The sequence below is a fragment of the Boleophthalmus pectinirostris genome, unplaced genomic scaffold, assembly GCF_026225935.1.
Source record: "Boleophthalmus pectinirostris isolate CB_2022bp ecotype Guang Dong unplaced genomic scaffold, ASM2622593v1 HiC_scaffold_2, whole genome shotgun sequence".
NCBI lineage: Eukaryota > Metazoa > Chordata > Actinopteri > Gobiiformes > Gobiidae > Boleophthalmus > Boleophthalmus pectinirostris.
Genome location: NW_026571152.1, coordinates 28,738,410 through 28,882,588, shown reverse-complemented (window position 1 = coordinate 28,882,588; position 144,179 = coordinate 28,738,410). Strand labels below are relative to the sequence as shown.

Genomic DNA, 144,179 nt, shown 5'->3' with positions numbered 1-144,179 from the left:
TGTGGTTAACCGTACGGTCAAGTAGAAATGCTAATGACATGCTAACAGGGCGTAATATATACAGAGAGGCCAGTGCGGAGCAGGGAGGGGGCGGAATCAGAACAGATGTGGATGGAAATAAAAGATTCAATGCTGCTGCCCTCTGAACCCGAAGATAACAGGTCAAAGGTCAAGCCAATGGACTCCAGCATAGATACCAGAGGAAATATGCAGGACTGGTGGTGCTTATTGGACCTATAGGGCATTTGGTTTCTGCAGTTGTGTGAAAAGTGGGAGCAAGTGTAACTCTAAACCTGAATTATTCTGTTTACCTGGAGAAAGTTGTACTGTACATTGGACATCATCTCTGTAATTAACTGTAACTTTCACAAAGCAGGACAAGATTAAAGGTACTGTAAAATTAAATATGCATTGTGCAACTTTTCTGGTGGAGGGTCCCTCAAATGCTTTTCTCTGTAGAGATGTTATAGGCGAGTTTCATTGTTGAAAAAAGTGCACATTGCATGCTGGAAATTATTTTGGTCAGCGGCAAGAAAACACTAACATGACGGACGGAGCGAGAAAGCACATAAAAGGGTATTGATCCCAGTTATTTATCCACTCTAACGGTAGAGGACCGAAGACGATTTGACCAGAAATTGGTCATAAGCATCGATGGACGCCAAATCACCCTTTTCAACCCCTACAAAAGGTGGACCAAACCAAATTTCTGGTCAGAATCGCCAACTACCTGGACAAATATTCACTTCGGCGATATCCACAATTACTTAGTGGAAACTCCTGGGCCATTTACAGCAGAAAAGATGAAAGCCTCCAAGAGCCTCGATGCGTTGTTGAACTTGTTGGAGTCCACGGTTTGCTAGGATCTTCTGCATTTGTGAATGTTTGAAGCCCATTTAATTCACCTTTAGCGGTTCTTTTCACTCAGAATACGAAAAAGACATTTTCCTTCTTCCGTGCTTCTATTTGTGCATCCGATAATGCAGCAGGAATTTACCATTATCTGGGATAAATACGCGAGGTTACGCACTGTGTTTGACCGCTATCGTGTTGCTTGCCTCCGACCAAAATATTTCCCCGCATGCAACGCGGGCTTTTAATAACAGTGACGTCAGCTGAAACTCGCCTATTGCTTTGTCTGGTTACAGGTCGGGTCTGTGCAAAGGCAAACCCGTACAAAGTCAAAATGCCTGTTATTTTTAAAGTATTTTTGAGCTATTTACAGTTATAGTTACACAATGGACCTTTAGGAAAATATCAGTTAATACCCTTATAGAAATTATTCCTATTTCAGCCTCTTAACACAGCTGTTTTTGTTGTTTATCCTGTTTGATATTATAATGTACCTCTGCGCATCTCCACTAACATAAGTTTATATATATATATTTTTTTACATATCAACCACCTGCTATTATTATCCACTAAATGAAAAGTGGAGCTGACAAGTAAAGTTATCTGCCAATGGAACAAGTCTTTGAAATAGCTGAAATCTTAAAACACACCTAGTTACACTGAAGATGAGAAAAAAACAACTCTTTGCGCTTAAAGGGACAGTTCGGAATTTTGGACATAGGGCCTCATTTCCTAGTGAGCCAGAGTGTTGGAGACGTGTGGAGACACTTTTTAAAATATCCCATCCAGTCCATGTATTTACAGAGGTCGCTGGTGCTAGGCTAGTGCATGTCAATGGCCATAGTTATCCTGCCACTAATAACAGTCTTACCCACTCCACAAAACACCCTAAGCAAATCTATTAATTCACCAGACTGTCGATGTAAATGTCTGTGTTGATAGAATAATTTTAGAAGTAAAAACCAACCTTGCATTTGAAGGATTTACATCTGAGCAGCAGCAGTGAGTTGTACTTCCTGATAGAAAGCTTGGCAGCAGCGGAGTGATATATGAGAAACTAGTCCCTCAACATGCAACAATTCATGCGATGCAAGGTTAGTTTTATTTCAAATGCCCACGGTCACCCGATGGTCTACGCAGGCGCACCTCCATGCCCATCCCGACACTCAGTCCTGGTTCAGTTCTGGTTTAGTCCTGTTTTAATCCTAGTTCAGTCCTGGTTTAGTCCTTAGCTGTTACAACGTTTGATAATGGTAAACATTTGCCTAAGTGACGTTACTGGACATTGTGTTAGTAAGAGACTATGAGGTTTGCTAATACATAATAATAATAATCATTTAGTAACAACACTGATCATAATTAATAATCAATAAGTAACTGGGCTTGTAGACAATTCATTAATGTTACAGACCATCCCACAGACGCTTCCATTTCGGCAGACGCATCCATTTCAGCGACGTCAAATGTTTCGTGTGCCAACTGCTGCCACCTGCTGGTCAAGTAAGTGTCTGAGTTTGTGGATCTTTCTGAGTTTGTGGATTTCTCAAAAGTGTCTCAAAATTACGTCATACCAGAAATTGGTGAATTCGTGTAACTGGTGATCCACAAATGCAAATCACATTTTACAAACAGAATTTTCAGTTTTACAAATGAAATTATTTTTTGCTAATGCAAAAAAATATACATCTATTTGTAAAATACCAAAATACAAGTTTAAAATATTAAATTTGCATTTGTGGATATCAAAACACATGTATAAAGCAATGACTATTTGCATGTGCATTTGTGAATATTAATGACACAAAGTAACCCCATAGGCAAAGGGTTTAGATTATCATGAGGTGCTGGTACATGATGCAGCGTGTGACGCTTGAATTTGAAGAAATTGATCTTGGAATGTCCTTGAATTTAATGTTATCCAAGGTGTTGGAACCTTGGACACCCAGTGTGTCTGTGTGCTACAAATGGAACTAATCACTTTTTTTTTTGTTTTTGTTAATAAAGGTGTTTCTTCAACATCAACCCTGAGAGGGGCACAAAAGTGGAAACAAAGAAAAACAAGAAGCATCTGACTGTAAACCCAATGATCCTTACCCTCATCGCTGATCTAGCAGATCATGAATGGAGAGAGATTAATTAACATTTTGGGTCAAGCTCACACACAACGTTTAAGTTCCTCTGCCATTTCTTGTTTTGTTCTTTATTACAGTGCTGAAAAAAAAAATGGCAATTTACTTTTGTTTTCTGATAGTTGACCTGTCAGAAATTAAAAATGGAAGTGCCAAGAGTAAACGGTCACAGTGTGCAAACTTTCATCACTTCTGATGCGCTTTTGGAAATCGTAAGGAGCCACTTCAAAATGATCGGACCCGACGGCTGGGAGATGTTGTCCAGGGGTTCATGGGATATGCAGACCAAGCAGATTATCCTTTCCATGTTTGTCCAGATGGTACAAAATATCTCCACAAACGTTTTGCAGGTAGTCATCCCCCTCAGTGAGGTCAGTGTATGTACAAATGTAACGGAGTCGATGCGCGTGTTAAAGACCATTACAGCGGTGCTCCAGGAGTCCATTGGTCTGATATTCGCTCATGCTCTAAACATGAGTGCAGTACCTTCAGAGGTAGACATAAGCATTGAGTCTCAAGATCTCACTGCTATGATTGAGAATGAAGTTACTCACAAAGTCAACAGTGCCCTGTAGAAGCTTNGCTATCGTGTTGCTTGCCTCCGACCAAAATATTTCCCCGCATGCAACGCGGGGTTTTAATAACAGTGACGTCAGCTGAAACTCGCCTATTGCTTTGTCTGGTTACAGATCGGGTCTGTGCAAAGGCAAACCCGTACAAAGTCAAAATGCCTGTTATTTTTAAAGTATTTTTTGAGCTATTTACAGTTATAGTTACACAATGGACCTTTAGGAAAATATCAGTTAATACCCTTATAGAAATTATTCCTATTTCAGCCTCTTAACACAGCTGTTTTTGTTGTTTATCCTGTTTGATATTATAATGTACCTCTGCGCATCTCCACTAACATAAGTTTATATATATATATTTTTTTACATATCAAACCACCTGCTATTATTATCCACTAAATGAAAAGTGGAGCTGACAAGTAAAGTTATCTGCCAATGGAACAAGTCTTTGAAATAGCTGAAATCTTAAAACACACCTAGTTACACTGAAGATGAGAAAAAAACAACTCTTTGCGCTTAAAGGGACAGTTCGGAATTTTGGACATAGGGCCTCATTTCCTAGTGAGCCAGAGTGTTGGAGACGTGTGGAGACACTTTTTAAAATATCCCATCCAGTCCATGTATTTGCAGAGGTCGCTGGTGCTAGGCTAGTGCATGTCAATGGCCATAGTTATCCTGCCACTAATAACAGTCTTACCCACTCCACAAAACACCCTAAGCAAATCTATTAATTCACCAGACTGTCGATGTAAATGTCTGTGTTGATAGAATAATTTTAGAAGTAAAACCAACCTTGCATTTGAAGGATTTACATCTGAGCAGCAGCAGTGAGTTGTACTTCCTGATAGAAAGCTTGGCAGCGGCGGAGTGATATATATGAGAAACTAGTCCCTCAACATGCAACAATTCATGCGATGCAAGGTTAGTTTTATTTCAAATGCCCACGGTCACCGATGGTCTACGCAGGCGCACCTCCATGCCCATTCCCGACACTCAGTCCTGGTTCAGTTCTGGTTTAGTCCTGTTTTAATCCTAGTTCAGTCCTGGTTTAGTCCTTAGCTGTTACAGCGTTTGATAATGGTAAACATTTGCCTAAGTGACGTTACTGGACATTGTGTTAGTAAGAGACTATGAGGTTTGCTAATACATAATAATAATAATCATTTAGTAACAACACTGATCATAATTAATAATCAATAAGTAACTGGGCTTGTAGACAATTCATTAATGTTACAGACCATCCCACAGACGCTTCCATTTCGGCAGACGCATCCATTTCAGCGACGTCAAATGTTTCGTGTGCCAACTGCTGCCACCTGCTGGTCAAGTAAGTGTCTGAGTTTGTGGATCTTTCTGAGTTTGTGGATTTCTCAAAAAGTGTCTCAAAATTACGTCATACCAGAAATTGGTGAATTCGTGTAACTGGTGATCCACAAATGCAAATCACATTTTACAAACAGAATTTTCAGTTTTACAAATGAAATTATTTTTTGCTAATGCAAAAAAATATACATCTATTTGTAAAATACCAAAATACAAGTTTAAAATATTAAATTTGCATTTGTGGATATCAAAACACATGTATAAAGCAATGACTATTTGCATGTGCATTTGTGAATATTAATGACACAAAGTAACCCCATAGGCAAAGGGTTTAGATTGTCATGAGGTGCTGGTACATGATGCAGCGTGTGACGCTTGAATTTGAAGAAATTGATCTTGGAATGTCCTTGAATTTAATGTTATCCAAGGTGTTGGAACCTTGGACACCCAGTGTGTCTGTGTGCTACAAATGGAACTAATCACTTTTTTTTTTGTTTTTTGTTAATAAAGGTGTTTTCTTCAACATCAACCCTGAGAGGGGCACAAAAGTGGAAACAAAGAAAAACAAGAAGCATCTGACTGTAAACCCAATGATCCTTACCCTCATCGCTGATCTAGCAGATCATGAATGGAGAGAGATTAATTAACATTTTGGGTCAAGCTCACACACAACGTTTAAGTTCCTCTGCCATTTCTTGTTTTGTTCTTTATTACAGTGCTGAAAAAAAATGGCAATTTACTTTTGTTTTCTGATAGTTGACCTGTCAGAAATTAAAAATGGAAGTGCCAAGAGTAAACGGTCACAGTGTGCAAACTTTCATCACTTCTGATGCGCTTTTGGAAATCGTAAGGAGCCACTTCAAAATGATCGGACCCGACGGCTGGGAGATGTTGTCCAGGGGTTCATGGGATATGCAGACCAAGCAGATTATCCTTTCCATGTTTGTCCAGATGGTACAAAATATCTCCACAAACGTTTTGCAGGTAGTCATCCCCCTCAGTGAGGTCAGTGTATGTACAAATGTAACGGAGTCGATGCACGTGTTAAAGACCATTACAGCGGTGCTCCAGGAGTCCATTGGTCTGATATTCGCTCATGCTCTAAACATGAGTGCAGTACCTTCAGAGGTAGACATAAGCATTGAGTCTCAAGATCTCACTGCTATGATTGAGAATGAAGTTACTCACAAAGTCAACAGTGCCCTGTAGAAGCTTGTAGAATTGCTTCACTTTTACCTCCAGGTCCACAACAAGAAAAAGCCATCGCTGCTATCTCGCACTTTTAGAGCCATCTCCAGATTCTTCTGCAGCTGCTGCTGCTCCAGTTGGGAAGAGTAGACCCAGCCCACTCCCGCTTATTAGTCCGAAGGGTGTGGAGAGGGAGGAACCCCTCTTTCCCTACACCCTTTGTACTAAATAGATACATTTCAGAGTTGGATCCCTCGCGTTCAGATCTAAAATCTGGATGAGGGGGTGGAAACTCTAACTAGAACCAAAAATAAAATAAAATAAAATAAATTAATAAAATAAAAAAAAAAAGAAGATAAATGAAAATAAAGATGTTGCTTCTGCTTTGTACAAGGACTTGTGCAAAGGTAAAAAGAAGATCCACGTGCAGCACGCAACTCTGGCCCAGAGAGACTTCGGCTCCACAGTTCTGGAGGCCATCTACTGTAACCTGGTAGTGCCCCATAAGAAGAAACGCACGCTGAGCACTTTCCTGTGTTCGGGGTAGTGTCTTCTGCAGGGACTAAACCAGGCAGGTCCCTTTATATAGGCCCAATAGGCCCAAAGGGTCTATCTGATGATGGACAGAGAGGAGCTCCCCAGCACTGAGTCGCACAAAGACTCGATGAGGAGGAGCAGACTGGAGCAGGAGTTTGGGCCAAACACCTGACAACCCCACCAACCCACACAAATACCTACAAACAAAAAACTAAAAAACTAAAATTAAATAAAGAAAAAAGAAAAAACTTTGAAAAATATGTCTTGTCTCATTCTTGTAGATCCAGTCTTGTGTGGAAATTCTATCAAGTCCCAAGATTTAGAAATACGGATTATTCTGACTAGATTAACGATATATATGTGCAGCTCTAGATTAAAGTGAGTTGTAGTAGAAGTGACATTCTTTAGGAACACATGAATTGCTTATTTTTACTCTTTTCTTGTTTTTATTATTATAAAACAAACAGAACTTATGAACCCAGTACCTTAAACACAAGAGCTGTGCCTAACAGGGAGTTTTATATGTAGAAAAGTAACAAGACAGCTCCCTCTTCTGGTCACATTGGAGTAGTGTAGTAGTGTAGTAATAAGATATAGACACAGTAACACAAGTACAGTCAGGTAAAGAGTTTTGCTTATTGGAATAAGCAAAACCCTTTACCTGACTGTACTTGTGTCTAAATCTAAATAAAGATCTGTTCATATATTCATAGTCCTAAATGTATATGATGATGATATAAAAAGACATAAAGTCACTTCATTTGTGTAAAATGTTCAGTTTTCATGTGATCAACAAACACTGCGCCAATTCTCTGAAGGACTTTAAAACACCTCTTTAGTCCTTATTTGTTGTCAGGATCGATACAAAATAATACAACTGGAATGATAATGGCAGTGCCCACAGCAGCTTCCCGAATAAGGTGGATAAACACGAGTGAAAAGATACACTGGCCTTGTCATTGTCATGTTGTTTTGTGAAAAGGTTACTGTGACTTACTACTGCACTACTACAATGTGACCAGAAGAGGGAGCTGTCCTTCTCTTTTCCACATGAGTTCTCGTTGTTGGATTTTTGTCAATAATTAAACTCCATCACATATAATAGAACAAAATGTCAGGATAAGATTCAAAGTAAATAAATAAAAGAAAGTAAAAATAATGAATTCACTTTTTTGCTGCTACTGCTGCAGTTTCTATTTAGCTACTATAACTCATTTGAAACTAAGGCCCAATCTGCATAAATGGGAAAAATATGGAATGCCTATTAGGCTTTATATGTACAGACATGAACAGCAGCTTCTTTTATTCTCTTATTTTTGACCTGTCAGTGCAGTGATAATGCTGGTCGGGGTGGTAATAATAACAATAACAGTTATTGCTGTTGTGGTTAGTATTGTCATCCTTTTTTTCTAACTACATTGTAAAAAATGTCTGTGAAAATTACAGAGAATAACTGTGAAATGGCAACAGTAATAAACCATAAAATGTAAAATAGTTTATTACTGTAATTTAAACATTAAATTACCTTAAATCAAGAAACTGCCAAAAACTTTATTTTTTAACTGTTTTAACATGTGAAATATTGGGTGAAAAACTGTGAAATTGCAACAGTATCAGACTGTAAAATTAAAAATAGTATATTACTGTATTATACACAGTATATGCATTAAATTACCTTAAAACAAAAAATGGACCAAAACTTTATTTTTTACATTTGTAACATGTGGAAATTGTGGTGGAAAACTGTGAAATGCCAACAGTAATAGACTGATAAAAGGCAAAATAGTATATTACTGTTGAATAAACATTAAATTACCTTAAATCAAGAAACTACCTACAGCTTTTTTTTTTTTTTTTTTTTTACTGTTGTAAAATGTGGAATTTGTGGTAGATAATTGTGAGAAATTGCCATAGTAATAGCCTTTGACCCTCTGTGCTAACTCATATTAATTCATGAAATGAACTAGAAACTTACTTTTTACCATTATATAACATCAGTGCATCACAAAATGACCATTAAATAACCATAAAGGCTTCCACAGACAGTGTATGGCGCAAAACAGACCATAGGCCACTGTGGTTCATCATCATCAAGGAGACATATTAAACAAGACAATCGTTTGGAAGAATTTCGACCAAGGATGTTCTATTTCGACTTGGAAAAGGAAAAGATAGAATCAATGTGGTGAACAGGAACATGCTTTGAGAGATGATCTCAAAGACACTCGCACTTCGAATATATAAAGAGAACAGACAACTCTTTGTTTGGAAGGTAACACCTGATTGCATTTTATCAGTATATATAGTATTCCTCTTCACTATTCCTTTATCTGTTGTTTCAATTTTTCCAGGTTAATATTAGGCTGCTTATCGTGTGGAATTATATTAGACACAAGAAAGCCCCACCTGTCCACCGTGACTCTTATTCTAGTTAAAAATGCATTTATTTTTATTATTTCCTGGTTGTATTTTAGGTTTCATTATAATTTATATGTGAATTTTATAATAAATCAGCAGACCGTTGGAGACGGCAGAGGGTGAGTTCTGTCTGGGTTGAAAATAATATATTTCACAAAAACAACGTACTTTTAGCATAAATACAAAAGCACATGTTGATAACACAGCGTTTTCACATGCAGTGGATGTATTGTGGTGTGCTAATTTTGAGATTTGTACATTTTATTTGTATTGTAAAATTTTCAAGTTAGCTTAAAACATTGTACTGAATGCCGCCAAAATGAGCAGCTATCTCACGGTGCGGTTCTCACGGTGCGGTTCTCACGGTGCGGTTCTCACGGTGCGGTTCTCACGGTGCGGTTCTCACGGTGCGGTTCTCACGGTGCGGTTCTCACGGTGCGGTTTTGTTACAAGAAGCCAGTGCCTGATATGTGTGAAGACATATTAATAGTATTTATTTACTCTATTTTATTTCTGTAAAAGTTGTAAAATGTGCATTTGTCTCTCCAAATAATTACTCCACTGCAATCAATGTAAATTTTAAATTGTTTTATTGTTCATGCATGATTTATATAAGTGAGTCACATGAGTTGTAACCCCTGTGTAATATGGTAATAATATTGCCAGTATGTGATTTTTTTACTTTCAGTTTTAAAGCATGCTTATGTGTTTTTGTAATGTGTTGCTCCCAGGTGGGCCATGAAGATGAAGGGAGACCTCTGTGGTATTTCAGAAATGAACTGTCTCTCCCATCAGACGAAGGACTGTCCCTTCCCTTCTTTTTCCATGCAGGAGAAACGAGTATGTCTTTGTTTTGTTTATGTTGTAGAAGTTGTTGTTATGTGTGTTATGTGATGTTATTGTTTGACTGTGTTGTGGGAATTAATTTCTGTATTTTTAGTTTTTCATTCATGTTAATTCACCATGCAATGTGGAAGGGGTTTAATGTTCTTGTACATGTGTCATAAAGAGAAGTCAGTGTCTGAAGCTGACAATTTGGTGACCCGCGACGTGATTGCGATGAAGACTTCTGGAGGAGGCAGGTCCAAGACGTCACTCCGCAAGAATCCCAAAAAAAGACATTGCAAAAGAGCGCGCTACAAAAAAAAAGGTCGAAAAATGTGATGTACTTATTTTACTGGGACTCTTGCGATATCTAATTGAGTGGTAATTTTAAAGGAACTATAAATAAATTAGCAATTGATAAATAATTAAGAATTGTGTTAGACTTCACGTCAAGAAAGTCAAAATAAGTGGCTTTAATGGCCGGAATCGTGTTATAACTTCACGGAAAAAAAAAGTTGGTGAATCAAAAAAAAATAATAGTATTTTTTTAGGCTTTAAGTAAGATAAAGCGTAATTGACAAAGTTAGTAATTAGAAAAGTGCCGTGTTAGGCTTTGCACGAGAGAAAAGGAAAAGCTTTTATAAGAAAATATATGTCTGTGGTTAAACTTTTACGCAGAAAAAAAAAACAAAGCTTTTAATGAAGTTTATATAAAAAAGAATAAAAAACTTAAGTTGCGCACAAAAAAGTAGAACATGGAGAAAGGAGTCAAATTTGGTATAGAAACAAAAGAGTAGAACCGATTAAAAACAGTGGCCTATTGTAAAAATAAAATCTAAATTGAGAAGCAGAAAAAAGTATTAGTGTTTTTTTATTTACACTGTGAGCTCAAAAAGAAACAAGCCTGTTCAATGAAGTTATATTCAAACGAACACGAAATTATTATAAAAGACCGAAGGTCAAAAGGAAGCGAGCCTGTTCAAGTGAACATGACATTATATGAATTGACCGAAGGTCAATAGAACAAGTAGAAACCCTGCGGAGCAGAGAGTGTCAAACTGTAACAGTTTTAACTTTACAATTTGTAACAACAAATGCTAAGTTTGCAAGTAACAAGTCAAACAAGTTTAGTGACAAATTAACAAATGCTATTAGTGGATCTGATATAAACATGAAATAGTGAAAGAAATAACCAGTTTTGGGGAGTAATGGATTACAAGTACCAGCATTATGTAATCAGAGTATAAATTATGAGTAACTGTGCTTAGTTAAAGTCACCGTTTCAATGAGTGGTAACTGGATTATAGTTACTTTGTTAAAATAAATGACTTACATGGCAGTATTTTACCGTTTTTACATTATGGACTGAACTGAGTCTAGGGTCAGGACTGAACCAGGTCTAAACGAGATAAGACCTAAATCGTAAAGTAAACATATTTTAAAGCGGCAGTGAACTCATATAGGAAGCATTTCTCTATTAATAATAATTTTAATAGGCTTAAGGAAAAACTGGGGTTTTAATTGCCTTTAAGTAGACAAAACATCCCATCCCACAAGAATTTGCAGGATGTGTTTGCTTCGTTCATGTAGTTTAAAAAGCATGACAGTATCAAGTAATTCAAAGTATTCAGATTACGTTACTCACTTTAAAGTAATTTAATGTACTGTATTGCGTTACAAACTACATTTTGAGGCATTTAATCTGTAATCTGTAGGGGAAAACATAATTACATACATTTTAAGAGTAACCCTCCCAATACTAGAAATAACTGAGAACCTGTGACCATCTAAACTCATCTAATGTCGCTAAAGTATTAAAGGATCTAAGAATATGGCATGTTAAAAAACTATTTTGAAGAGAAGTTTTGGCTATGCTTTATGTAACGTTAAATTTTGAGGCTAAGCGACAGGATGTTTAATAGGACAAGAAGAGCAGTGATTAAAGGAGCACAGGGTAGGAATGACAACCAGTAGTCAAAAATGTTGATAATTATAACTGTATTCAAAGTAAAATGAAAGGCAAAGATAAATTATGAGCAAATAAAGCACAAAAAATAAAGTCGCCAAAATAAAAGTCTGCTAAACTAAAAGTGTATTCGATACAGGTTACATCTAATCGCCTTTGTTTCTGTCCCTTCTGATCTAGGTAGGATAACTAATTATTGCTTAACTATTAAAGGCACCGTATTTAATATTTTGATGGCATTTTTGTTTTTGGGGTGCACGCTAGTTGTCCGTTGGTTGGCATAGTTGTAAATGGCAAATTTATTGTTTGTTTGTTGTGCTGTTGTTGAAGGGATATTCTGTAAATCAAGAACTTGAACGTGAATTTGTTCAAATTATGTGTAATGAACGACGTACGTCACTGTTGGGGTTCAGTTAAATGTCGGAATTTGACGAGTGACGATCTGCTCGCACTTCACCTCGCGAAACCACAGCCGCGTGTCAACGTGAAGGCGACTCCACCGGCAGCTTTAGCGGAACGTACGGGCTCTTGTGTCTCTCAATGGGAAAGTCAATCAAACTTGACTGGGCGCGTTTAGCTGCTTGTATTTACCTTCTGTACAGGCTGACCACGGCAAACGCAAGGATTTCAAAAGTTAATTTCAAAGCACTAATTAACAGTCTATGTGGATCTGGGCTCTTTCACATGATACACAACTGCCCTGGGAGCACAATGTGCTGATGGTAAATGCACAAATACAACAATAGATACATGCTCTCTGTGTATTTTGACGGGGATACGCGCCTACGCTCGTGTAGAGCGTCAAAAAATAGGATGGATCCTATTTTCTGAAATCTACACGCACAGGACGTGCTGCTCCGCGCGCGTATTATTTTTCTTGGTACATATGTCAGTAACGCGCGTCACAATGCTTTTTTAACCTGGATTGAAATGGTGTTTTTTTCGTTTTTCTTCATACAAATTTGCTAAGTGATCCTGAGCGAAAGGACCGACGCAGAAGTCCGCGCTCCACCGAGCTAAACGCAGCTGACGCCCGATCGCACTCGGGGTTCTCTCAGGGGCGGTCCTAGATTCCAAGTTCTAGTCCAGGATTAGTCCTGGTTTGGTCCTGGTTTAGTCCTGGTTTAGTCCTGGTTTAGTCCTGGTTCAGTTCTGGTTTAGACCTGGTTTAGTCCTGGTTCAGTTCTGGTTTAGTCCTGGTTCAGTCCTGGTTTAGACCTGGTTTAGTCTTGGTTTATTCCTGGTTTAGACCTGGTTTAGTCCTGGTTCAGTTCTGGTTTAGACCTGGTTCAGTCCTGGTTCAGTCCTGGTTTAGACCTGGTTCAATTCTGGTTCAGTCCTGGTTTAGTCTTGGTTTAGACCTGGTTCAATTTTGGTTCAGTCCTGGTTTAGTCTTGGTTTATTCCTGGTTTAGACCTGGTTCAGTCCTGGTTCAGTTCTTTTTTAGTCCTGGTTCAGTTCTGGTTTAGACCTGGTTCAGTCCTGATGTAGACCTGGTTTAGTCTAAAATAAATGCAGCCTTTCATTTACAGATCTCACCTAAATATAAAATTAACTGAACTTTGAACTAGTTCAAAATTTAAATTATGAACTATGAACGTGAACTATTCATTTTGAACAAGTGTGAACTGAACTTTGAACTAGTTCATGAAAAGTGTGAACTTGCACAACACTGTTGACATCCAAGTGTTGAAAATTTGAAGACAGTTTGGATAGATATATTTCCACAAACTTGCCTCTCCTGTAAAGTAAGTGAGCTGTATGTTTTCTTCCCCAGGTGTTAAAGCTGGTAGATGATTTAAGAAACCACCCCGGGGCAGTCCTGATGGCAGAGGGCCACCCTTTGGTCATCAGCTCTGATGATCCGGCCATGTTCGGTGCCTCGGGTTTATCCTATGACTTTTATGAAGCTTTTGTTGGATTTGGGGGCTTAAGGTCCAACTTAGGCACCCTCAAAGCACTGGCTATGAACTCCATAAAGTAAGACTGAGTTTATAGGGTGTTTTTCAATGAGCTAATGTGAATATCTTAATTACTGTCATAATGCCTGTGTTATCTTCCAGGTACAGTTCATTACCCGCCCAGCAACGAGATAAAGCTTTGGCTATGTGGCAGAAAAGATGGGACAAGTTTATATCTGAAAATACTTTAATATCAGGGTTCTATCCAAAGTTCATATTTTAAACAGGAAAAAAATACAGGCTGTATTTACATAACAAGACAAGACATTTTGTGATTTGCTTATTGTAATCATTTAAATAGTGATTTGTAGCAGTGTTGGAGACACATAATTTAAATTCAGCCTTTAAAACTGTGACAAGAAATTATCGTTTTACAATTGCACTTTAGACTTTTATGTTTTTTTTTTAAGAGTATGAACACTGGATTTTTAATGTGATGAGTGCTTTCAAATCTTTGGAGACAATTTTTAAAACATATTTTTTCAGGTGAAATGAATGGAGCTCAACAGTGACAGCTCGCTCCGGTCCCGGAAGTAAAATTTTCATTCATTTTTCCAATAGATATTAAAGACATTGTGGAGACTAAACACCTATCTGCTAACTAATATTCAGAAAGCACATTTAAAACACAAGATTATGCAAAATGCTTTAATAACTGAGTGGTTTCAGAAACAGATTTTAAATAAAATGATAGGTCTGGGTAGGGGTGTCAAATTATCGCGTTAATTGCGATTAATTAATTACAGTCATATTTAGCGCGTTATGTTTTTTAATCGCGTTAATCTCATTTTTAATCTCTAACTTTAGTGTTTCTGTATGTGAGTTTATTTATTATAAAACCTGTTTTTATTGTGTTGTTGGACAACAACACACACACACAAAACACATTTATAAATTTTTTATTTCGGTAATTCCACTCATTGTCGGAAACCCACACAAAACGCGCGCGCAGTAAGAGCGATGTAAACGTCATGTTAACGCTGGCGGCGTCAGTCGCACAATGGACGAGGTCGTAGAGCCAGTAGAACAGAGGCAGCAGTGCACAGGTAAAAACACATTTGTGTCTTGGAAATTATTCTCCCGACGTGAAATATAAAAGAAAATAACAAATATAATATCGCCTGAAAACAACCTGCATAGGCTCATGATGTCTGCACTACTGTCCTATAGTGACCTGCCACATGAGGGGACACGCACACAAACACACACAAACAAACACACACCTTCATCATCGTCATTAACCTGAGAACGCGCGGACCACGTTTCCTTCCGTAGACACTGCGCGGACACCGACGTGCTCCCGTGAGCCGCGTGTGGATCGTGTTTTCTCGCGTACGCGGCGTAAACTGCGCTTCCTCCTGTGCGCCTCTAAACCAGAACTAACACCAAGACTAAAACCGGGACTAAACCAGGTCTAACCCAAAACTAAAACCAGAACTAAAACCAGGTCTAAACCAGGTCTAAACCAGGACTAAACCAGAACTAAAACCAGAACTAAAACCAGGTCTAAACCAGGACTAAACCAGGACTAAACCAGGTCTAAACCAGGTCTAAACCAGGTCTAAACCAGGACTAAACCAGGACTAACACCAGGACTAAACACAGGACTAAACCAGGACTAAACCAGGTCTAAACCAGGACTAAACCAGAACTAACACCAGGACTAAAACCAGGATTAACCCATTCCAGGACTAAACTAGGACTAAAGTAGGTCTAAACCAGGTCTAAACCAGGACTAAAACCAGTGATCTCATATATATTTCTCTATCAATAATATTTTTAATATGGTTAAGGAAAGACTGGACTTTTTATTGTCTTTAAGTAGACAAAAGTTATTATGTTCAGATTTCCTCGTCTTTGCTACTTTACAGCAAACAGTTTATTATTCATGGAGACTTGGGCTCAACAGCCAAATTGAAGAGATTTGTTAAACAATAAATGACTTTATCAAGTCACTTTTTTAAATCTATATTAGTCTTTTGATCTGCCACAATAATGTAATAATGAATTTAAATGAAAATACCTCAAATTGAAGGCTTTTCTCAGCAATTTTTAGGTGAGATTAAAATGAGATTAATTAGATTAATTAATTACAGATCATAATTAATTAATCTCTCAATTTTTTTAATCACATGACAGCACTAGGTCTGGGACTTGGGCAGTCACTGTTGAGATCCACTGTGTGAATGAATTTTATACTTACCGTTATTATCTGCCTTTAAAGCTGCCCAAACAACTCCGTTCAATGACAAATGAAAGTTGATTGCTTATCATGATTTATTATGTGTTTTGTTGTTATTTTATAGCTTATTTAATTGCAGTCCAATACGACTTTCATCATCGACTGCAAGTGTTGAACTGGGTGAAGAAACTCTCAGTGACAGCGCCCTTTGAAATCGCCGGTTTTCTTTAAAGGCAAAAAACAAATAGAACATATTGTTAAAAAGTGCATGCATGTTTTGTTGAATACTTTATTTTGTTGAATACTTTGTTGCTATTTACATTTGTTTCCTGGTCTCTGCTAACATGTGGTTGGTGCTGTCCAGGTGTTTCCTCATTTGTTTGTTGAGTTTTGCCTGTTGTCTCTCAATGAGTGTGGCCGTCCGAGCTGAATCAATGCGGATGCTGTCATAGTAACGCTGCTCATTTTCCTCACTCAGTTTTTGTCTCTGCAAATACGCACACAGCAGTAGCTTAAATGTGTATTGTGTAACTTTTCTGAATGGAGGGTCTGTCATGTGCTTTTTTTTTTTTTTTAACCTTTTTTTCTTCCATTTGTTGTTGCTGAAATTCTTTAAGCTTTAAGATCTCTTTCCTCTCTTTTTCCACTATGCTTTGGGGGGGAGTCTGCATTGATCTCTCCATCCATGAAATCCCAAACTCCGGTGTCCTTATCCTTAGATTGCTGACGCCTTTTTTCTTCTGACTGGCATGGAAAAACAGTGGTAGTTATTTACACATCTTATTTTTTATCTAACACAACCACTAACCCATTCCACCGGCATAAATAAAAGCTCTTCGAGAAGACAAACTGAGTTTTTGTGTGTGTGCATTTTCCATTTTCATGCTTCCAAATTGATTGATTGAATTGAATCAGAACAAGAAACATTAGTCTTATATAGTGCTTTTCCCAGACGCTCAAAGGCACTTTACAATTTTGGACATTATTCATTCACTTCATTACTCCTGGTGGTAAAATACTGCCCCCACTGTCTCCCAACCAAGTACCAGGCCTGGCTTTGCTTAGCTTCAGAGACCTGACAGGATCAAGCTTTGACAGACTTGTCCAGAACTGTGACTGTTTACATGTCTGGGTCACACCATCTCATATTTGCAGATCTTATCGGGAGCAAGTGGTTCATTTCAGAGTGTGCTTAGTTACTCACATTTTGGTATATGGCAAATTGTTAGAAAGTTGACTTACCATTGCAAGATTGAAATCTTTAGTTGCCATGACTTCGGCTTTTCGGTTCTCCATCTCAAGGTTTTGCAGCTCTAGAGCCATATTGTTGACCTCCACCATGAACTGGTCATAGTTCTTATCTGAAAACAGAAATCTACAGCATCTAACCAGTTCACAAGCTCTATAGTTTTATAACAAAGACATTAAAGGTCCTATAATACACAACATGGATTTCTTGTGCACTTTCATAGATATAGAACATTCTATATCTATAGGGCGCTTTAAGCAATGTTATAATGTTATCACGTCATCCAAAACATACCCTGAGTTGTGTGTTGTTTTATTCACACGTGTTTGAGTCTACATCTCCAAAGCTCAAAATGCAAAAAAGTGGTAGTTTTCAAGTTAACAGCTCCTTTTACCTTTTGTTGAGAGATCAGCCATTCTGAAATGATCCAAATGACTCTAGTGAAAGTGAATGGAGTTTGAAAACACAGTGGAGCACTTCCTGTATTACCACATGACATCACAAGCTGGATTGCTTTTAATTTGAGAGAGGAATTCAGCCAAAATGTGCAAGATTTGTGTGAATGAAACAAAACACAACTCCAAGTGTGTTTTTGATGAGTATACAACAACAGCAGATCAGAAAATAGCTTAATGAGCCCTGTAATTATTTTTATGAATTGTAATTCATAAAATAGCACCCATGCCCTTTAATAGTGTTACACCAGATCCTTATTTGATATTTGACTCTTTGATAAAAAACAACACCTACCTTCCATCTCCTGTTTGTGTCTTAGTCCTTGGCGTTCTGCCTGCTGTTGTATGAGCCAGTGGCTGAGCTGCTCCCTTTGTCTCTGCTGGCGGTCTTTACAGTTGGGGTCTTCACCGGGCAGCCCGGGGATCATCATCATCTGTGCCTCCTCAGGACTCATGTTTTTGAGCAAGTCTGGGTCATTCAGGTCAAACTCCCTCCGACTGGACGGCTGCTGGTACGTCTGCCTGAAGATCACCATGTCCTTGGCTATTTGCTGTTGTTGCTTTTGTTGACGATGGGTCAGAATGCTGGCTACCTTTTGGTAATGGAGCATCTCTGCATCTGTGGGGAAAAATGTCTTATGATGTATGTTATGATGTTGTTTCCTCATCAAAAAACATACCTGGAGTTATGTTTTATTTCATTCACACATGTTTGAGTAATCCTTAGTTAATAATTTGACTACATCTCCAAAGCTCAAAATATTCTGTTCCACTTTGTGATGTTATGTGTTACTTTAAATTAACAGCTACCTTTTACATTTAGTTAAACAATGATGGGCAATTCCAGGGCTGAAATAATCCAAATGATTGTAATGTATGGTATGGTTATTCCTGTTTTACCACATGACATCACAAGGTGGAAGAGAGTGTTTTCTGCTTGAGAAAATAACTGTGTTAAACATGTGTGAATGAAACCAAACACAACTCTTGCATGTTTTTGATGAGGAAAAAACATCATAATTAAAATAGTGTAACATTGGGCCCTTGTGAACTTTGTTCAATCTTGGTCTTAATTAAACGAGTAGACAATAAATGATCCATTATTTACTTTGGCAAAGTGCTGTGGTTATGGTCCTCTGAGCCAGCTATTTTTTCATACTAAAAACTTAAAATTTACTTTGACTTTACATGACACGTGTTTGTTTATTGAGGCTATTTGTCGATTTGAGGACAGTTACCGTAGTTGCACTTCTAAGTTATACCACATAATGACCATAGTGATGGGACATAACAAAGCAGCCTCACCGCTGGCCTTTTGCTTCTCCTTTTCCATTGCATATTTTAGTTTCTTTTCCTTCAGCTGCATGTCCAACGTTTCCTTGTCAACCTGTGTGCACAGTCAGAAATAAGAGTCATTTATTGTCAATTATAACTCTCTCCCAGGCACATATTCCCACTGTGCCGTCTGATAAACAGGCCACGCTCACCCCTATGGTCCGCTCTTTGTAGTTAAAAATTCTTTCTCGCCTTTCAGCTTCTTTGGTTCGGCGATTTTGCAGTTTAGCCGCAGACACGCGATCCAGCAGCAGTTCTCCAAACATTTTTTTTTTTTACTTTATAAGTCCTTGTTGTTTTGTAAGTGTTGCTGTACTTACTGTTACGCAGAGTGCAACCTACTCTGTGAAATCTACTCTGTAAAGTCTCCTCTGTGAAGTCTACTGTTTGAAATCTTTGTACGATTTGCTCTGTGTCAAGCTCAGCTAAATGTGCCTTTTCCGTTAAGCGATATGTGATTTTCGATTTGTGATTTTCGATTTGCCTACTCTTATAATCTCCCCGAGGCCAAACAAAGCTTTGAGTTAAAGCCCACAAAGCTTTGAAGTTTAGCTTTGAGTTCCGGACTTGCCATGGTAACAAGGCTTTATGGAACTTTACATGTATGATGTCATCGGCGCCGTGAACCTGATGGAACTGGGAGGTTTTCAGGTTCTAAAATGTGATGATGTCATACTCCCAGACGGGGCAAGAGCCACGTTTCCCTGTTGACTGAGGCCGAGTGTTGTTAAGAAGTCACTGATATGAGACAAACCTCGATACAGTGCGCTTTCGATTCGATACGGTTCAGTAAAAAATAAAGGCTAAATCATGGAAAATCTTTGTTAAACCACTTCTTGTGCAAAGTTCATATGAAACACAAACATTTTAATCCTCAAAACAGCGAAAATGTCAAACGAGTTTCCTTCCACTAAACAAACAACGAAACTGTAGCTGTAACAAAATCATTTAGTAAAATAAACCAAAAATACTCTTGGTGATATATCGATAGAGCAGCCCACAATATCGATACTGTATCATCACATTAAACGATACGATATATCGATATTTCAATATTTTTGCACACCCCTCTACTCTTTATCACACTGTACTTTGCCACGAAATATCCAAAAGGTAATGCACAAATGTTAAACCTGGTATTGAAATGATTAAAAAACTCACTGTTAGAACACAATGGCCACGTTCACATGATGTTTTTTAATTGTTCTGTTTTTGCGGCGCGTTTTCGGCGTCAGCGCGGCGCGAATCTGGCGTCGACGCGGCGCGTCTTGAGCGTTTTGGCGTCAGCGGTCTAGACGCGCGTCCAAGGCGTCAGCGTCAAGAAGTTGACCGAGACTAGACCGAGACTAAACAAGGACTAGACCCTGAATAGACCGAGATTAAACCACGACTAGACCGTGACTAGACCGTGATTAGACCGGTATTAGACCAGGACTAGACCGGGACTGATTCAGTGTCATTAGCGGAGTATAAATATATATACGCCCCGGTCGTCGACCCGATCTCCTCCGCTGATGTTTTATGTCATAAAAACACTCTCTCAGTCTGGTCTGACATTGTTTCTGGAAAAGACCGGGACCTGGCCACATAGACTTTACATAGAAAGTGGACGCTTTGACGCTTTGGTCTGAACGGCCGTTCACACCAAGGCGTCAAAGCGTCCAGTTTCAATGTAAAGTCTATGTGGACGCGCGCGACTAGAGCGTCCTGCGTTTTTGCGGCGCGTTTTCGGCGTCAGCGCGGCGCGAATCTGGCGTCGACGCGGCGCGTCTTGAGCGTTTTGGCGTCAGCGGTCTAGACGCGCGTCCAAGGCGTCAGTGTCAAGAAGTTGAAAATGCTGAACTTTTCGCGTCAGACGCGCCGCGTCAACCAATCAGGGACGAGTATCCAATGACGCAGCGACGTTATTATCAGGAAGCAAGACACGAGAAGCAGAACGAGAATCACGAACATGAGCGGAGATTAAATATATATGCCACAATCACCGAGCCGATCGCGAGGACTACACCAGGACCGGACCAGGACTAAACAAGGACTAGACCGGGAGTAGACCGAGACTAGACCGGGACCAAACCAGGACTAGACCGGGACTAAACAAGGACTGAGAACACCTCAGGGTCCCCCAAGAGGAGCTGGAGGACGTGTCTGAGGTGAAGGAAGTCTGGGAGTCCCTGCTTAGACTGCTGCCCCCACGACCCGGTCCCGGATAAGCGAAAGAAAATGGATGGATGGGTTAAAGACAGTTGTAATGTGTCGGATTAAAGACAGTTGTAGTGTTTTTGTGATGGAGCCTCATAGAGAAATGTGTGATGAAGCTGTTGAAGTGTGCAGCAGTGGTCGGCTCCTCACAGGATTAGACTGTTCTTCAGCCGGAATTGAGCCTCGTGCTGTTACTGCACTGAACTTCACTCCCACACATTTGTAGGGGTCAGTTTTTAATAAATGTGATTCTGTGAAATGTACTTTTTAAGTGCAGCGCTGGCTTGTGTTATGTGTGAAATGTTGGTGTGAAGGTTTTGTAAAGATTCCCATATTTAAAAGGCTCATATCACACTATTTTCTCTAATCATGTTTCATCAAAAAAAACATACCTGGAGCTGTGTTTTGATTCACACAAACACATGAATCCTGCATATTTATGCTGTGCTTTTCTCTCAAACATAAAAACACTCTGCTCCACCTTATGATGTCATGTGCTAATACAGGGAGTGCTCCACTGTGTTTGTAAACTCCATACACTTTCACCAGAATCATTTGGAAGATTTCAGCTCTGGAATTGCCAATCTCTACTGAACAAAAGATAAAAGCTAGAAACCTAGAAACTAGAAAAGATCCCTACATGACATCACAAGGTGGACCAGAGCATTTTGAGTTTTGGAGATGATTACGCAAATATGTGTGAATGAAACAAAAGACCCGTTATGTTTTGGAGGAGGTAACAGGCATTATAACATGACTTAAAGCTCACAAGAGTCAACGTTGTGTTATTTATTTATTAGTTTGTTTTTGTTTTTGTATTTCATTCATAAAGTATAAAAAGACATTAACAGTCTCACAACATCAAACATACAAGAAATGAATGAAAAGAAGCAGAAAGAAGAGTGTTATTATGTTATGTTATGTTATGCTTTTCCAGACAATACAGTCACAATTATTAATCAATTGCAAACAGAAATCTTCACTTTTATGCTCAACATCTTAGTTTCCTTTTTCATACATACACATTGCACTGTGCTTTTTAAATGCCATAACTGATTCTTTTCTATCTTTGTCAAGACTTTTCCATAAATTAACTCCTTTCACAGTAATGCTTTGCCAAGGGTGTAGGTTTAGTCTCAGCTTTGGTGGGGACATTATCAGCCTGAATGGTCACTTAATTAACAGATTAATTATATCATATTGTTTACTTTTCGTATGATGCACACTGCAAAAACCAAACAGCACATCTTTATAAGAAAGGGTAAAATGGGATAAGAAGTTGCATATTTGTTTTATTAATTATTTCCAAAAACACACAGAGTCTGGGCAGGTCTAAAATAAGTGAGAGGTTTTTTCATTTTTTCAGTTTGCAAAATGTACAGTTTGGGTCCATTGTCCTTCTAACATGAATCTTTAGGGGATAACATCAATGTAGAAGTTTGTAGATTTCCCTTTTGCTTGTCGGTGATGAGATATTTGTGAGGTTATGTCCATACATTTTTCCATGGAATATTGTCAGTAGAGTCTGGCTGCTCATAACGCACGAGTAGGGCTCTGTTTGGTCGGTGCACTTGTGGAGATAGTTGCTCTTTTTCCACGGCGACTCATTATAAGTCAAGTTTAATTGAAGATGAAGCCAAGTAAGTTCCTTTGGAAAAGTTTTTCAAAGTCTTCACTTACGCTGCTCAAGCTGCCTTCAGGTCCTGGCCCTGTCCTGCTGCCTCCCCAGTTTAGGTTAGGTTGCTTTATTCGTACCCGTAGGTAAATTTGCTTTGCAGATTTGAGAGACAGGTTCCACATTTCACATTTCATTCATCCACAAAAACACACATAAAATCACAATTACAAAATAAAATGTTACAGTGCTCCAGTGCAGAATGGTTTGTTCCATAAACAACCAATTAAAATCATCCATCACGCTTGGCTAAAATCACAATAAATATTAAATATGTTAAAAACACACAATCTTAGATAAACAGATTACAATTTATTCATAAGTACGATAGCAGCTGAACGAAGCTCCTTTTAAAACGATTTGTTCTAGATTTTGGGAATAAAAGCCTCTGACCAGAGGGAAGCAGCTGAAACTCTGAGTTTAGTGGATGTTGCACATCTCTTAAAATACTCTGGGACATTCTCTGTAACTGTCTCGAGTACAGAGAGTCCAGGCGGCTCTGAGGATGGACAATCTCCTCACTCGCCCATTTAACCGATTGATCCAAGGAGTTCTTGTTTTTTGCAGAAATGCTCCCAAACCACGAGACCAATGAAAATGTTAAAACTGATTCCATAAATGTTTTATAAAATAGTGTCATCATGGTTCTGTCTACACGGTAAAAGGACAACTTTCTCAGACAGTGAAGGCGCTGGGGGCCTCTTTTACACACAACAGAACAATTATCGTCAAAACTCAATTTTGAATCAATGAGTGTTCCAAGATACTTATATGAGTCCACACACTCAACTGACTGCCCCTTTATCTCTGTCACATCATACTGAGGTTTAGGCTCCTGGCACCACTGATGACATCACTCTGTTACAGCCGATGAAATGGCGGCAGGAGTAACTCTGTCGTCATATCACTGAATACATCTCAGCACGTCTAATAAACAAAATGTGAACTAAAAAGTGTTAAATTAATACCAGTGAGTTTTGAAAAATATCTGAGCAAATTTATATTTATGCTTATTAAAATAAAATGGCAATTATTGGTAGGGATTGTTTTGTCTTCCTTAAATATTGGTTGTGACATGTCCCCACCGTCCCTATGCAAACCTATGCTCTTGTACTTTGCTCCATAACCTTGGTTCTGAATCTGTGTTTTTTAAACATGTTGGTTCCTTTTAAATTGTAGTGACTTGTTCTTGTCTCAAACAGTCTTTGAATATTTACCAACACACAGGTAATCCATTGCACTTTGCTTTATATATCACTTTGAGGATACTTAATTCAACAACATCATGCACTTTTAACACTTTACGTTGAACAAAATAATGGACTGGATGGCTCTCTCTAATGATTATATAGGACTTTTAATCATTGATCCTGTTGGGGAAAAAATATAGACTGGGGTGGACGCTAACTGGAAAATGAAAGGAAAAGTGGAAAGAGAAAAAAATGTGTGGTTAACCGTACGGTCAAGTAGAAATGCTAATGACATGCTAACAGGGCGTAATATATACAGAGAGGCCAGTGCGGAGCAGGGAGGGGGCGGAATCAGAACAGATGTGGATGGAAATAAAAGATTCAATGCTGCTGCCCTCTGAACCCGAAGATAACAGGTCAAAGGTCAAGCCAATGGACTCCAGCATAGATACCAGAGGAAATATGCAGGACTGGTGGTGCTTATTGGACCTATAGGGCATTTGGTTTCTGCAGTTGTGTGAAAAGTGGGAGCAAGTGTAACTCTAAACCTGAATTATTCTGTTTACCTGGAGAAAGTTGTACTGTACATTGGACATCATCTCTGTAATTAACTGTAACTTTCACAAAGCAGGACAAGATTAAAGGTACTGTAAAATTAAATATGCATTGTGCAACTTTTCTGGTGGAGGGTCCCTCAAATGCTTTTCTCTGTAGAGATGTTATAGGCGAGTTTCATTGTTGAAAAAAGTGCACATTGCATGCTGGAAATTATTTTGGTCAGCGGCAAGAAACACTAACATGACGGACGGAGCGAGAAAGCACATAAAAGGGTATTGATCCCAGTTATTTATCCACTCTAACGGTAGAGGACCGAAGACGATTTGACCAGAAATTGGTCATAAGCATCGATGGACGCCAAATCACCCTTTTCAACCCCTACAAAAGGTGGACCAAACCAAATTTCTGGTCAGAATCGCCAACTACCTGGACAAAATATTCACTTCGGCGATATCCACAATTACTTAGTGGAAACTCCTGGGCCATTTACAGCAGAAAAGATGAAAGCCTCCAAGAGCCTCGATGCGTTGTTGAACTTGTTGGAGTCCACGGTTTGCTAGGATCTTCTGCATTTGCTCTGTGAATGTTTGAAGCCCATTTAATTCACCTTTAGCGGTTCTTTTCACTCAGAATACGAAAAAGACATTTTCCTTCTTCCGTGCTTCTATTTGTGCATCCGATAATGCAGCAGGAATTTACCATTATCTGGGATAAATACGCGAGGTTACGCACTGTGTTTGACCGCTATCGTGTTGCTTGCCTCCGACCAAAATATTTCCCCGCATGCAACGCGGGGTTTTAATAACAGTGACGTCAGCTGAAACTCGCCTATTGCTTTGTCTGGTTACAGGTCGGGTCTGTGCAAAGGCAAACCCGTACAAAGTCAAAATGCCTGTTATTTTTAAAGTATTTTTGAGCTATTTACAGTTATAGTTACACAATGGACCTTTAGGAAAATATCAGTTAATACCCTTATAGAAATTATTCCTATTTCAGCCTCTTAACACAGCTGTTTTTGTTGTTTATCCTGTTTGATATTATAATGTACCTCTGCGCATCTCCACTAACATAAGTTTATATATATATATTTTTTTTACATATCAACCACCTGCTATTATTATCCACTAAATGAAAAGTGGAGCTGACAAGTAAAGTTATCTGCCAATGGAACAAGTCTTTGAAATAGCTGAAATCTTAAAACACACCTAGTTACACTGAAGATGAGAAAAAAACAACTCTTTGCGCTTAAAGGGACAGTTCGGAATTTTGGACATAGGGCCTCATTTCCTAGTGAGCCAGAGTGTTGGAGACGTGTGGAGACACTTTTTAAAATATCCCATCCAGTCCATGTATTTACAGAGGTCGCTGGTGCTAGGCTAGTGCATGTCAATGGCCATAGTTATCCTGCCACTAATAACAGTCTTACCCACTCCACAAAACACCCTAAGCAAATCTATTAATTCACCAGACTGTCGATGTAAATGTCTGTGTTGATAGAATAATTTTAGAAGTAAAACCAACCTTGCATTTGAAGGATTTACATCTGAGCAGCAGCAGTGAGTTGTACTTCCTGATAGAAAGCTTGGCAGCGGCGGAGTGATATATGAGAAACTAGTCCCTCAACATGCAACAATTCATGCGATGCAAGGTTAGTTTTATTTCAAATGCCCACGGTCACCCGATGGTCTACGCAGGCGCACCTCCATGCCCATCCCGACACTCAGTCCTGGTTCAGTTCTGGTTTAGTCCTGTTTTAATCCTAGTTCAGTCCTGGTTTAGTCCTTAGCTGTTACAGCGTTTGATAATGGTAAACATTTGCCTAAGTGACGTTACTGGACATTGTGTTAGTAAGAGACTATGAGGTTTGCTAATACATAATAATAATAATCATTTAGTAACAACACTGATCATAATTAATAATCAATAAGTAACTGGGCTTGTAGACAATTCATTAATGTTACAGACCATCCCACAGACGCTTCCATTTCGGCAGACGCATCCATTTCAGCGACGTCAAATGTTTCGTGTGCCAACTGCTGCCACCTGCTGGTCAAGTAAGTGTCTGAGTTTGTGGATCTTTCTGAGTTTGTGGATTTCTCAAAAGTGTCTCAAAATTACGTCATACCAGAAATTGGTGAATTCGTGTAACTGGTGATCCACAAATGCAAATCACATTTTACAAACAGAATTTTCAGTTTTACAAATGAAATTATTTTTTGCTAATGCAAAAAAATATACATCTATTTGTAAAATACCAAAATACAAGTTTAAAATATTAAATTTGCATTTGTGGATATCAAAACACATGTATAAAGCAATGACTATTTGCATGTGCATTTGTGAATATTAATGACACAAAGTAACCCCATAGGCAAAGGGTTTAGATTATCATGAGGTGCTGGTACATGATGCAGCGTGTGACGCTTGAATTTGAAGAAATTGATCTTGGAATGTCCTTGAATTTAATGTTATCCAAGGTGTTGGAACCTTGGACACCCAGTGTGTCTGTGTGCTACAAATGGAACTAATCACTTTTTTTTTGTTTTTGTTAATAAAGGTGTTTCTTCAACATCAACCCTGAGAGGGGCACAAAAGTGGAAACAAAGAAAAACAAGAAGCATCTGACTGTAAACCCAATGATCCTTACCCTCATCGCTGATCTAGCAGATCATGAATGGAGAGAGATTAATTAACATTTTGGGTCAAGCTCACACACAACGTTTAAGTTCCTCTGCCATTTCTTGTTTTGTTCTTTATTACAGTGCTGAAAAAAAAAATGGCAATTTACTTTTGTTTTCTGATAGTTGACCTGTCAGAAATTAAAAATGGAAGTGCCAAGAGTAAACGGTCACAGTGTGCAAACTTTCATCACTTCTGATGCTCTTTTGGAAATCGTAAGGAGCCACTTCAAAATGATCGGACCCGACGGCTGGGAGATGTTGTCCAGGGGTTCATGGGATATGCAGACCAAGCAGATTATCCTTTCCATGTTTGTCCAGATGGTACAAAATATCTCCACAAACGTTTTGCAGGTAGTCATCCCCCTCAGTGAGGTCAGTGTATGTACAAATGTAACGGAGTCGATGCACGCGTGTTAAAGACCATTACAGCGGTGCTCCAGGAGTCCATTGGTCTGATATTCGCTCATGCTCTAAACATGAGTGCAGTACCTTCAGAGGTAGACATAAGCATTGAGTCTCAAGATCTCACTGCTATGATTGAGAATGAAGTTACTCACAAAGTCAACAGTGCCCTGTAGAAGCTTGTAGAATTGCTTCACTTTTACCTCCAGGTCCACAACAAGAAAAAGCCATCGCTGCTATCTCGCACTTTTAGAGCCATCTCCAGATTCTTCTGCAGCCGCTGCTGCTCCAGTTGGGAAGAGTAGACCCAGCCCACTCCCGCTTATTAGTCCGAAGGGTGTGGAGAGGGAGGAACCCCTCTTTCCCTACACCCTTTGTACTAAATAGATACATTTCAGAGTTGGATCCCTCGCGTTCAGATCTAAAATCTGGATGAGGGGGTGGAAACTCTAACTAGAACCAAAAATAAAATAAAATAAATAAATTAATAAAAAAAAAAAAAAAAAAAGAAGATAAATGAAAATAAAGATGTTGCTTCTGCTTTGTACAAGGACTTGTGCAAAGGTAAAAAGAAGATCCACGTGCAGCACGCAACTCTGGCCCAGAGAGACTTCGGCTCCACAGTTCTGGAGGCCATCTACTGTAACCTGGTAGTGCCCCATAAGAAGAAACGCACGCTGAGCACTTTCCTGTGTTCGGGGTAGTGTCTTCTGCAGGGACTAAACCAGGCAGGTCCCTTTATATAGGCCCAATAGGCCCAAAGGGTCTATCTGATGATGGACAGAGAGGAGCTCCCCAGCACTGAGTCGCACAAAGACTCGATGAGGAGGAGCAGACTGGAGCAGGAGTTTGGGCCAAACACCTGACAACCCCACCAACCCACACAAATACCTACAAACAAAAAACTAAAAAAACTAAAATTAAATAAAGAAAAAAAGAAAAAACTTTGAAAAATATGTCTTGTCTCATTCTTGTAGATCCAGTCTTGTGTGGAAATTCTATCAAGTCCCAAGATTTAGAAATACGGATTATTCTGACTAGATTAACGATATATATGTGCAGCTCTAGATTAAAGTGAGTTGTAGTAGAAGTGACATTCTTTAGGAACACATGAATTGCTTATTTTTACTCTTTCTTGTTTTTATTATTATAAAACAAACAGAACTTATGAACCCAGTACCTTAAACACAAGAGCTGTGCCTAACAGGGAGTTTTATATGTAGAAAAGTAACAAGACAGCTCCCTCTTCTGGTCACATTGGAGTAGTGTAGTAGTGTAGTAATAAGATATAGACACAGTAACACAAGTACAGTCAGGTAAAGAGTTTTGCTTATTGGAATAAGCAAAACCCTTTACCTGACTGTACTTGTGTCTAAATCTAAATAAAGATCTGTTCATATATTCATAGTCCTAAATGTATATGATGATGATATAAAAAGACATAAAGTCACTTCATTTGTGTAAAATGTTCAGTTTTCATGTGATCAACAAACACTGCGCCAATTCTCTGAAGGACTTTAAAACACCTCTTTAGTCCTTATTTGTTGTCAGGATCGATACAAAATAATACAACTGGAATGATAATGGCAGTGCCCACAGCAACTTCCCGAATAAGGTGGATAAACACGAGAGTGAAAAGATACACTGGCCTTGTCATTGTCATGTTGTTTTGTGAAAAGGTTACTGTGACTTACTACTGCACTACTACAATGTGACCAGAAGAGGGAGCTGTCCTTCTCTTTTCCACATGAGTTCTCGTTGTTGGATTTTTGTCAATAATTAAACTCCATCACATATAATAGAGAACAAAATGTCAGGATAAGATTCAAAGTAAATAAATAAAAGAAAGTAAAAATAATGAATTCACTTTTTTGCTGCTACTGCTGCAGTTTCTATTTAGCTACTATAACTCATTTGAAACTAAGGCCCAATCTGCATAAATGGGAAAAATATGGAATGCCTATTAGGCTTTATATGTACAGACATGAAACAGCAGCTTCTTTTATTCTCTTATTTTTGACCTGTCAGTGCAGTGATAATGCTGGTCGGGGTGGTAATAATAACAATAACAGTTATTGCTGTTGTGGTTAGTATTGTCATCCTTTTTTTTCTAACTACATTGTAAAAAATGTCTGTGAAAATTACAGAGAATAACTGTGAAATGGCAACAGTAATAACCATAAAATGTAAAATAGTTTATTACTGTAATTTAAACATTAAATTACCTTAAATCAAGAAACTGCCAAAAACTTTATTTTTTTAACTGTTTTAACATGTGAAATATTGGGTGAAAAACTGTGAAATTGCAACAGTATCAGACTGTAAAATTAAAAATAGTATATTACTGTATTATACACAGTATATGCATTAAATTACCTTAAAACAAAAAATGGACCAAAACTTTATTTTTTACATTTGTAACATGTGGAAATTGTGGTGGAAAACTGTGAAATGCCAACAGTAATAGACTGATAAAAGGCAAAATAGTATATTACTGTTGAATAAACATTAAATTACCTTAAATCAAGAAACTACCTACAGCTTTTTTTTTTTTTTTTTTTTACTGTTGTAAAATGTGGAATTTGTGGTAGATAATTGTGAGAAATTGCCATAGTAATAGCCTTTGACCCTCTGTGCTAACTCATATTAATTCATGAAATGAACTAGAAACTTACTTTTTACCATTATATAACATCAGTGCATCACAAAATGACCATTAAATAACCATAAAGGCTTCCACAGACAGTGTAATGGCGCAAAACAGACCATAGGCCACTGTGGTTCATCATCATCAAGGAGACATATTAAACAAGACAATCGTTTGGAAGAATTTCGACCAAAAGGATGTTCTATTTNAAAAGAAGATAGAATCAATGTGGTGAACAGGAACATGCTTTGAGAGATGATCTCAAAGACACTCGCACTTCGAATATATAAAGAGAACAGACAACTCTTTGTTTGGAAGGTAACACCTGATTGCATTTTATCAGTATATATAGTATTCCTCTTCACTATTCCTTTATCTGTTGTTTCAATTTTTCCAGGTTAATATTAGGCTGCTTATCGTGTGGAATTATATTAGACACAAGAAAGCCCCACCTGTCCACCGTGACTCTTATTCTAGTTAAAAATGCATTTATTTTTATTATTTCCTGGTTGTATTTTAGGTTTCATTATAATTTATATGTGAATTTTATAATAAATCAGCAGACCGTTGGAGACGGCAGAGGGTGAGTTCTGTCTGGGTTGAAAATAATATATTTCACAAAAACAACGTACTTTTAGCATAAATACAAAAGCACATGTTGATAACACAGCGTTTTCACATGCAGTGGATGTATTGTGGTGTGCTAATTTTGAGATTTGTACATTTTATTTGTATTGTAAAATTTTCAAGTTAGCTTAAAACATTGTACTGAATGCCGCCAAAATGAGCAGCTATCTCACGGTGCGGTTCTCACGGTGCGGTTCTCACGGTGCGGTTCTCACGGTGCGGTTCTCACGGTGCGGTTCTCACGGTGCGGTTCTCACGGTGCGGTTCTCACGGTGCGGTTTCACGGTGCGGTTTTGTTACAAGAAGCCAGTGCCTGATATGTGTGAAGACATATTAATAGTATTTATTTACTCTATTTTATTTCTGTAAAAGTTGTAAAATGTGCATTTGTCTCTCCAAATAATTACTCCACTGCAATCAATGTAAATTTTAAATTGTTTTATTGTTCATGCATGATTTATATAAGTGAGTCACATGAGTTGTAACCCCTGTGTAATATGGTAATAATATTGCCAGTATGTGATTTTTTTACTTTCAGTTTTAAAGCATGCTTATGTGTTTTTGTAATGTGTTGCTCCCAGGTGGGCCATGAAGATGAAGGGAGACCTCTGTGGTATTTCAGAAATGAACTGTCTCTCCCATCAGACGAAGGACTGTCCCTTCCCTTCTTTTTCCATGCAGGAGAAACGAGTATGTCTTTGTTTTGTTTATGTTGTAGAAGTTGTTGTTATGTGTGTTATGTGATGTTATTGTTTGACTGTGTTGTGGGAATTAATTTCTGTATTTTTAGTTTTTCATTCATGTTAATTCACCATGCAATGTGGAAGGGGTTTAATGTTCTTGTACATGTGTCATAAAGAGAAGTCAGTGTCTGAAGCTGACAATTTGGTGACCCGCGACGTGATTGCGATGAAGACTTCTGGAGGAGGCAGGTCCAAGACGTCACTTTGCAAGAATCCCAAAAAAGACATTGCAAAAGAGCGCGCTGAAAAAAAAAGGTCGAAAAATGTGACTATACTTATTTTACTGGGACTCTTGCGATATCTAATTGAGTGGTAATTTTAAAGGAACTATAAATAAATTAGCAATTTGATAAATAATTAAGAATTGTGTTAGACTTCACGTCAAGAAAGTCAAAATAAGTGGCTTTAATGGCCGGAATCGTGTTATAAACTTCACGGAAAAAAAAAGTTGGTGAATCAAAAAAAAATAGATAATAGGCTTTAAGTAAGATAAAGCGTAATTGACAAAGTTAAGTAATTAGTGCCGTGTTAGGCTTTGCACGAGAGAAAGAGAAAAGCTTTTATAAGAAAATATATGCTGTGGTTAAACTTTTACGCAGAAAAAAAACAAAGCTTTTAATGAAGTTTATATAAAAAACTTAAGTTGCGCACAAAACAGAAAGGAAGCAATTTGGAACAAAAGAGTAGTAGATTTGGATTGGCTCTGAAATGAGAACCAGAAAAACTTGCTGGACGCTCTGTTGTTTTAACACGTCCGCAATTGAGAACATGCTTTTGCTTACTGCTGACGTCAAACCCTGTGAAGCCAAGGAAGCTCATCCAAGGAAACGAGGAAGTAGCATGTAGGAAATTTGCCCCATCTCCAACCAGTGTTAATGTAACATGTAAAATCTATGAGTGGAATGCAGTTCAAAAATGTAATTAGTGAAAAAAACAACAACAAAAATGCAAACTTTTGAGTAGGAGCTGTTGCAGCCTATAAAGGCCATATTCGAACTATGGTTGAAATTTAAAAGAGTACATTGATTTGGTTAAGAGTTTTTCAACCAGCAATTTAGTGAGTGAATAAATGACTATTAGTGTAGCACTTTGAGAGGTTTGATGAAAAAGTAAAAGCTGTAAAGCTTGTTTTGTTTGTTGTTGTTTTTTAAAGAAAGTCTGTCATGAAAAGACTTCACTGTTAGATCAGGTTAATATAACGAGTTGAAAAGAAATTCTATTGTTTTTTTCAAGTGAACTTTACTGTGAAGGGATATTCTGTAAATCAAGAACTTGAACGTGAATTTGTTCAAATTATGTGTAATGAACGACGTACGTCACTGTTGGGGTTCAGTTAAATGTCGGAATTTGACGAGTGACGATCTGCTCGCACTTCACCTCGCGAAACCACAGCCGCGTGTCAACGTGAAGGCGACTCCACCGGCAGCTTTAGCGGAACGTACGGGCTCTTGTGTCTCTCAATGGGAAAGTCAATCAAACTTGACTGGGCGCGCGTTTAGCTGCTTGTATTTACCTTCTGTACAGGCTGACCACGGCAAACGCAAGGATTTCAAAAGTTAATTTCAAAGCACTAATTAACAGTCTATGTGGATCTGGGCTCTTTCACATGATACACAACTGCCCTGGGAGCACAATGTGCTGATGGTAAATGCACAAATACAACAATAGATACATGCTCTCTGTGTATTTTGACGGGGATACGCGCCTACGCTCGTGTAGAGCGTCAAAAAATAGGATGGATCCTATTTTCTGAAATCTACACGCACAGGACGTGCTGCTCCGCGCGCGTATTATTTTTCTTGGTACATATGTCAGTAACGCGCGTCACAATGCTTTTTTAACCTGGATTGAAATGGTGTTTTTTTTCGTTTTTCTTCATACAAATTTGCTAAGTGATCCTGAGCGAAAGGACCGACGCAGAAGTCCGCGCTCCACCGAGCTAAACGCAGCTGACGCCCGATCGCACTCGGGGTTCTCTCAGGGGCGGTCCTAGATTCCAAGTTCTAGTCCAGGATTAGTCCTGGTTTGGTCCTGGTTTAGTCCTGGTTTAGTCCTGGTTTAGTCCTGGTTCAGTTCTGGTTTAGACCTGGTTTAGTCCTGGTTCAGTTCTGGTTTAGTCCTGGTTCAGTCCTGGTTTAGACCTGGTTTAGTCTTGGTTTATTCCTGGTTTAGACCTGGTTTAGTCCTGGTTCAGTTCTGGTTTAGACCTGGTTCAGTCCTGGTTCAGTCCTGGTTTAGACCTGGTTCAATTCTGGTTCAGTCCTGGTTTAGTCTTGGTTTAGACCTGGTTCAATTTTGGTTCAGTCCTGGTTTAGTCTTGGTTTATTCCTGGTTTAGACCTGGTTCAGTCCTGGTTCAGTTCTTTTTTAGTCCTGGTTCAGTTCTGGTTTAGACCTGGTTCAGTCCTGATGTAGACCTGGTTTAGTCTAAAATAAATGCAGCCTTTCATTTACAGATCTCACCTAAATATAAAATTAACTGAACTTTGAACTAGTTCAAAATTTAAATTATGAACTATGAACGTGAACTATTCATTTTGAACAAGTGTGAACTGAACTTTGAACTAGTTCATGAAAAGTGTGAACTTGCACAACACTGTTGACATCCAAGTGTTGAAAATTTGAAGACAGTTTGGATAGATATATTTCCACAAACTTGCCTCTCCTGTAAAGTAAGTGAGCTGTATGTTTTCTTCCCCAGGTGTTAAAGCTGGTAGATGATTTAAGAAACCACCCCGGGGCAGTCCTGATGGCAGAGGGCCACCCTTTGGTCATCAGCTCTGATGATCCGGCCATGTTCGGTGCCTCGGGTTTATCCTATGACTTTTATGAAGCTTTTGTTGGATTTGGGGGCTTAAGGTCCAACTTAGGCACCCTCAAAGCACTGGCTATGAACTCCATAAAGTAAGACTGAGTTTATAGGGTGTTTTTCAATGAGCTAATGTGAATATCTTAATTACTGTCATAATGCCTGTGTTATCTTCCAGGTACAGTTCATTACCCGCCCAGCAACGAGATAAAGCTTTGGCTATGTGGCAGAAAAGATGGGACAAGTTTATATCTGAAAATACTTTAATATCAGGGTTCTATCCAAAGTTCATATTTTTAACAGGAAAAAAAATACAGGCTGTATTTACATAACAAGACAAGACATTTTGTGATTTGCTTATTGTAATCATTTAAATAGTGATTTGTAGCAGTGTTGGAGACACATAATTTAAATTCAGCCTTTAAAACTGTGACAAGAAATTATCGTTTTACAATTGCACTTTAGACTTTTATGTTTTTTTAAGAGTATGAACACTGGATTTTTAATGTGATGAGTGCTTTCAAATCTTTGGAGACAATTTTTAAAACATATTTTTTCAGGTGAAATGAATGGAGCTCAACAGTGACAGCTCGCTCCGGTCCCGGAAGTAAAATTTTCATTCATTTTTCCAATAGATATTAAAGACATTGTGGAGACTAAACACCTATCTGCTAACTAATATTCAGAAAGCACATTTAAAACACAAGATTATGCAAAATGCTTTAATAACTGAGTGGTTTCAGAAACAGATTTTAAATAAAATGATAGGTCTGGGTAGGGGTGTCAAATTATCGCGTTAATTGCGATTAATTAATTACAGTCATATTTAGCGCGTTATGTTTTTTAATCGCGTTAATCTCATTTTTAATCTCTAACTTTAGTGTTTCTGTATGTGAGTTTATTTATTATAAAACCTGTTTTTATGTGTTGTTGGGACAACAACACACACACACACACAAAACACATTTATAAATTTTTTATTTCGGTAATTCCACTCATTGTCGGAAACCCACACAAAACGCGCGCAGTAAGAGCGATGTAAACGTCATGTTAACGCTGGCGGCGTCAGTCGCACAATGGACGAGGTCGTAGAGCCAGTAGAACAGAGGCAGCAGTGCACAGGTAAAAACACATTTGTGTCTTGGAAATTATTCTCCCGACGTGAAATATAAAAGAAAATAACAAATATAATATCGCCTGAAAACAACCTGCATAGGCTCATGATGTCTGCACTACTGTCCTATAGTGACCTGCCACATGAGGGGACACGCACACAAACACACACAAACAAACACACACCTTCATCATCGTCATTAACCTGAGAACGCGCGGACCACGTTTCCTTCCGTAGACACTGCGCGGACACCGACGTGCTCCCGTGAGCCGCGTGTGGATCGTGTTTTCTCGCGTACGCGGCGTAAACTGCGCTTCCTCCTGTGCGCCTCTAAACCAGAACTAACACCAAGACTAAAACCGGGACTAAACCAGGTCTAACCCAAAACTAAAACCAGAACTAAAACCAGGTCTAAAACCAGGTCTAAACCAGGACTAAACCAGAACTAAAAACCAGAACTAAAACCAGGTCTAAACCAGGACTAAACCAGGACTAAACCAGGACTAAACAAGGTCTAAACCAGGTCTAAACCAGGTCTAAACCAGGACTAAACCAGGACTAACACCAGGACTAACACCAGGACTAAACCAGGACTAAACCAGGTCTAAACCAGGACTAAACCAGAACTAACACCAGGACTAAAACCAGGATTAACCCATTCCAGGACTAAACTAGGACTAAAGTAGGTCTAAACCAGGTCTAAACCAGGACTAAAACCAGTGATCTCATATATATTTCTCTATCAATAATATTTTTAATATGGTTAAGGAAAGACTGGACTTTTTATTGTCTTTAAGTAGACAAAAGTTATTATGTTCAGATTTCCTCGTCTTTGCTACTTTACAGCAAACAGTTTATTATTCATGGAGACTTGGGCTCAACAGCCAAATTGAAGAGATTTGTTAAACAATAAATGACTTTATCAAGTCACTTTTTTAAATCTATATTAGTCTTTTGATCTGCCACAATAATGTAATAATGAATTTAAATGAAAATACCTCAAATTGAAGGCTTTTCTCAGCAATTTTTAGGTGAGATTAAAATGAGATTAATTAGATTAATTAATTACAGATCATAATTAATTAATCTCTCAATTTTTTTAATCACATGACAGCACTAGGTCTGGGACTTGGGCAGTCACTGTTGAGATCCACTGTGTGAATGAATTTTATACTTACCGTTATTATCTGCCTTTAAAGCTGCCCAAACAACTCCGTTCAATGACAAATGAATGTTGATTGCTTATCATGATTTATTATGTGTTTTGTTGTTATTTTTTGCATAGCTTATTTAATTGCAGTCCAATACGACTTTCATCATCGACTGCAAGTGTTGAACTGGGTGAAGAAACTCTCAGTGACAGCGCCCTTTGAAATCGCCGGTTTTCTTTAAAGGCAAAAAACAAATAGAACATATTGTTAAAAAGTGCATGCATGTTTTGTTGAATACTTTATTTTGTTGAATACTTTGTTGCTATTTACATTTGTTTCCTGGTCTCTGCTAACATGTGGTTGGTGCTGTCCAGGTGTTTCCTCATTTGTTTGTTGAGTTTTGCCTGTTGTCTCTCAATGAGTGTGGCCGTCCGAGCTGAATCAATGCGGATGCTGTCATAGTAACGCTGCTCATTTTCCTCACTCAGTTTTTGTCTCTGCAAATACGCACACAGCAGTAGCTTAAATGTGTATTGTGTAACTTTTCTGGTGGAGGGTCTGTCATGTGCTTTTTTTCTTCCATTTGTTGTTGCTGAAATTCTTTAAGCTTTAAGATCTCTTTCCTCTCTTTTTCCACTATGCTTTGGGGGGAGTCTGCATTGATCTCTCCATCCATGAAATCCCAAACTCCGGTGTCCTTATCCTTAGATTGCTGACGCCTTTTTTCTTCTGACTGGCATGGAAAAACAGTGGTAGTTATTTACACATCTTATTTTTTATCTAACACAACCACTAACCCATTCCACCGGCATAAATAAAAGCTCTTCTCGAAGACAAACTGAGTTTTTGTGTGTGCATTTTCCATTTTCATGCTTCCAAATTGATTGAATTGAATCAGAACAAGAAACATTAGTCTTATATAGTGCTTTTCCAGACGCACAAAGGCACTTTACAATTTTGGACATTATTCATTCACTTCATTACTCCTGGTGGTAAAATACTGCCCCCACTGTCTCCCAACCAAGTACCAGGCCTGGCTTTGCTTAGCTTCAGAGACCTGACAGGATCAAGCTTTGACAGACTTGTCCAGAACTGTGACTGTTTACATGTCTGGGTCACACCATCTCATATTTGCAGATCTTATCGGGAGAAGTGGTTCATTTCAGAGTGTGCTTAGTTACTCACATTTTGGTATATGGCAAATTGTTAGAAAGTTGACTTACCATTGCAAGATTGAAATCTTTAGTTGCCATGACTTCGGCTTTTCGGTTCTCCATCTCAAGGTTTTGCAGCTCTAGAGCCATATTGTTGACCTCCACCATGAACTGGTCATAGTTCTTATCTGAAAACAGAAATCTACAGCATCTAACCAGTTCACAAGCTCTATAGTTTTATAACAAAGACATTAAAGGTCCTATAATACACAACATGGATTTCTTGTGCACTTTCATAGATATAGAACATTATAGGGCGCTTTAAGCAATGTTATAATGTTATCACGTCATCCAAAACATACCCTGAGTTGTGTGTTTGTTTTATTCACACGTGTTTGAGTCTACATCTCCAAAGCTCAAAATGCAAAAAAAGTGGTAGTTTTCAAGTTAACAGCTCCTTTTACCGTTTGTTGAGAGATCAGCCATTCTGAAATGATCCAAATGACTCTAGTGAAAGTGAATGGAGTTTGAAAACACAGTGGAGCACTTCCTGTATTACCACATGACATCACAAGCTGGATTGCTTTTAATTTGAGAGAGGAATTCAGCCAAAATGTGCAAGATTTGTGTGAATGAAACAAAACACAACTCCAAGTGTGTTTTTGATGAGTATACAACAACAGCAGATCAGAAAATAGCTTAATGAGCCCTGTAATTATTTTTATGAATTGTAATTCATAAAATAGCACCCATGCCCTTTAATAGTGTTACACCAGATCCTTATTTGATATTTGACTCTTTGATAAAAAAACAACACCTACCTTCCATCTCCTGTTTGTGTCTTAGTCCTTGGCGTTCTGCCTGCTGTTGTATGAGCCAGTGGCTGAGCTGCTCCCTTTGTCTCTGCTGGCGGTCTTTACAGTTGGGGTCTTCACCGGGCAGCCCGGGGATCATCATCTGTGCCTCCTCAGGACTCATGTTTTTGAGCAAGTCTGGGTCATTCAGGTCAAACTCCCTCCGACTGGACGGCTGCTGGTACGTCTGCCTGAAGATCACCATGTCCTTGGCTATTTGCTGTTGTTGCTTTTGTTGACGATGGGTCAGAATGCTGGCTACCTTTTGGTAATGGAGCATCTCTGCATCTGTGGGGAAAAATGTCTTATGATGTATGTTATGATGTTGTTTCCTCATCAAAAAACATACCTGGAGTTATGTTTTATTTCATTCACACATGTTTGAGTAATCCTTAGTTAATAATTTGACTACATCTCCAAAGCTCAAAATATTCTGTTCCACTTTGTGATGTTATGTGTTACTTTAAATTAACAGCTACCTTTTACATTTAGTTAAACAATGATGGGCAATTCCAGGGCTGAAATAATCCAAATGATTGTAATGTATGGTATGGTTATTCCTGTTTTACCACATGACATCACAAGGTGGAAGAGAGAGTGTTTTCTGCTTGAGAAAATAACTGTGTTAAACATGTGTGAATGAAACCAAACACAACTCTTGCATGTTTTTGATGAGGAAAAAACATCATAATTAAAATAGTGTAACATTGGGCCCTTGTGAACTTTGTTCAATCTTGGTCTTAATTAAACGAGTAGACAATAAATGATCCATTATTTACTTTGGCAAAGTGCTGTGGTTATGGTCCTCTGAGCCAGCTATTTTTTCATACTAAAAACTTAAAATTTACTTTGACTTTACATGACACGTGTTTGTTTATTGAGGCTATTTGTCGATTTGAGGACAGTTACCGTAGTTGCACTTCTAAGTTATACCACATAATGACCATAGTGATGGGACATAACAAAGCAGCCTCACCGCTGGCCTTTTGCTTCTCCTTTTCCATTGCATATTTTAGTTTCTTTTCCTTCAGCTGCATGTCCAACGTTTCCTTGTCAACCTGTGTGCACAGTCAGAAATAAGAGTCATTTATTGTCAATTATAACTCTCTCCCAGGCACATATTCCCACTGTGCTGTCTGATAAACAGGCCACGCTCACCCGTATGGTCCGCTCTTTGTAGTTAAAAATTCTTTCTCGCCTTTCAGCTTCTTTGGTTCTGCGATTTTGCAGTTTAGCCGCAGACGCGCGATCCAGCAGCAGTTCTCCAAACATTTTTTTTTTTTTTACTTTATAAGTTCCTGAATAAAAGCTTAAAGGGCTACTGTCTCTCTCTCTCTCGGGAGGGCGGCTGTGAGAGAGAAGACGAGACGACAGTTCAAACATACTGGTTGCCATGGTGACGGATGATTTACGGACATTACGGACGGATGGATTTTGTATTATTCTGTATTGTAGCAACCTGCAATGATGAAAATGTTAAAACCTTTTTACCTCTTTATAACTGCTATAAACGCATTGTTATTTTATGTTTTATGTTACGGTCATGACCCTACGTGACTGGATAAAAGTTGGGAGAGGAGGGTACAGTACAGGACTGTGTTAAATAATAAACGGGATTGTTCTTGTATTGTGTTTATGGTCGGCAGTAACCTTCAGTTCTCACAATAAAGCGGCATGTTGTGAACTACTCTCGTCCATTCATTACCAACACAAAGACTACAGTATTATAGCCTACTGCAGGATAGGCCTTCATAAATAATTCGCTCACTTTTTATTTGTTCCCTTTTGCTCAGCTGTCTTGCATCATTGAACGTGAGCAAATCTGAACATAGTCCAATTTGAACAATTGTCTCCAACTTCCTTATTACAAGTTCCCGTTTAAATAGGCCCAAACCTACTCCTACTAGGGCCCCAAAATCAGACATAGGTTACATATATGTAATCTGCTGTTGGACATGGCTACTATCTTTTTAATGTAATCACGGTTATGACGATGGCGCACCACCCCTAAACTTGCAGTGCTGCAGCTTTCCAGTAGGTGGCATAAAGGGCCTGCAGGTTGGCTACTGAACCTGGTATAGTCATGGGAGCAGAGTTGGCAGCTTCTTTAGCACTTGTGTGTGTTTTTAGTCATGCAAGTATGAGAGCCATTGTGTTAGTCAAACCGAGCTTTTAGTCTAAAGGTCAGTGATATTGATATACATGTCGTCATTAATTTTACCCAGTTGTAATTTAAAAAGAAGCCTATTTTTTTGTAGGCTACAGGCTTACTGAATACCTTGTAGCCTGTAGGATGCAAGCATGTAGAAATATTTTTTCACAAAACATACCAGCACCCTGAAAGCACAAAGCCTTAAAGCAGAAGCCTTATAACTGTTGTTTCTTTTAATGGTCATACAGATTTATATTGTGTATTTCTTATCTATGGACCATATGTGCTTTCTCTGTCCTTAAAATGTGATCATATTCTTAATCTTTATTAAGAGAAAACTAAAGCCCATTGACATATCAATGCATGTGACTTTATAGTACCAGTGTGCATAAATAATACGCCCAACTTTATGTAAACAAAAAAGTCCTTTGTTGAACATAGTTTTTTTTTATACAATCACTTTACACTTTATACTTTCACTTTTCACTCACCAAGCACAGCACAGCTGTTTTGTGAAACAGGTTAAATTAATACCTTTAAAAATGCCACAAATAGATATAAAAATTTGTCCTTCCATTTCAAGACAATCACGGCAGTGGGTAAAAAGTCACTGTAGGTATCTTTCAATAAAGTGTGTAAAATCCCTCAGCTGTCCAGGTAGAATCCAATGGGACAAAAATTTATTGACTTCAGCTGAAAAATGTAATTTCTCCTTTGCCATTTCTCAATAAACTATGCTCTTTTAGTCACAGTTAAACTTATCAGATTGGTCTGAAATGTATAGATTGAGCAAAATCTATGTTTCTTTTGGATAAGATTACTGAAAGAAAAATAATGAAACAAAATGCACTTGATACCTTATGAAAAATGCATTCAAAATAACTTTCTTTTGTTACATTTTCAACAAAACATACACGTTGTTCAAAAGTCTTTTATGATATTCTGCACCTCCCACCTTTGGCCAGTGCATTCCTGTATTACAAGTTTAGAATTGTGAATTTCTAGGCATCTTTTTGTTTCTCTATTCTTCAGTTCTTTACCCTGAGAAAAATTAACAAAAACAACAAAAATTTTAATAAAATATAATACAAATAAATCAGATTTAATTCAGGATTTTTGCCCATACCTGTGAAAAATCCCAGTAAATGCTCATTTTCTTTTGCAGAGCCTCCCTACAGTTGAAGAGACCTGGCTCAGTCTCCTTGTTGCCCTGGTCGGTTAAGCAGCGATTGTCATTGTACTTATGAGACTTGATGCCGCCAATGTAGAACTCACCATTTGTACGGTAAAATACATGCTTGAAGAGGATAAAATATACAGTGAACTAGAATTCCTTTATAATAAAATCAAGCACACACATCTCTGTAAATTACCTGGGGTCCATAGTAGTAGCAAGCAAAAGCAATGGGCGTGTGACCGGGTACAGGGCCTTGGTCTATGCACATGTTAGCATCGAGATTCTTCATCTGAAATACAGAATTTATATTTTATAGCTAAATCTAATATAGCTTTTATTATCCTTGTTGTCTCCATGAAGATACTATTACTTTGCTTGGAACGTTCCACTATATGATATTAAACCTACAGTATTTATCTCCATCGAGACAAGCAATGAGATAAATTCTAACTTGATATTCCAACCAAAGCAATAACATCTCCAAGGTGGCAAACAGATGCCAAACTCTGCACGAGAAAAGTTACATGATGCATCTTTAAAGAGGCCCATATTGTACTGTTTTCTTGTTTGTTTTAATATTGTTTCCTCAGCTTGTCTTCTCTCAAACAGAAAACACGCTGTTGCACGTTGTAATGTCATGTGGTAATACAGGGACTCCATTGTTTTCAAATTCCATACAGTTTCACTTTGGTTCATTGGGATTGTTTCAGCACTGGAATCTCTACTGAACGAAAAGTAAAATGTAGTTGCTAATTTAAAAACTATCACTATATGACATTGCAAGTTGGAACACAGCATTTTGAGCTTTGGAGACATATACAGACTTATAATAATTACCAAAACACAATGAGGTAACAATATTCTAACATTTAAACTCACACGAGTCAATTTTGTTTAATAAAGATGGTGATGGAAAAGTCTACTTACTCCTCCATATGCCACCAGGTTCTCCCAGGGGTCCAATTTAGGATACACATTTTCCAGATACCACTTGAAGGGTTTGCACTTCAGCTTCTCCCTCAGCTTTTTACGTTCACTGACGTCACCGATGTCTATCCCGTGATTCTGCCGAGACAATATCATGCAGACATAGTATTATCTTTTGCAGAGTCTGGTATTATGATGTCTGTTCAAATAAGAATTTCCAAGTCAAATATTTTAGGCATGATAACTCTGTTTACATCGCAAACAGCATCTCTAGTGGAATGTTTTTCAAAGCACTGGACTGTACAATGACTAAAGAAAGGTGCAACTACAGATATACTGGTCACAATAATTACTGTATTGATTTATTGTTCAATATATGAAAGCTAGAACTATTTATTTTGAGACTCAGTATTTATCACGTGTACTTTTTCTTTCCGATAGTGGAGAGATATTTGCCATTTTTATCTAATAATGTAAGATCTGAGCTGTAGCGAGTAGAATAAATAACTACTATCAGTTATTTCTGCCACTTATTTGTTGCAGCTCAGGCTTTTTAATGATACTGTCTATTTAATTGATTGGGACTATCCTGCTTTGTGACAGTGGCATAAAGTAGTTTCAATATTGTCGTTTATCGCAATATTTCTCTGTAGCAAAATCTCACACTGCAGAATTTGTTATTGTGACAGGCCTAACTACAGATATTAAAGGTGCATTGTGCAACGTTTGCAATGTTTCAAAGTATGGCATTAAACCTTTCTATTAAAAATCCCTGTTTTTATGATCTTAACATCTCTGTACATTGTCCCTTTAAATGAAGACTAAACTGTCTTCATGGAGACCAAAGCAGACCAAGTTACAGGTCAGATCTGTGGAGAGGCAATCCTGCTCACAGTCAGAATGAATGTTTTTTTTTTCTAGGTATTTCTTAGCTATAAAACCACCTGTAATTGAATAAATGTAAAGTAGAGCTGTTTAATGTCATACTGTGTCATATTCTGCAGATCCATAGAAACAAGAGGGTGACAGACCCCCACCAAAAAGTTACACAATGCACCTTCAATGTAACAACATAATCCGAGCCCTTATAACCTGCATAAGAGTTATGGACAGTTCTGAGAACAGTATTTGGACTTACCTCAAATGGCAAGTTCCATACAAGGTTAACATTGTGCTTGTATTCATCCATCCAAACTTCAGCCACTCTCAGAGCATTCCTCTTCATGGCCATGGAGAGATCTGGCATGTAGGGCTTGTGATTCCTCTCAATGTGGGCAATCTTCGAACATGGGACAACTTCAATACTTCCACCGCATGTCCATACCTGGGAAAAAAATCTGATTTTGACTTCATATTCTGTATATAATCCAGTGGCAATATATCTAACTACTCATTTTGTACTCAACACTGAAAAGAAAGAAAAGAAAGAAAGTTAGAAAGATAGATTTTCCATTTAATGACAGAGGTTTCATCAGGCCTAAGGAGCTAAATAATGATCTTGTGGCCAGACTTATCATTTTATTTGACATATTTTGATTCTATAGGACAAATTAATATCTTTTCTATAGCATTTTATTGTACAGTCTAAGACAAAATGTATGGGAAATGTACTTATCTAACCACAAACAGCTATAGAGACACACATAGGAAGAGGGAAGTCCACTACTATTGCCCAGTGACAGTGGGCAGTATTATATACAAAATTTGTAGCAGGAATTAAAAGTTCATGGATATTTTATATATTATGTTACTTACACGTATCCCAAGCTCAACGTTTTCTCCACCATAAACCTTCATGCCTTCATCAAGAACTCCAATTTCCCCAAGAAATTTTCGTTCTGCAACTAGGATTCCCATGACAGAGGGACTCCTGAAAAATAACAAACCATACATGTATGTTTTAAGACAAAACTTTTACTCAATTTTGACAGTTTTGAAATGTCTGATCTTACTTTCCGGGCAATGAGCTGTCTTTTTGTTCATAATATTCAGGTGTGAAGCTCTCATACATACACCACAGGGCCCAGTCAAATGCATGGGAGGCTGGCAAATACTGGATCACTTGAAGGTCATCAAAATTCACCCGATCAAATACAGGGGATGTTATGACAGTACGGTCCTTCTTGATCTGAGTTAACAAAGGTTCAGCCCTGTGTGTAAAAGAGGTGAGGCTTATAGTCATTTCTAAAGCAATAGTAAATAAAGCATCTGCTGACTGCCAGCTGCTTCTACACGGCTGATTGATGGTTATTGGTCACAGATGGAAGACGGTGCTTTCTGAAAAGTGTCCTGTTTCCTTAACTGAGCAAACAGTAACTGATAATAACGGATATTTGAATAAGCAAACTAAAATCATCCTTATGAGCAACTCAACACACCACTGGAGTTTAACATTTCTTACTAGGATGCAATTTTGTAATTATTAATGAAATAATGTTGATTTTAAAAAAGTACACTATGCAACTTTTTGGATATGTCAATGTTCTGCCTAGAATGTTCCACAGTATAGCATTAAACAGCTATTTTATTTTTTTTTAATACCTAGAAAAGCAGATGTTCTGACTGTGAGTGGGGTTGCCGCACCACAGATCTGGCCTGAAGTTTGGTCTGGTTTGGTTACCATGAGGATAAAAAGTTTTAATACCATGCTGTGAGACATTCCAGACAAAGATGGCCCCTCCTCCAGAAAAGTTACACAATGCACCTTTAAAGGGCCCATATTAAGCTATTTTTTGATATGATATAATATTGGTGCCTCATCACAAACATACCTGGCATTGAGTTTTGTTTCATTCACACATGTATCACACTCAAACCCTGAGAGTTCTTCTTGCAAACAGAGAACACCCTGTTCCACCTTGTAAAGTGATGTGCTAATACAGGAAGTAGTTTTAAACTACATACACCTTGACTCATTTGAATAATTTCAGCTCTGAAATAGCCCGTCTCTACTGAACTAAATGTAAAAGGAGTAAAAGGAAAATGTAATGACATCACAAGGTGGAACAGCTTTGGCGATGTGGAAGAATAAAAATAAAGGATAATGAAAAAATGTATGAATGAAACAAAACACAACTTCGGGTATGTTTTTGAGGCAGTAACATTTTAAAATGGCTAAAAGCTCACAGGAGTTTTGTGCAATATAAGACTTTTACTAATATAATAATACTTTGTGAATCTGTACTTGTAGAAAAAGCATAAAGCACACAAACTTGTCCTACCACAGCTCATGAACTTCTATGTGTGCATCCAAAATTGCCACCACGTCAGCAGTAGCAGCCCTCCAGCCGGATGCCCTGGCAAAGGCAAGGCCACGCTGTTCAGTGTGCCGGACTCTTATAAATCGAAGAGAGGGGTTTTCTTCTTCGATGCTTTTTATATAAGCGTCAAGTGGCTCCTTTAAGTTTTCTGAAAGAATGAGGCATGACAAAAAAAAAAAATCAAAAAAATGTGGCAATGCGATTTAGAGAACATTGGCACAATGAACTGGTTTTTCAAGTTGTTGGAAAAATACTGTAAAAAGGTGTATGAGGTTACACTATACATTAGATTTTATTTATTTCAGTTATTTCTGATTGGACACAAGTGGCAGATATGACATACATAAAGGTAAATCCCTACCTACCTAGGTAAATATGGGCCAAAAGATAAGATAAAGTTATGGTTAGCCTGATAAATGTTAGCTGTTAGCACCCTTATTTTTGTTAAATTAACCTCCTAGTGTTTAAACTGCTGATGTTGATAATATTCATAGTAGGGATTTAACAATAACCAAAACACTGTGCTACCGTATCGTCAAAGTTCTCAGAATAATATCGTGGACCATCACAGTATATAGAATTACAAGTCTCTTTGCTTTAATTAAGAGTTATGGTGAAGCAATAGCTAAAAAAGACAGAGAGAACTACAAAGACCATGATCCTTTGCTCCGTTTCAGTGTAGTCTACATGAAGAAAAAACAGTTCTAAACACGTTTAAGTCTTAGTTCTTAGGAAAAAGTTGCATATTAACATATTTTAGGTATTTTATTATTGTTTATTGTAGGCTACTTTTGTACTTTTCTTCTCAACTTTCTTTCCTCAAACTGTTTTTAATTCATGTAAAAAAAAAAAGAAAAGAAAATTTTTTACAAGTCATAGGCATTTAAATGTGTTTTGTAATGAACCCACCATTGGAGCTGTTGTCATCCACCATAATAATCTCCTTTAGAAGATGCTTTGGTGTTCGGTTCACAATACTGCGGATGGCCCTCTTAAGGACAGACAGAGCTTCGTTCAGGTAAATCAGAACCACGCCAATACTCGGCAGATCTTTAGGGTATGTCTTTGTCAAACACCTACAAAATGTGATTTAATTAGCCTATATAGCCATCACAACACACTCAAACACAATAGAGAATATAACTGAACACAACCAAATGCTCAATCAAATACAAAAGGGAAGGCGTGTCTACCTGGCACAATGGAAACAGGTGGGGTTATATTTTGATAACATTTCCGTTACTGTTTAATGTTGAAAATCAAGTTGGACCACACTGTCACACAAAGTGGAAATGTTGGACAAAATTTAGATCTCCATTATAATATTCAAAAACACACCTTCACACCCTGCTTATTTGCATACTGATAGTTCTTCTCACACTCTGTTCCACCTTCTGGTATTATACTGCATTAGAGGATGTGCTTTACTGTAATTTCAGATCTGAGATTGCCAGTCTGTATTGAGCTAGGTAAAAGGTAGCTGTTAACTTGAAATCTACCGCTTCATTACATCACAAGGTGGAACACAGCATTTTAAGCTTTGGAGATTAGAGAAATAATGTAGGATTACTCAAACATTTGTGAATGATACATAACACAACTCAGGTATTGTTTGATGAGGTAACAACGTTCTAACATGGCTTAAAGCCCACAAGAGTCAATTTTGCATAATATAGGAACTTTAAGACTTGACAAATGAGACTTTACCCTTTTTCTCTTGTGTCTGGAAGAACTCGATCCAGAGGAAGCCGGTCACTGAGGAACACATTATATCCATAGAGTTCAAATAAGGCCTGAGCTTCTTTCTGCTCATCTTCTGACAGATTAGCGCCCCACTCCTTAAACAGAGGCGAGTTGGGGAACAGTTTTGATTTCTTCCCCTCTGGCTTATTTTCCTCTTCTACCTTGGCCTGTTCCAATTCCTTCTTTTCTGGGGGTGGCTGATTCTGTGCCATGTTTTTATGCACAGCTCTGTCTTCTTCCAGTAATTTGTGCATGTCATCCTGCTTTTTCCCAAATGACTGAATGGCACTGTCTGCACAAAAAGAAGAAGAAATTGAAGATGGAATTTCACTTGTTATAATATAATGTAATATATAGTTGTTCAGTCTTGTGTTGAGAGAACATCAAAAGTTTTTCTATCAAAAAGGCTTTCCAGACTTATATATATATATATATATTAAAATTTTCCAAAAAGGATATGAATGTGTGCCATTATAAAAAGGGAAAGTTATAGCTACAGCTGGGGCATTTTTTTCTTAACTAGGTTGTAAAATGTAATTCCAGATTTTGCCTGAGCAAAATCTGGTTGTAGCATAATACAATGTTTCACCACTAAGTGAGAGCAGAACTGGTTGTCACACTTTTATACACTGGACTTTCTCAAAAATATTGCCTTTCAAATTTTCCATTTTGCTGCAAGTAAAAAGCACGAAGTCTAAAAATAATCACTTTACTTCTGTGTATCTTATTCTTCAAAAGTTACTGATCACTAAATACATATTTATATTTCATAAATGTGAAACAAAACTTAACGAATGAATTTTTCTTTCCCTTAGAAGTGAAAAATGTAGGCTAATGAGCAATAATTTTTTTTTAACAGAATAAGATATAGAACAACACATGGATTATTTTGTTATCCGTGACTTTAACTTGTTTATTAGATACCAAGCCTGTCTCCCGGGTAATGTCTCCCGGGTAATGTCTCCCGGGTATAACCTACTATCAGCCTTCTGTTAGTACAGTCTATACAAGTAAACAAATACATACTGATAAATAAAAGAATACTAATAAATATACAATAAATGCATAGACTTACTCAGATTATTGATGCTTACTTCCAGGTCAGAAAAACTTTTTAAAAGTCGAGGTGCGTCCAGATTCTGGACACTGTCACTCTCTGACCTCGAGCTCAGCTGCACGCCAATGTATAAAAAAATCACTATTCCTCCCAAGAGCAGGGAGATCTTCTTGACCCACGCGGCTCTCATGTTCAGCGCAAGGTGCCCATCAGCAAGTGGTTCACCGGACGAGACCGTGATCAGAAATGCGCTGCCACTGCAACTCGTCAAACAAGTTTGCCAGCGCCTCACATGATGCAAATCAGAACACCTGTGGGTGGCAGACGAGGATTGATCTGCAGAGTAGGCTACGTTTAAACCTAAAACTATTTTCAACTTTGACTTTTAGCCCTTTTTGCACCCTGGAAACCGCCCTTCATTATTTCACTTCTTCGAAAAAGCAGACGAGACGGACAACTTGGCTTTGTTCGGACCGGAGCGCTGCTCAGGATACTCCCGGCTTCGTCCTTACTCGGTTTACACAGCCTCTTTTCATCTTAAGTCCGCAACATTGCAAATAATAAGTCCACAATAGCCTGCGTTGAAACAAGAGCAGTTCACTCCAGATGAACATTTCTAGCTACTTAAACCAGCACCTTACCTTTTCATGACCCACATGTTGCTTTAGGCGAACCTAAGATAGTCTGGAACATGGACTGAAAATATAAAGATCATCATGCTGCATCTGGGTCAGAAAGACGCAGAAGGTCCAATGACAATTTGGCGACACCTCTGAACTTGAGTAGCTGAATAAATGTAAGACAGATCAGGTTTAATGCTACACTGGGGACAATTTCAAATAGGTTTAAAGCAAGCAATAACATCTGGACGGAAGCCAGAAAAATGACGGTCCCCCACCAGAAAAATCACAGTGCTCCTTTAAGTAGGCTCTTTTATAAAAAAAAAATAAATAATAATAATAATAATAATGATAAAATAAAATAAATGGTTGGGACTGTCACATGCTTTTTTCAATGGATATGTCACTGTTCTACCTGTAATGTTCCATAGTGTGACAATAAACAGCTCTACCAGGCATTTATTTAATTACAAGTGTTTTTACTGTTCAGTAATAATATGAAGAAAAGCATTTAATGCACACTCCACTAGAAAAGTTACACAATGCACCTTTAAGACTTGTTTTCTTAAGCAAACTAACCCATAAGTGAGTTGAGAATGCACATTATGAGAATGTAACACACACTTTTCACAATTTTATTTATAGCAACCATCTCAAACCGGGTGTGTCCAGGCTTGAGTCGCCCAACACTAAAACCACAGCTATGATTGTGTATCACAAATGCTGTGTTAGTGAATGCTGATAAACTAGTCTGATCAGATGATAAACAATAGGCCATCATCACAACTTATTTTTTCAAACAGGTGTGGCTTTGTGAGTCTATAGATGTTAGATGACATGTTCAAAACTCCAGCTCTGCCCACTACAATGCTGAAGGATAAGCTGATAGAAGAGAGTCCGCCCCCGAGCTATTTCCAGACATCTTTTTGTGCTTCTGTTTTTTATCACTCCACCCTGAAAGACAAAGAAATGTTGTTATTGTTAAAATTAAGTATTGGAATGTCATCTTTATTAATAGCCAAGTGAAGGTGAAGGAAATTATGGCTCAGTTACAGGTCTAACAACTAACAACTAATACTTCCCCATGTTACAAAGTCTATTTCCTTGTGTTTGTTGTCGTTTACTGCTTGTTTGGATTCCAATCATTATGAAACGCATACCTAATACACAAAGTTGACTCTTGTGATTTTCCATCCATGTTAGAAAGTTGTTACCTGCTCAAAAATAGGAACTGTGTTTTGTTTCATTCACACGTTTGAGTAACCCTATACCCTTGCTGTCTACCCCTAAACTCAAAATGTTCTGTTCCACCTTGTAATGTCATGAAGTGGTAGTTGTGAACTTACCACTTACCTTTTATTGTTTGTTTAGTAAAGATTGGCAGTTCCAGGGCTGAAATGACTGAAATTATTCTAGTGAAAGTGTATGAAACTTAAAAACAAGTGGAGCACTTCCTATTTTACCACATGACATCACAAGGTGGAGTGTTCTCTGTTTGAGAGAAGAATTTGCAGGACTTGTGCGTGCATGAAATAAAACACAACTCTGTGTATGTTTTATATGTTTTGTATGTTGTGTATAAGAAGGGCATGAGTAGATTCTACTTCTTGGTAAAGCTCAGGCTTTTCAACGTGTACAGCAAGTTACTGGAGATCTTCTACCAGTCTGTAGTGGCCAGCGCCCTGTACTTCGCTGGGATCTGCTGGGAGGGGGCAGCACCAGTTAAAGGGACATTGTGCAGATTGAGAAACTGATCTGTAAAGCTGGTCATCGGCAGATGATTGGCAGTGAGCTGGAGACATTTGTCACACTCAGGGACAGGAGGGCACTGGGCAAACTGCTCTAAAGCATAGACACTCCTGCTCACCCACTGCACCAGACCATAGAGGTACAGAGGAGCTCATTCTCCAACAGGCTCCTACAGCTTTGCTCAAACAATGAGAGATACAGGACTACATTCATACCATAATCCATACAGATGTATAACAACTCACCTTTATGTAATACATAACACTATGTCCTGTCAGTCATCATATCATCCTTCCAGTGTTTCTCCTTAAGACCTCTTGTATATAGCTGAGATATATTTTTATTACTATATTATATTAAATTTTATATTTGACTGTTTATATTTTCTTTATGACATAATATATTTCTATATTTTATTTTTACTTGTACACATACATTTATATAATTATGTCTTATTTGACACCAGTCTCTTGCTATTTTTCCTACTTGTTTTGTATTTATCATTACTATTTATGTTTTTGCTCATAGTTATTATAATGTGTGATGTGTGAGCTACTGTGTCCAAATAATTTCCCTTGTGGATCAAAAATGTGTGTCTAAGTCTAGGACTAAGTCTTTACCTGTGGTTTTGAAACATTTATCTACCGGTATCATACAATAGCCCCGTTTACTTCCTGTAAGAGTCTGAGTTTAATTTGCATCCATTAGAACCCAACCTGATAAAAGTTTTTTTTTAAACTAATGTGGCTGGACACACTAGTCTGTTCACCTAGCTGTGCATATGACTGAAATTTTTAGATTCTGCACTATTCTCTCTTCTCTTTAATGTTAATTTTATGATAATTCTTTATATTTTGATTTGTTTGTATTGTGATTTTAATGTCTTTCTTATTCTGTAAAGCACTTTGAACATCAAGCTACCTTTTTAGTCGCCTATAACAAATATAATAGACATGAGGGACAATGCATAGAGGTTCTTACTTGTTTAAAATCCCAGAGCATGTGCAGGTTTTGGGACCTTGCTAGTTTGCAGTCTTGCAGTAATGGTGTGCTGCTACTTCCTGGATCGACCAGACACCAATTGTTGTTGTAAGTGTGTGATCTAATTCCTCCAATGATAATTTGTCCCTCAGTGTTATAATAGCAATGCTAAAACAAAACAAACGGGCTGTTAAACTGTTATGTTAAGCAAAAATTGAAATGTTGCTTGTCAAACCTGTGGCTGTTGATAGTTGCATTCATACAACACAGGAATGGTTCCTGGAACAGGTCCTTGATCCAGACAGAACTTCACAGAAAGACTGTTTTTGAGCTGTGGAATAAATTAAAGGTCCCATATTACGCTATTTTTTGATCTATGTTATAAGGTTTCCTCATCACAAACATACCTGGAGTTGTGTTTTGTTTCATTCCCACATGTTTAACACAGAAATCTTGCTTTTTTTTTTCTCTCAAACAGACAACACTCTACCTTGTGATGTCATGTGGTAATGCAGAAATTTTTAAAGCTCCATACACTTTCACTATAATCATTTGGATGATTTCAGCCCTGGAATTGCCCATCTCCACTGAACTAAAGGCACAAGGTAGCTGTTAACTTGAAAACTACCACTACATGATCACAAGCTGGAATATTACAAGTATGTTTAAGAGGAGGTAACATTATAACATGGCTTAAAACGACCTTTAAATTAAAATGCCCTTTAGATATTTCTGTAAATTTCTGAAGAACATATTTTGACTTACAGTGCCATATGCTAGGATGTTATCCCACATTTCCAGGCTTGGGTACACACTTTCCAGGTACCACTTGAAAGGCTTACACTTCAGCTTCTTTTTGAGCTGCTCTCTCTCACTTATGTCACCAACGTCTATGCCATGATCCTGTGTACGAGTGTCATATTAGATTCTACAAATATATGTACTAGTCCGCATATCGCTCTGAATTAAATACTCTGCATGCATTGATTGTTTATTTACCTGAACAATGCATACTATTCACGACACTGATTCAAAACAGAAACTAAATTGACTAAATACCCTGGTAATATCCTAAAATAATCTTCACCTGACAGATTCTCAGTCATGTGGGGGAGGAAAATATCACAAGTTATCCAGTTTGCAGTTTTATTACAAATTCTGTTGCAATTATGTATAATAATCAATTTGCAATAATTTGAGCTCTTTCACCCAATGTCATTTTAGCCTATTGACTAGAGTGTTGCATAAGAAGAAAAAAATTGACATCTGCATGTTCTGAGTTCCAGAAAGAACAGAACAGAACATCCATGGTGGTTATGAACTTTGCTGTTATTGACAGCAGAGTTTGTAAAGGGTTTTCATTAAAAAGTGTCATAATCTCCTAGGGCACATATTATGCAAATTTGTGTTTTTTAGTCTTTAACTATGCTATGTTGTCATATCTGAAGTTGTATTTTACTTCATTCACTTGTGTTTTATTAATCCAAATGCAGAATGTGTTTTCAGGACTTTGACATTGCTCAGTACTCCCACCAGTGGTTAAAATTAGTAGAACAGTTTTTGTTTAGACCTACTTTCTGGACTTTATAATGTATTTGTTTTTAATCTATTTGTTTAGCTTTTAAATAGTTTATACATTTGTAAAATGTTGTGTTTCACTTTCCTACCTGCAAAGGGAGGTTCCATGCAATGAGCACATTATTTTTGTATTGGTCAAACCAGGTTTCTGCCACCCTCAAGGCGTTTCTTTTCATGTGAACAGTGAGATCTAAGGCATACGGTTTATGAGAGCGTTCAATATGAGCAATTCTGGAACAGGGCACCACCTCTATACTGCCGCCACACAGCCATACCTGGGCAAAAAAATAAATAAATAAAATAATAATAATAATAATAATAATAATAATAATATCTCATTAAGAAGTACTAAACATAATCTATATCAGAGTTGGAAGTTCTATGGAAGCACCTGCATTCCCATTTACATTTCTCAGAAGGACACATATTTGATATATTTGCTTTATTAAGATCGATTTTCAGAAATGTGTGGTTAAAAAGTACTTCTTAATATCGTAATATGGGCCAATTCACCTGGACGCCTGAGGGCTAAGAAAAATTTGTCTGAGGGCCGCATTTGGCTGCCGGGCCATAGTTTGTACATACCTGCTTTAATGTAAAAAAAAAAAAAAAAAAAAGTGTGTCATGAGTTACAGTGCCAGATCCTCAGATCCACATTTAAAAAAAACACTCACATGAACCCCAAGTTCCACATTCTCTCCACCATAGACAGTCATTCCTCCATCAAGTGCTCCAATCTCCCCAAGGAAAACTCTGTCAGCTACAAAGATTCCCATAAGAGAGGGACTCCTGTGGTTTTGAGAAACAAAACAAAATCAGATATACACTTTCTGAGAGCATAAACATAACTGCACTACATACTTCCCAGGCTGCGACTCGTCCAACATATTGTACCACTCCGGACTAAATGCCTCATAGATGCACCACAGTGCCCAGTCAAATCCTTGGGCAAAAGAGTAATACCTTTCCACATGCAAATCGTCAAAATGGACTTTATCAAACACAGGGGACACCACCACTGTCCTGTCCTCTTTGATTCTGGCCAGCAAAGGCTCTGCCCTATGCAAAACAGAACTATTAAGGATGCGCCAATTCAGATGTTAAGATAAAACATAGTTTAATCCAGTGATTCCCAACCAGATGGTACTTGGAATGGTTTAAAAAAGGTGAAATTGAAGATAAAAGTATTTTTTGTATTAAATATACAATAAACAAGAAATTATAATGGTAATAACTGAATATATGGTGTACTATTAAACACATATATTTCTGTACTTATGTTAGAAGGTACTCTGAGTGTGAGACTAAGCCTAGGGCCAAACTTTTTTCATCAAGGGAAAAATGAAGAGGAGAGCCAATCGAGGGTCATAGATTGATGTTCAGTACAGTGAATAATTAAAATGTATTTGTGCTTAGACCTTCAATGGGACATTATTGGCTTTATCAAGGAAGATTCTCAAAAAAACTTAATATAAAATGGATCAATTCACCTGGAAGCCTGTGGGCCAAGAAAAAATAGTCTGAGGGGCACATTTGGCACCTGGGCCATAGTCTGGACATGTCTGACCTAGGTGATACTTGAGACAAATAGGGTTGGGAGTTATTGCTTTAACCTACCATCCTTCAGTGGCTTCAATGTGGGCATCCAATACAGCCACTGCATCAGCGGTCGCATGTTTCCAGCCTGAGATTCTTGCCTGGGACAGTCCCATTTGCTTTTGATGTCGCACCTTCTTGATGAGACCAGGCCTTTCTTTGTGTATTTCATTAATATACTCTTGCAGCATACCCCCAAGGTCATCTAAAAAGAACTACATGTTAGTGACTAAGAAACCAAATGTAAAGCCTGCATTGTGCTTATTTTGGCCTACTGTTAGTGCTATAGTCATCCACTAAAATTATTTCCTTCAGCAGGTGCCTCGGAGTGCGGTCAATGATGCTTCGGATTGCTCTTTTGATTATTGAAAGAGCCTCATTCAGGTAAATGACAATCACAGCAAGAGAAGGCAAGTCTTCGGGATAATCTTTGGTGAGGCATCTGTAGTGAAGAAAAAGACATTTGTGTCATAGTTTAGAAACATTCAAATAATAAGGGAGAATATGGGAGTAAGAATTGTACTTGACTGGTCTCGTATCTGGCAGCTCTCTGTTCAGTGGCAGCCTGTTGCTCAAAAAAGCATTGTAACCGTAGATTTCGTACAGTCCTTGAGCCTCTCTTTGCTCCTCCAATGACAGACCATCGCCCCATTTTGCAAAAAGCAAAGAATTTGGATACAATTTCTTTGTTTTTATCTGTGGTTTGGCTTTAGTTAGAGGTGGTTCAGCTTTCTTGTGAGTGATTTCTTGAGCCTCAATTAATTGTGCTTAATGAGAAGACATGGAAAAATAGTATTTATCATCACACTGTGCTAGTTTACAATACTTTGAAACAGAAATTCAGTAGAGTGCACTTGTTCATAAGCAAAATAATGGACATCCATACCTAGTTTCTGGAGTGTATTTTGAATTTTGTCCAGTTGACTCTTCAGGCCATCATTGTAATCTATAGCCTTCCGATGAGCAGCAGGAGAATGGATAAAGGATGCATAAAAGTAAAACAAATATGTAAGAAAAAATAATATTCCAACAAGTCCAGCTTTCTTCAAGTGTGCCCTCATTTTAGTTCCTGATCTGTAATTCTTAGCGTCTTTGCCCCTGAACCGTCACTCCCTATTGTTTTACAGCGTAGTAAATTTCTGCTTATCTCTGAAGAAACAGTAACAAGATTAACTAAAGTTGATCAATTGCAAACTTGAGTTAAACACAAAAGTCCTGTGACAGCCTTGTTTTTTCGCTCAAATTTCTCATGCCGATTTGTAAGCGTGGGCTGAAAAGTTTAAAACATATTTAGACGATCACCAGCTTTATCTCATAAAATATTTGGTAAACTCATATTTAATGCAACCACAACTAATACCAGAGAAACAAGATGAATCAACCATACTGGTGATAAAACTTTATTTATGTACACAATACATTTAAAGACAAAGCATTGATAAAGGTCAAATCCTCCTGCAGCTCAGTTAATGTTGAGAAATGTAACCATGAACAACCATGATCTTTTCTTTAAAAGTTGACCGTCTTGGCTGGCTTTGTCTCATCCAGTTCAGCTTCAAGGTAACGGAAGCGGCGATGGCGGCGCAGGATCTCAATTGCCTTTTGTTCTACTGAGGAGGGAGTAATGCCCAGATCCTCTAAACCTGGAAGACCTGGGTACTTCATGTCAGTTATGTGAAACTGAAACAAAAGCACAATTAAATATTGTTTGATACATCTAAAAAGAACACACTTTGCACACACAGTATTTTCTTACTCTGTCAACTTTGTCTGGGGATGTCCAGGGTTCAAATGGGTTCATGGAGAAAACTTTAGCTGCAAGGCTAAAATAATAAAAATAAAGATTAGCTATAGGACTGTTAGAAACTCATCACATTGGGTTGCTCATATCAAGTCAGCATTTAATGGCAACTAAATATCATCTTACTGATAAAGAGGACGAGGGACTGGATAAGGTACAAAGGGCCTGTGTGCCACAGCATAAATATACTCCACCAAATCATGGAGCAGGTAGCGATTGGGACTGAAAACAAGAACATTTTGCATGAATAAAAATTATTTAATTACATTAACGTATAACATTGTAACAAATCTTACCCAACAAGTGCGTAGGTCTTGCCATTAGCGTCAGGATCCCTGACAGCATTTATAATGGCCTTTGCCACATCCACCACCTGCAAAAGGAAATGCTACTTATCTTAAAAGAAATGATTTGCCATAAAGCAGATACAGGCACAATAAAAAAAAAAAAAAGATTGTTTCAGACTACTAGGCCAGTCACTCCAAGGTTCACTTAAACCCTTCAGACATAATAAACCTTAAACTGCCATGCGGTAAACAAACTCACATGAACAGGCTGCTTCACAGTCTTCTTTCCCAGAGCCATCAAGGGAACAGCATTGCCAAACCAGCGCATATCTGAAATATTCCATGAAACAAGGTCAATAATATTATGTTATGTTTATATTATTATCTTGTACTTGTCATTGTAATACATATTAACAATAATAAAAATAGATGATATGGCCAAAAAGTAAACTTAAGGTTTTAATTCCCTTTGGTCACTTTAGGATTACCATTTCACATCTAACTTAAAATAATGCTTACATTTGGAAAAAAAAAAAAAAAAAAAAAAACACACTTTATTATTAACTACACCCATTTCCAATGAGGCATTTAAATGTTGAAGCTCCCTCTACTGTCAGCAACAGCAATGTTATGAGAATTATGAGAATATACATGAATTCATTAAGAAATTGTGAACGCTACACATTTTTAACTGACAACAATGTGGGCAAAATGTATTTTTCAGTGCTCAGAAAAGACACCTTTGGATAAATGGATTAAAGAAGGGGTAGAAAGAAAAGCTTTCTTACTTTCTTCCATATTATTGGAAGTTGTTTCCTCATCAAAAATCTGAAGAGGTTTAAGATGTCATCCATGCATGTTTCAGTATTTTAGGAATCTCTCCCAGACCCTATTCGAAATCCCCTTACAACTATCTGCAGATTATGTGCAATGCTCAGCCCACAGGCCTACGTCACCCCCACATGACAATTCTTCATAAACAAAAACATGATAACTGTACAACAACTTGACAAACCTTAGGGGATGTGTAGTAGTTTAATTAGCAGAATGCACACTGATTGTATTGTGATAGCGCTCTGAAGGGGGAGTGACTTAATGTGCGGGGCAAAGGGAGGGGAAACTCAGAGCACCAAAAAACTAAAGTGAAACTTGTAAAACATGTTAATATGTTGTTTTTGGCGAAAGTCGCATGAATACTCCACAGAAGTAAAATACCCTCTTTTTAATGACACAAGGGTCACTGTATTCAATTCTGCATTTGTTTCCATTATTTTAATCTTATTACAATAACATAGCTGTTGTCCTTCAATAAACAGGCCAAACTATTATCTCAGTGCTTGTCATGCTGAATTCACACTCCAGTTTTCTGCATAACAAGTAAGCTTGGTTTCTGAGAGACAGAGTAAGCTCATTTCACATTAAAAAGTTTGCATGCATCATACCATGTGCAACTAAGGCTGCGTTCAGACTGCAGCCTGAAGTGACCCAAATCTGATTTTTTGGCTTCTATGTGACCTGTATCCGATCTTTTAATGACAGTCAGTTTTCAAATGCGACCCAGGCCACTTGGATATGTGGTCCTGAATCCGATACATATCCGATCTTTTGACATGCGACTTCAGTCTGAACGGCCAAAGCGCATCCATCCAACCTACACGTCATTAACAAGCGACAAACGTCATTATTCTGCGCTGAAGCAGGCGGAAACCGGAACTGTAAAATCGCCAGGTGCTCAATGCTCGCAACCATATTTGGACAACTTCCGTAAACACAGAGCACGCTCGCTGCGGTTGACGCATGGGGTTGACGTCATCGTGTCCTCCAGTGCGCATGCGGGACACTTTCGGGCCGTTTACCGTTCACACTGGAGTCACAGACAAGTCGCATTTAATTGGAAATGTGAACGACCTCACAAAAACATCGGATTTCACAAAAAAATCGGAATTGAGCATTAAGCCCTGCAGTCTGAACGTAGCCTAAGTGACAGTGTTGCTATGGATACTCAGGGGTAGAGCATTATCTCTCCTCAGAGATGGACAGAAGACAGCAACTGGGACTTGCTAATTTAGGCTCAAGATTATATTTAATCCTTTTTTAAAGAGGTGTGCAAAGCCACTGAAGATGGTGCCTTTGTGCACAGGTGACCTCAATTTGACAATTTAGCTATTTTTTTTCAAATAATCTTTTTTTTTGCCCAGCTCTAACTTGAGGTAAATCTTTGGTTTGATATTTTTATTCACAACAATTAATAGGCATAAGAAAATGTATTGAAGCAAACCTATTGACCATAAAAAGCACATCTAAAATGCAATGCTATGCTGTAAACAAACAAAACTGGTATAAATTGCTTCATCTTACTTGCGTAATAATTGAAGAATCTGTCCTCCCTCCCAAACATCTCAGCAGGCTTCATGATGATGGCTTCAGGAAACTCGTCTCTCACAGCAGTCTCTCCAACAGCCTAAGTAATTTCAATGTCAGATTTATGAGCAGCAGTATTACCATAGTGTGTTGTATTAAGACTAAGCACTTTACCTTGTTTCTCAGGTACTTCGATGGACTGCGTATATCAGCATTGAGGTGGGACATGTGCACAAACTTGGTAATGCCAGCCTGTCTAGCTGCTCGAGCTATATGCTGGGGAATGGTAACGAAGACATCATGGAAGCTATAGTTCCTGTAAATGACAATAACAAAATCATTTTACATGATTAAATAACAGCAATAAACAATACAACTAATTATAATAAAATACCTTGTCTCCCATTCTTCGCCCACCAGATTAATGACAACGTTAGAATGCTCTAGAGCACGTTTGATGGAGTCTTTGTCTCGGGCATCCCACTCCTTTGACAAATTAAATAAAAATATCACATTTATGACCATAGCTGGTTGAGGATTTGTAACTATTGGGTTAGATGTGACATGTTATTATGGGGTCAAGTAGAATTCGTAAACACAAGAGGCTGGTCTACAAACCATGAATATAATTTGGCCAAGGTCCCCCATGGGTCTCAAGTGCATGATGTCATACTGATCACAGCGGTGAGGGATGACAATCTGAGAACCAATTCGACCTGCAAGTTAGAAAAAATATAATACAAATAGAAAACAGAAGTGGATTAAGAAGAATAATTAGTGCATTGTTGTTTAAGTTAAAACAAAGGGCTCAGATAGTATAATTTGTCCTGTTAAGTGCTACCTTTTCAACTTACCGAGTCTGTTGACCACATAACGGCCCAAGAACCCGGTAGCCCCAAAGACAGTGGCTGCGATCCCACTGGAGGAAGAGCGTCCCCCTTTGCCTTTGGGGATGACTGCATGATGCAGCTCCCTCCGCTGACCCGAGCTGACACAGGCAAGAGTCCAAACAGGGCTGCTGCTGCCTGCTTCAAGTGCGCAGTGGAAATACATACAGTACTTGAACATCAAAAGCAACAGTATTTTTAAGGTTATCCACAAATGTTAGGTCTACTTTGGTTACACATTGAAGTTAACATGCGTGTAGAAAAGACATAATATTTGCTTACACCGTATCTAAAGCTGCCAAAGCAATTAGCCGTTCACGATAATGCAATAGCAAATAGATAAACAAACAGTAACATAAACACTAAGTGATCACTACAATAATGCATATTTTTTTTGGGAGCTAATGAAAGCACAGACTGTTAATATTTTTTATACAGTCTAATGTAAGCACAGTCTGTTAGCAGAGCTGTTAGCAAGGTCACTTCAGCGTAGTATCTTGTGCTAATGCAATCAGCGTCTAAACACGTCTGTAAACATCTGCGGTACTACTTAACATTTACATATTATTTTTTAAAGCCAACAATTATCTCTATTTAGATGTACTCACCTGAAATCTTTGAAAGGACACTCGCAGGACGGCTTATGAGCGATACAGCCGCCATCTTTCCTGCTACGGCATACAGCTTGGGACAAACCGTATTTTGTCGTTTGCGAAATGCGATGCCTCCAAATAAGTTGTAAGCAGTGTTGGGGAGTAACAGATTACATGTACCGGAGTTACATAATCAGAGTACTTATTATGAGTAACTGTATTCAGTTACAGTTACTGTTTCCATGAGTGGTAATTGGATTACAGTTACTTTGTTGAAATAAATTGATTACATGGCGGTATTTTCCTGTTTTCACATTTCGGCTATATCCCTTTTTTTTGTTTTTCCCGGTAATTCCACTCATTGCCGGACACTAAACCAGGTCCAAACCAGGTCAAAACCAGGACTAAACCAGGACTAAAACCAGGTCTAAACTAAGTCTAAACCAAGACTAAACCAAGACTAAACCAGGACTAAACCAGGTCTAAAACCAGGTCTAAACTAAGTCTAAACCAGGTCTAAACTAGGTCTAAACCAAGACTAAACCAGGCCTAAATCAGGACTGAACCAGGTCTAAAACCAGTTCTAAACTAAGTCTAAACCAAGACTAAACCAGGACTAAACCAGGTCTAAAACCAGGTCTAAACTAAGTCTAAACCAAGACTAAACCAGGTCTAAAACCAGGTCTAAACTAAGTCTAAACCAGGACTAAACCAGGACTAAACCAGGTCCAAACCAGGTTTAAACCTAAACTATCAATAATATTTTTAATCTGGTTAAGTAAAGTCTGGGCTTTTTAATTTTCTTTTAGCAGACAAAATATCTTATGTGAAGATTTCCTCGTCTTTGCTTCTCTACAGCAAACCAAGTAATGCAAAGTATTCAGATTACGTTACTCACTTTAAGTAATTTAATGGATTACATTACAAACTACATTTTGGGGTATGTAATCTGTAATCTATAAGGGAATATATTTTAAAAGTAACCTTCCCAACACTGGTTGTAAGCATAGACCGTATGGGTTAGGGTATGGGTGTAAGGCGTTGAATTTTGTGATGTTAATGCGTAATAACAATTGCTTTGAGATGTTCCTTAAATTATTCCCAATTCAGTGAAAAAGGATTACATTCTTTAAAAATCCAAAAAGAGGACAATAAAAAAGATTAGAACTAAATATTTACTTTCCAGTCTCTTTCAAAGAAAAAGAAACACACACACAAATCTTGAATAAAATTGATGTTGTTGATAGGCTGTTGTGTTGTTATGCTGTCATGTTGTATGTCTCTTTTTGTATTTATTGGTCCTATCGGTACCGTAGCGTGCTCTATTTGTTTGTATTTGATGATTTGCAAAAAAAAAAAAAAAAAAAAAAAAAAAAAAAAAAAGCTTACTTAGGAATTCAAAAGCTTCCCAGTAATTAGTGTTAATGCATCAATATCTTTTTTTAAACATTTTTTTACAGTAAAATTCTACAAGAGCATGCAATTCTCTACTCGAACAGAAGGTGGCGGAATTTAATTGCTACTCAAATGTAAAAAGCCGCTCATGTTAACCACACTACAATTTAGTCTCAATTAGGATCCTTCAAGATTGTAAGATCTTCAGAGACCGTATCTCATTGCTTTAGGTTCATTGTCCATTGTCTCTGTGACATTTGCCAAATTGCCTCACAATGTTATTTTGGTACATTAGGCATTATACACTACTATTACACACATTTATTTCATGAGAAATATAGTAGATGCTAATTGAAATGTACTTGAACTTGTCAAATGAATGAAATCATGTGAAATGTATGTTTAAAACATATTTTATTTTATTTTTTATTTTATAATGGAAATACAAATAATATTTAAAATAGCTACTTTGCATCCTCTGTTTGGGGTTTTGGGACACTGAATTCTAGGAAGGATTGTGAGTAAATGTAGAATTAGAAGATCACTTCAGTGGTGCTGAACACAATGCACAACCATTTTTTGTTTTCTTAGATTTTCTAATTTCATTGTCTACACGCTAGAGTAAAGTGCAAAATTTCTAATACTGCAAGGCACAAACTATTGATATCAGATCTGTTGTTTGTCTAGTACACCTGTATATAAAAATTGTAGGTCTCATAGACTTACAAAATGTGTCCAAAGTCCATACATCATTAACAACAAGTAAAACCTTGTCTAATGTCCTTAATGATATTCTGAAAATGTTGATCCTATAACATCTTCTGCCTTTCACATACACAGAAAATTATGGATAAACTATTTACAATTGTACAAAAACATATACAAATAATGAACTTAGAAACATACCAATAATTCACCAATAATGAGGGAAAAACTAAAGACATTCAAAACCATCAGGCTATACAGATGTGTTACAGCTATATTTATGTTGTAAAAAACACAGAAAAAAAGTATTTGGCTCAGCCGTTATTGCACATATAAATAAAGCATTTAGAAGCAATACAATGACTTATACATGCACTTTTGTTTGTATCTACTGCATTATGAGGATACAAAAATACAATGAAAGTTGAACCTATTTATAAAATAGTTCAATGCTCTGCAAAGACTGGGTTCAGAGTTACAGTATTACAAAGCCATGTACAATCATAGACTGTATAAACAAGTGGACAAAGGGATTGTGGGAGTGTTCAGCTCTAGTCCAATGAAGCTCACAGAGGCTAGACATTTTAGGGGCAAATATGGAGCCAAGATTTATATAAGACAAAATAAGCAAAATAAAAACACCAGAATCATGTAGACTGGGTTAATACAAAGATTTTAAGACCAAAATGAGCAGCCTGACAGCAACAGTTACAGAGATAGGGGTGACTTTCTTTCAGTTCAAAGTGAAATGGAAACAGAGTCGATGGAGCCGGAAGCACCCCCATGCTCACTTCCTATGTGGAACAAGGTGGCTTGCTGATTAGCTATGTCCATTTATATATACAGTCTATGTGTACAATATAACTTCCGAGCCTTGTGCTTCTATTGTGTCTGACCTTCAATATTTTGTAAGGAAGCTGGTCTTAATCATAAATATGGATATCTATATAAATATGGATATATCATCGCTTTAATTTTCTGCTGTAAACATCAGTTTCATTTAAAGCTAACAACACCAGGGACTTTGAGATGTCATTGTTTGAATCTTAACATACTTGATTCATAAAGTATGTTTTTGGTAGATTGTGCCCTTTTCATGCACCATTCAAGTACACTGTCAAATAAGAGGTTTGTTTGACCATTCCAACAAAAATAACTTTTTAAGATACACGGTAGCCACTCACAGATTCTCCTGTGGTTACATGATTGGGGGTAAACACTCGGCTGGTTCTTCACTGCTGTTTCTGTCAGTGCCCAATTCCTCTTGAGGCTTGATTATGATATGGACGGGACGCTCTCCTTCTTGTTGTGTGTGCTCACAAACCTCCTCCTCCGCCGAAGCCCCGATTGGTCGCAGACGCTCAACTGAACTTTGGTTGAGTTTGTCATTAGCAGTTGAGTCTGAAGGGACCTTTAAAACTATAATAAAAAACAAGTATGATTAGATTAAATCATTTCCCATTTGTGGTCATTAGACTGTATATATGTAAAGATACATGGAAATGTTATTGCTTTGGCTAGAATGTCCCACAGTATGGCATTTAATTTATCTATTTCCAGGGCTAAGTTACAAGCAGATCTGCGGAGAAGCTCACTCACTCACAGTGCATGTTTTCGATAGTATTTTTAGACAGTAAAACACCTGTTATTGAATAAATGCAGCATAGATGAGTTTAATTCCATACTGTGAAAACTTTCAGGCAAAGCAAAACAAGTTTGTGGTGGAAAAGTTAAACAGTGGACCTTTAATTTCATATTTGTGGTCATTATAAATATATATATTTTTACCTGGCTTGCTGCTGTTCTGCTTTTTGTTGTCAATGATGCTGTCTGTGTTGGTTGAACCGTCATTTGTTTTCTTCACAGTTGGCCTGGTTCTGGGTCGAACTTTGTTGAAATTACCCTCGAGGATCCACTGATGCTGCAGCCCCTCATCTGGAGTCATCCGCTTGGTGGGATCCCAACTGAAAAAAACAAAAAAAACAACAACATTTCGTCACGCTACAATAATCCACAAAAAAACAACAACATACAAACAGAAATAGAAATGGAAAATTAACTTACGTGAGGCAGCGTTGAATAAAATCCAAGAACAAAGCATCATTTGTCTTCAGTGCCTCTGACATCTCTTTTGAACCAGGTCTTCGTTTCTTTCCTTTGCTGTTGGTGATGTTCCTTGGATTTCCCTTTGAATCTGACATTAAAATAATTTAGATGAAGTTAGTTAATTGGGCATAAAGACTATCTTGAAGGTGCACTATGTAACATTTTGGTTGGGAGTCCGTCACCTGTTTGTTTTTAGAATTATGTCATTGATATGCGTAGAATGTTCCACAATATGACATTAATAACCTCTAACTTACAATTATTAAATTACAGGTTGTTTTATGGCAGAGAAATACAGAAAAACAGGCATTCTGACTGTGAGCGGGGTTGCCTCTCCACAGATCTGACCTATAACTTGTTCTGGTTTGGTCTCCATGAAGAAGTGAAGTTTAATATTATACTGTGAAACATTCCAGATGAAGCAACAACATCCATGGAGAAAAGCATTTGATGGACCCTCCACCAGAAAAGTTACACAATGCACCAAAAAAAACCTGACAAACTTACCAAAAAATAGCCTCCTCCTTGATGCAGATTGAACAAAATCATTAGGAGGCATTCCCAAAACCTGCAAACATCAGGACATCTTCAGCACACACCTCAGTCACCAACTTTTGTTTATGAGGGGAAAAGAGCCTGGGTACCTCCATTATGCAGGCAATTTGTTCCACCTCACTCTCTCCGGGGAACAGAGGGTAGCCTGTGTACAGCTCAGCCAGGATGCAGCCCAGGCTCCACATGTCGATAGCCATGCTGTAGGGGTGACCCAGGATGACCTCCGGGGAGCGATAGAAGCGACTTTGGATGTACGTGTAAACTGTACAGAAGATGAATTATATATTAGCGAGAAATGTTTCACTCAAGACAAATAATCATACACATGACATCCGTAACAAAAACAGTGGTGGAAAGTAAAAGTTGTAAAGTACTCAACTTAATGATGCATTTGTTTCTATGGATGTGTCACTGCTCTGCCTGAAATGTTCCACAGTATGATGTTAAACAGCTCTACCTTAGACATATTCAAGTACAGATGGTTTTATAGCTGAAAAATACCTACAAAAACAGGCATTCTGACTGTAAGTGGGGTTCCCTCTCCACAGATCTGACCTGTAACTTGGTCTGGTTTGGTCTCCATGATGATAGAAAGGTTTAATACCGTACTGTGAAACATTCTAGACAAAGCAACAACATCTCCATGGAGAAAAGTGTCTGATAGGCCCTCCGCCAGAAAAGTTAAACAATGCACCTTTAGGTAAAAAGTATTAGATACTATCCGTACTTTAAAGTACATTTTAAAGTGGATTCTTTTTACTTCACTGCATCTGAGAGTACTTTCTACTCCACTACATTTTTGAACTGCACTGAAAAGTAAAAATATTTTTTATTATTGTGTGAGGCCTGCAGAAAAGGCTAAGGGTTTATTTTTGACATGTTCATAATTTGAGCAAACAGAAAGATACAAAGAAAAACAGCTAGAAAAAATTCAATTGTTTCTGCACAAATCACTACATCTGCAACCTCATAAGACCTTAAAATATGAAAAAAATACTTTTACTTTTTTAAACGGGTACTTCAATACTTTTACTCAAGTAGATTTTTCCATGTGATACTTTTACTTTTACTAGAGCATTTTTTCTCTTCAGTATCTGTACTTTCACTTAAGTAACAAAATTCAGTACTTCTTCCACCACAGTACAAAACAATCTTTCACTACACTGAAACTGAGCACATGTGTTTTTTGACTACAGATGTGTTCCAGAGACAGTGCGGACTGACCCACCTCTTTGCTGCTCGTAACAACTCGATCCAAAGTCGACCACTTTGATGTTCCCAGGCCCTCGCTGTGACAAAAGAATGTTCTCCTGAAATGAAAAAACAAACAAATCAGATACAAAAACTTGAAATTTTAAATCACATTCCAATGCAACCCCTAGTTATAAATTTAAGTATAAATCAGTTATACATACAGCTTGTCTTACACTTTTAATCTGACCTTTTACTGTTCCGTTATATCTCTTTGTAACTGTTTTGTATTTTGAATTGCATTTGCATTGTTCATTAATATGCAGTGTCACTATCAAATAAATAAACCAATACAATTCAGGATTACACGAAATTAAAAGAAGAGATCAAGAGGTTTTCTGCCTCTGGTTTAATGTCCATAGGTGTTACAAAAGTCTGCAGCCTCTTATTGACCCTTATTGCCACTTATTTCTGTGATAAAATGTGGTCCATGAATGTTAACAGGAGACAGGCTCAGTACCGGCTTGAGGTCACAGTGGATGATTTTCTCCTTGTGCAGCATTTGCAGACACCTGAGCAGTGCGTGAGTGAAGCGACGAATCAGAGCCAGGCTGAAGCCCTGGAAGTTGTTCTTTTTGATGAGCTCATATAAGTTCACTCTGTTGAGAAAAAAAAAATTACATAAATATAAAAAACAAAAATGGGATTTCAAAAGCACTTTTTATAATTTCATCCTCATCATGAATAGTTAGAATAATAGATAGCTAAGTATTTGATAATAAGAATGCCATGAGAATAAAATTTTGTAAAATAACTTTTACTCTTGTACCAATGTTTAGACAAACTTCATTCATCCACAAGGGAAATTATTTACAGGAGATACTTTCAAATCAATATCTTTCTATGGGAATCCTTTCTGGATTAATACTTTTCAAGATATTTAGGATATTTTTAAAGTCTTTCCTTCTGTGTATTGAAACGGTATAAATGCATACTCCATATTTTTTATTTCTAATTTATTCTTTTTAATTTGTTGTTTATACCTGAGACTGAGACTACAAAGGAATTTCTGTTTTAAATTTGCAAAACAAATAAACAGATATAGTTGTTGTGAGTCTTCATAGGCATGTGAATAGCTGCAGACTATAGAAGAACTCTCCTATTTATACTCTCACTGTCTCCATATACATGCACCCATTATAGTACTCATCTCCAGAGGAAGACAGAGACAGACCGTTTGCTCCTGCTATTTCTTGCTGCTTGTGATAAGCATAAACGTCTTTAGCCTGTGTAATATGAGCCTTCACACCATGAAGCAAGAAGGAGTAAAAGATAGGGCCCTAATCAAGGCTTTAACTTAAGGGTTCAGTGACTGTAATGTTAGACAAGGTAGCAGTCCAAGTCGTCCTCTAAAGGTCATTCAGCCAAAGTGAGACATAAAACTATCTGCTTCAAATAGATGGGTATAACTGGGAATTCACGGTGATCTATGAGGCTACCACGAAGCAATTAAGTAGTGGGAAAGATGGTCGCAGAGTTTAATCTGGAGTTTCACTATGGTATGTACTGACCCCAGGAGCTCAAAGGAGATGCAGAGGTGATTTCTGAAGTAGAAGTACTCCTTCATGTGAATGACGTTGTGGAGATTGTCTTTGTCTTTCTTCTTGAGCACATCCAGGATCTTCAGCTCGACCAACGCCTGGTGATGAAACCTGCAGTCACAAGATAGACATAAATTATAACACAGCTCTGGTGAGGATTAAAAATATCTGTACTGGTTTACTAAGAGGTGTTGACTGACATACGCAAAAGCCCTTCCGTGTACATTAAATAGAGCAGTATATGTGCTCTATAAATACTAGACCATATACAATCTGTTCAAGGAAACTAGATCTGAACAAGGCTAACAAGGTGGAGAGCATGGGGGCAGGCCTGTGGTAGTTTGCACTCATTTTGTTTGCTGCATAATTCAAGTCGTGGTAAAACCGAGTGGCTGCTGCATTTAACAAGCAGGAATTCACCGTGAGACAAACTAAGGGCAGACAGGTAATGTAACACCCCAGGGTGCCGACTTTTATCACGCTAAAAAGGGATCTGAAATATTTGGCAGACTGAAATGTAACAAGATACAATATCTCAGATGAGGGGAGGAGTTGAGTGAATGCGAATGTGACAAATAACACATTCTGCCTTGAATCTCACAAGTACTTGACCTTGAAACGTGTAAAACCAGTCCTCTCTGATTAAGGATTTACAGGGGATATTATCACACATATTGAGTAATTTTTATACCTTTTCTTATTGCGGATCATCTTGATGGCTACCAGCTCATTGTTCTTGTGGTCGAGACATTTTAGGACCTGCCCAAAAGAGCCTTTCCCAATGACTTCAAGCACCTCAAATCTGTATCCGATGTGGTCATGAAGCACCTGAAAAAGCATCAGGAAATTAAACATCAACTTTTAACAGAAAAGATCCAAGGAAACTTAATGAAGAAGGCTGATATTTTGTATTATAAATTTAACAAATTAACCATTTTTTCTTTTTCTTACTCACATGCAGTGCTTGTATAATTAGTAGCAGTAATTTGCACTGATTTTATCTTTCTGTTTGCATGCGGATGTTGTAACAGCTGCTCTCTTAGATACCCCATAGCACTGCTGTAATCACCAGTCACAGCCCTGACAGTGGCTTAGACATATAAAGCCTCCATGCTCTATTATTCAACCCCAACAGGATGTCCTTTACATAATGATATAAGACACCACTGCATAAATTGTTCTTGACAAAACTAAAACAACCGATCATGAACTAAGATCACATATTGTACCACGAAGTACAATAAGTGTGTTACTGGATGGACTCTAGAAGGATTAGGGTCAAAGTAAAGCATCTGGTCATGTATATTTCATTGTTCCAAGTGATGTAAGAACTGAACATACTCAGCACTATGTAAGAAAGCTTTAGTAAGAATAGCATACCCTTATATAGCTCCCGTGTTCATCATCATATCCCGAGTTCTGAGGTGCACCTTGTGACCCTTCAATCTTCTGTGCTCCCAGACCCAGGAACCAGATCTCTGAGTAGTCCATTATCTCCTCTTGTTCAAACTCCGTCAAACGCTCTTGGAAGTTCTTCAGTGCCTCTGCAACGGGGTGGAAGAAGAGGTGGACAGCATGAGTCACTTACATCGAATTCATACAGATAACACACGTGCCGAAAGCCAAGGACTGTGAATCAGAATCAGTGGAATATTTTTAGTTTAATGCTAACATGATCTAATTCTACATGCGCCCATACCAGCAGGAGTCATTGGTAGCCTCAGTCCTTCATATGCTTTTTCTTTCTCTAGTTTGTTGCTGAAAATCTTGTTGTTGCGTGACACAGGCACTTTATCCAGTGTTGCTCCAAATCGCATGGCAAACTGCTGAGCTGGTTTCGGTCTTTCCTCCTTTTGAAACATTCAGTCAAAAGTATAAATAGAGGAATAATGTCATGTCAATCTCTATTTCATTTTTGCACTGTTCCTCGTTATGGCCTCTTGAACAAATAAATAAAAAGTTTGTCTAGGTCTAATGTCTAAGTCTAATAAAGAAGTAATCAAAGTAATACACTGATGGCAACCAACCATGTGAGTCTGGAAGTTGTTGAGAGTCCCTTTGGAGGAGATTTGGGGCAGGATGCTGTCTGTCTGCTGGTGCTGGTTTTTGGCATTACTGACCACAACTTGGACCACGGGAGGCTCAAGCTGTGGTAAGGTTCCTATGCCAGGGCCAAACTTCTGCAACAAACAGTTATTTTAATTAAATTAGACATTCCATTAAGACAGTCATGTAGATTATATTTGATTTAGCTAAATTATCTTTATTTTGCTAAGTTAGCATCTGGCATGGGCTGCAGCCAATTGGCATTCACAGCAAAGGCTCAGGTGACCAGGACCCCCCACAGGCAGCCGCTGGAATTACGGACCATAGTGAGCGAGAGAGAGACAAAGCCTGTCTGCGGCCTCTCTGTGGGAGAGGTGATGAGCAGCAGCCGCCTTTCTCTAGCTGCCATCCTACGTGCTTCTGAAGCAAGATTACATGTGTCACAGCCTTGCAAGGCTATGACCCAGCAATGAGGGCAAATATAGACTTCACTTCGTGGCCAACTGGACTAAGAAAAAACTAAGAGTTGAGCCTTATAGGACAAAGTGGGTGACAAAGTACTAAACCATCTATATAACAGATCTATGCAATAAAGCATTGATATTTCAAAATAGAATTGGTTGTGTATAATTTCATTCACATGTTAAGCGCTGCTTGGGATGTGGTTAAGATGCATAGAGATAGGGCTAAATATAGTCATGAGCACCTGCCACAACAGGCAAAGGAAGTAAACACAGCTCCGTGCCGCTACAAGATTGGGCGCACGCTGCTTGAATTAGACACGCTTGTATCAGTCATCTGGCACTATGGAGAAGTCTGATGTGTGAGACCACAATACCCCTCACAAGGCACTGACAGATGTGGACAGTTGCAACTATGTTTGTTTTGGACCAAAAGGGAAGATTCTAAACAAAGATATGCGGACAGGGACACACAGGCATGTACACAAACGTTTAAAATAGTACTGACCTGTGTGCATGACCGGTTTGATCCGAGGCGTGATCCATCTGATAGAATTCTGTGGGGATGAGGGAACGCCTCTGGTCTAGACGCCTGGACAAGAACAAGAGCTGTTCATTAGTTACACCTACAAATGACTTTGATGTTCAATATTTATGACAACTGTCCTGTGTCCAAATCATTTCCCTTGTGGATCAATAAAGTTTGTATAAGTCTAAGTCCCTCCACTGGTCATGTCTCCATTGTTGTGTCTATTCCTGTGAGTGAATGCGGGGGTCTGCACATGTGCACATTGTAGTGGAGTGGATTCACACGTGCAGATGACTCTCTTTAACACTTGACTGAACAGGTTAGAAGGGAAACTATACAAAGCCTCAGAGGCTAATCTAAAAAAACACACAGTGACATTTGGGATGATTGTGCACAGAGCCAGACACGTGCCGTTTAATCAGAGGGCAAGAACATATGGGACAAACAAAGCTAAGCTGCGTATGGAGATGGCACTCGGCCATTACAAAGGCTTTATAAACTGTAACTGGATTTTTAAAGTTTTATTTAACCTGAAGGAGTCCTAATCCTAACCCCTGGTCACGAGGCATCAACAACACAACCTACATGTATCTGTTGTGTGATGATGATTCTATCTATCTATTGAACTACACACTTGTCCTACAGTTATTATAATATTGAGAAATCAGATACATGTGTAGTATATTAATGAGTGACGTTGTGATTTACAGTAGATGGCTATTATTTACCACATTTACGGGAATACAGCACCGATCTCCGAAAAAAGACTCATCCCTTTGTGCTTATAAGAAACAGTTGTCTCCCTCGGGCTGTGGATAAAAACACCACTCCCTGTTTGGCCTTTATGTTGACTTTGGGCCTCAGTAACACAACAACAATATACTAAGGAGAGGAGCAGTAATAATGTAGTCATGGTTCAGTATCGGGGTGTGAGAACAAGCCATGTAGGTCAGCGGTGCAGCTTGGTTTCCCAAAACATCAGTTACTGTAAGCCTGGCTAATGAGCCCTGAGCCACTGCGCACTTCAAACATCACAACAGCTAACAATTGCACAGACAGCACAGATTTACCTCTGCTATTTATTTATTTTATTTTATTTTTAACATCCTTGTGGTGAGAGTGGAGAAGACCTTTGAGGTTTCAGTGGAATCCTCTCAGTGACAGAGTGAGAAAAATATGAGCTCTTTAAGGAAGTTCAGGGTCACTTGGTCAAAGCAATAAAGCTGCCATAGGATAAACGTAAACGTAAACAAACACAGATACAGTTAAAGAGTGTTCACTCAGATCACAGCTGTTAGGCAGAATGAGTATTTTTTTATGCATCTAGTCTCTCTTTCATAAAGCACACTCTAAAATATTTAAATGTCATGTGCTGACAGTAAAATGTGCAATTCCATTACGCAGAGGCTATAATTCAATTCCTGAGTAAAGTGTGAAAAAAAGGCTGAAAACATATAGACTTACAGAATCTGTCAGCGCACAAACACTCAAGTAAGTGGGCTACAACGACTGAAATAGAAGTGGATCATATTTTTCCTTAGCACCTGGTTCACAGTCAAAGGAAACAGATATAGGGAAAAAAGTTTTATGAGGTTGTTATCTAATGTTATCAGATCGGACTATTGTGTGGAATAAAACTTGTTTCTCGGCAAAGACTGAATCCTTAACAAAGGTGCATTCTTTTAAACACAAGGCAGTTCCTTTCGCATGAAACCAACACAACAGACACGGAGTCGATAAATAACCCAATAAAAAACGTCTCACCTTGTTGTTTATTTCTGGCAACATGTTGAGTTTTGAGTCTGTGAAACCGCTGGACACCAGAGAGATTATAATTATACAATCCAAATGAGAAGCATAGTATCCAAGTCTTAAAAGTCCCTCTAAGGTCCAACAGTTCTGATGAGGTGAACTTGCAGGTGTAGGCTAAATTATAAGGATGAGTAAATTCCGATGAGCAGAGCTCCGGAGACCCAAACCTGCCGAGCCGCTGGTTTTACACGGGCAGAATAAATGCGCTGTCGTCAGAGGGAAGATTAGTGAGCGCCACAAGCTGTTGAGGGTCTCTGCGCCTTGACGCGCACCGCTAAGACACGGCAGCCACCTGTTCAGGTTTCTGCTGCTGACAGCTGGGGCTTTCCCGATATAGATCTGTTTTTTTTAATCATTTGCGGTCGTCCTCCTCCGCGGCGCACTGAGCTGAGCTGATGCTCCCTCACCGACGCCGAACACCGACGCACGCAGCGCGCACAGCACTCCACTCACGTCGGAAATGGCAGAAGCAGTGCTTATGTATGAAAAAGCTACTTGAGTGAAGGTGGGGCCGACAGTTTTTCGATACTGACGTAGTCTACTCGGTTTACTAGTGAAAAAAATAAAGTGCATAAAATAAAACTTCCTGCGATAGGCAGGAGCATACGGATTTCATCTGGGTGACCTCGAACAGCGTTGACACCATGATAGACTACATGTGTTAATTCAGGGTGCATTTAGTCACAGTTCCATTTGAGCCTAATCTGACAATAAAGTGTGTACCCTACCCACTGGCTGGTAACGATACCAACGCCATTATGGCCAAATGTAATAAGATGACATTAGTCTTCAGCTAACCCTGGTCCTCACCGCAGGGGTCAAACAACTCGTTTGCTCATGGGCAGTAAAAGATATTAATATGATTAACGACTGTTATGTAAGCTTGTTGGTCACTTTAGCAATCAGAGCCTTGAGGATGCTGCCTTGTCCTTTAAAACCAGCTCAAGAAATAGAAATAATTTTAATAGACAATTAAATTAAATGCAATGAACTCAAGTGTGTACTGATTAGTGGACTGTGGCCCCTGCTGCTGGAGGAGCCCATCAGGGTGAAGAGGCATTTGACTCAAGCAAAGCTGCAGGAAGTGAAGGCCCCTTTAAATCCAATGTGATTAATAATCACAAGGGCGGCCGAGGAGGCTTGTATCTTATACAACATGAGATTACCCTGAGATGACCAGAACTCAATATGCTTCACAGTTCAGCCTATTGAGGCTGTGGAGGGATTGTCACTTCCGTTCAAACACAAGTGTCTGACTCAAATGACCATCAATAGCATTAACAACTTCAAGTTCCTTTTAAGTTCTAACACTGATTCAGTAAAGTCAAATCTACCATTATGCCATTATCTTTCCTACTTCATAAAAAGTACAGGTTCCATTCATAGATGCAGAGAATTTTGACAAATGTTGAACAATGTTACTTTATCAGAGACTCCATAAAAAGCAACATCTAAAACAATGGAAACATTAATAGATAAATAGCCTACACAATGCCCATTGTGAATTCATTTAATGTACCCTGCCAAGCCTGCCACATTGAGAGAGTTACTCTGTGTGGAGTAAGTTTCCCAGGAAACAAAGCATGAGGAGATGTAAATAGCCTATTATGAATCTATGCCACAGTGATATGTTATATGATATTCCACAGCTTCTTAGGCGTATATCATAACATATACAGTATTATATTGACTTATAGACAGGAATCAATTACCTAATTAAGTTCATAGCATCACATAGGCCTGTCATGAATGAAAACCAATTTTGAAGCACAATATATTGAAACAAATTTATGCCGTTGTTAGAATAACAATAAAGCAAGGTAATCCTTATAAAAACTTTTTTCAAATGTACAGTATCATTAAAAGGCCTAGCAAGAGTAGCAACAGCTAAATAACAGAATGAACCAGTAATTAACCAGACGTCACTCACTTATTCAGCCTTTAACAGCTCAAATGTTATTGCATTACAACAAAAATACCCCAAAGTTCCCAAATTTTACAAAGAAATTGTACACATGATACATATTTATCCCCATATTTCATATTGAACGATAAATTGATGCAGTAATTATCATGACAGTCCAAGTGTCACGTTTAAACTTACCTCTGGTTGAACCCTGTTTCTGCCCCAGCAGCAGCAGCAGCCCTGGAGTCTAAGGCCACAGCAAACCAACAAGCTCCTGTCTGTCCACATGGTACAGTTGCTCCATACTCCCACCAGCTCTGCACGGGCCCCTCAGCCTCCACTCATCAGACAAAGCACCACTTTAACTCACACAGGTACATTTGCATCTGAAATCATGTAACATCTTTGGAAAAGTAAGTCAATGGATCCACGATATTGTTGCTTCAGTTTTCTCATATCATGTTCTTATATTCCGTATTCGTCGTGTCTTGTTTTATCTCCCCCTCAGCTCTCCTCCAGGATGCAGGCTGCCAGTGAAGCTGCTGATGCGGTGGTTACAGGCAGTGAGGCAGAGCTCGTCTTGACTGGTGTTAGTGACGCACAGACACAACAAGGGACCCATCCGGAGCTGGGGACACATCAGCAGTGCTTACTGGGGCCTCCGGGAGCACGAGCTGAGGAAGAGTTGAGCCAGAGGGTACAGACACTGGGAGGAAGTCAGACTGGGACAAGTGCAGTTCTAATGGGCCTCCCTGGAGGTTCAGAGCTGCCACTGTATCCTGGAGACAAAGCCTTTGGGGCCGTCACAGTCCACTGTCCCTCACTTCTCCTCATCACCTCCTCCATCGCTGCTCTCCACCTGCTCCGCTGCTGCACTACGCCCTGTGGGATGCTACAGTGTTGCTGACAAATAGTGCATAGGTGAAAGCTTATCCTCACAGACCGCAGCCCTGGCCCTGTGCCAGCTTCATGCAGTAGCCTACGAACAAGTGGACTTGAACAAGCAGAACAGACTATAGAAAAAAGGTTTAATCATTGTCATTTACACAAAGTAAATTATTATCCATGTTGGGAAGTAACTGAATACATGTACTGAAAGTACAGTTACTTTTTCATTTGGTGGTGGTAAGAATACAGTTACTTTCCTAAATTAAAAGGAATACATGATGGTATTTGATTACACAACTGAGGCTTCAAACTGCACAAAATTATTGAGAAAAAGAGAAAACACAGCTCTCACAGTGGGTGCATGTGTGATTTTCTGTGTCTAATTTGGCATACATTAATGCATAACAACAAAAATTAAAACTGTTTTCTCACTGTAACATAATGCAACTCGATATAAAAGTATTTTCAGTATTCAGAATACAGTACTCTGTTTGACCATATATCAGAATACATTTCAAAATACATTTTAATGCAGGTATTTAGTGTTCTGTAACTAAATGCCTTTTCAATATTCTTCCCTTCACTGCTTATTATTGATATTTGTCAAAGGTGAAAGGTGAAGCCTTATATTCTATCCCTGAAAGCTTTACTGTTTGATGACACATGCCCAATCTCGCTTTACATTGAGAAGATATTCTAACTAGAGTTAAGCTATTTGCGAGGCACGCAAGTCTTTAAACTTTTGGTATCTTGCCGACACCCTACAGAGAAAAACATATCATTTTGCGGCTCCTGTCACATGGATACTTCCAACCTAGTTCTAACTGTGCACAGTACACAAGAATACATACAGTAGGGCATTTAGAATGGTGGTGCAGCAACAGCAAAATAGCATGAATCTTTTATAAATGTTTTAAAGAATCACTAATACATGTCTTGTGCATAGTTATTGTAAAAAAAGCGCCTCAGTTTTTGAAGTCTAAAAACACTAAGATAAAAATTTTTTAATTGTTATGCCAAAAGAAAAAAAAAAATCTAACAAAAAAGTGGTAAATGTAATCTCAAGGAAGATCTTGCTTGCCCAAGTTCTTTTCACCAAAAATAAAATCACTAAATCACCGCGTTTCGGTGACAGAAAAAATGTGCCTATTTTTGTAACATGGCTGCTGTGCTACTGTATTTTATTACTGCACACTCAGCTCGCCTTCATGCCTCCAGCATTTGGGGATTCGGCTGGCACGTGCTGACTGTTATTCCCACAACAGCCAACAAGGTTTTACAGAAAATATCTGAGGTATATGCACAGTTTGTCTACACAGTTTTATTTTACACAAGTTGGGGTTGGGGTTAAACGTTTTCCACAGTGCAGAGCCATAGAGACAGCTGTGGAGTGAGTGAACAGCAGGTGGATAAGAGACCGCAGCAGCCGGTCGCACATTCATTCCAACAAGGGCTGAATGACCTGCTCACAAGACAACTATAATCCATCAGAGCACTGAGATGGGCCACAGCTCCAACACTGCCGTGAGCCAGAAGAAGTGGCCGGAGAGGTGCTGCCAGCCATAACAGACCGTATCTATGTCAACAGTGGTTTGCCAAAGAGCACTCTGGGAAGCTTGACCGTGGTTGGCAGGTGGACTCAAGCATCTGCACCTTTACACGTGCTCAGGAAGAGAGCTCAGTGACAGCCGGTTAGATATGGGTCAAGTTCACAAGTTTACAAGGCTTACTAAGGTGATAATGGACCCATTACAACTAATCAAAATGTCAGACATCATAACAGTTTGCAATGAGCACCAAGTAAGAGCATATAAATTACATCCTTGAGACTACAATGTCAAGTAGCATCTCTTAAATAAGAAACTAAATAAAAAAAAATACAAAGTTGAACTAACTAACTATACAAGAATAAATCTAAGAGAAGAAAGATGCTACTGAACAAAAACTAAAATCTGAACTCATCCAACTTTTTCAGGCTGATTAGAATCTGACCCAGAGCTATGAAAATGATTTGGTATTATTGCATGTATATTATTACCGATATTTTCATCGAGTTAGCTCTTAATATTGGGGCCAATAAATAAAATTACATGTGTAAGCTCTCATCATTCAAAACATATTACATCTGCTGTACTACTATATAAACATGTTATAGTTTAAGTACGACAAAATAAATAATCACAGAGGATCAATATATCAGTCTAATTTGCGAGATCCATTTAACAGTGCTATTATCTTTCATGTCATTGTGTCTTTATTTCATAGTAGCACAATGCTCAATGGTCAGCAGTATTCAAATACTGGTGTCAGAATTTTAAGGAATTATATTATAACTAATAAAGTAGTATGGCATGTATGAAATATTTTATGCATATTTATATGTTATGAAACTTGACTGGCCTCTGTATTTACTCTGTCATCTTATTCTCTAATCATTTAAAAAAGTAAAAAACAATAATGCTCAAAGAACTAGTGATATATATTTTTTAGGCCTGTCACGATACGAAATTTGAAATGCAATAAACAACATATTGAAACGAATCTATGCTACTGATAAACCTAAAGCAGAATTATCCCCAAAAACTTTTGTCCATCATGAGCTGCAATAAATAAATAGCAGAATGAGACACCTCAGTAAAAAGTTATTTATTCCACCCTCTACAGCTCATGTTTTATTATAATACAGAAAAACGTCAAAAAGTTTCCCTCTAATTAAAAGAAAATGTACGCACGATATAGTAATTATCATGACAGGCCTAATATTTTTCTTGCAAATTTTACATCCAACAGACATACACCACGCCACACACACATATGTATTTTTCAAGGATCTAAAGTGTTTCGGCTGAGCTTGGCTGTGTCCAAATAAGCATGACAGTCTTACCTCATTAATCATTCTTTCAGTGTGGATCTGTGGCTCCTTCACTTCCCTGGAATGAGACCTGACCCATGGCCCCATGCTGTCTCCAAACTTCTAATACAAAACTCACTCCACCTCGCAAGCACTTAAGCTACTGTGGCTACAGTAAGCTCCATGTGACCCAGTATTATGCCCCTGACAAATAGCATGTATGATGGTGCTGGTGTGAATATGCTTACTGCACAGGGAGAGCTGGTGTCATGTGAGCGCCTCTGACCTGAATGCCCCAGACCAAGGCCCTGCCAGCTCTGACAGGCCGAGGATGGACCTTCCCAGGCCTCTGCTGAGTGATGATGGCCCGGCATCTCAGGCACCCAAGGGCCATGCACCTTAGCAACCACAAACTGCCCCTCATATGGCCAAAAATGACTCCTGTTTATCTTAACCACACTAATGTAAACAGTATCGCTCACTCGTCTTAAATGTTCACTGCGTAACATTTCTGGTCAAGGGGCCATCACCTGCTTCTCTCAATTGTGATATTGCCAGGAGTGTTCCAAAATATGGCATTACATGTATTTATTTCTACAGAGACAGCAGGTGATGCCACAGGGATAAGTTATATGTAAGGTCTGTGGAGAGGCGAGCCAACTCACAGTAAAAATACAAGTTTTTAGGTTAATAAAATCCCATAAGTGGTGTTGCATCTTCACTTTTTATTCCACGTTTAGTCGGACATTTATAGGAGGAAATCTGCGTAAATACGGTGACGCAAAAGTGTGTGGAATTTGATTGGGTATGCATGCCTAACGGCTAGGTGGTGACACTAGTAGGTGATAGATGTGACGTAAATGCGTACGCAACCTGAGCAGATCTGACCAGAGTTTTGCATCTTGGGCAGTGTAGACGGAAACGCTATGACAACTTTTCCACTCTGGAGGGTGGTTACAGATTTTTGCATTTTTAAGCCCCAAGAACGCTGTCACCGTCTAAACAAAAGGCACTTCCCATAAAATATTTTGTCGTTTTTACCCGCAAGCGTTCTCATGTAAACAAGCCCTTAATGAGTAAATACAAGTTGGATACATTTAATGCCATACTGGGACATTCCAGACAAAACAATAGCATCTCAATGGAGACAAGCAGGTGTCAGAACGTCTACTCGAAATGTCACACAGTTCACCTTTAAGTTTAAACTCCTATCACCAGCATCTGAAAGGTGATATGCTTTTGTCACACACAGATACAAGGGACCCTGTGTCTAAGCTTGACTGACACTGGCAATACAAAGCATTTAACCTGCACCGATTACAGTAAATGACTGTGTTTAAGCAGGTGATTTGTTGGGAACATGCAGACAAAAGGAAATGAAACACTGGCCGCTTTTGTGGCAAGAAATAAGAGGATTCAAACAGACCATTGGTTTTGTTAGGTAACTGTGGGCTTGGTGTTCTTGACACTGATATCCTGGTTCAGTTTTGTATGTGAAGGCTGAACACATGTAGTAAATCCCTTAAATGTAACTTATCTACTGGGGGATCCACTACCTGCTTGTCTCTGTGTAGATGTTTTTAGTTTGCTTGGAATGTTCCATAGTATGGCATCAATCTAATCTATCTTAAATTGTTTCAGTTACAGGTGTGTTCATTGTTAAAACAATAATAAAAAAAAAAAAAAAAAAAAAACATTTATTCTTACATTGAGTGAAAGGCCTTTCCACAGATCTGACCTGTAACTGGGCCTGGCAGCATTATCTTTTTGTCTCCATGGAGATAAAGAAGTTCTACTGTGGCGTATTGCAGGCAAAGGTGAAGAACATCCTCCCATCCATCCATTTTCTTCCACTTATCCAGAGCCAGGTCACAGGAACAGCATTCCAAGCAGGGACTCCCAGACTTCCATCACACCAGACTCTTCCCCAGCTCCTCCGGTGGGACCTCAAGGTGTCCCCAGGCCAGCTGAGAGACATAGTTACTCTTATGTGTTCTGGGTCTTCCCCGGGGCCTCCTCCTGGTGGGACATGCCCAGAACTCCTCTCTAGGGAGGCAGACGTCTGGAACAACTACTCCAAGCTCCTCACCCTATCACTAAGGGAGTGCCAAGCCACCCTGAGGAGGAAACTCATTTCAACTGCTTGCATCTTGACAAACGCTCCGCTAAAAAAAGTTACATAGTGCCCCTTTTAGACTGATAACAACACACAAGATCAAATGAAAGCGATTGGCGCATGTTCTTCCCTGTTGTTTTTGTTTTGGAGTTATTTCTTGTTAACATTATTTATGGCTGTGATTTACCATCTCAGCCTTTTCTATTTCAGTATCCAAATAAATAAATAAACAAACGGCATACACATTTGTATAAGAATATCTTCCACATAGATAGGACCTGACACATTATTACACAACAATGCCGCTGGGCCTATGGACAGAGGGTGTGATGGGGGTGGACGCTGCTGCCTCTACTTAGTAGCTCTGTTTTGCATGACTCACTGGCAGAGAAAAACAGACACTTCATGCGAACAAGCCACGCACTCATTAACCAAACTCCCTGGGTGGCTGTTTACATCACATTCTTCACTATTTTTAGCCGTGATTTTTAGGAGTGTTTTTGTCCAGCTGATCTCAGGACAAAAAAACAGTAAAAAAAAAAACAGTAATCGACAATGATGTAGTTGGGTTATTTGAGGCGTCTGGACTCAATCTTCTGTCAGTAAAAGGAAAGAAATTTGACTATTTTTTTGTGTTAAATGTCAAAAGTCAATTTGATTTTATTTTGTTAACTGAAAATATAATTGAAACTGATTGTGTTTGATTATGATTTTTATGCTTAATACCTAAAACAGCTCTCTCTGACATACTATTAAAAACAAAGTCAATGGGGTCCAAATGTGCTTGGGCGTTACAGTCGTACTCATGGCCACAGTCACATGCACTGACTTTAACACACATGAACACTCCAATAATACATATGCGTGACAGAGTATGCACACATGCGTCAATAATGCACTTAAATAGAAGGTGTATATGATCCACTGTAGGGCTGTAGCAGACTAAAGAAAGTACTAAAGTCAAGTACAGACATGCCCTGTGAATAAAGTTATCAACTTAAAGTGGATAAACTGTCTGGACAGTTTCTTAGTCATTTATTTAGTTATTTAGTCATTTAAGCAGCCATAATTTTGATGAGAACGGATCATGTGTCCTTCTGATTGGTTGATCCATCTGTCAATCACCAATCACGCCCTCTGAAAGTGGGGAGACAGGATATGGTTCCAGATCCTCTTGTCTTTGTAAGGTTTTGTCAAAGTTTCTCATTCTTTCTGGTCAGGTAAGGTGAACCATTTGTAAAAGCTCTCACAATGATTAGGCTCTTGTGTAAAAACTACTATCTATACAGAGAAGTACTAATAAAACAGCATCCTCAGTGAAAAGGCAGATTAAACTGTCCAGTAAGTCCCAAAAGTAAACTGAAAATTGACACTAATAGAATAATAATTGACAAAAAATTGGTTGACCAAGACACCATTGGGCAGTAGTAGTAGTTGTAGTAGTAAGCAGTAACGGAGGGAAACGGGCAGATTTTTTACATTCAAATAGCTCTTATTCAGAAACTAGAGGAACTATTGAAATAAGTAAAGTATCAGAATGTAGGAAAGAGTTACACTCCAACAGGGTAAAGTTAGCCCTGCGATATTCTTTCAATTTGTTGACAAAAAATTAAAAAACTCATGTCGGTAACGGAGGGAATGAAATATGCAGCACTTTTTGGGCAATAAATACAAACAGCAATAACTAGCGGTTCTCACTTACATATCCTTAACAAACTGGTTTGAATATTTGCTTAATCTAGTTTTCTACCATATGGTACAAGATTAGGTTGAAAAACCTCTTACTCTTACTTTCTTTATTAAGAAAGGTCATGGTAACGGAGGGAAAAGTAACGGATGGAAAATTGTGCAAGCAAGTAGAAGGTGCATGATTTTGCATAATTTGTCAGCTTTTTTTCTTCTGAATACTTTAATATTACTTCAAAATGAAAGGTAACTATTTCTATAAAATATGTCAGTCCTTCCAAGCAAATTTTTATCATTTTAAATAAATTTTTTTGAAAAATCATGTACCTTCTTCAACAGTTCAAAGATCGAATAACACAAGATATGATGAATTACATCAATTTATTTACATGATTTCCAGGTCTTTGAAATTTGGGAAATAATTTTTGTTCCATGTTTCATACATGGTCTGTTTAAAACGTATGTAACTTTAAAACCAAAAATGGTCCAGAAAAAAGGTCAACAGTTTCATAAACTAGAGTACATATGTATCTGTTGAATACAGTTTTATATCAGATGCATTAACTTGAATTTTTGGCCTTGCTGAATACTTCTGCTTGACCGGGCCCCATTGACCAATTAACTGACTAAATGAAGTGTGATATATCACTAAAATAAGTATAGACGATAAACACTAATATTGCAACCAAACCACAAAGCAGAATTATCACAGAAAAAGTATTCTAAATCTACAATATTGTTAAAAAACATGAGCTGCAAAAATAAATAGCAGAGGTGGGACTTGGGACTTGGACTCGGGTCAGACTTGAGTCACTATTTTTAGGACTTGAGACTTGACTTGGTAAAATGGACTAAGACTTGGAACTCGATTTGGACTTGATGGTCAGTGACTTGGGACTTGACTTGGACTTGAGGCCTGTGACTTGAGAAGACTTGAGAAGCACTTTAAAATCTGAATTCTTTCTATTCTGACCGTAATAATTCACACTAAGGTCTTGTCAAGACATTTAAAAAGGAAAACTTTACATTTCTACAACTCTCATATACTCTATAAATACTCATATATAAATATACTATGATTTTTTAAGTACATTTTAAATAAAAAATCATATTAATTGCAAAAATCTAAGCTGTATTTGGTATTTTGGTTTAAAGACTTGAAATGACTTGAAGCTCAAAGAAAATGACTTGGTCTTGACTTGGACTTATGGGCCAGTGACACGAGACTTGACAAAGACTTGAGACTTACTTGAGACTTGCAAAACAATGACTTAGTCCCACCTCTGATAAATAGTAGAATGAAACACTAAAAGAAGTAGTGTGTAACTCTGATAGAGGTGGTGCTGCCAACTGCTTGTCTCCATGGTGATGTTATTATTGCTTTGCCTAGGATATTCCACAGTATGGCTTTAAACAAATATATTTTATTTCTCAAAATTACTACAAAAACTTGCACTTTTAATTAATATGAGCGAGCCCACTTCTCCCCAGATCTGACCTATAATTTGGCCTGCTGATTGATTGATTGATTGATAGCATTTATATAGCGCCTTTCAAGACACCCAAAGCGCTTTACAGTTCATTATTCAGTCACTCCACACTCAGTGTGTGTCTGATGTAGTCTGCTGGTTTCCATGAAGATAGTAGTCCAGCAGATGGCGGACCAAAATAGTTATGCAATGCACATTTACTGTAAGTAATTTGTTTGTGTCTATAATTAGTCATAGAAGTTCATAATTCAAGCTTCAACAGCTCAAATATTATCACACGCAAAAAAAAAGTCCCCATAATAATTATTGACCATGGAAATTATTGTTCCATCTGTCATGTATTGAACGATAAGGTGATACACTAATTATCGTGACTGGCCTAACTTATAAACAACATCCTTATTACTAGCCTGTTATATGGGAGTGGTTGAACGGTTTTGGCACAGTGACCTCTGGGCCCGTAACAATGATATCACTGGGTAATTCACTGGACGAGAGCCTTCTTCTAAACAGTCGGCTTTAATTCAGGGCTCTGGTGTCAACGAGGCACAAAGCTGTGATGAGAAACTCTATCAGGGACAGGGTTCATCACAAGAATGGAGCACACACTTTCCACAGAGGTCAATGGGCACATGTGAAAGGTTTGCCCACATAAATGACAACACTGTTCATCTGAAGCCAGGGCAATTTTAGTTAGGCCCATTGCAAAGTCCTGCATATGTAGCACTTGTGGTTGGATAAACGGCTTCAGAGGGCGTATATTTTCTATTTACCATATGCAATGGAATACAAGAGACACAACTATGACCACAGCAGCGCACACTTCACAATTAGGACCTGCGAGTCTTACTTATTTGCTTTTTGTGCACAATAATATAAAAAATTAAATATATCTACAAAATAATGAAAAAAAAAAATTGCCTAACCTATTACAATTATATTACAGCACGATTAACTGTTCCTGCTGGTCCCCCACATACAGTACTAAAAGATGATACCAGTATATTGTGTTGCAGTATATACTATAAATACTATAGTAACATATATAAATTAGCTGGAGATTGGAATATCTCCATAGAAAAAACAAAACAAAATATTCTATCATTTGATTAAATGTCATCAAAATGTCATTAAAAGCCTTGAATAGGGTTAGCAGTGTATTTTAATGTATAAAATGCTGCTCCCCTTTAAAGCAATCTGTAGATTAGAGATCAAGTGACATGCTTTTTTTCATGGCTGATGTCGATACTGATTGTTTAAAATCCAGAGCAACTGATAGTCACTATCTGCCAATATTTTAGGGTCACTATGTAGGATTGATTTAGATTATTTTCACCAAATGCTGTCGGTTTAATTTACAACATACTCACCTACAGCCCCCTTTTACCACAAGCCTTCAAGATGGCTAAGTTGTTACATTTTAAGCAGTTATATATTTGGATTAAAGTGTTCAAATAAAGCTTTGTGTATACTCTTTAGACAACAAGTCAATCAAAAAAAAAATCAGCCTGTACTGGAGATTTAAGACCCACAGCATTGCAAAAAGTCCGATATATTAGCTAACATATATCGGTCTATTTCTACTGTATATATGGTAGTATATCATGTCTCTAATAATCAAACATCAAATATAATTAATAGACAGGAAGAATTGACATGCACAGAGAGACCTACACTCTGAAGCCTCCTTGATCTCAGGCTGCAGCTGCTGATGAGAGCACCTGCTTTCGTCTGCACTTTGCCATGACGCAGATGCTATTGATATAGTGACGAGAAAGTCTCTTAACGACAAGGAAGCTGTAAGGAAACCAAAGACAGGCCAGCCTAGATTCAGCGCATTATTCCTTTAAAAAAAATCAATTGTACTCTTTCAGTAAGGTGCATTACAATAACAGGCTTTTGATTGTGTAAAAGAATCCTTGAAAATAACACCCCAAAAAGTGTCATGTTTAGTAACTGTCCAGAATAGGGGTGGGGGATGTTGACAAAAATAAAAATGTTGATATATGTTTTTGCATAATCTTGATAACAATATCCAAACAGCATTTTAACAGTGGATCAGGAAATGTGCCTGTAAAATGCTTGGTTGAGGTTCAAGTATCGTACAAAATGTGAATGGGCTATAAAGATTAATGACCAGTGCATTTCATTCTTTCCATACTTAATCAGCCTTTTTTTTTATGTCATTCTTAATTATTTCAATAAAAGGCAATAAAGTCCATATTATAATTTCTAACCACCGAGTGTGGAGTGAGTTAATAAAGCACCAAACTGTAAATCGACTGTGAGCGTCTGGAAACTAATGCATTATTACTATCATTATTAGTGACTTTATATCATGGAGTCAGTCCTCGGCGGCAGTAAAACTACCTTTAGGGACGTGGACAAACATCAGCACCAGGGTTCAGTCAGGTTCTTATATTTTTATTGGTTGTATTAGAAGACTGTCTGTCACATTCACACCCAAGTCCACCTGCAGTAAAGGTTGAGTGGGACAGATTGTAACACAGAGCAGAGTGTTCCCAATAAATCATGTCTGCTGAGTGTACTAAATCACCAAAATAACATTTATTAAATGTCATACATCTCAACACATGGTGTAGCCGATCCTACCAGTACTTGGAAGCTTACGTAACCAAAACACTGGCCCCTAGACTGTGTAGAGCAGCCAAACTATCCTTTACCTGTATGAATGACTAAAATATAATATACACTAATAATAGAATAATAATAATGATAGTACAGTTGGCTTACCTTGAGTAGAAGAGGGAATGTACTTTTTCTATCCTTAAGTAGTCTCTCAAGTTTAGTCTTGGGGGGAAATCTGTTTAAAGAAAAGCACCTTTAATGGTATTATTTTATTTCACTGTGTGATCTATAGTGACACCTTCTGGAAATAATTGTAACTGAAAAAGTACTGCACGTATAACAAAGTGCAGTAATAGGAGAGCGTATAGAAGTTGGAGGTTGTAGCCTACACATTAAAGACAATACCAGACAGGCATTGAATGACATTTTAATTAGCCATATATTCTACAAGAAATGTCAGCTGAGTTAAACCTGAGTTAAACAGCAGCACTAACCTTCTTTCTGAAGCTTTGTTTGGCGCGCTCATGGTGACAAATGAACAAGATGGCAGTTATAAAGCGGCCAGGCGCGCCATACCAAACAGATCTACAGGTGAACAGGCTTGAGTCCGCGCGGTGTCCGCTCACGGTTTATCTGTTGCTGCACCGTGACCGTCGGCTTATCCATGACACAATAGCTGTTACAGCCATCACTGCAAGTTCTCTCCAACAAGCTTTCTGACGCAGCTTTTAGGTAGGTGCCACAATAGGCACGTGCACGGGCGCGCGTCAGTGTGGGCCTATGAGAGATGGAGAAAGAGAGGCCCGTGACTGTACAAAGACGCGCACCCGCGGGGCTATACAGTTCCACACACTGCCCCGAGCTCAACAGCTCAACAGCCCGCTCACATCGGTCTGCTTTACAGGTGAGTTTTAGCTGGACATGGAGTCAATGAAGTTCTAAATGAAGAAAACAAAACAATCTTCCAATTCATCAATGATTCTCCAATAATGAACTATAACTTAAGACTTTTTCAAACTTTTATTTTGAATATGTGAGGAATTTCAAAGCAGACATAAAATAGTTTAGTTTATTTGTGATTATTAGCACCAGAAAAGCAGCAGTCAGTACAATGAGTTTACCCAGATCTGTTCTAGCCGCTTTTAGCTTATGAGTCTTCGTATAATTGACCAGCTTATTCTAACATTATCACAGAAGCAAAAATATGTATGAGCACCATTTGAACCAGAAAAAAAGTACAGGAGAGGTTATATAAGCCAACCAAGCCTTTCAGAGCATTTCATGAGAAACCATTTGTGAATTTAAAAGAGTGTAGAGTGTAGATTACATTAAATTATTATCCCCAACAAGAAAATAGTCTTTGGTTTATGGATGTGAATGTTTGATGAGGAGGTAGCAGCTGTACTTGTCGGCACAGTTATTTGCAGACCATGGCGTTAATATTGGTGTCCAGACTGAAGAGGTCACATAGAACATTGTATTGAATTCACTTCATCCCAGGTGCTTGTGGTGATGTTTCTCGTAGCCTACTGCATTGTTGTTATTGCTTCCTGAAAAAAAAAAAAAAAGATTAGCTCCATTGTGCAGAATTTCTCAATGATAATTAGGGATGCATCGATCCAGGTTTTTCTGTTCCAATACCGATACTTTGGCTTTAAGTATCTGACAATACCGATATCAACTGATGCTATTGCAGAGACTGACAACAAATATTTTATTTCCTATAAACACAAACGACGTACAGTAAGAAAAAAAAAAAAAATCCAATGTGTTATGACTGTTATTTAGTTATTTATCATTTAAAGTAACTACAAAACAGCTTTGAAAAAATACAGGGTTAATATCATGAGACGTTTTGAGCCTGTTTTGCCCAGTAAATAGCTTTATTATACTATTAGTTTATAGACCAAAATGTGATATCGACTGAACTGATATCTTGGAAGCGATATCTGATCCACGAAAATGTTCAATATCAGCGAAGATATTCGATACCAGTATCAGTGCATCCCTGTTAATAATTACAATATATTAAAATGTCTTGCCTAAGTAATCCTTGTAGTCCTTGTAGTATTTGTGCCTCAGACCACGTCCATCTGCAATCACATAAAACAGTTTACCAAAATTAAAAACAATCAGCAGTTTCATTTGGGGCTTTTGGTCCGTTATTAGAGGTGTTTAATTTATAATACAAGCTATCAGCAGTGCTAATTATATGGTTTCATTTCATAGGGAGGAACTTGGCGCCATATTGAGTCCACTGAGCCAGGAGATGCCCGGCCAGGCTTCACACAGCTGCTCTGGACTTGGCTCTACCCCCCATATCTGTCAATAGTGCATATAATAAGACACGTTACTGAGATGCCTTTAATTGGATCAAATAAACGCTAGCTCATTTGCAACAATAAATAGGAGATGATCTGTGGCCCTGTTTCAAGCCAATGACTGTATAAATGACTGCCTTACTGCCTCACCAGAGTTGCTGCGCTGCTTGATGCACTGTCCGCGGTTGGGGATGCCGGCCGCGGGGTTTCCTGGGTTAATGATGTGACATTCGTAGCCTGTGGGACAGTGGAGGGGCTCGTCTCCATCCTCTGTTGTACTGCACGCCTCGGCTACAGAAGGTACAACACACAAACACAAGAACTGATTATCTGAGGGTATTTATCTGCATTGGTATGAAGGCCTGTTAGGTGACAGTAGTTCAGTCGGTAGAGCGTTTGTCCACTGATCCGAAAGTTGGCGGTTCAAATCTTGCTGTCAACATAAACATAATTGGTTAAGCATTGGTGATGCGATTCCAGCTCCCACAGATGAATGCTGTTGTTGTGTCCTTGGGCGATTAACCCACCTCGCCCCCAGTGTCTGCATACACTGGTGTATGAAGGAGTGTGTGAATGGTTGAGTGATTCCTTGATATAAAGCATTTTGAGTGCCTTGAAGGTGGAAAAGCACTAAATGGGACCATGGCCAATTATCATATCGACCTGTTTTTCAATAATGTGTGAATGAAACAAAACAAAATTCCAGGTATGAGGAAACAACATTATAACATAGATCAGAAAAAAAGTGTAATATGGGCCCTTTAACTGTTTTGTTCAGCTATTTATTTATTGCAGCCGAAAAAGATATTGTAGATTTACAATAGTTTAAAAAAAAAATATATATATATAATTATGGTTTAAGTTTAGGCTTCTTCAGTTCTGATGCAGACTGGTTGGAATATCATTGCAAGTAACACAACCTTATTTTTTATAGTAAGAAGAATCTGCTATTATTGACTGAACTACCCTGTCATCTTAGTCATACAAGTCAGTAAAATAATTATCATGACATTTATCTAGTTGATTAAAAAATTTGCTACATAATACATTATATGACAAATTATATAAATAGAACTGGTTTTATATCTGTTGGATTTAGATTTTGCCATTAAAAAGAAATACAAAACACTGAAAAATACAAATGACCATGTTTTTATTCATTATGATGATGAGTACATACACTAACCTTGTAGAACCTCTTCTGGACCATCCAGCAGCCAGCCATTACCTCCCAACCACCTGGGCTTCGGCTGCACTAGCCAGTCCAAAACTGTAGTGTGAGAATAACTGACATTATGAACAGGATTTGTTTGTTATTACGGGTTTAGGGAGAAAAACATGTTCTTGCCTGGTGGTGGTTGTACTGACTCCAGACAGGCGTAAATACAGCCATTATAGCAGCAGCGCTTGTGCCTCTCACACTCTGAGTCTGAGCGGCACCCTGGCACCTCACATGCCCGCTCCGGGAGACTCTGAGGGGGAGGCGGGCACCGGTCATTCTTCTGGTGCTGTGTGGACTGGGGATGGCTTGGGTACTCATAATCCTGAAACACACACACGCAATAGCAGCACGTTACCAGGAGAGGTCAGTAAAACATATGGATGAAAACTGCAGAGGGCGACTATAGACTTTGTGAGCTTTCCTGCCTGCAAATGTCGTGACCTGAATTGAGAAGGGTATACACAGTGGGGGCAAACACTTCCCTGGTGAGTCTTAGAGAAGAAACTAGGCCAAAGAACTGTGAGGCAAGCTCTTCACACAAGCCTCAGAAACATCAAAAGTAAGACACACACACTTATTCGGAGGTACACAAAATATACACACCGCAATACACAGTGGATCTAGCTCTCTTTGAAAGGTAATACCAATGTTATGTGTATCACGCGTTCATGTTTATACTTTTTATTGGTTACTTGCTGCTCAACAGAATGTTTGGTTCCGAATTTCAGTTTGGCATAGAATCTCACAGCTGGTCTGGATTTAACGTTATAAAAGCCATATGTTTGAGGTTAGACTTTTTGGACGAGCAGGTCATGCTTATTGTAGCCAAAACCAGGCACAAAATAAGCAGAGTGCACATGTAATTGCACTGAGACGATGTTGTATAAGAAATAATGAGGTTTTAGTCAGGTGAGGAAATTGCTGAAAATTGGTACTCATGTCAAAGAATAGTTACATGGATAGAAAATACAAATTGCCAAAAAAGTATGAAGTGTGGATGAAAAATACTACTCAAAGTACAGTTTACTTTTCTGCAGTCATTTTAATACGATGAACTCAGTAACCCAGTATGATTGGCAATGCATTGAATAACAATCACATGGTTAGAATTATTCTCCAAAAAAAAATCCACTATACAATTACCCCAAAACATCTACTCATTTACAGTAACGCAGTGGTTGAACGTAATGTATAGTGAATGTAGTGCTGTATAAGTACATTTCAAGTAGATGCTTTTTACTTTTACTTCACTACATCTGGGAATAGGTAAATGTACTTTTTACTCCACAAAATTTTTACATTCATTTTTTATTGTTATTTAGAACCTGCTGAAGATCTGCTAAGTAATTTTTTTCATGTGATACTTTTACTTTTACTTGAGTATTTTTTTGGTCTGGTATCTGTATTTTTACTTAAGCAACAAAATTGAGTACTTCATCCACCACTGCAGTAACCTGAGTATTGTTTCCACCCCTGATTTCAGTGACCCGCCACGCCAAGAAAAAACAGAAACTATGTGCGGTAATCTTTTGTCAGTTTTAGTCTTAACATATCAAATATCTCAAATCAGTCAGTCGCCACACAGTGAACCAGGGCTACACAATGTTCACTCTTTGCAGATATTGACTTATGGTTAACATTACTACTTCTTAAGCAAATAAGAGAAAGAATATTTATAGACTGATTTGTTGATAGAGTGATTTGCCAAATCACCACAGCCATGGCAACAAAAATGGAAAAAATAGTTTCAGCTGTTATTTCAAACAACAACAATAGACATTTTTATTACATCCTTATGCGCAGTCAGTCACAAGACCGACAAAACTTTATATTTAAAAGATTAATATTTCTGAACTGATTCTGTCTTAAAGGTGAATTTATTTCCAGTGTGATCCAGCTCCTTGTGACATCCATTGTTCAGAGTCAGTGTTACAACGAGTGGGTTTGATTTAGACCAAATTAGTAATTAGATAATGAGCATGCGGTCTGCACTCAATCATTAAACAGCTCTGTTTATTTGGCAGCCTAACCACACTCTCACACGACTGGAAAAACAAAAGTGCGGGTGTTGTAACTCACTTGAAACAGGGACTAATTCACATGGGCAGTTACAAGTGTGGGGGGTCATTAAAGGGGCGGGAGCCTGGGTTTGGGAACCCAGAATGAACCATATACTTTAATGAAGACTGTTGCCTACTTTAATTGAAAAGAGCGTAATTACCAAGGACTGTAAAATGAAGGGGAGTGTGACGTCACTCATCGTGTGCAGCTCCAGTCAAATTAAGCTTACGTGGTGGCCAGGGGTCATAGGAGAGATTTTGGAGTCGAGTTTCATATTAGGAATAGGAATTTATTTATGGACAAAATAGGACAAAAAAGGATCATGTTAAGCGGGCTAATACGAACATTTTAAGACCAAAATGACGAGGCTCACTGCAGCAGTTACAGAGAGAGAGGTGATATTTTTTTCAGTGTAAAGTAAACTGGACCTAGAATCAATGGAGCTGGAAGCACCCCCATGAACACTTCCTATTTGGAACGTGGCAGCTACTGGGTTAGCTATGTTCATTGTATACAGTCTATGATAATTACTGTGTTCCATGGAGGTGTTATTCCTTTGCCTGGAAAGTACCATAGTTTGGCATTAAAGGGACAGTCCTAAATTTTGGAAATAGGACCTAATTTCCAAGTGTTGGAGACGTGTAGAGACAGTTTTTAAAATAATTCCATCCAGTCCTTGTATTTGCAGAGGTCGCTGGTGCTAGACTAGTGCATGTCAATGGCCATAGTTATCCTGGCCACTAAAAACAGTCTTACCCACTCCACAAAACACCCAAAGCAAATCTGTTATTACACCTGACTGTTGATGTAAATATCTGTGTCAATAGAATAATTTTAGAAGTAAACCCAACCTTGCATTTGAAGGTTTTATGTCTGAGCAGCAGCAGCGAGTTGTACTTCTTGATAGAAAGCTTGGCAGCGGCGGACTGATATCACCTAACACATATCTTACCTGCAAAGTAAAATCCCGCTGCTGCTGAGAAAATAGTTCCTCAACATGCGATGATTCATGTGATGCAAGGTTAGTTTTATTTCAACATTATTCTATTAACACAGACATTTCCATCGATAGTCTGGCGTGATAATAGATTTATTTTGGGTGCTTTGTGGAGTGGGTAAGACTGTTTTTAGTTGCAGGCTAACTATGGCCATTGACATGCACTAGCCTAGCACCAGCGACCTCTGCAAATACAAGGACTGGATGGACTGTTTAAAAAAGTGTCTCCACACGTCTCCAACACTCTGGCTCACTAGGAAATGAGGTCCTGTGTTTAAAATTCCGAACTGTCCCTTTAAAGAAGACCTATTGTGCTTGTGTCCGCTATAATCTATGACACCCATGGATCATTATGTTATAATCTTCGTGACTTCAGTGTTACATAACTGTAGTGCCCAATGTGAGCTGCCATCGCCATGAACGTTATTATAACAACGAGCCATGAAGTTGTCAGCACCTCTGATGGATAGCTGCACATCACACTAGTGAGTTGCTTTTTATAGTCGTCTGGATAGTAAGAACTGATACCGCTGACATCCATTAATAATAACAACAGTGCACACTGACCTTTCTCAATGAAAACACAGACAACCTGCATTGTGATATTGTCCGAACTATTCCATTGAGCCCCTGATTTATAAAGTGATTGGCCAGCACTATACACTTGAATATGGTGCCTGGTGGAGACCTGCCCGGACCTGTGCAGCTTTATCATAAATCTTTTTGATTCTTCAGTGGGATGTGGGAGTGTCAGACAGCACCTGAGGATGAGGGCCAGTGCACACACTTCCTGGGCCGGGCTGGTGTTAGATTTGGCCTAGGGCTTCAAAGCCAAACACACATCAAAGTGAAGCCTTTAAAAGAGGAGCTAATATAAATCTGATGTGCTTGCCCAGTTACTTCAGTCAGATGAATTCTTTTTTAGTACGCTGTTGGACCAATCACAAGGCAGTGTTGTGGTCTGTAACCAAAAAAACATGTAGTGTAATATCCTAAAGTTACAGAGAGTTTTAACATCAGCTTTTTGTTACAAAAACTAAACTTTAATTCAAATACAAATTCCCATCAGATTAGTGCAGGAACATAGCAGTTTGGTTGGGAGTAAATTTCCTTCCAAGGAATTCTTTCCAAGAATTCACTTTATTGGCCATTCTCAGAAATAAACAAATAGGGAATGCTGTTAGTTCTATGTCTAAGACTTTCGGTTTGTTGATATGTGCCTGTAAAAAGAAATAATCCTGGTCACGTAATCCAAATAATCTTGTACATAATCTTGTACACACTAAAACACAGCCTTAAATTTTATTACTTTAAATTTATATTGTTTGACGCAGTACAGTGAAGTTCCAATAATCCTCTAATCATTAAAAATAATATCATAATTTACAAGACCAAGATGTCAACTGCCAACATTACACTTTCTTGCCCTCTATTTTTATTTTTTATTTTTTTGGTCAAAAACAAAATTTTCTGTAAAAACAAAAAAATGGCGCTGCCATCATGTCACTGGTTCAATTCAGCAGTGGATTAGACTCAAAGATGTATCTGTGGGATCTTTGTGAACCTTCAAATATACTTACTGTTCAAGGTAAGGCTTTAAACCATTCCTCAACTCAAATTACTTTCTCTGTGGTTTGTGTCAGGTGCCAACTGCTCTACATGATTTTTTCTCATGCCTTTGCAGACTCTTTTGATGTTGCTGCTTCTTCCATCCAGAGATAATGGTGTTGCACAGACTGCATTCCTTCATTCACTCAAACTTTTTGGTACAGAGTCCAAAAGCTGCTGCGCACAAGGTTCTGTCTCTTCGGTCCATCCAGGTCTGCTATTAACAGGAAATGAACATTGACAAACCAAAAGCCAACCAGATGTGTGCAACTAGCTACTTCATGGCTCTGCTAGCTTTGAGATAAAGCAGTGTTAGCTGTTTACATCTAATTTAACAAATCCTTGACCTGCAGGCATTAAATAAGTGAGTAACGTAAATGAAAACGAAGGCATCTGTCTAGGATCTCTGCGCAATTGTGATTGGAGTGAAGCGCCTCAAGTCAGACAGCCAGACTTCAGTCTCTTGTGGCTTCTTTGCTGAAATTCCCCATGAACCGCGGGGCAGGAACACTTAAAAGAGCTGAACTGCAGGAGGAGATCACTTTCACATCATGCCACTGCTTGCCAATGAGAAATGTGATATAGAAAGACAACAAGAGTGCATCAAAGGAAATGGCCAGGCAGACAACAAGAGGCTTAAATGCGCAAACTGTCACTCAACAAGAATAGTAGATGTTAAAGCTAACGCAGTCCTTTGTGCTTACGCCCTCTGCACTTGAACTTCTGTCTGGACATTAGGAGATCTGATGTGATACAAAACCACTAACCATTCAGTAATTATCTATTCACCCTTTAGTAGTTCAAGTCTGCGTCATTAGCAGATAAAAATCACAAACTGCAGTGGCCCTCTGGGGTGGCTGTTGCTAATGCTTTTCTCCATGAAGATGTTACAGCTTTGCCTAGAATGGTCTGAAGTATCACAGTAATAAAGAAGTATTCTTCCTCTGAGCCGGCCTGTGGCGTCACCTGCCTGTCTGCAGGGAGTTAGAAAAGTACATCTATTAAACAAAATCAACCTTTCAGAGCTTTTAACCATGTTACAGTTCAGTTGATTCCCCCGTTTTACTTTACCATTTACTCACCCAAAGTTTTATTTGGAGTGATTTGTGCATGTTTGATTAATCATTAATCTCTTATTTTCAAGATGCCATTTTGCTGATCAAACACCCTGCACTTACTTTAGTTTCCAATTTTGTTTTCTTAATCTGTGATACACATTTGATTTGGCAGCGTCGCTTAGGTAAAAGTCCAGTAATGCCTTCTCCTTGCAAATATATGTCGCATGGTAACCCTATACTTTTATGTTGGCAATCTTTACTCTTCATCTTTTATCTGTTTCCTCTTAAATTAAATGTCCATGGTCAATTACTGACTGAATCAACTACTGAATCAAACCATTGGCCTGATGGTCTCTAGTAGTACAGATAAGCATGGCAGGTCAGTCTCCCTGATGCACTGATACAGCTTTTTCACTTCTGGTATTGATGTTGATACTTTGACATTAAGTATATACGGATACTTGATATTAACCGATACTAGTGTAGGGAAAATGGCACTTATTTCCTTAAAACACAGGAGCATAAGTTAACATAAGTTGACTTATAACACAGGAGATCTAGTTGTGCTATGTAACAGTTATTTATCCTTCAAGTAACTGCTGTAACAACATTGTATGAACAAAGTTTAAGGCCAAAATCAGCCTGTTAATAGTCTCATTACATCCAGCTAAAGGCTCGGTCACAATAAAAGCTTAACTTATATCATGGAACTGATACCTGATCCAGCTAAATATTTCATTTTCATTTATCTGTGCTGATATTCTACTTTCTGCTAAAGATCTTTTAAGATAGCATCTTCTCAAACATGTTCTGAATTTTGGAAGAACTATTGACTCTTCCATTTGTTTAGCATTTAATATTTCAGCCTCATACCATATGGCCTTATCTTGACAGTAATTATAGTTCATCCAACCAGATGTATTGTGGGCCTCTCCCAGCCAAATAAATTGTTTAAAAAATATATATAATTATTCTGGTGAAATCCTGTATACATTACAAAAAAACAGGACCACAGATGAAAGCTTCTAGTGCTGGTGGCCTTGATACTGTAAGCAATTTACTTTTCAAGTCTCATTTTCCATTGTACAGTACATTCATGAGGTCCCCAGTGACTATAATTTGTCTTTCTGCACTAGCTGGCTGTACAGGATAGAGTGTGTATGAATGAGGAGGCGGAAGGATCCAAACTGAAAGATTAAAAGATGCAGAGATGAAACAGTTTAAGAGGAAAGGAGACAAATGTTCTGTGTGCAGCAGTCTCAGCATGTTCCAATTATACAAGCTTTGAAGAATGCTACAGTGCTTGAGTGCCTGGGCCTGGGACAAGAAACTACACCACAGAAATTCATGGGAAAACTTTGAGGAAAGGGGTGCATTTAGACCTGTCACAATAACACATTTTGAAGTGTGATATATTGCTGAAGTAAATATACACAGTAAATGATAATATTGAAACTAATCTATGCCACTGCCACAAAAACCCAGGATTAGATTTAAACCACAAAAACTATTCCCAGTCTGCAAAATCATGAGCTGCAGTAAATAAATAACAGTACGAAACTCTTAATACTTTGTTTGCATCTGTAAGAAGTCATAGAAGCTATTAATTTAACCTTTTACGCTCAAATTTGCCAAAAAATAACCATAAATTTCCCACTAGTGGAAAGAAACTACACAGACGAATACTGACCCCAAAAAATGTTATTCCAGCATTCAGTTATTCAACAATAAGTTGATATATATTTATTGTGACAGGCCTAAGGGTGGTCAGCCTGATTCATCAGCTGGTTTCACTTCATAGAAACCGTCTGACCTCGCAGTATTAGAATTTGTTCGCTTGACAGTAGGCAGGTATGTTTTTTATTTAACCAGTCGCCGCTATTTGGTCATAACGTATGTAATGTGCCAGAACGCTCAGTGGTGTCCAAGTAATTGCCGGCACAACAGCAAACAAAGCAGAGAGTGAACATGTCTGTCAACGATCATTGTTGTTTCTGCGAGATGAACTTGCAAATTAAAGGTGCAATAAAAAATGTGAATGTCGTATTTGACAAAGGAAATCGAAAAGAGGATAGCGTATGCAGTCTGCTACCGCAACTAGGGTTGGTTCAGCTCTTCCCTGATTGACCAGAGTGTGATCTACAACTTCCAGGGTTCTTACAAAATGTCTAGTGTATTCTGATTCCTGACCTAGTCACTGGAGAGAAATAAAATTGAGAGGAGGCACTAGGTGGCGTCAGACTGACTAAGAGGTGGTTTGCACGGCTTAACATTTCTACTGGAGGATCCACCGCCTAATGTATCCATGGAAATGTTATTGCTTTGTCTAGAATGTTGCACAGTATAAATTAAACTTATCCTATCATTAAACCTATCATAAGGAAGACAAACAGGCTACAGCACTACGTTATATTACAAGTCAGATCTGTGGAGTTGCCCCTTTTTATGGTAGGAATGATTGTGTTTTTGAGCAATAGAAACAATTACAATGAATAAATGCTATATGGAAATGTTGAAAGTCATACCATGGAATATTACAGGCAAAGCAATAACATCTCCATGGAGACAAGCAAGTGGCGGACCCACCACCAGAAAAGTTGTGCAGTGGACCTTTAAGAAGGACTTCACTTCACTGAGTCAATTGCTTTTAGACTTGCTCAATCAACCAATCTAAGCAGAATTAGCAAGCAGGGCCTCAAAGTTCAAACTCTAACCCATATTTCTCACCCAAATCTCGCTGCGCATGCCAATTAATCATGAAATCAGTGGCTCATGCAAACCAGCTGCACTCTATAACTTCACATGTCTGGAATGGAAAAGTTCACCTGTCAATGTACATTACTCACGCTTCATAAGAAAAGTGTTATCTGTGCTGGGCTGAATGCATGAGTTTAGCAGCAGAATATGCATTGTTTTCTGGCATTCTTCCATGTAGGCCTGTCATGATAACCAGTTTTATATTTTAAAGTGTGATTTATTGTTGAAGTGAAACCATAAAGCTGAATTATGCCTTAAAAAAAAAAGTATTCTAAATGTACAAAAAAAAGAGCTGCAGTAAATACATAACAGAAAAAACCTTCTACATATGAAGAGGTCCTACGGAAGACCAAAATCCAATAAAAATGTACTTAAAAAGTGGTAACTTTTTAGAAAAGTTAGCACTCTTGTCATAGCAATTTACAATTTTATTCAAAATATTATACATTTCTAATGGTCAGCCGTCCTTAAAATTGTAACTTAAACTACGGCTGGATATCATTAAGATGTTGCCGATACGATACATACCTCGATACATAGGCCACGATACGATACTTATTTCGATACAGTGCACTTTCGATTCGATACAATTTATTTCAAATCAATTTGATTTGGTTCAATAAAAAATAATGGCTAAATTATGGCTGTGATACTAAAAGTCTTTGTTGAACCATGTCTTGTGCAAAGTGAATATGAAACACAAACATTTTAATCATCAAAACTGTGACTATGTCAAATGTTTTGTAAAAACGAGTTTTTTTCCACTAAACAAGCAACAAAACTGTAGCGTCGTAACAAAATAATTCCGTAAAATATACCAAAAAATATTCTTGGTGATATATTGATACAGCAGTCCCTGATATCGATACTGTATCATTACATTAAATGATACAGTAGGCAATGCAACTAAATATACAGGCTTTAAAAGATGCACTGCCTAACATTTCTACTGGAGGGTCTGTCACCTGCTTGTCTCCATGGGAATGTACCACAGTAAAGATTAAACCTAGTAGGTTACAGCACTACATTACTATTCAGATCTGTGGAGATTCGTCCCTACTCACAGAAGGAATGGTTGTATTTTTGAGCAATAGAAATATCCGTAATGAATAAATGCTAGATGGATATATTTAATGTCATACCATGGAGCGTTCCAGGCATATCAATAACATCTTCATGGGCCATCCACCAGAAAAGTTGTGCAGTGCACCTTTAATCTCTCTTAAATGTGATACTTTCATTTGTTTCTAATTATATAGACCTACGTTGAAGATTCTTGAGCATGTGTGCAGATTACAAAACCTTCTGTAACAGGATAATCAGAATTTGTCCACAGCTTGTTTCAGACCCATATTAACATTTTGTCAGATTTACACTGCAGTCTCAAGTTACTTCAGCTGTCTCTCACTTCAGCCACAAAAGTTCTCCCACTGTGCGAACATCCACACTCCCGCCTGCTCCCAGCCTCTCCAACAGAAACCCCATTGTACTGTTAATGCATAAGGGATTACACTGGAGTCTCACCTTATGGTTCAGTCCTCTTTTCCTGATCCTGCGACCATCACTTCCCGTGGATAGCATTAACAGGGACACCAGCAGCACCAGACAGTGTGCCATGGTGAGTCCCGTGTCCAAAGTCCTATCTCCTCTCTTCTTCTTTTCTTTGCTTTCCGAGGTAAGTTAGTCCAATAAAGTGCTTAAAAAACTCCACTTCTTCCACTGCCTGCTCTCATGTGCTTGTGTGGAGCAGAGAAGATTACACAAGCCTTGCCTCTCTCCCCCTCTCTCTCTCTCTCTCCCTCCAAACAGACCTCTGTGGGTCGGGGGGTGCACACAGGGCAAAGAGTGACAGTGAGTGCAGAGAGAATGTAATGAATGAAAGAGTTAGAAAGGAAAGAGGAGGAAGTGGAGCCGCGGAAACATCAGGAGCAGAGAAAAAACTGGAAGAGTCTACTGGCACACACAAGATCACATGGGAAAAGGGGGAGTTAGAGCGAGAGAGAGACAGAGTGAGACCTCCCCTTTGAACAAACTTCACCTCACATCTGTTGTAAAAGTAACCATTATATTTTACTTGGTCATGTGCCTAATGGACTGAGCAATGGTTCATAGTTCTGAATTAGATCCAAAAATGTGTCACTACCATTCACCAGACCAGAGACTTCTACCAAGGCACTGACCTTGTCTTGCAATGGCTCCCAGATTTATGTTAGTTCAAGTTTAACTACACCACTAGCCCTTTTGGCAGAGACAAATGCCTCACTATTATTTTTATTGTTCTAATATATTGTTGCTTGTACATCTCTGTAAAGGTTCCATATTAAACAAAACGGATTCTTGCAAGCTTTAAACCATGTTATAATGCTGTTTCCTCATCAAAAACATACCTGGAGTTGTGTTCTGTTTCATACATGTTTGAGTAACCCTTTATTATTAGCCTCTGTACCTCTCAAAATATTCTCTTCCACCTTGTGATGTCATCTAGTAGTAGTTTTCAAGTCAACAGTTAACTACACCTTTAGTCCAGGAGAGATTGCCAAATTGCAAATTATCCAAATGATTCTAGAGAAAGTGAAGTTTAAAAAGTGGAGCACTTATTTACCACATGACATGAGTATTTTCTGTTTGGGAGATGAATTCAGCCTAAATATGCAGGGTTTGTGTGTTAAACATGTGTGATTGAAACAAAACACAGCACCGGGTATGTTAATGATGAGAAAACATTATAACATAGATCGGAAAGTAGTGTAATATGCGCACTTTATGGACTTAAAAAAAAACAAAAAAAACAAACTCATAAGATAATATAGTCTTTTATTGTTTCCTGAGGGAGAAATTTGTCTTGTGACAGGGGATCATATGCTTTATCAAAAACAAGACAACAAAACACAAAGCACCACACAAACATTTACCACAGAACAGAAATAGATACGAGACCACGTATGACCATGAGTGATGCACCAACAGGACCTTTAAGTCATTAAGGCCTAACAGATATTAATTGGCATGTAGCTGCTTAACTCTCACAATGCCTCAAAATTCTTAATATTACATTTTTTTTTCCAAAAGTCTATGGGAAAAATGAATGAAAATTTTACTTAAGAATCAAAGCGAGGTCACTGTTGAGCTTCATAGGGTTTATGGTCTGACTGTCTGTGTTGAAAGTTTCTCCTTGTCTGGGGGAACTGCGTGAAATGAAACATCAAACAATAGTTAATCCAAGAGCCAAATACGCCTTGAAACATAAAACTGTGGCTACCAGCCTCTCGGTCTTTTACTTGTTTAAGCCAACTGGATAAAAAAATGTATACAAAACAACCATTGCTTCACCACATTGTACATGTAACCCAACACTGAGAACATTTTGGTGCAAATCTCTTGTCTCTTGAATCTGTTATTACGCTAAAACAAATGACTTAGCTAAGTATGGGTTGTGGGGGACTTGTTATTGAGACCAAAACACAAGCTTTCTCAGCATAAAACAGTGGAATGCATTGTCTGCTGCCGATGAACTTGTGTTTGCCCAGGATGTTTTTAGAAGATGAGTTGTGATTTTGGTGGCACTGACCCATAAAAAGCATGTGGAGTGCCAGGAAGGGGCCTCCCATCTTCACTGCATCACTGATTTCTACTACTCTTTCCGTATATCCAGCCGAGAAATGTAACGAAGTAAAAGTAGGAAAGTGCTGTACTTAACGGTGCGTTGTGTAATTTGTAATTTTTCTGGTGGAAGGTCCGTCAAATGCTTTTTTTCATGGAGATGTTGTTGCTTTTTCTGGAATGTTTCGCAGTATGGCGTTAAACCTTTCTATCTTCACGAAGACCAAACCAGGCTAAGTTACAGGTCAGATCTCGGGAGACGTGACCTCGCTCACAGTCAGAATGCTTTTTTTTGTAGGTATTCTTGATTTATAAAAGCACTTGTAATTGAATAAATGTAAGGTAGAGCTGTTTAATGTCATATTGTGGAACATTCCAGGCAGAGCAGTGACATATCCCTAGAGACAAGCAGGTGATGGACCCCCAACCAAAACGTTACATAGTGCACAATCGAGTACTTCTTCCACTACTGCATATATCCATCTTCCATGTTGGGCTCTCTCACAACAAACTCAGACAAAACCCCCAAAATGATAACTGACCCCCCTCTCCAATCTCCTACTCCAGCGCTGTGTTACCATTTGGACCTCTCTCTCCACTCCAGTCCGTGAAAGAATGCTAAGCCGGCACAAATCTCCGTCATTATTAGTTTTACAGGAGCGGGGCTCAAGTCACAGAGAGGCCCCCAGCTTGGCTTACACAAAGGGCGCAGCGTGCACAAAGAATGGGCCAAAAACGAGCAAGCACAAAAGAGGGCAGATACATGAGAGATAGAGGCAGAGGGTGGACGTGGAGCTGGCCCTATATGAATGGGACACCAAGGAGATTATAGTAGTGTTAGCACAGTGCCGTGTGCATTATGACACGAGCTAAACAAAATAAAACACAAATAATGAGCCCGTATCAAGTCACATTAAGCTGCCTTTTACGAAAACCACTGGTAAATCCATTGATCTTAAAGGTGCACTGTGTAACTTTTCTGGTGGAGAGTCAGTCATCAGCTCCTCTCCAGGTGACACCATAGGGCCACGTTACATGTCAGATCTACAGAGCCACTAGTAAGAATTAGGTCAATAAAACCCTTGTTATTGAGTAAATGCAAAATGGATATGTTTAACACCTTACCAGGACAAAGCAGCAACATCTCCAGATCTCCAGACCCTCCACCAGAAAAGTTACACTGTGCACTTTAAAAGAAGACTTATGCAGTTTTCTAACGGTTATTACTAAAACCACATAATGGAAACAGCTCCATTGACCTTCTGTTCAAAACTGCAGAACTGAGAGGCTCCATCTCTTCACTGGCATTTCATCATAACAAGCAGTAGTTTGTTAGCCTGACTCTCACTTTCACTTTGTGGAAACCGTCTGACCTCAAAGCATTAGAATTTGTTCGCTAGCAGGTGGGTGCTATTTTTAATTTAACCAATCGCTGCTATTTGATCGTGACGTATGTAATGCGCTGCTAAAGGGGCTAACTGATATATTAAGCTTTTCCCAAATCCTGAAGGAAGAAGGGCAATAACGTCTTTCCCCTTGATAAAATTCACCAAACATTCTCTTTGTTCCAGCTTTAAATCCTCAATCTCGGGAGTCGTTGCCAACACAGAATGTATGGCTCTTCGCTGACTGACTGGTGCCCAGACTCGCACGTCCGGGGTTCTTGGAAACCATCTAGTGTATTCTGATTCCTGACCTAGTCGAAAGAGAAGAGAAATGAAACTGAGCGGAGACAATGGGTGGCGCCAGCTTGGCTAGCAGATTGCATTATCAATAGAAATTAAATTCTGAGTAAACTAATGATGAGGGAACACCATCTTAAAAGCCCAGAAGTAAATTTTACAAAATAGCCTATGCATCACTTAAGAGCCAGATTAACTTAATTCCTGAAAATCTGTATGATTTCTATATTTTGTCAACCGTCTTTTGTGCCATTTTCTAGTGAGCAGCAGAAAAAAACAGCCTCCTCAGCCTCTTTTCTTTTTGGTACGACTGTTGTGGTGTCTCTGGGTTAAGATGGCCTATTCCAGTCACATCTTACCTTCCAAATCTACGCCTGACTTGCTTTGATCCCTGCGTTTCAGCCATATTTGTAGTTTTTGATTCTCAGTAACTCAAAACCCATAACGTGAGCATTTTGCATGTACTGGATGAGAAATAACCTTTTTGTTTTCATTGGAATGGATATGACAAAATCCAGTTCAAGTATAACAAGAGCAAAACATGTGTGTAGCCGAACACATAAAAAGATGTTTCTTGCTCCAGTGACATGCGACAGTGCAGCTAGTTTGAATAATATTTATATCTGGACTTTATTATCTGCCTGTGATGTTATTCATTTTCCCTCTGTGAAAGGTCCAGCTGGACGCCGTGCAGTCCTGACTCTGGTACAGTATTTCCAGACTTTCTCACATACTTCATTTGTAGAGGCCTATGCTAAATATGGATCGTATATATGAATAGGAGAAAACCTAAACACAATGATACAGTACGCGGCACATACTATAAATCTGAGTGTTTAAATGTATTGCTCTAACCAAACAGGAAATGACAAACACTGTGGATTCAGGGTCTGTTCAAATGAGTGGCCCTTACAGTTGCATATAAACAGTATTCCGAAAGACAAACAAAGTCTTGACAAGAGAAAGAGGAAGGAAAACGCAGAGATAAGGAATGGGCTTGAGTGCTCAGAGACACAATGTCATAGCTCAAAAGACTGAAATTCCTTTAATCTTCCGGTCGCTCTGGAGACACTGATGTGCAAGATTTTTCTTTTGGGTGGAGTGTCTCGAGGGCTTCATACCACATGATATGAAAAGGCTCCTTCCAGTCCAGCTTCACAAGGTCACTTCAAGGTTCAGTTACTTTAATAAACATGGACGCGTGTTTATTAAGCTTTTTTGAATGTCTTAACCATAGATTGTATAAAGAAGTGGATTAAAGGAGTGTGACGTCACCCATAGTGTTTGGCTCCAGTCAAATGAAGGTCACAAGGCTGGCACTTATAGAAGCGAAATTGGAGTTTTCATATTAGAAATAGGAATTTATTTACGGACAAAATAGGGAAATCAAAACACCAAGATTGTGTGGGTTAATGCGAATATTTTAAGGTCAAATTTTGAGATAAAGCTCACTGCAGTAGTTATAGAGAGAGGTGTGACAATTTTTCAATGTAAAGTCAATTGGAGCCAGAGTCGATGGAGCCAGAAGTGTCCCCTTGCTCACTTCCTATTTGGAATGCTGGGGTGAAATGGCAAGAGGACGGTTAATGGTGGAAAGAGCATTTCATTCACACATTTTTAACGCACAAATCCTGCATATTTAGGCTGTTCCACCTTGTGATGTCATATGGTAATAATGTGTTTTTGAACTCTGTACACCTTCACTAGAATCATTTGGATAATTTCAGACCTGAAATTGCCAATCTCTACTGAACGAAAGGTAAAAGGAGGAGGAGGTAAATATGAAGACTACCACTACATGACATTTTTGTGACAAGGGGCACAAAGCATTCTGAGCTTTACACAGACTAATAAAAGATTACTCAAACATGTGAATGCAACAAAACACAACTCCAGGTATGTTTTGAGGAGGTAACAGCATTATGACAAGGCTTAAAGCTCGCAGTAGCCAGTTTTGTGTCATATAGCAGGGAAACCCCAACCCCTGGGCTGTGGACCAGTACCGGGCCGTGGGTCATTTGGTACTGCGCTGCGAAACTGTGAACCCCCCTTCTCGTGTCTTCTTGCATACTCTGAGTGGACCATGTCTCTAAACCACAACTAAAACCAGGACTAAATTATGACTAAACCAGGTCTACGTAAACCAGATCTAAAACCAGGACTAAAACAGGATTCAACCAGGACTAAACCATGCTGCCTCCACTCCCCCAGTCCGCAAAATATTGTCTGAGATAAAACAAGTCCGTGGAGCAAAAAAGGTTGGGGACCTCTGTAATATAGGACCTTTAATGTTTATGGTTAGATCTTTACATTGTTCAAAACATTATTCAACCAGTTGTATTTCCCAGCCTTGGCATTGGCACCATTCTACCACAGGAGATTTGTGGTCAGAATTACACCACATGTGACAATTATACAAGCATGGTTAATATAAATTACACCAACCAAATGAGAACACATGTGAGTTTGATAATGGAGTCCAGCCGAGGCATCTGGACTAAACATGTGTAGAACCATCAATAGTTTACGGCGGGAGTTAGTGGATGTGTAATATACAAAATTACATGGCATATGTTACTGGACAGTGCATTCAAAAACGCATAAATATAATAGATGGATGATTTTACATAACAAATATTGCTTAGGCATCTGGGTTATATGGAATCAATAGCAGCTGGTGGTAAAATTATGTATTTCTCAGCCCCTGTTTTGAGATCAAGGGAAAATATATTTGGTATCCCCGTAACTGAGTGTTTTCAGTTTGAGAGAAGAACTCAGCCTAAATATACAGAATTTGTGTTAAAGTGTGAATGAAACAAAATACAAGTGAATGTATGTTTGTGATGAGGAAACAACATTATAGCATAGATCAGAGAATAGGGTAGTATAGACCCTTTAAGTTTGGTTCACAAAAAAACACGTTGACTGACTTAATGCTTTAACTGCAGTAAATAGATGCCTGTTAAAGTCAGTCTGTTTTCTTCAGATTAGTTTGGGCAGCAGCTTGGGTCAAAGGTCAGTGTGATTTATGGATTTAAGGGAATGCTGCTGGTTTTACTTTGCACTTGTGAACTGTAAATGGAACCCATACCATAAAAGTGATTCCCATGGATAAAGTGTCTACAGTTACATACATGGGGGAATTTTAGTGTTATCACAGAAAAATACAAGAATAGTTTAGCAGCAGAACAAGAAAATCACAAAATATTTATGATATACATGGATTCAAATATTTAAGAAGTAAACTATATTACTTATCTGGTCAGGGGTCTGCCACTTGCTTGTCTCCATGGAGATTGCAGTGCCTGGAATATTCCACAGTATGGCATAGAACTTTTAGGGAGATGGAGGTAAAGTTGGTGCCCCAGGCCAAGTCACGGGTAAGATCTGTGTAGAGGCGACCTTCCTTGCAGTAATAATGCAAGTATTTTTGAGCAACAAAACAGAAAAAAAAAAAAAAGAAAAAAAAAAGCAAATTAGGAAAGTTTAAACTCATATTGTGGCATAACAGTAACATTTCCATAGAGATAAGCACTATAAGCAGCATCTCTCGCCCCAGAAGATTTAGATAGAGCAGGGGTCCCCGGCCGCAAGTCTGGGGCCTAAAAACGGGCTGCAAGCCATCTGGTATATTTACCATATCTATTCTGAAAATATAACACAAATGAATGGCCATTTTTCCAAACTATGGTTAAGAGTTATAAGCATTTTGTGCTATTGTTGTAGCCCTGCCCCCTCCATTGGTCTCTGAAAAGCTTATATCTTTATTACTGGTCCTTGCGAGAAAAAAGTTTAGGGACTACGGACCGTTAAAATGTTAAAAATATAAAAATATTCATGAATTGCCATCATCAAAAACCCAGTGAAAGAGCACTTTGAGCCTGTTTAGGCCTGGAGCAGCTGAGGAGTTTTTTAATGACTGTTTTACTAGCAGTGGGATGGAAGCTGGAGCTCATGTTTGTGTTTGAAGTAACTGAAAGTCCCAAACACACCGCTAATGTACAGTGGGGACTTTATTCTGGCCTGCTCCTATACATTCTGCCTGACTGTAATGTAAGAATGTGGGCATGACTGGCGCCATTCTTTTACCTCTAGATATCAGCAGAAGCCTGTAATACTATCACCGTGCCTCTGTATCTACAAGTAGCTGTTCATAGTGACATATTGTTGCTGCCAGTGCCTTTGAACAGTCTCCATATTGTGTGTGGGCTGCAGGGAGCGAAAGCTGGAGATTAGAGGAACAAACCAGCAGATGACAGAGGAAGTGTTGATACAAGAGATGATGGACTAGCATACAGTAGACTAAACAAGGACTGAGCCTGCATTCCTCTATCTGAATTATGGTTATAAAGTTTATGCAATGAGTTGAATGAAGAGGTGTAAAGTATATTCAAAGAAGTAATTATAGGCAAAAACTTTTTTTTTTTACACTTCCATCCCAAAAAGGAATTATGATCTGTTCATAACTGCATACAATGTTGGTAAGTAACAGTATACATACACCGAAAATGTGTTGGTGTTCAGTATACTACTTTTGAGAAAACCGTGTTCTGGTACTTCTGTTACTTTGTTTCATTCGGTGGTATTCAGAATAGAGGTAAAATGCTGCTAAAATCAAAGAAATACACGATTACTTACGATATACGATTACATACGAATACACGATTACATACTCGATCGTGAAGTTCTGGCTTTAGACTGCACATTTTTAGTAATCTATGGTATCTTGGCATAATCAAATTATCTGTTCCTTTACTGACACCTTGTGGTTGAAGAGTAAACACAAAATATCCGTTTGGCGTATTATTGGTCCTCTGAAATGGTATTAATTATGTTCAGAACTTACAAAAGTTCAGAACTCAAAATCACAGAAACATCAAGATTTGTTTGCCTACAATTGCAGAAATAATAATATCAAAAACATACCCAGATTGTGTTTTATTTCATTCACATGCAAACCCTGTGTTTTAGGTTGAGTTCTTCTCTCAATCAGAAAACACTTCACCTTGTGATGTCAGGAAGTGCAACACTGTGTATATAAACTCTACTGTATACACTTTCACTAGAATCATTTCTGTCCTGTAATTGCCCATCTCTACAGAACAAAACGTAAAAGGTAACCGTTAACTTGAAAAATATCGCTTCATTACATTACAAGGTGGTACAGAGTATTTTGAGTTTTAAAGATGTAGAGACACTAATATTAAAGTATTACTCAAACGTGTGAATGAAACAAAATACAGCTCTGACTATGTTTTGAGGAAGTAACAGCATTACAACATGTCTTAAAGCTCGCACAAGTTTGCATACTATAGGACCTTTAAACTACTTCACAAGAAATAATAAACTAAAAAGAGTGAAAGAGTTCATCCACAAACCCTTTTTATTGAGTTTTTTCCAATTAAAGTCCTAAGCAGGTTTTTATGACGGTGACCTGTTGCCATATGTGTAGACAGGTCTGGTCTGGTGATCTGCTTTGCTCATTAGACTGGCCCCCCGCTGCACTCCCAATCATGCCCGATTACCAGCATGTGTCCGACTGTTCTGGTCATGGAGAAAGTCTGAGCTGGGCCTACACCACACTTTCCTCCCCTCCAGTGTCAATATTATCCTTCCTTTTTGCTAATAATTCCATACAACACAAAGACTGACCACCACAGTTCTCTTTTTGACTGGAATTACGATTGACACAAGGTTGCAATGTACTGTTTCTAGCATATTTAGACTGAGTTCTTCTCTGAGTTCTTCTCTCTAACAAAAACACACTGCAGAAAATTGTTGTAGTTGATGTTAGCAGTAGATAGCAGTAGTAGAAGTAGTAGCAGTAATAGAAAAAGTAGTATCAGCAGCAGCAGCAGCAGTAGTAGTAGTAGTGGTAGTAGTAAACATTTAGGCTACTGTAGAATTAAAAGCAACTCGAACATTAGTTACTCTTTGGTAGTAAATACAACAGCAGCAGCAGAAGTCCACTCCTCGCTGCAGTACACATAATAACTGCATGGTGTGAAGCAGTAGTGGCGTAATCATTGTATCCATGCTTCTTAGTAGCTTACAGTAGTAGTATTATCAGCATGTATCTATGTAGGCCATGTTTTTTTATTTCTCCCCTCCAGTCTGAACCCAGGTAGCCGCTCTGCATTCCACAACATGACCTCTCAAGTGCAGGGTCACTTCAGAGGAGAGAAAAAAATGTAAATACTATTTCAGCTGTTTCTATGGCCACCCTAAGCTACCCTTTTCCAGTCTGGGGTCAGTGCAACCTGGAGGTATGTCTGCAGTTATTCAGTATATAGGTGCAGTATGGTTTTACTTCATATAGACGCATATTTTACTGATGATTAACTGAAGAATCGCTAAAATAAAAATAAAAACATGAAATTATAGGTTCTTATGAAAGTTTAGAGGTCCTTTATTGCACAACATAGGTTCTTGTGAGCTTTAAGTCATGTTATAATATTGTTTTCTCCTCAAACATTCACACATTAGTTTATTATTAGTCCGTTTACATCTCCAAAGCTTAAAATGCTCTGATGCCCCTTGTGATGTCATGAAGTGGTTTCGAATTATCCGTTACCTACCTTTAGTTCAGTAGAGTTTGGAGCTGAAAGCCTCCAAATTATTCTTAAGAACTGCACAGTGGAGAACTTCCTGTATTACCACATGGCATCTCAAGGTGGATGGTATGTTTTTGATGAACTTATTTTGAACTTATTTATAACATAAATCAGAAAATAACATAATATAGGCAGATTAATTTGAGTTTGCAGTTTTTGAACAGTGCTAATAGTCATTGGTTCTGCCACTATTATAATTTATAAACAAATATAATATTAATATGAGTATTAGTGGCTGGTTTTTACAAGTAAAAAGCAAATAAGAGTTTTAAATCGTTCAAAAGTTCAGATCCTTCTCATGTAAAGTCAGTAAAGCGGGCTGTGGTTTGTAGTAAGCTCACGTGTGCTCTGTGTTCTCTGAGGGAACACTGTCTATCCGAGCAGCAGGCCTCATCTCCCACATGATATACAGCCTCTCGTCTTTTTCTTGGCAGTGGGTTTGAGGGGGGACTTTTCATGGATTTGGTCTTTGGCCCTGTCAGCAAGATCAAAGCCCTGCGGGATCAGGGGCCATCTTTCTCTTTTTTGTTCATTTTTTCATCTTTCTTTTGCTGCATATTGTGAAAGTGTTGTGTATAGAACTTCACTTTTAGTATGTAGTAAGTAGCGTGTTTAAGATGTCTGTGTAATCCCTCAGTCGTCCACCTGTGATCAATAGCAAAAGAAAAAAATAAGTCTAACTATTGGATGAGTGGTGAAACATTTTACTTTGCACCCTACATGGGCGACTGAGGGATTACACCGACCTTTACAAAAAATGTACACTGACTATATACATTACTCATACATTTTACCTTTGATATTTCCAATGATTTGTCTGCTCTCCACTCACATTCTTAGTAATGCAATGATGAAGCTCAACCACTGGGGAGAGCTAAAGTCATACTTTGCAAGTTGTAATCTTACGCTAACCAAAAAAACATGTATTTTTGTGTCAGATTATTAGCTTTCATTTCAAACCCAAGATTATTCAAACCAGCATTTATATTACATGTTTTCTCAATAAAAAATACAGAGAATTTCAGAGAAGTCATTGACCAGACTCCTTCAACACACTTTACACACACTTCAAACATGATTCACAAAATAATTTATCTTTATGCCACTTCTGCTTCTTCTTCTTCAACGTTGTGACTTGGTTTGGCTTTGAGTCCTGACCCTTGATCTTTGTAGTTAATCAGCGCCAGAAGAATTAAAAAGAGGGAAGAGATGAGGAAAGCTGCTCCCGCCATCAAAAACCCTGCGCCGTAGTCTCCCATGTGGTCAATAAAGAACCCTGAAAAGAAACAGATCAGACTCAGAACCAGTTCAGCAAAATTGACTCTTGTGAGCTTTAAGTCATGTTACAGTGTTATTACTAGGGGTGTAACGATATCCAAGTCTCACAATATGATATTGTCATGGTATGAATCTCACGCTATGATATTTATTTCGACACTGTACAGCTCACAATATGATGGGGAGGCTCACGATTTTATGATATTACACATAATAACAAGACTGACATTATAAAATGCTTTGACCAGTCATTTAGTACAACATTTATTGTCATACTCAAGGGACGTAACAATATCCAAATCTCACAGTACAATATTATCACGATATGCATCTCACGGCACGATATTTATTGCGATGTTTTGAAGAGGCTAATAATTAAAGATGAGACATTTTTTTGCTTTTAAAATATCTTGACAAGATTTTGGTGTGAATTATTAGTCATACTCCCAATAATTCCAGTAAAAAACATATTTCTTCATGTTGTCTGCACTGAAATTAATCTTGGGATATGTAGTTCCCTATGTTTATAAACTGTTGCTAATATAAAACCATGCATTTAAGCAAAGAAACACGTGACTCGATATGTTGTGGCAGCCCACGATATTATTGTGAGACTTTTGACGATATGATATGATGATATTATGGTTATTGTTACATTCCTAGTTATTACCTCATCAAAAACATACCTGGAGTTTTTGTTTTATTAACCCTGCATTATTAGTCTGTCTACATCTCTAAAGCTCAAAATGCTCTGTTCCACCTTCTGATGCCATGAAAATGTAGTTTTCAAGTTAACAACTGCCTTTTACCTTTTGTACAGTACAGACTGGCAACTCCAGGACTGAAATGATCCAGATGTTTCTAGTGAAGGTGTAAGGAGTTTAAAAACACACTGGAGCATTACCGCATGACATCACAAGGTGGAACAAAGTAGAGTGTTTTCCATTTGAGAGGAGAAAGCAGCCTAAATATGCAGAATTTGTGTGTTTTTTTGTGGAAACAGCATTATGAAATAGATTAGAAAATAGTGTAACATGGGCCCTTTAATACATGTTCCAGCAATCCAGCTCCAATTAGTTATTTTAGATTCATTCAGTCTGAGAGTAAAAACTGCCGAAGACAAGATTGTGCAGTGATTAATTTTACCTAAAGGCTGTAAAGATGAAGCCTGCCTCCCTGGAAGAAAACATAATTAGCACGCTTTGATGGATCGTCTACATCAGTCAAGTCTCTGGTCTTCAAAGTGTGGACGGGCTCAAAGCACTGGAGACTACAGTACATAAGTTTGTGCGTTAGATCGACTGTGTTCAGTTAAAAATAGTCCACTGCAAAGAAGTGCATCTCTACATAATTGCACTTGACTTTTTCGAGGTCATTTTGAGCCCTTAGCTTTTCAGTTTATTAATGTCTAATATTTATAGACACTTGAACACAGATGAAAGTAAATATGGTAAATATTTACTGTATCATGACCCACATAGTCTCTCCTAGTTATATATTTCTGAATAATATTTGAAGGTCGTACTGTATATGAGTCAAAATCGACTCTTGTGAGCTTATTGTTATTGCATCAGAAACACCTTTCAAGCTAACAACTACCTTTTACCTGAGTTTAAAAACACAGTGGAGCATTTCCTCTATTACCACATGACATCAGAAGGTGAAGCGGAGTGTTTTGTGTTTGAGAGAAGAACTAAATGTGCAGGATTTGTTTGTTAAACATGTGTGAATGGAACAAAACACAACACCAGATATGTTTTTGATAAGGAAACAGCATTATAACATAGATCAGAAAATAATATGAATAATACAAACCTTTTAAAATGTATTTGCAATTGTATTTTTTGACTTTGAAATGAATTAACACATTATGGATAACCCGATAACCCAACAATAAAAACTACAGTGACTACATCACCTTATCAATGCCTGATATAAACCGATTTAGGAAACTAAGTAAGCAGGGTTGGGCCTAATTAGTACTTGGATGGGAGAATACATGTGGTATTTGTGTCTTTAGGCAAGACACTTCACCCGCCTTCCCTAGTTTTATATGCGGCTTGTTAGTGATTGATAAGTAGTGATCAATGCACTATTTCCATCCTATTTTCAGATTTCCTGGAGGACTCCCAAACCTGGCTGATTTGTGGGTGTTTTTTGGCAGAGGGAGCGATGCCATGCTGCAAAAGTCACACAGCAGCTGACATACTTCTGTGGACCAGAGCGGTGTGTGGAAATGGGTCATAACCTCAGTAATAGGGGAGGCCTGTATTGAGTGCTTTGTTTTGTGGCTTGGTTCACAGCATAAAAGAAAATACTGTTTCTTATCACAGACTTTTGATACACTGCTATTTTACACGGGGATTAGCATGCTTGTAGAGGCTTAAACTTCTGCTTTGGGTAACATTTTTATGATGTAGTACAAAAGTAATCATCCATTTTATGCTGTTTTCTGATTTATGTTATAATTAGTTAGTTTCCTCATCACAAACATACCTGGAGTTGTGTTTTATTACTGTTCAGGTTACTCAAATGTGTGAATGAAAAAAAACATATCTCTAGATATGTTTTGACGAGGTGACAACATTTTAACATGCCTTAAAGCTCACAAGAGTCAATTTTGTGTAATGTAGGACCTTTAGAAAATCCTGTTTGATAAGGTTCCTGTCAAACTCACATAATTTGTAGCTTTCCTATGACTAAAATGCAAACTTGGTCTTATTTTAAGTAGGAACAAAAGTTGTATGAGGGAAAGGAAGTTGGCATAAACCATATTATACCAAAACAAAATGCATACCACTGCATCATTGGGTACAGATGGGACAAGCAGGTGGTCTGCTTTACCAATTACATTTGCTTCTTTTTCTATATTATCTTCTGTCATTTTGATTTCTGCATCATTCACTGCGCATTTCCCTACACAGTATTGTTTTGCTGGTAGAAACGTAAAAATTACGCATCATTCCAAAGCATCAGCCCATGAAATTAATATAGTCAAACTGCATCACGATATAAATTGCTTGCTGAATACATTACGTAGAACCCAATGTAACAGAATGACAAAATCCAGGATTAAGACAGCTGGATGTCAAGAAGGTGCAGAGTCTCATTGTAAGGTAAAAAGACTCACTTGGCTATGGTGATGATGCAGCAAACCTAATCCCATCAGAGAACTAGATTACAACACATTTGACATTGTACCCTTGACAAAATTGTATTGGTTTAACGCCTGAGGAGATCACATGGAATTTTACAGCACATACATACAGTACATACTGTATATACATGGTCAGCTTTAAAGGTTCTCTATTGCAAAGACTTGACTCTTGTGAGATTTAAGACAGTTATAATGTCAGTACCTCATCAAAAACATACCTGGACTTGTGTTTTGTTAAATTCACACATTCACAAAAGTCCAGAGGCGTGTTTTGGTTCAGTCTGCCGCTGGTAGAGATTGGCCATTCCAGAGCTGAAATCATCTAAATAGTGAAGGTGTGTGGAGTTTAAAAACACAGTGGAGCACTTCCTATATTACCATTAGTTGCAATAGAGTGCTATTCATTTGCGAGAAGAACTCAGCCTAAATATGCCAGGTCTGTGTGTTAAACATGAATGAAACAAAACACAACTCGAGGACTGACGAGGAAACGACATTATAACATAAATCAGAAAATAGCGTAATAGAGGACCTTTAAGTCAAAATGTGTTCCTCTCACCAGCTATGGGTGGTCCTAGCAGGCCTCCACAGCTGCGAATGAGCATGGCGAAGCCCAGAGCGCTGCCCAGCCGATGCACTCCAACCACTTCTGCCAGTACAGTGATGTGTACGGTCAACGTCGCTCCATACACCAAGCCAAAAGCAGCGCTGAAGATGACCAGTTCACTGAAAGTTGAGGCCAAAGGGCACAAGAGGACGACTACACCGAGGACAATGACTGTAGCTATCAACTGGTACAACTGTATGGGAGAGAGGAGGTTACTTTGACCGAGATAAGGCAAGTTCAATTAAAGTTTAAATCTCAGCAGAATGTGGCTCTTACATAATCATGTAAAAATGGGCGAGGTAAAAACCCTGTGCACACCAGCTGATTATATTAAAAGTTCTTTATTACATGAGGTACCTTATTAAGTGAGGGCCATATTCTGCTGAGATTTGAACTTAATCCTGGAAGAGCACCTGTACTGTGACTTTAAAGACATATTTTATGACCCAGTGAAGCGCTCTACCTCTCCTCTTAATCTCTCATCTTAAATTGGTTAGTTTATCGTAAAAGGCTGTTGCTGGCTCGTGTGGCCTGCAAAGCAAAAGGCAAAATTCTGGTGCCATCTAGTGGTTCAGGAGTAAATATTTTCACATTTCACCCTTTCAGTTTTCAACCATTGCCTTTCATTGAAATAATTAAATAATAAGACAAAAATCAATCATTCTGGCACTGAAGTAGGCCTAACACTTGGAATTTGTACATGTATTCGCTCAGGATGTCAGCTGTCAGCAAAATTAAGCCCTTGTAATTCAGTTTATAATACTAGATATTGTGGCGTTCCTGGAACTCAGTGTTGAACCTCACGACTAGAATGTCAAATCCAAATTAAGATTGTTTGTATAAGCAACTATACATTTGATTTTTACCGTTTTTATGATCCTCATGTTTGCCACCCAGCCAAAACCCACTCTTCCGATCAGGTCCAGAGCAGAGGAGATGGACATGAGTGCAGCCGACTGATACTCTTCCACGCCTCTACTGCGGGCGTATGGCACAAGGAACAAAGCGGGAGCAAATAAGCCCATAGCGGCAAAGAGTCCAAACATAGCGTATAGCATGAATTTTGCATTAGCAATAAGAGTAAAGTCTAGGTAATGAAGAATTTTGGATTTTAGTGTATTTTTGTCCTCTTTATGCAAGCTTTGTGACTGGTTTCGTAGCATTTTTTCTTCTTCATTAGCTGTGACCTCTTTTGGGTGACTGTATTGTTGGCTGTTTTCCAAAGGCCGGAGAAGAGCCCCACAAATACACAGGTTGAGCTGCAGAGCGCCCACAATTAACATAGCACCCCTCCAAGTGTAGCTATCAATCAGCCACTGGGTCAAGGGCGAGATGACAAACATGAGAACGCATTCTCCGGAGCTGGACAGAGCATTGGCCATAGGGCGCTTACGGTCAAAGTACAGGCCCACCATGGTCACTGTGGGGGTCCAAGCTAAAGAGTAACCCAAACCTAGAAGAAAGAAAACAAATTATCAGTAAGTGCATCACAACTCTGACCACAGTTACTTAATAAAGGTGAACTGTGTAACTTTAGTGGTGGAGGGTCTGTCTCCTGTTTGTTGTCATACAGATGAAATTAGAATATTCCACAGTATGCCTTTTTTTGTTCATTTTTTGTTCATCACTAGTCAAAGTTACAGGTGAGGTTTCTGAAAAGGCGAGCCCACTAACAGTAAGAACACATGTGCTGGAAGCATCCATCCTCTGCCTAGTCTTAAAGAGACAGTGTGGAATTTTGGACACAGGACCTCATTTCCTAGTTATCCAGAGTGTTGGAGACACTTTTTAAAATATTCCATCCAGTCCTTGTATTTGCAGAGGTCGCTGGTGCTAGGCAAGCCCATGTCAATGGCCATAGTTAGCCTGCCGCTAAAAACAGTCTTACCCACTCCACAAAGCACTCGAAGCAAATATATTATTACGGCAGACTTTCAATATAAGTGTCTGTGTTGATAGAATGATGGTTGAAATAAAACTAACCTCGCATCGTAGCATGTTGAAGGACTATTTTCTCAGCAGCAGCGGAATTTTACTTTGCCAGTACGATAGGTGCTAGATGATATCAGTCCGCCGCTGTCAAGCTTTCTATCAGGAAATACAACTCGCTGCTGCTGCTCAGACATAAATCTGTCAGATGCAAGGTTGGTTTTGCTTCTAAAATTATTCTATCAACACATTCACATCGATAGTCTAGCATTAAAATTGTTTGCTTTTGTTTTTAGTGGCAGGCTAACTATGGCCATTGACATGCACTAGCCTAGCACCAACAACCTCTGCAAATACAAGGACTGGATGGAATATTTTAAAAAGTGTCTCCACACATCTCCAACACTCTGGTGAACTAGGAAATGAGGTCCTATGTCCAAAAGTGTGGACTGTACCTTTAACAAGGACACCGCCAGTTCTATCACTGTTGACATCTCTATGTGGTTAGCTTTATCTATGACTGTTACAGAATTTGTTCTTCTTTCTTCATCAGTTTCTCCCAGAGACTCGATAAAGACTGAAAAAACATTTGTAATAGCCTTCTTTGTTCTTTATTGCTAAATCTAATCTAACAATATAACTACATACCATTGAGGAAGCCCGTAGTCAAGTAGAGTTCCAAAAGGTTTCTGGCAAATGACCCAGATATCACTCCAATGCTGCAGAGGAGTCCGCCGATCATGACGATGGAGCGATGGCCAAAACGAGCACTCAACGCAGAGGATAACGGACCTTTAACACAGATACATACCACATTCTCTAAGGCAATATGATATCATGAAGATATATATAATGCTTAGAAAGAGAAACAGGAGAGTGAACATATATATTGATTTGTACTGTTGAATAAGTCAAGAGAATAACAGAAGTTATCCATACAACAATAGGAGAATATACAATGAACAAAAGCTCTCAAGGCAAGAAGTTCTAGGCAAGATGAGCATCAAATATACTGTACGTAGTGTCAGAATGTGTTATTGTTATAGTCATAGACAGTATATATACATGGACATAGCAAACCCTTTAGCCACTGTGTTCCAAATAAGAAGTGTTCACAGGGGCACTTTTGGTTCCAATGACTCTGGCTCCAATTGACTTTACATTGAAAAATTGTTGTCCCTCTTTCTGTAACTGCAGCCGTGAGCCTCATCATTTTGGTCTTAAAATGTCCTTATTAACCTGCTTTATATGATCCTGGTGTATTTATTTCACAATTTTGTCCATAAATAAATTCCTATTCCGAATATTGAGCTGGCTCCAAATTTGTTCCTATAGCTGCTAGCCGAATGACCTTCATCTGACTGGAGCCGACCGTTATGGGTGACTTCACACTCCCTTAGTCCACTTCTTTATACATTCAGTGGTTTTACTCTATGCAAATGGTAAAACATTAGCTGGTTCTACTCCAACAAACACTGGTGTTCTCACCAGAAACATGAATTGTAGCAAGGGTGATGGACGTGATCCAGGATACTGTGGTGGCTGTGGTATCAAAGTACCGGTGGATCTCCACATAGAACACGCCAAAAGACTTGATCACCCCAAAAGTGAGGCCACACATTGTGAAGGCAGAAAGCAGGATGATCCAGGCATAGCCCCCATCAAGATCCCCCTGTACTGTTGTCTCTGCAGCAGGGCCTGGAGCCGTCTCCCCCCTCTCTCCCTGCTTCTTCAATGAGGAGCCCATGTTTGCGTTTCTATAAGTGGCAAGCAGAGATAGATTTAGATTAATTTAAAAAACACAAAAAAAACTCTATTTGTAATTTGTCTGAGGTCATAGGTACAGGACAGATAGGTGGAAATAGTTTGGCCTGACTTGAAAATGGAAAGAAATAATATATTTTTCCTTGATTGTGTAATGCCTTAATGGTCCTATAATGTGCAAGTTTGACTCTTTAAGAGTTTTAAGTCATGTTAGAATGTTGATGCCTCCTTAAAAACATACGCTGAGTTGTGTTTTGTTTCATTCAGACATGTTTGGGCAATCCTTTATTATTATTCTACTTTATTCTTTATCCTTTATTCTATTATTCAACCACTGACATCATTTTAAACCCTGATTTTAGCACGTTTTACTTTACACCCACTGACTCTCTGTGAGCAGTTTGCAGACCACTTCATGGGAAAAATAAACACTATCAGTTGTGATGTTTTATCTTGTCTAGGCTCTGTTTGTAAAACATCTGAGTATTTGTCTGGTCCAGAGGAAACACTGGACAGTTTTGTCCTGGTCAGTGCTGAGCTGCTTAACAAAGTTTTCTCCTCAGTGAGGCCCACCACATGTCTTTCAGATCCAATTCCCCCTCCATTTTTAAGTCATTTTATGGATCTTTTAGGGATGAGCTTTTAATCATGATGAATTGCTCTCTTCAGACAGGGGTCTTTCCACTGCCTTCAGTGTGGCAGTGGTGAGGCCCCTGCTAAAGAAGAGCAATTTAGATGATTTTAACAACTACCGACCAGTGTCTCACTCACATCCCCTCACATACAGAACATTTATGGTGAATGCAGACACATACCCCTCCAAGGTCTATAAAATCTCATGTGGTGTGCCCCAGGGCTCAATTTTAGGCCCTGGGCTTTTTAACTTGTACATGCTCCCTCTTGGTGGTGTCATCAGGAAACATGGAATCAACTTCCACAGCTCTGCAGATGATACGCAGCTTTACATCTCCATGTCTCCTGATGACACCAGGCCAATGGATGCTCTTTCTTAAATGTACTCGAGATACCAAATCCTGGATGGCAGGAAACTTTCTTCAGCTTAACCAGAACAAAAAAAAAAAAAAAAGAGAGAGAACCTTTTACCCAAACTACAAGCACAGTCTTATGTATAGAACTGTGAAGCAGTTGAAAACTAACTCGCTCATCTGCATTACATTGCTTTAAACAAGTTAAATAATGAGTGCATATACATGCACATCAGTATCCCGGTTATGATCGGGTTTTTTGAGTATCCCGGTTTCTTCATGGTGCATGTATACGCAGTACCCTGGTTTCAGTAACCCGGTTATGGCAGTATCCCGGTTATTAGAAACCGGGTTACTGTAGCTGGTTTATTCCGATAGTAACCGAGATACTGTGGCATGTATACGCAGTATCCCGGTTACTGTAACGTAAAATTGAGTGTGCATGCATCCAAAAGACACTTTACAGTCTTTTCCCCACAACAGTAGCGACATAAATATAGTGACCAACATAAATAAAGTGACCACACGAGTAAACTGACTGTAAAATAAAGAGCTGCGCTAAACCTGCACACGTACAGTCTGCACTCGTATGACCTGCACTCTGTGATCGCTGACAAGCTAAAACATGAACTATCTCCTATAGCACGGGTGTCAAACATAAGGCCCGGGGGCCAGATCCAGCCCTCCAAGACCTTTAATCTGGCCCTCGGCTGATTTTCTACTAAAATATTTTAATTATATTTTCTATTAAAATCTTGTTAATTTTCTGTGGTGTTTATCACAGCAGCGTCTCCAGCGTCTCTGTACGTGGCCCCTCCCACCAGAGCAGCACAAATGAAGACTTGTCTCTTTCCAAACGCTCTTAAAGGACGATCGTTTTGACTGTTGACCGTGACACCCTCATCAGAAAAATGTCCAACATGAGAAAAGTGGAGCCGAGTGCAGGATTTTCCAAGAAAAATTTACTTATTCCTATTTACATACAAGTTCATGTTAAAACATCGTGTTGAAATTGTATTTTTCTTAAAGTTTCAGGTTGTTCATAATATTATAATATTTTGTAAAAGAAAGAATTCATCAGTTAAAAAAGATTTCTGTAATAGATTTGTGTTTCTCTGCACAAACATTTGAACTTATTGTTATTTTTGGGGTTTATATGTCATGAGTTTTCTGATCCGGCCCCTTTGGGATCAAAGTAGGTTGGATACGGCCCCCGGACCAAAATGAGTTTGACACCACTGTCCTATAGGATATATGCACAGAACAGACTCATCACCATCACCATTACCGCCTCTTCTGTCACAAAAAGAGCACACATAATCCACAGAGTCGTGTCTTTTAGGCCAAAAGGAGCTGAACCGCATCAGCGAAACATGGAGCGAGCTGATTTGATCACCGCTAACAGTTTATGCTAATTAGCCAAGCGGTCTTAAGTTTCGTTTCTGTAAAATGTAAACAAATGTGATCAGAGCTGAATTATATTATCAAACGGGCTGATGTGGATCTATAGTGGTTATGGTTTAGATAAAGTTGAGTTTATTTATGCAGAAGATTTTAATGAAGAATCTGTTGAGTTTGATCTGCACAGTGGATTGTGGGATATCTCGTAGCTCCTTACTGCTGGTTAAACCTCCCGAGCTTCTTATGCTACAGGAGCTCATGGTTTGTATTTTTCCTGGTTTATTAAATTGATTTAAGTTAATTTTTGCACTTGCGCATTTGTAAGATTATGTCAAGAAACCGGGATACTCCATTTGATCATGTATACACGAATATGAGTATTCGGTTTCTCTGTGCGCATGTATACGCAGCAACCCGAATACTGACATATGGGATATGGCAAATAACCGGGAAACTGATGTGCATGTATATGCACTCAATGATTAGATTAACAAGTTATACTTACAGTTGATGAACCTCCTTCCCTTTTACCATCAGTCAATCTGAAAATGATCTGGAACCTACAGTATGCATTTAACTATATGCAATGATATAGAATTGTTGTCAAGCATAAACCATACCCTCAAACTTCAGATGATGTGATTGGCTGTTAAACAATATTGTGGCGACCTTCAAACTGTCGCAATGCTTTATAGGGTTGTTTTTATTTGGGGCTAGTTATTGACAGGCAGTCATTTTCGGGGGGGGGGGCGTTCAGACCATGAGTTAGGCAGAAGTGTTTGAAACTTAACCCTGCACTGTTGCTATTTTGCCGGTTCTAATAAAGCTGAAATACGAGCCAACCTGTTCTCACAATTTTCATTTCGTAACTGCCGTTACAATATTAATAAAAATAATTGAACGCTGTTAGGAAGGTATCAAAAATCCACAAATAAATGCAGGGATTGTCACAAATATGTACGGTGGTTTGGTTTGCAAATAAATGCTGCACTGACATTTGTGAATCACGTAACATTTTGAATGAATGAATTACATTTGTGAATGTCTTGATATTTCCTTATGGACCAAGCAATGTATTTGTGAACGGCGTGATATTTATTTGATAATAAAGACACTAAGGCTGCGTTCAGACTGCAGCCTGAAGTGACCCAAATCCGATTTTTTGGCTTCTATGTGACCTGTATCCGATCTTTTAATGACAGTCTGAACGGCACAGATCAGATTTTTTCAAATGCGACCCAGGCCACTTGGATATGTGGTCCTGAAACCGATACATATCCGATCTTTTGACATGCGACTTCAGTCTGAATGGCCAAAGCGCATCCATCCGACCTTCACGTCATCAACAAGCGACAAACGTCACTATTCTGCGCTGAAGCAAGCGGAAACCGGAACTGTAAAATCGCCAGGTGCTTAATGCTCGCGTCATATTTGGACAACTTCCGTAAACACAGAGCACGCTCGCTGAGGTTGACGCATGGGGTTGACGTCACCGTGTCCTCCAGTACGCATGCGGGACACTTTCGGGCTGTTTACCGTTCACACTGGAGTCACAGACAAGTTGCATTTAATTGGAAATGTGAACGACCTCGCAAAAACATCGGATTTCACAAAAAAATCGGAATTGAGCATTAAGCTCTGCAGTCTGAACGTAGCCTAACTTATCTCCATACAACTCCAGGTATGTTTTTGATGAGGAAACATTATAACATAGACCATTGTCATTGTTTATTGCTTTTGTTCAAAGTCCTAAGAAGCAGTTGTTGGGATATAAGCAACATAAGCAAATGCTGAATCATTTTCATTTTGAATAGAGTCAAGATTTTCATGATTGAAACCCTGTATAACCCTGATTGAAATTCTGAAAAGTGGAGCATGTAGAAACTTGCGCTAGTTGTTTTTCATACAGGAGAGAATGTGGTGTAAGCATGTATTTAGGGACTAGTGAGACAATTTTAGGTAAAAGGTCCATTGTAAGATAAAAGTATCACGTGAAACTGCAGAAATGGGTTTGAGCCAATGGTCAGCAGTGATAGCTTAGTATGCATGATTGATTTAGCCTAATGTAACATATGTGAGACTTTGTATTTAGTTTGGGAGAAATAGTTTTTAATCCTTTCCCCTGTCCACCATAGGATAACACTGAGTGAGATACTATTTAATCCAACTATATTATATAAAATAAATAAAGACTTTGTATAAGGGACAAAAATAAATGTGATCTTACCTTAAAAAATAGTCTAATATTAGGCATAATATTGGTCCTCATTGCCTGATGTTGTCCCCTTCATGATGGTCCTGTTACACTTAACACAGATGCAGGTGAGCCAGAGGAAACTCCAGCCAAAAGCTCCTCGAGGTAACAGGTTCAAAGATCAGCAGCTCATAGTAGAAAGGCACAATGCTGACAAAAGACAACACTGTGAGACACCTCCCACATTAGTCAAAGTGGGAAGATGTAATAAACCATTAACAGGAATGTGGTCTTAAATGAACTTAGCTGAAGGTAAGCCTATATTAGGCATACATAGAAATTAAGAGGACAGAATATATATGTGCTGGGGCTTTTTTACCTGACAAAAGGAAAATCTTTTTACTTCCAAATGATGAAAACTCTGAAAACTCACCTCTTCTCCCTGGCATTTAGTACTAGCTAGTCAGATTATCTTGGTGTTTTAATTGTAGTTTTCACATGTTTTCTGTATATATATGTATTTGTAACTGTTTCTTCTATTTTGTTGGCTTGTATGTGACGCACTTTGGTCAGCTGAACTTGTTTTAAATGTGCTATATAAATAAACTTGAATTGAATTGAATTGAACTTGAATTGAATCAAATGCAGAATGAATAACTGAGTCAACCAAAAACATAGCCAGTGTTCATTTTAAGCAATGCTTTAAGGGGGGGCTGGAAAAAAGCTCACTATAGATTTTAATTTAAGACCTATAATCTAAGTGCATCCATAAAGTTGTTGTTTTGCTCTATGTTGAGGAAAACAATCTTTTCCTCTCATGTCCGTTAGTTTCTGCTTAGATAAAAAAATACACTTGAAACAGAAATAAAGTCCAGATAGTTTACTTATTCCAACATTAGAAAGCCATACTTGTACAAGGAGTCTGCGTTGACATTCCCATGCAGAGACTCAATGTTTATGCCTATACAATGACTTTTATACACAAACTAAACTGGGAGGCTACCATGGTTTAGACTTAGTACTTCTTCATTGTTGCACAGGCCAGCAAGGTCTCTTGGCACATTGCATAATCCAATCAGACTCTATCTGAGGTGTTATCTGAGTAACAAGTCATGATATCCCATATCAGTAGTTATTATCCTATTTATTTAGTTTGTTATTAGATAGATTGTAATATCATGTGTTTGTCTTGACATCTGTCTTTGAATCTCACACCTGTGATCAGAGCCGTTATCTTCAAATGACCTCGGTACAATAATAAACTATAGAAGTGGTTATATAAAATAGTTAAGCCTAGTTATTTATCCTAACACCTAACATGTGTTCACATTCTTGCGTCACTAAATTGGTACCAGCCAACCGCTGATCAGGAAATCTCTCCTTGGATAACAGCCCCCACAAAGTATGAATGATCTCACCTGCTGACATTCCAGTCTTAATTGTAGAAAATCAAAACACTGTTATGCTGCTGTACCTCAGGTGATACACCAACGCTTCCAAAGATTACAAAAGTACAATTGATTGTGGTCTTTTTAAAATTGGGGCTGTAAATGCATTTCAAGAACAAAAAGAAAAAACATTGGCACTTAAAGGCCTCTGCTATTATAAAAACAAACCAGAGCGTGGAACAGTTAATGGGCACAGTGTAAACAGCCACATGGGGAGATCAACCACACACGACCAGAGCAGAGGTGTTTGTGGAGCCGGTCACACAGCAGGCGCTCAGCTGCTTTTTCATGAACCATCAGCTATTCTCACTCTCACGTCTCCTGCAGCTCCACTGACAGCAGCTCCAGTCCTCTGATCATCAGTGCCACGAGCCCACAGACGCATCAACAAGGTGCATATGACCTAAGTCCTGGAATACGCTGTTTTCACAAATTATGTGATTAGTAATTACCCTAAATCAGGAGGCCATGCTTTGTTTTTGTTTTTTTTCAATCAGTTTTATTGGTCTATTAGAATGATTTATGATGTAGAAAAATAGGTTAAAAAAAACTGTGTTGTGTTGGGTGTTAAGGTACTTAATACTTGTAGAAGGTGAGTGGCACTATGATGAGCTGGTTGATAATTGTATACATCAGGCTTTGATGTTTTTGATACTCCTCTGTGTTCATCCAGGAGTTTGCAGCATGGCTGTAACACTGCTCTTTGGACCATATAGTCAGAAGAGCTGCCCGTCTCTGTACTCTTATCCTTTGCTTCTCCCAGATGGTATCACAGTATTCGAGGGCACTGCATACGAGCGTGTTATAGGCGATGGTCTCAGCCTCTGGAGGGCAGTGCATCAAATTCTTAATGAAGTTCAGAGTGCTGCTTGCCGCCTTCTGTGACACTACAGAACTTGGTGTGTTCCATCTCTGACAGTACTTCATCACATACTTACCCGTTCACATGAGAGCTTTAATTCCGATTAAAAATAATTTATATCGGAATAATTAAATTGGAAAAAAGAAACATCCTGTAAACGTGGCCAATATATAAATCTTGTTTGGGGTGTTTCTGAACGATGAGTGCATGATATAGATATAATGGGACCAATGATACCATAGTGTCAACTTCCCTTATAGCCCCTTATACATAAACACTGGGACCTGACAAACAGTGTCGACTTCTGCCAAATCAACAGGTGAAGCAGAAACACTGTTATTATATATAGACAATTCTCAATGATGAAAGACCACACAGGTAGTTCCGGCAACCGTTACTCACTGTTCTATATCACTACACTGTGAGAATCACCATAGCAACAGGTAAACAAATTAACTACTGTTAGGAGGGACTAGCTTCAACTAAAACAGAAATAACTAATGCTTTAAACATCCATGGACATCTAAAAGGCTGACATGGTAGAAGCAGATTAAACAATTTACTTAATGATGTGAGATAAGCAATAGATTTAATAATGAATAAAACTTTAGAGAGCCTACTTTTCTTTGTCATTTTAGAGGCCTGCTACAAATAATTGGCTTTAGATATTTGATCAGAACAGATCCACACTAAGAAACACAATGTACAGCTCATAACAATAGTTTGAACTAAATCCAGCTGGTTGTGTATGTTGTGTTACATAATATCACTAAGGATTACAACAGTGAAAGCCAGACTGGTTTCACAGATGTCTTGAAAAAGGCTTGGTTTTGGAGAAAAACATTGAATTATACATCCCCAATGGGTGTTCTTGAAATAATTAATAATGTATGGGCCTGCCTGGTATAAATAATAAATCTATGGTGGGGATGACTGTGGAGAGGGAGCGCTGGTATGTATGAAGATGTACACCTGGTGAATTATACATGGTGCCACCGAGGCCTGACACGTCGGGCACAAGAAATCTCATTACCATGGCTATGATGTCTGTACTGTTGTTCTGTATTCTGTTCAGTGCAGCTGATTTTCTCACTGAACTGGACCAAAAATTGTCAACAAAAACATATATATTTGAAAGGTGACCAGCTGGTGTTCCCTTGGCTTTAGAATGAACTAGGACCTACATCCATAAACATAAAAGATGCAGTAGATGGCCTTTAGCTTTAAAGTTGCACATTCAGGCTTAAGTTCATTCACAGGATTTACCATGCACTTTTTGAAATATTTATTATGCCGACATTTCTTTTGGATACATAGGATTGAATGCAAGCACTGACTGTCAGCTATTTTGTAATATTATTTATGCAGAGCTCAATATGACAATGATGCAACATCTATGAAATACATTTATGAGTTGTTTTTCAGGCTGGTGCATAAAAAAAGTTGTTCATCTTTGAAGGTGAAATACATGGGAAGTTATTTTGGTTCAGTTAACAAAAACAGAAAAATATTAAAGAGAGAGAGGGATACTTTACTGTTCCTGAGGGAAATAAAATAGGAAATAAAGCAAGTTTTGCCACAGGAACATTTACACTGTGCTTCTCAGTCGCCTTTGTGTGACTGGTCAGGTAGGGACAGCAGATGTGGATCAGGGCAGTTTGAGGAGAGGAAAAGCTAAAAGTGTCCCTCCTGTGAGTGCAGCAGCGTTCAGGAGGAGCCAGGTAAACACAACAGGAAAGGCCTCACTCTTTGGCCAATCTGGTGTTGGAGTTGGTGATGAAATGGACCATTTCCTCTAAGCATTTCCTCTGGAAGATGCTGTAGCATCTCAAAGGTGCTACAGCATAGTTAGCTCCTTAGTTAGCTCCTTAGCTAGCCTCTTGCACGGTCTCAGTGGATACATGAAAAAAAAAAAGAAGCTGTTTCACACAATAGGCTCTATTCAGGCTCATGTCACAAACCAAGAAGACATTTGGAAACACGCAGTGATAACTTCTGGTGAGCTCTGTTCACGGTCTGACACATGTAATAAAATGAGAAAATGGCCCAGTTTTCTTCATCTAGATGTCATTGTAGCATCCTGTATGTTTGACTAATCAAACAATTACAACCATACAACAGTTTTCATAATTGTAATAATAAATAAATACATAATAAATAATTTATAATGCCTTCATCTCAATTTGCCGGCAAATAATACTTACCCTGGTAGCCAAACAATTACTTTTTACAAAGAACTTGTGGCCTTTTGCTAGTTTTGAGTTGCCTGTAAGTGACATCGAAGATGCAATTAGAGTCACATCCCCCATGGAAAGCTTTGGCAGGTTGTGAAGACCGCTGCTAAGGGTTGTTGAATTCATGGTTCAGTGGGATTTGTCACAGTCAGTCCGTGAGCCCAGTGTCGGTAAATACAACGGAAGTTGTCATGTCGCAGGTTTTCAAATGTCTTCCTGGTTTGTGACGTAAGCGAGAATATAGCCTATCCAACAGCCTCTTACTTGTGTCTTTTGAACTGCACATGCTGCACTTCTTAGTTGGTTAAAATCCCATGGTATTATGTCAAAACTGAGCTCAAAACAAAAGAAAAAAAAAAAGTTTCTAAAACTCAGCGTGTGAGTGTGTGCAGCCATCCACTCAGGTGCCATGTTCTGTGTCAGTCTATACCCCCTTGGATTTGGATAGCGATTCAGAAATCCTCTACACGGATGACATCAAGCTGTACACCAACAGGACATCAGCTCACTGACAAAGTGTAGTAGTCCATACAAAAAAGGTCTGACTCCCAGGGGGAATAATGGCAGACAAGCCAAGAGCAACAACAACGTGGCTAGCCAAGTACCTACAATGAGTGTGGCAAGTTCCAAGAAGTCAGCTCAATGTCAAGAATAAGTGCTGGGCAATAAACAGCTATGCCCTGCCAGACACCCAGCAGGAATAATGAACTGGCCAATGGAAGAGATACGGTCACCTGTGTTAAGAGATCGTCCACATGTTTATGATAGCTGTATAAAAGATTACATTCGGTAGAAGACAGCTGCTTATGTGCTACTATCTGATTGTTGATTGGTTGATGAGCCAAGGTCACTGCCAAGGGACAATGAGCTTGTAATCACGCAGCGAAAAAGGCACAAACTACTGCTCGTCATTCCAGCTCTGATTGGAAACACGTGAAAAACTGGCTCTAACATTTTCATCAGTGATCTCTGCTGGAGGCCTTCCACGAAAACAAACAAAAAAGTCATTTATTCTGCTCTAATGAAGCGTTTTTTAATGTTTTAACCCTTAAGAGATAATTTTGAATACACAATGTTTATCTTTACTATGATGTGCTGATTGGAAGAGCTACAGGTATTTTGATAAAAGCTGTTTTTCAGTGATGCTAGGCAAAAGAGCCCGTTGGGTCCTACTCTGCTTCATGGTGAACAGCTGCTTAGTAGATAATAATGCAAAATTCAACCCTTTTTAGAAACCAGGACACGTGCGCACCAGATCTCACAGATACATTCATGCATACCCCTGTGTCTGAAAAGCATCCCATTTTTAGCTGAGTACAACTTATTCCTGTGAATGGAGAGAGAGGATCTTTCAGATATTGTGCCGACATGCACACAACTTGGGGCTCACCGTGACCTTGAGGGGGAATAGATTTGACCTTTTGATGTCGAGAAGAAGCATTAATCCTGGAGGTACACACCATTCTATCCACAGACATGATCTGTAAAAAACATATATATAAATATATAAATAAAACATCTGCTATCTCTTCAAGAAAATACTCCTGACTGTGATGCAGCAAAAATGTAAATCAGGCTGTGAGAGGAAATCAAAAGTTACTCAGTGGATGAAATAATGATTAAAACTTTGACATTTGTACTACTTTAAAGAGCTCATATTACACTGTTTTCTGATCTGATAATGTTGTTTCCTCATCAAAAACATACCTGGAGTTGTGTTATGTTTCATTCACACATGTTTACACACAAACTGGGAATATTGGAATGAAAATGAAGAGAGACTAATGTGTGAATGAAACAAAACACAACTCCAGGCATGTTTTTGAGGAGACAACAATATTATAACATGGCTTAAAGATGACAAGAGTAAATTTTGTGCAGTATAGGACCTTTAGGTGTCTATGTATCCATGGTCTTAAATCTAAACCTAAACCTAAAGCTTCTTAAAAAATGCAAGAAGAATTCATGCATCAAAGAGTTTTGTTCAGCTGAAAAGGGCACACAACTGAATACAAATGTTGTGGGGGGTGTTTGAGTATTTGGTTTAATAGAATATATCTTGTATTTTCTCCTTTAGTTAGACCATTGTTTCCCGAAGACTGGGTCGCGACCCTCAGGTGGGTCGCAAGAGATATTTTTGGGGTCGCCTTCTCACAGTCTGCATGTAGGTCTGCAATATAGAGTTCTGACACTAATATGCATGTGGCACTCTCCTCCTCCACCCTGGAACGCACTATACAAAGACACAGACAGGTCCACCTAACTTATTAGAAACGTTGAAATGTTAAGACTTGTTTTGTATAATTTCTAATCTTTTTGTAATTATTTTATTGACTATTTTGTTCCAATATTGCTGATTCAATTGAATGTTGAAAAGAAAAAGAAATAGGCTGCATTTAATGTCTAAATAGGCGACTTATGGACCCCTTTTATTGCTGGTTCAATTACTGTTTTTCATTGTTTAAAACTTGAGTAATACTAATTGTTCAGAGAGACATGATCACTCAGTCAACAATAAAATATCCTCATTAATGTTCAATCCAGTGTTCAGTGTTCAATCAATGTTAAATCCACCTTTATTTTGTGATTTACAAATAATGTCTATTGACTTGGGTCATGAGGGTTTGTGACTTTTAAAATATGTGTTTCCAGAAAAAAACGTTTGGGACACTAAGATAGACAACTTCTGCCAGAAACCATATATACGAAGCAATGTGAGTGAGACATTTCCCAAATTCCTTCCAAATAGCTGACATTAGACACACATGTCCTCCTCCCCCTCTGGCACTGTCCCAAAAAGTGTGCGCGGAAATGGACTTACCCAGATGGTCCTGTGGGCGAGACTGTCCGGAGCAAACCCAGCCATAACACGGGTCACCCACTGGTCATGCAGTCTCTCCCCTCACATCTCCTCACTCTAATCTGACTGTGCTCCAAGTGCTGGTAAAAATGTAGTACTGGACCAAGAGGATTACACCCTCCCTATTTGCAAATTAGAGTGGTTTTTGAACCAAAGGCACGGCTGATTCTATTTGATATGCCATTTCTGTGCTCAATGCTATACTCAAAACAATACAACTGAAATGTGAAGAGTAAAACAGAGTATCTCGTCTTATATTAGGAACATTTTTGATTACCCTCTTGATCCCAAATGACCACACTTGTAACATAAAAAAAACTTAATGGGATATAGTAAAAAGAGCAGTCAAGAAAGGGCTGCGGCACTGATGGAAATATAAAAGTAGTTTACTGGTTACATGGAAGGAGCCAATGCATTTTAACACAGGTATTGTCTTCGTTCAAGCATGAAGTCAGAATATTTCCAACCTCTGACCTTTTTTGACCACTTTTTTTTTTACCCTATCACAGTAAGTTTTAATACTAGAAGCATGGTCATTTTCATTGTTTGTTAGCCTTTAAGCCTTGTCCTTGAGGAGCACCTGTTCTGGACATTTAACTAAATCTTCCTCTTCTTTTGTGTTTTTAATATATCCCATGGACTTTGGAACTTTGGCAAACACAGAACTTTGATCAATACTGACCTTTTGGAATCCAAGTGGTGCCATGCTCAGTGATTTAGTGGTCTGATGCTAATGAGGCTGAAGGAGAAATTAAAATTTAAAAAAAACATTTTGGGACATTTGGCCAGTGTTTTATAATTTTCTCACCATGAAAATGATTCAGAGTCAAACTGAATGTAATTGTAAAATGTAAAATGTTATTATAATCTGCCCCTATTCCATTCCCAATAAGTATGGCCTGGTCTTTAAAGGTGCACTGTGTAACTTTTTGGCTGGGAGTCGGTCACTTGCTTGTTTCTATGGATATGTCATTGCTCTGCCTGCAATGTTCCACAGTATGGCATTAAATAGCTCGACCTTACATTTAATCAGTTGCAGGTGGTTTTATAGCCCTATAAAAACAAGTATTCTAACTGTGATAGGGGTCACCTTTCCACAAATCTGACCTGTAACTTGGTCTGGTTTGGTCTCCATGAAGACAGAAAGATTTAATGCCATACTGTGAAGCATTCCAGTCAAACCAATAACATCTCCATGGAGAAAAGCAGCTGACTGACCCTTCAGCAGAAAAGTTATACAATGCGTAGGGTTTTATTTATGATCTGCAATTACTAGTTAGTTGACTTTTTTTTTTTTCTTTTTTTGATTAGTTTATTATGTAACATTTCTTTTGTCAATGCAATATTTGGTGCATCATTAACTTTCAATAGGAATAAACAACTTTATTTAACATCTTGGCTTGTGTTACCTCCTCCTAGAGCTGAATAATAGCTGCAGGCTGTGATTACATTAATACGCTTTTGAATTGACTTGTTTTTTCCAAATCTTGCTGATTGGATGGTGGAACGTAGTTTTGGTGCTATGCTGGTGTCTGTGGTCAGTGTGTGTGTGGAAAGGCTTGTTGCAGATGTGGCGGTTAGATGCTTCCTAAGCTGGTCCCATTTCCTCCTGTGCTGGTCTGCTCCAGAGATGAGACTTGGTCCTGAGTGTGCCTGGCTGCTCGGATCAAATTGAACAAAGGAAATGTAATTATAGCACCATTGCAGTAAATTTTAATGTAGCTAATAAAACAAATGACTATTGTTGTTCTTATAAACATCTAAAACAAAGTGTGTTGGAAAGATCTGACTTGGTGTGTGGTGTGGAGCCCGGTTTCATCTACTGCAGGACCGGGAGCAGACGGGAACTGCAGGTTTCTCCAGTGACATATACCATAACATTCCAACATGCATCATTTAAGGATGTCCAGTTTATAATGCATGTTTGGATAGGAGCGGGAGGAAGTGAAGTAAATAATGCAATTAATTCATTCCTGTATGGACACTGTTTTAGTTTGTCATTTAAGTCATTTTTTGAGTTGTTCCTGGTTTTAAAATGATACAATAGCCTTATATTATCCTTTTACATTTATTTTTTGGTTGACAGTTTCTGAATGTTTGTTGGTTGTTTATTCTTAAAGTGTAGGCCTATTTAAAGTAAAAAAAAAAAAAAAAAGAACTAAATCATGACTCTTTAATATTTTTGATTGAATTAATAATGGATTGGTACGATTAAAGTAACAGGCATTGTTAATCGTTCTTATAGCCATTTTTGCAATGTGACTAATAGATTTAAGATAGTCTGGGGGTTAATGAAATTTAAGAAGAGCCATTGTTCCAGAGAATACGGTCTTTTCCCAAATATATTATTCAAGAGCGGCTGTGGAGTGACGTTAAGACTTACCAGCTACCTACTTTCTGTATGAATGCAGAAGGGTGTGGACCCAAACCGTGAAATGTATCAAACAACCGTCCATATTTGAGACTAATCACAGCAGCTAGTATGTAACATGTGTCTCTCTCAGAACTGGAAGGAGTGCATCTTCTCTTAAATAATCTGGTTTGGCTTATTGATTCTGCAGAAATTGGCACAGTAGCTCGATAGTTTTATTGTTTTTTTTTCCCTTTTTTATGTCCATTGGAAATCATGGGGACAGGACTGGGCTCCAGACCCAAACGTCTTTATAAACTATTGGAAAAGAGGTGGTTTTGGTTTTGGAAGGTCGGGCGAGTCAGGCTCCACATATCAGCAGTTTGCTTTAATTTAAGACTTGGTCATGTGTCAACAAAATGGATGGACTCAGGGTTCTTTCTACCATCCTTCTACAATATTTCTAGTTGTAGTAAAGCACACATGCATTTGTAAAGCCTCAGGATAAGCACGGGCATAGGCTTGTTGACTCTCCCCCCCTCTCAGTGTGTCGGTGTCTTGTTAAATAAATTCAGTTATTAAATTTAATTGGAGTGGAGTAGCAAGTCACAAATTGGATTTCTTTTCCAGTCTTTTGATCCTCAATAATTTGCCTGATGTTGCATGTGTTAAAAATGTCACTGAACATTCACTTAACAAAGTTAAATATGTTTCTGTACAATCCAGCCTAATACATATGACAGGATACACTACTCTGTTCACTAAAACATAGTTAACATAAATATATTTAAGATTTTACTAAAAGTTGTTTAACTGTTACCTATCAACCATAAAAGGATCAAAATGAGTCTAATGTAAACAACATACATGATTAAACAAATGAAAATAAATAACCAGGGCTCTACAGTGTGCCCGTTTGCAAGCAAATATTTCTGCATGCGAATGAGGTAAACAAAAAAGACAACAGTGAGTGCTTTTTGCATCTCACAATGAGAGCGCTGAGCACAGACGTAACGTGACAAGTTACACATTCTAGTATATCAAACATTAATTGAACCCTACTCAAATTTGTTTGAGCTCAGCACGGTTCTAAGTCCTAGTGACTGTCAGCAGGAAAGAGGTCAAGTCCACCTAATTACAAATCTTGACCTACTGATTATAACATGATTTTTGTCTAAACTTAGTCTGTAGTTTCATTTTTTTCAGTTCAGTTAAATTTTATGTTAGTTAGTCTGTAGGAAGAAACTTTATGCAGATGCATGACTCAAGGGTCTAACTCAACTGCCAGCGGACATGCAGGAAAAGTACAGTCATAATTCTTTAGTTTTTTTGTATAAAATTAATTCAAGTGAGTTGGTGTTGAGCTGTGCAAGTTCTGCACTGTAATAAACGTTCAAAACAAAAAACTACTTATGCCCCCAATTTTTTATTTTTATTTTTTTTTTCTGTGCTCCTAAATTTTTTTTCAATTTAAAAAAAAAAGTTAGCATAGAGCCCTGATGACAACACTTTTGTTTAATTAAGGTGCATTGTGTAACTTTTCTAATGGAGGGCCTGCCAAATACTTTTTTCTATGAAGATGTTATTACTTTGTCTGTCTTTCTATCTTCATGGAAACCAAACCAGACCGAGTAACAGGTCAGATCTGTAGAAAGGCGACCCCACTCACAGTCAGAAAGTTTTGAGCAATACAACCACCTGAACTTGAATAAATGTAAGGTAGAGCTGTTTAAAGTCATACTGTGGAACAAGTATGGCAAAATAATGACATATCCATTTAAACAAGCAGGTGATGGACCCCCCCAAAAAAAACGTTACATAATGAACTTTTAAATAAAGGTTTAAACTGCTAGAAAATGTGTAGTTTAAACATCAAAAGAAGTGTGAATGGTGCAGTTCATTATTACATAATTATGGGGAATCAAATACAAATAAATCTTTACCATAGTTTATGTTTTGTACTAGAACAAGTTTCCTGTTAAATATTGCCCAGATATTATTACATAATCGTGTCTTCATGCAGGGTGATCTTAATGCATAAGATATGAGGCTGTAAACATACACAGCTCTGAGTAAGTGGGTGCATGTTGCTGGTATGACTGCTCGCTATATATACACTATAACTGTTGCTTTATTTCTTTATTTTTTATGTTAAACAGTTTATCACTTCCCTTCTCGAGTGTATTTCACAGATAACTGCCCCTGTTCAACATTTTAGACACATTTTAATTTCATACTGGTTAATAAAAAGAAACTATCAGAAATTTCCATAACCTTAAACAAGCTTTCTCTAAATGACTTATATTATCAAAAATTTAAGCTATGTTAGAATGTTACCTCAAAAACATACCTTGAGTTGTGTTTTGTTTCATTCACACATTTGAGTAACTCTTTTATTATTAGTTTGTCTACATATTCAAAGCTTAAAATGCTTTGTTCTATCTAATATGAAGCAGTAGTTTTCAAGTCAACAATTACAGTTTACTTTGTATTTGATAGAAACTGAAATTCAAGAGCTGAAATTATTCAAATGATTATAGTGAAGGGTGTATGGAGTTTAAAAACACAGTGAAGCGCTTCCTGTGTTCCTGTAAATGAAAGACCGAAAAGAACACAGGCTAAATATGCAGGATTTGTGTGTTAAACATGTATGAATGAAGAAACAAAACAATAAACAACTCTAGGCATGTTTTAGATGGGAAAACAACACTATAACACAGATCAGAAAATAGCGTAATACAGGCCCTTTAACGTGCTTCGAGAGAGAAACAGAGTGGATGTGAGAGCTGTTTCTGGGCTGATCATGTGCATTTGCAGTCAGGCACAGTCCCTCAGTCTGCGCGAAGGAATGTAGCTGCTATAGGGGTTTGCCTGTGTGGTTTAATTGGATCTTGTCTTATCTGAGATCTCGGGCCATAGCATCCCCCGGACCACTCTCCCTCACACATGCACAGACTGATCATATCTCAGACACATTTTAACATATGACCTTCCACATAGCCAGGAGTTTTAAAAAAAGTAAAAAAGACGAGCTCACTCACTGTAGGAATGCATGTTTTTGGAATATTTTTCAGCAGTAAAACACCTGTATTTGAATAAATGCATATAGATGTATTTAATGCCATACTGTGAAACTGATCAGACAAAGCAATAATATCTCCATGGATACAAGATTTTTGCGGATCCTCTACCAGAAAGGTTACACAGTGTACCCACGTGACCAGTGGTGTGGTAGGGGTTTCGTGGGGGTACGCAATTCGTGACTGAACCAAAAGGACTAAACCAGGACTAAACCAGGTCTAAACCAGGACTGAACCAGGGCTGAACCATGATTAAACCTTGTCTAAACCAGGACAAAACCAGGTCTTAACCAGGTCTAAATCAGGACTAAACCAGGACTAAACCAGGACTGAAACCAGAAACCACCTTGTCTAAACCAGGACAAAACCAGGTCTTAACCAGGTCTAAATCAGGACTAAACCAGGACTAAACCAGGACTGAACCAGGTCTTAACCAGGTCTAAATCAGGACTAAACCAGGACTAAACCAGAACTAAACCAGGTCTTAACCAGGTCTAAATCAGGACTAAACCAGGACTAAACCAGGACTAAACCAGGAACCAGAACCAGGCCTTAACCAGGTCTAAATCAGGACTAAACCAGGACTAATCTTGGACTTGAGAGAGAGAGAGAGAGAACCCTGAGCCCATGGAGCTGGGTGTCCGCAAAAAAAAAAAAAAAAAAAGGGCTACTTATGAATACCTTTTATTGCTGGTTCAATTACTGTTTTTCATTATTTAAAATGTGAGTAATATTAATTGATCAGAGAGACAGGATCACTCAGGTTCGATCACGTTTACATGAGAAAGCTTGCGGGTAAAAATGACAAAATATTTTATCGGAAGTGCCTTTCATTTAGATGATGACGGCATTTTTGGGGCTTAAAAACACAAAATCTGAAACCACCCTCCAGAGTGGAAAAGTTGAATACACTTTACTGTAGTGTTTCTGTTTACATTGCCCAAAACTCTGGTGAGATTTGCTCACGCCACGTAAGTGTTTACGTCACCATACATACAGTACACAGAAACAAGTTGGACGGCATGCATACCCAATCAAATTCCACACACCGTATGCACACAGATTTCCTCCCGAAAACACTCGTCTAAAGGCAGAATAAAAAGTGAAGACGCGACACCACTTTTGCATTTTCTGTTCAGACTGTCATCATATAAATTTTTGATTTACAAATAATGTCTATTGACTTGGGCCATGAAGAGAAAGGGTGCATTGTTGACATTTTACACAAATCAACCTACTTTATGGCATATTTTATCTGCAAAACTTTTCTCAAATTCTCCATTGAAATGAATGAGACAACAAAGAAAGCGCGGTTTAGTGGCCTTTCGAGACAAAAGTGGGAAGGGCAGAATAAGATCAATAATACCTCTAATGCATCACTCGTCATTCCTTGCCCATGTCATTATCTTGAAATACAAATACACTAAATAGACAGTTTTAGGTTTATAGCTAAAGAAAACATAAAATTCTGTCAACTGGCCAAAAGAATTGACAAAACAGACTTTTTCTTTTGCTATGGATCCGACCTGGAAGACTGAGGGATTACACAGACAGTTTTAGATTTAATAAAATGAGCAAAACACAAATCTATTTAAAATTGATTTGTCCTTTCTTTTTATTCCTTTGGTAGGTACTGTTTCTTCTTGTACACAAATGGAGAAAAAGCACATTATTGGAAGTTTTGAATTTACATGAGCAGCTACTTTACCACATTCTCTTAGGGATTCCAAACACCCACATCTTCATTGAATGTATTTTTTCTGCAAACTCCCCTGACCTTTTGACAGCGAAGCTTCTGGCTCGAATCCAGCTTTTCTCCACTGTGGGGTGTTGTGTTTCAGGCATAGATTTCATTATTTAGCAATGCAGTTGTATGTCTACCGTCAGAGAACAACATGTAATTGCTGGAGGCACTGAATTGATAATGCGTTTGGTTTTTGCTGTGATAAACTACAACGATTTTCTCATCTTCTTTACATTTAAGTTTCGTATCCTGATACCATTATATCAAGATGAATGTGCCAGGGTATTAGAACAAAAGATTAGGACCAAGGTAAATCAGACAAAATAAATATGACAGTAGACAAGGTTTAATGCCATAATGTTCAATATTTCAGACAAAGACCTCCACCAGAAAAGGTACACAATCAAGAGCATAGGTTTGCATAGAGACGGTGGGGACAAGACAAAATAGTCGCTACGAATATTTGTCATTTTATTTTAATAAACAAAAATATACATTTATATATAAGAAGGGGGACCGGAGGGTGTGTTCCAATTACAGGGGAATCACACTCCTCAGCCTTCCCGGTAAGGTCTATTCCAGGGTACTGGAGAGGAGAATCCGCCCGATAGTCGAACCTCGGATTCAGGAAGGAGCAGTGTGGTTTTCGTCCTGGCCGTGGAACACTGGACCAGCTCTACACTCTCCATCGGGTGCTCGAGGGTTCATGGGAGTTTGCCCAACCAGTCCACATGTGCTTTGTGGACTTGGAGAAGGCATTCGACCGTGTCCCTCGTGGTGTCCTGTGGGGGGTGCTCCGGGAGTATGGGGTTCGGGTCCCTTTGCTAAGGGCTGTCCGGTCCCTGTATGACCGGAGCAGGAGCTGTGTTCGCATTGCCGGCAGTAAGTCAAACCTGTTCCCAGTGCATGTTGGACTCCGCCAGGGCTGCCCTTTGTCACCGGTTCTGTTCATTGTTTTTATGGACAGAATTTCTAGGCGCAGCCAGGGGCTGGAGGGGGTCCGGTTCAGGGACCACAGGATCTCATCTCTGCTGTTTGCAGATGATGTTGTCCTGTTGGCTTCATCGAACCAGGACCTGCAATGTGCACTGGGGCGGTTTGCAGCCGAGTGTGAAGCGGCTGGGATGAAGATCAGCTCTTCCAAATCCGAGGCCATGGTTCTCGACCGGAAAAAGGTGGTTTGCCCTCTCCGGGTGGGTGGAGAGTCCCTGCCCCCAAGTGGAGGAGTTCAAGTATCTCGGGGTCTTGTTCACGAGTGAGGGGAGGATGAAAGTGAGATTGACAGGCGGATTGGTGCAGCGTCTGCAGTGATGCGGTCGCTGTATCGGACCGTTGTGGTGAAGAGGGAGCTGAGCCGAAAGGCAAAGCTCTCGATTTACCGGTCAGTCTTCGTTCCTACTCTCACCTATGGTCATGAGCTCTGGGTAATGACCGAAAGGATGAGATCGCGGATACAAGCGGCCGAAATGAGTTTCCTCCGCAGGGTGGCTGGGCGCTCCCTTAGAGATAGGGTGAGGAGCTCAGTCACACGGGAGAAGCTCGGAGTAGAGCCGCTGCTCCTTCACGTTGAGAGGAGCCAGTTGAGGTGGCTCGGGCATCTTTTCTGGATGCCTCCTGGACGGCTCCCTCGGGAGGTGTTCCGGGCATGTCCCACCGGGAGGAGGCCCCGGGGAAGACCCAGGACACGCTGGAGGGACTATGTTTCTCGGCTGGCCTGGGAACGCCTTGGGGTGCCCCCAGAAGAGCTGGAGGAAGTGTGCGTGGAAAGGGAAGTCTGGGAGTCCCTGCTTAGACTGCTGCTTCCGCGACCCGGCCCCGGATAAGCGGAAGAAAATGGAATGGAATGGAAATATACATTTATTCCAATATTTTTCCAAACTCAGTAGTATTAATGTAACATGTTTTAGGTCACATTTTGTCTTGTAGGTGTTTTGAGATGTAGTCAGTGATAGGGGTTACCCCTGCTGCTAGTTCATTGGCTGCAACAGAGTGATGCCATTTGTGGAGCCAGGAGCTTGAATTAGGGAAGCAGCAGGACAGAGCCAGCACTCAAGATTGCTTGAGCAGGCGTGAGTGAAGATGCTGCACCAAACTTTGAAAAACTTCAAAAGGAACTTACTTGGCTTCATCTTCAATTAAACTTGTCTTATAATGAGTCACCAAGTAAAAAGAGTGAGTATCGCTGCAAGTACACCTCCCAAACAGAGCCCTACTCTGTGCGCTGTTAGCAGCCAGACTCTATCGACAGTATTTCATGGAAAAATGTCTGGACATTACTTCATAAATATCTTCATCACCAACAAGCAAAGGGAGATCTGCTACAAACTTCTACAGGCTGAAAAACAGACATTGTGATCTGCCTAGACTCTGGGTGTTTTAGAAAGAATTAATAAAAAAATATGGAAGGGGCTGATAATGTCCCCACGAAGGCTGAGCCCAAACCTACACCCTTTTACACAATGCACCTTTAATGTTTTTGCTTTATATTTATATCTCATCTCGACTGCCTTAACTGCTATTTGTTTCGATGCGAAACCTCACCAAATACATCAGCCTTCATGTGGGGATCTTATATGTGTATCTCACTTGTATCTTGTCGACTCTACCAACACACTGCTTTGTTTTCAGATGAGCTGATATGCAAATGAAGAGATCTATTTGAAGAAAGACTGAGAGAGGGAAATATAATAAGATAAATCAGACAACAGAATAAAGGGAACAAACACTGCAGTATCACAAAGCCTTTATCCTGAGCTGGGTTTGAAACAGTGCACCATTTGTGTTTAGCAGGCGACTGGTGACGACTTGGCAGATATGAGTCCAGTTCTCCATCGGAGTTACAGATAAATAATGGGCTCTTCTCATTAAAAGATAATACGTGTCTGCGTCAATTATTGGTGTTCATCCAAGAGTAAATATAGTGAAGGCTCTTTGGCAGTTGTTAAACGCAATTTCCAAGGGCAAATTACAAAATCACGTTACATAACTTAATAGGCTCATTTAGTCAGATACACGTTCCACCAGAAATAAAACAAATGGAGACATCAACTAAAAAATACACACAAGTGACAGTGCGCTGCTCTGTGTAATTGATATTAATGGGTTACTATAACAATATAAGATTATAAATCATAATTTGGTGGCATGTCTTTATTTGGTATCCCCAGTGGTGGAACATAACAAAGTAAAAGTAGTAAAGTAGTGTACTTAAGTAAACATATTAGGTATCTGTACCTTATGTAAGTACATTTTAAGGTGGATACTTTTTACTTTTACTTCACTACTATTCATTTGAGAGGAGGAACCTGGATTTTCTACTACACATTTTTAACTGAACTGAAAAATAAAAATATTTTCATTATTTGAGATCTTGATTTTTTTATTTTTTTATTTTTTAAATCAAGGTCATAGTTTGAGGAAACAAATATATACAAATAAAAACAGATAGGAAAAAACTACAGATTTAATTGTTTCTGTTGAACAAAATTCAGCACAAATCATTATCAAAATCGTTACGTTGAAGCTTTATAAGATCTCAAAATATGTGTGAAATACTTTTACTCTTTAACCCTCCTACACCCCTCGGTACATTTTTGTACATCTCAAGTTTTATTTTTAGCATAACTTTGGCTAGATTGCAACAAATATCACCAAAATTTGTTTGTGTATTTTGTGATGTATTTTTAATTTCTTTCTTTCTTTCTTTTTTTTTTTTTTTTTTTTTTTTTTTTTTTAATGATATTAATTAAACAGTCTATAATCAAAATACTCACACCTGTGGTCCTTTTGTAAATTTTTGTCCCATTGACTTCCATTCAAAATGGCTTTGTGTACTGGCATAACTTTGCCAGGATATCTTTACTTTATGATTTATTTTTCATTCTTTGGTGTTGAAATATTTTTAGTTTTATTGTCTTTTTGAAATTTTTTATATTTTTCTTTTTACCATTAGAAGGTTATATCAATAGAAAGACATTTGTACATATTAGTCCACACTGAAGGTCAGAGATGTAGATATTTGAGGTCAAAATGGTGTGGGTGTGTTCTAGAGGAGTCCCAGAGTGCACTGAATATGTCTGTGTGGAGTGTGTGTGAGTTTGTGTGTGCAAATTAAAATTTGTTTGAAAATATGACAAAAAAAAAACCAAAACAACAAAAATAACTTTTTTTCATTTTTTTCATTCACATAATTTGAGACTTTCACTAACAAAACTGTTATTTAACATGTTAAAATTTAAAAATGTTATATATTATTTGGTATGTATGATTAGGGCAGAAGTAAATGAAGACACTGATATATAAAGATGGGCAAAAATGTACTGCATAAAAATATTGTGGTATTCTTTATCAATGTACATTTTTGTCACGCAGGACCACAGGTGTATACATTTAAAAACAGGTACTTTAATACTTTTACTTAAGTACATATTTCAGGTGATACTTTTACTTTTATTTGAGTATTTTTTTTCTCCAGTATCTGTATTTTTACTTAAGTAACAAAATTGAGTACTTTTTACACCACTGGGTATTCCTGAAATCACCATCCCCAATGTTCCAGTAAACCCACACTAGATTTCATGGTAAAAACAGCAGTTCCTAACTCTCTTCTACCCCTATGGTAATTTGGATTTGTCATATGCTTAAGGAATAATCTCTGTAAAATGAGCTCCATGTGTTATATCCCTATATAATCACCATGTGAGGAGAGCGGTTTTAAAATATTAGCATTTCTCAAAACAATGGATAATAGCATTAATCTGCGTAATCCATCATGCAAAGTTGGTTTGCTTTATTCAAGTGAAACATGCAGAGCCATATGTTCCCACAGAGGCATTTTTCCGTTTCATATATTCTCGCTGTAACATATGAATAATTTA

The 144,179-nt window shown here is 38.4% G+C and overlaps 9 protein-coding genes across 10 annotated transcripts; 1 reads left to right on the top strand and 8 right to left on the bottom strand.

Annotated features, from left to right (window-relative positions):
• Positions 1–13,556: 13,556 nt before the first annotated feature.
• Positions 13,557–14,019, top strand: LOC129409466 (adenosine deaminase 2-A-like). The gene is made up of 2 exons (XM_055155649.1): positions 13,557–13,787; positions 13,871–14,019. Exons 1-2 carry the CDS (start codon positions 13,633–13,635, stop codon positions 13,989–13,991), a joined length of 276 nt encoding a protein of 91 aa, XP_055011624.1. The 5' UTR covers positions 13,557–13,632; the 3' UTR covers positions 13,992–14,019.
• A 2,086-nt stretch (positions 14,020–16,105) lies between these two features.
• On the bottom strand, positions 16,106–19,574 carry LOC129409468 (RIB43A-like with coiled-coils protein 2). Its single transcript, XM_055155657.1, has 8 exons — positions 19,142–19,574; positions 18,960–19,041; positions 17,950–18,273; positions 17,189–17,311; positions 16,650–16,690; positions 16,529–16,615; positions 16,271–16,437; positions 16,106–16,175 (listed from the first exon to the last, which is right to left on the bottom strand). The coding sequence occupies exons 1-8, from the start codon at positions 19,253–19,255 to the stop codon at positions 16,106–16,108; spliced, it is 1,008 nt and encodes a 335-aa protein (XP_055011632.1). The 5' UTR covers positions 19,256–19,574.
• Positions 19,575–36,815: 17,241 nt separating this feature from the next.
• On the bottom strand, positions 36,816–39,931 carry LOC129409528 (RIB43A-like with coiled-coils protein 2). The gene is made up of 6 exons (XM_055155904.1): positions 39,769–39,931; positions 38,760–39,080; positions 38,008–38,126; positions 37,427–37,517; positions 37,115–37,376; positions 36,816–37,019 (listed from the first exon to the last, which is right to left on the bottom strand). Exons 1-6 carry the CDS (start codon positions 39,827–39,829, stop codon positions 36,950–36,952), a joined length of 924 nt encoding a protein of 307 aa, XP_055011879.1. The 5' UTR covers positions 39,830–39,931; the 3' UTR covers positions 36,816–36,949.
• A 1,419-nt stretch (positions 39,932–41,350) lies between these two features.
• Positions 41,351–49,661, bottom strand: LOC110169552 (probable polypeptide N-acetylgalactosaminyltransferase 8). The gene is made up of 11 exons (XM_020935097.2): positions 49,127–49,661; positions 48,016–48,343; positions 47,218–47,384; positions 46,270–46,456; positions 45,001–45,198; positions 44,804–44,918; positions 44,187–44,372; positions 43,049–43,186; positions 42,318–42,410; positions 42,071–42,241; positions 41,351–41,985 (listed from the first exon to the last, which is right to left on the bottom strand). The coding sequence occupies exons 1-11, from the start codon at positions 49,296–49,298 to the stop codon at positions 41,866–41,868; spliced, it is 1,875 nt and encodes a 624-aa protein (XP_020790756.2). The 5' UTR covers positions 49,299–49,661; the 3' UTR covers positions 41,351–41,865.
• Positions 49,662–50,467: 806 nt separating this feature from the next.
• Positions 50,468–56,693, bottom strand: LOC110169524 (probable polypeptide N-acetylgalactosaminyltransferase 8). Its single transcript, XM_055155903.1, has 11 exons — positions 56,519–56,693; positions 56,156–56,399; positions 55,908–56,074; positions 55,654–55,837; positions 54,898–55,095; positions 54,711–54,825; positions 54,126–54,311; positions 53,224–53,361; positions 52,694–52,789; positions 52,459–52,626; positions 50,468–50,682 (listed from the first exon to the last, which is right to left on the bottom strand). Exons 1-11 carry the CDS (start codon positions 56,691–56,693, stop codon positions 50,557–50,559), a joined length of 1,797 nt encoding a protein of 598 aa, XP_055011878.1. The 3' UTR covers positions 50,468–50,556.
• Positions 56,694–57,016: 323 nt separating this feature from the next.
• Positions 57,017–61,667, bottom strand: ndufa9a (NADH:ubiquinone oxidoreductase subunit A9a). Of its 2 annotated transcripts, none has more exons than XM_055155816.1 (11): positions 61,577–61,667; positions 60,936–61,109; positions 60,700–60,797; positions 60,476–60,567; positions 60,256–60,397; positions 60,079–60,181; positions 57,980–58,050; positions 57,730–57,806; positions 57,560–57,655; positions 57,389–57,455; positions 57,017–57,312 (listed from the first exon to the last, which is right to left on the bottom strand). In XM_055155816.1, exons 1-11 carry the CDS (start codon positions 61,629–61,631, stop codon positions 57,142–57,144), a joined length of 1,146 nt encoding a protein of 381 aa, XP_055011791.1. In that variant the 5' UTR covers positions 61,632–61,667; the 3' UTR covers positions 57,017–57,141. The 2 variants fall into 2 exon arrangements, with proteins under 2 accessions (XP_055011791.1, XP_055011792.1); XM_055155817.1 differs by having other exon boundaries at positions 60,936–61,106; positions 61,577–61,640.
• Positions 61,668–64,427: 2,760 nt separating this feature from the next.
• dyrk4 (dual-specificity tyrosine-(Y)-phosphorylation regulated kinase 4) lies at positions 64,428–74,289 on the bottom strand. Its single transcript, XM_055155815.1, has 14 exons — positions 73,915–74,289; positions 72,130–72,213; positions 71,142–71,294; positions 70,814–70,964; positions 70,495–70,658; positions 69,806–69,942; positions 69,085–69,225; positions 68,034–68,172; positions 67,551–67,632; positions 66,412–66,584; positions 66,275–66,335; positions 65,726–65,855; positions 65,450–65,625; positions 64,428–65,080 (listed from the first exon to the last, which is right to left on the bottom strand). The coding sequence occupies exons 1-14, from the start codon at positions 73,936–73,938 to the stop codon at positions 64,860–64,862; spliced, it is 1,836 nt and encodes a 611-aa protein (XP_055011790.1). The 5' UTR covers positions 73,939–74,289; the 3' UTR covers positions 64,428–64,859.
• A 14,240-nt stretch (positions 74,290–88,529) lies between these two features.
• On the bottom strand, positions 88,530–101,431 carry wfdc1 (WAP four-disulfide core domain 1). Its single transcript, XM_020935259.2, has 6 exons — positions 101,037–101,431; positions 91,158–91,353; positions 90,996–91,079; positions 89,960–90,100; positions 89,531–89,581; positions 88,530–89,038 (listed from the first exon to the last, which is right to left on the bottom strand). Exons 1-6 carry the CDS (start codon positions 101,127–101,129, stop codon positions 88,980–88,982), a joined length of 624 nt encoding a protein of 207 aa, XP_020790918.1. The 5' UTR covers positions 101,130–101,431; the 3' UTR covers positions 88,530–88,979.
• An 11,074-nt stretch (positions 101,432–112,505) lies between these two features.
• On the bottom strand, positions 112,506–120,126 carry si:dkey-246g23.4 (uncharacterized protein LOC559426 homolog). The gene is made up of 5 exons (XM_055155902.1): positions 119,868–120,126; positions 119,028–119,171; positions 117,317–117,903; positions 116,403–116,643; positions 112,506–112,684 (listed from the first exon to the last, which is right to left on the bottom strand). Exons 1-5 carry the CDS (start codon positions 120,124–120,126, stop codon positions 112,506–112,508), a joined length of 1,410 nt encoding a protein of 469 aa, XP_055011877.1.
• Between the last annotated feature and the right edge of the window lie 24,053 nt (positions 120,127–144,179).

Excerpts from the sequence above, each read along its gene's own strand:
- LOC129409468 (XM_055155657.1), bottom strand. The coding sequence starts at position 19,255 with ATGTTTGGAGAACTGCTGCTGGATCGCGTGTCTGCGGCTAAACTGCAA. Across the intron at positions 19,042-19,141 it reads ACAAAGAGCGGACCATAGGG|GTTGACAAGGAAACGTTGGA; the intron begins GTGAGCGTGGCC and ends CTGTGCACACAG. Across the intron at positions 16,438-16,528 it reads AACAAATGGAAGAAAAAAAG|AGACAAAAACTGAGTGAGGA; the intron begins GTTAAAAAAAAA and ends GCGTATTTGCAG.
- LOC129409528 (XM_055155904.1), bottom strand. The coding sequence starts at position 39,829 with ATGCAGCTGAAGGAAAAGAAACTAAAATATGCAATGGAAAAGGAGAAG. Across the intron at positions 37,377-37,426 it reads CAATGCAGACTCCCCCCAAA|CAACAACAAATGGAAGAAAA; the intron begins GCATAGTGGAAA and ends AAAGAATTTCAG. Across the intron at positions 37,020-37,114 it reads GCAGAGACCAGGAAACAAAT|AAAACCGGCGATTTCAAAGG; the intron begins GTAAATAGCAAC and ends TTGCCTTTAAAG.
- dyrk4 (XM_055155815.1), bottom strand. The coding sequence starts at position 73,938 with ATGTTGCCAGAAATAAACAACAAG. Across the intron at positions 70,659-70,813 it reads GCTACCAATGACTCCTGCTG|AGGCACTGAAGAACTTCCAA; the intron begins GTATGGGCGCAT and ends ACCCCGTTGCAG. Across the intron at positions 67,633-68,033 it reads TCCACTGTGACCTCAAGCCG|GAGAACATTCTTTTGTCACA; the intron begins GTACTGAGCCTG and ends TTTTCATTTCAG.
- ndufa9a (XM_055155816.1), bottom strand. The coding sequence starts at position 61,631 with ATGGCGGCTGTATCGCTCATAAGCCGTCCTGCGAGTGTCCTTTCAAAG. Across the intron at positions 60,182-60,255 it reads CGAAGTACCTGAGAAACAAG|GCTGTTGGAGAGACTGCTGT; the intron begins GTAAAGTGCTTA and ends GAAATTACTTAG. Across the intron at positions 57,313-57,388 it reads CCCCAGACAAAGTTGACAGA|TTTCACATAACTGACATGAA; the intron begins GTAAGAAAATAC and ends CTTTTGTTTCAG.
- LOC110169552 (XM_020935097.2), bottom strand. The coding sequence starts at position 49,298 with ATGAGAGCCGCGTGGGTCAAGAAGATCTCCCTGCTCTTGGGAGGAATA. Across the intron at positions 42,242-42,317 it reads GCTACTACTATGGACCCCAG|CATGTATTTTACCGTACAAA; the intron begins GTAATTTACAGA and ends ATCCTCTTCAAG. Across the intron at positions 41,986-42,070 it reads TTTACTGGGATTTTTCACAG|GGTAAAGAACTGAAGAATAG; the intron begins GTATGGGCAAAA and ends AATTTTTCTCAG.
- LOC110169524 (XM_055155903.1), bottom strand. The coding sequence starts at position 56,693 with ATGAGGGCACACTTGAAGAAAGCTGGACTTGTTGGAATATTATTTTTT. Across the intron at positions 56,075-56,155 it reads CCAGATACGAGACCAGTCAA|ATGCCTCACCAAAGATTATC; the intron begins GTACAATTCTTA and ends TCTTCACTACAG. Across the intron at positions 55,838-55,907 it reads GGATGACTATAGCACTAACA|ATGACCTTGGGGGTATGCTG; the intron begins GTAGGCCAAAAT and ends AGTTCTTTTTAG.
- wfdc1 (XM_020935259.2), bottom strand. The coding sequence starts at position 101,129 with ATGGCACACTGTCTGGTGCTGCTGGTGTCCCTGTTAATGCTATCCACG. Across the intron at positions 91,080-91,157 it reads GTCAGTACAACCACCACCAG|TTTTGGACTGGCTAGTGCAG; the intron begins GCAAGAACATGT and ends CTCACACTACAG. Across the intron at positions 90,101-90,995 it reads TCCAGAAGAGGTTCTACAAG|CCGAGGCGTGCAGTACAACA; the intron begins GTTAGTGTATGT and ends TACCTTCTGTAG.
- si:dkey-246g23.4 (XM_055155902.1), bottom strand. The coding sequence starts at position 120,126 with ATGGGCTCCTCATTGAAGAAGCAGGGAGAGAGGGGGGAGACGGCTCCA. Across the intron at positions 117,904-119,027 it reads GACTACGGGCTTCCTCAATG|GTTTGGGTTACTCTTTAGCT; the intron begins GTATGTAGTTAT and ends TCTTTCTTCTAG. Across the intron at positions 116,644-117,316 it reads ACATGAGGATCATAAAAACG|TTGTACCAGTTGATAGCTAC; the intron begins GTAAAAATCAAA and ends TCTCCCATACAG.
- LOC129409466 (XM_055155649.1), top strand. The coding sequence starts at position 13,633 with ATGGCAGAGGGCCACCCTTTGGTCATCAGCTCTGATGATCCGGCCATG. Across the intron at positions 13,788-13,870 it reads CTGGCTATGAACTCCATAAA|GTACAGTTCATTACCCGCCC; the intron begins GTAAGACTGAGT and ends GTTATCTTCCAG.